The sequence below is a fragment of the Rhinopithecus roxellana genome, chromosome 7 (assembly GCF_007565055.1).
Source record: "Rhinopithecus roxellana isolate Shanxi Qingling chromosome 7, ASM756505v1, whole genome shotgun sequence".
NCBI lineage: Eukaryota > Metazoa > Chordata > Mammalia > Primates > Cercopithecidae > Rhinopithecus > Rhinopithecus roxellana.
The window spans coordinates 154,178,806-154,322,984 of record NC_044555.1 but is presented as its reverse complement, the minus strand read 5'-3'; positions in this window follow the sequence as shown (position 1 = coordinate 154,322,984).

Genomic DNA, 144,179 nt, shown 5'->3' with positions numbered 1-144,179 from the left:
CAGCTGCATCCATGTCCCTACAAAGGACGCAAACTCATCCTTTTTTATGGCTGCATAGTATTCCATGGTGTATATGTGCCACATTTTCTTAATCCAGTCTGTCACAGATGGACATTTGGGTGGATTCCAAGTCTTTGCTATTGTGAATAGTGCCGCAATAAACATACGTGTACATGTGTCTTTGTAGTAGACTAATTTATAATCCTTTGGGTATATACCCAGTAGTGGGATGGCTGGGTCATATGGTACATCTAGTTCTAGATCCTTGAGGAATTGCCATACTCTTTTCCATAATGGTTGAACTAGTTTACAATCCCACCAACAGTGTAAAATTGTTCCTATTTCTCCACATCCTCTCCAACACCTGTTGTTTCCTGACTTCTTAATGATTGCCATTCTAACTGGTGTGAGATGGTATCTCATTGTGGTTTTGATTTGCATTTCTCTGATGGCCAGTGATGATGAGCATTTTTTCATGTGTCTGTTGGCTGTATGAATATCTTCTTTTGAGAAATGTCTGTTCATATCCTTTCCCCACTTTTTGATGGGGTTGTTTGTTTTTTTCTCGTATATTTGTTTGAGTTCTTTGTAGATTCTGGATATTAGCCCTTTGTCAGATGAGTAGGTTGCAAAAATTTTCTCCCATTCTGTAGGTTTCCTGTTCACTCTGATGGTAGTTTCTTTTGCTGTGCAAAAGCTCTTTAGTTTAATTAGATCCCATTTGTCAATTATGGCTTTTGCTGCCGTTGCTTTTGGTGTTTTAGACATGAAGTCCTTGCCCATGCCTATGTCCTGAATGGTACTACCTAGATTTTCTTCTAGGGTTTTTATGGTATTAGGTCTAACATTTAAGTCTCTAATCCATCTTGAATTAATCTTCGTATAAGGGGTAAGGAAAGGATCCAGTTTCAGCTTTCTACTTATGGCTAGCCAATTTTCCCAGCACCATTTATTAAATAGGGAATCCTTTCCCCATTTCTTGTTTCTCTCAGGTTTGTCAAAGATCAGATGGCTGTAGATGTGCGGTATTATTTCTGAGGACTCTGTTCTGTTCCATTGGTCTATATCTCTGTTTTGGTACCAGTACCATGCTGTTTTGGTTACTGTAGCCTTGAAGTATAGTTTGAAGTCAGGTAGCGTGACGCCTCCAGCTTTGTCCTTTTGACTTAGGATTGTCTTGGCAATGCGGGCTCTTTTTTGGTTCCATATGAACTTTAAAGCAGTTTTTTCCAATTCTGTGAAGAAAGTCATTGGTAGCTTGATGGGGATGGCATTGAATCTATAAATAACCTTGGGGAGTATGGCCATTTTCACGATATTGATTCTTCCTATCCATGAGCATGGTATGTTCTTCCATTTGTTTGTGTCCTCTTTGATTTCACTGAGCAGTGGTTTGTAGTTCTCCTTGAAGAGGTCCTTTACATCCCTTGTAAGCTGGATTCCTAGGTATTTTATTCTCTTTGAAGCAATTGTGAATGGAAGTTCATTCCTGATTTGGCTCTCTGCTTGTCTGTTGCTGGTGTATAAGAATGCTTGTGATTTTTGCACATTAATTTTGTATCCTGAGACTTTGCTGAAGTTGCTTATCAGCTTAAGGAGATTTTGGGCTGAGACGATGGGGTTTTCTAAATATACAATCATGTCATCTGCAAACAGGGACAATTTGACTTCTTCTTTTCCTAACTGGATACCCTTGATTTCTTTCTCTTGCCTGATTGCCCTAGCCAGAACTTCCAACACTATGTTGAATAGGAGTGGTGAGAGAGGGCATCCCTGTCTTGTGCCAGTTTTCAAAGGGAATTTTTCCAGTTTTTGCCCATTCAGTATGATATTAGCTGTGGGTTTGTCATAAATAGCTCTTATTATTTTGAGGTACGTTCCATCAATACCGAATTTATTGAGCGTTTTTAGCATGAAGGGCTGTTGAATTTTGTCAAAAGCCTTTTCTGCATCTATTGAGACAAACATGTGGTTCTTGTCTTTGGTTCTGTTTATATGCTGGATTACGTTTATTGATTTGCGAATGTTGAACCAGCCTTGCATCCCAGGGATGAAGCCCACTTGATCATGGTGGATAAGCTTTTTGATGTGCGGCTGAATCCGGTTTGCCAGTATTTTATTGAGGATTTTTGCATCAATGTTCATCAGGGATATTGGTCTAAAATTCTCTTTTTTTGTTGTGTCTCTGCCAGGCTTTGGTATCAGGATGATGTTGGCCTCATCAAATGAGTTAGGGAGGATTCCCTCTTTTTCTATTGATTGGAATAGTTTCAGAAGGAATGGTACCAGCTCCTCCTTGTACCTCTGGTAGAATTCAGCTGTGAATCCATCTGGTCCTGGACGTTTTTTGGTGGGTAGGCTATTAATTGTTGCCTCAATTTCAGAGCCTGCTATTGGTCTATTCAGGGATTCAACTTCTTCCTGGTTTAGCCTTGGGAGAGTGTAAGTGTCCAGGAAATTATCCATTTCTTCTAGATTTTCTAGTTGATTTGCGTAGAGGCGTTTATAGTATTCTCTGATGGTAGTTTGTATTTCTGTGGGGTCAGTGGTGATATCCCCTTTATCATTTTTTATTGCATCTATTTGATTCCTCTCTCTTTTTTTCTTTATTAGCCTTGCTAGCGGTCTGTCAATTTTGTTGATCTTTTCAAAAAACCAACTCCTGGATTCATTGATTTTTTGGAGGGTTTTTTGTGTCTCTATCTCCTTCAGTTCTGCTCTGATCTTAGTTATTTCTTGCCTTCTGCTAGCTTTTGAATGTGATTGCTCTTGCCTCTCTAGTTCTTTTAATTGTGATGTTAGAGTGTCAATTTTAGATCTTTCCTGCTTTCTCTTGTGGGCATTTAGTGCTATAAATTTCCCTCTACACACTGCTTTAAATGTGTCCCAGAGATTCTGGTATGTTGTATCTTTGTTCTCATTGGTTTCAAAGAACATCTTTATTTCCGCTTTCATTTCGTTATGTACCCAGTAGTCATTCAGGAGCAGGTTGTTCAGTTTCCATGTAGTTGAGCGGTTTTCATTGAGTTTCTTAGTCCTGAGTTCTAGTTTGATTGCACTGTGGTCTGAGAGACAGTTTGTTATAATTTCTGTTCTTTTACATTTGCTGAGGAGTGCTTTACTTCCAATTATGTGGTCAATTTTGGAATAAGTGCGATGTGGTGCTGAGAAGAATGTATATTCTGTTGATTTGGGGTGGAGAGTTCTATAGATGTCTATTAGGTCCGCTTGGTGCAGAGATGAGTTCAATTCCTGGATATCCTTGTTAACTTTCTGTCTCGTTGATCTGTCTAATGTTGACAGCGGAGTGTTGAAGTCTCCCATTATTATTGTATGGGAGTCTAAGTCTCTTTGTAAGTCTCTAAGGACTTGCTTTATGAATCTGGGTGCTCCTGTATTGGGTGCATATATATTTAGGAGAGTTAGCTCTTCCTGTTGAATTGATCCCTTTACCATTATGTAATGGCCTTCTTTGTCTCTTTTGATCTTTGATGGTTTAAAGTCTGTTTTATCAGAGACAAGGATTGCAACCCCTGCTTTTTTTTGTTCTCCATTTGCTTGGTAGATCTTTCTCCATCCCTTTATTTTGAGCCTATGTATGTCTCTGCATGTGAGATGGGTCTCCTGAATACAGCAGACTGATGGGTCTTGACTCCTTATCCAGTTTGCCAGTCTGTGTCTTTTAATTGGAGCATTTAGTCCATTAACATTTAAGGTTAATATTGTTATGTGTGAACTTGATCCTGCCATTATGATATTAACTGGTTATTTTGCTCGTTAGTCGATGCAGTTTCTTCCTAGCCTCGATGGTCTTTACATTTTGGCATGTTTTTGTGATGGCTGGTACCGGTTGTTCCTTTCCATGTTTAGGGCTTCCTTCAGGGTCTCTTGTAAGGCAGGCCTGGTGGTGACAAAATCTCTAAGCATTTGCTTATCTGTAAAGGATTTTATTTCTCCTTCACTTATGAAACTTAGTTTGGCTATATATGAAATTCTAGGTTTAAAATTCTTTTCTTTAAGAACGCTGAATATTGGCCCCCACTCTCTTCTGGCTTGTAGAGTTTCTGCCGAGAGATCTGCTGTTATTCTGATGGGCTTCCCTTTGTGGGTGACCCGACCTTTCTCTCTGGCTGCCCTTAAGATTTTTTCCTTCATTTCAACTTTGGTGAATCTGGCAATGATGTGTCTTGGAGTTGCTCTTCTGGAGGAGTATCTTTGTGGCGTTCTCTGTATTTCCTGAATTTGAATGTTGTCCTGCCCTACTAGGTTGGGGAAGTTCTCCTGGATGATATCCTGAAGAGTGTTTTCCAACTTGGTTCCATTTTCCCCCTCACTTTCAGGCACCCCAATCAGACGTAGATTTGGTCTTTTAACGTAATCCCATACTTCTTGCAGGCTTTGCTCATTTCTTTTTCTTCTTTTTTCTTTTGGTTTCTCTTCTCGCTTCATTTCATTCATTTGATCTTCAATCGCTGATACTCTTTCTTCCAGTTGATCGAGTCGGTTACTGAAGCTTGTGCATTTGTCACGTATTTCTCGTGTCATGGTTTTCATCTCTGTCATTTCGTTTATGATCTTCTCTGCATTAATTAGTCTAGCTGTCAATTCTTCCACTCTTTTTTCAAGATTTTTAGTTTCTTTGCGCTGGGTACGTAATTCCTCCTTTAGCTCTGATAAGTTTGATGGACTGAAGCCTTCTTCTCTCCTCTCGTCCAAGTCATTCTCTGACCAGCTTTGATCCGTTGCTGGCGATGGGCTGCGCTCCTTCGCAGGGGGAGATGCGCTCTTATTTTTTGAATTTCCAGCTTTTTTGCCCTGCTTCTTCCCCATCTTTGTGGTTTTATCTGTCTCTGGTCTTTGATGGTGGTGACGTACTGATGGGGTTTTGGTATAGGTGTCCTTCCTGTTTGATAGTTTTCCTTCTGACAGTCAGAAGGACTGTCTGTTGGTCTGTTGGAGATTGCTTGAGGTCCACTCCAGACCCTGTTTGCCTGGGTAACAGCAGCAGAGGTTGCCGAAGATAGAATATTGCTGAACAGCGAGTGTACCTGTCTGATTCTTCCTTTGGAAGTTTCCTCTCAGGGGTGTACTCCACCCTCTGAGGTGTGGGGTGTCAGACTGCCCCTAGTGGGGGATTTCTCCCAGCTAGGCTACTCAGGGGTCAGAGGCACACCTGAGCAGGCAGTCTGTCCGTTCTCAGATCTCAACCTCCGCGTTGGGAGATCCACGGCTCTCGCCAAAGCTGTCAGACAGAGTCGTTCGCGTCTGCACTGGCTCCCGCTACTTCCCCTGTTGGTCTTCAGCTGTGCGCTGTCCCCAGAGGTGGAGACTACAGAGACAGGCAGGCTTCCTTGAGCTGCTGTGAGCTCCACCCAGTTCGAGCTTCCCAGCGGCTTTGTTTACCTACTTAAGCCTCAGCAATGGCGGGCGCCCCTCCCCCAGCCTCGCTGCTGCCTTGCGGATAGATCGCGGCAGACTGCTGTGTTAGCAGTGAGGGAGGCTTCGTGGGCGTGGGACCCTCCCGGCCAGGATTGGGATATATTCTCCTGGTGTGCCTGTATGCTTACAGCGCAGTATTGGGGTGGGAGTTACCCGATTTTCCAGGTGTTGTGTGTCTCAGTTCCCCTGGCTAGGAAAACGGATCCCCTTCCCCCTTGCGCTTCCAGGTGAGGCGATGCCTCGCCCTGCTTCAGCTCTCGCTGGTCAGGCTGCAGCAGCTGACCAGCACCGATTGTCCGGCACTCCCTAGTGAGATGACCCCAGTACCTCAGTTAAAAATGCAGAAATCACCGGTCTTCTGTGTCGCTCGCGCTGGGAGTTGGAGACTGGAACTGTTCCTATTCGGCCATCTTGCTCCGCCCCCTACCATTCTTTTTATACTATATCTTCATTGTTTACTTATGGGTCTATCTCTCCACTAGGGCTCCTAGTGGAATAGGAGGCTCTATCTCTTATTCATTTGTTAATTCTCTAAATCGAATCTTACATCATGCATAATTGAGACACATTACATTACATGTTATTGAGACTCTTTTCTCATATATTAATGGAAGTGAGAAGCATAATATCTTTTATATGTATTTGAATATTAATAAATATTTTTCAAGCCAATGAACAAATAAAATTAAAGCTGTTTATCTTTTAATTCTTTTGAGCCTCAGAGGACATGATTAACTTTTGGGGTGTCATGTGTTTATTGGCTAGAGCTTCCACCCAGAAATTGAAAAACTCATGTCCTTGATAGACCAGCCAACCAAGATCAATTTCTCTCCAAGTTTACTATCCTTTACAGAACAGTTGGAAGCTTTTATTAGACCAAATATCAATCACTGCTGTGTCCATTTTGTAGCAGTCAAATCAGTTTAGCTGATTACTAGCCAACTTTACCACCAGATATGGCCCCGTTTAGAGCCCTTTCTCCATACAGATGGCCTATACCACCTCCTGCTAATAACAACAAAAAAACCCTCTATCTCCCTATGAGGGCCAGGTACAATACTACACTATGTCTGTAAAGTCACTGGTCCCCTCAGCTTGGCATATACCTATTGGCTACAAGTCCAGACTCTGGTTAGTCTGACAACCACAGGGCTTTCTTTCTCTGGGCTTTCTTCAAAGGTTCAGATTTTGGAATTACTGGAGTCTTGGTTTCTGTTGAGCTAATAGCACTTAGAGGCTGGTTAAGATGTTAATGATCAAGGTAAATAATAAAATATTCATACAATGTATCTCCGGTTGAGCCCAATACTTTCAAGATGAAGAGTGGAAATAAATATTGATAGAGAACTCAGATGTAACACATTCCTCCAACTATTCCGTGGTAGGTAACAGAATGAGGTGTTTTTTTTTTTTTTTTTCTTCCTGAATTGATCCAGACTTCACCTACTAGAAATTTGTGAAATTTGCTGAATTTCTTTATTAGAACATGTTGATTGTCTGGAGATGCAGAAATGGAGCACATACACCATAGCATAGCAGGAATTAAGGAATACTGCAGTATATAGACAAAGGAGACTGGGAAATTCTATAAAGTAATAGTCTTCCAAGGTTGGATATTGAATAAGTTTTCTGTTTTATCCATTTAAAAAGAAAAAATTCTGTTTAACACACATTAGGTACATGGTTTCTCCATATTTTCCAAATATCATATTTTCATACCATGAACATTAAAATGATTGATATTTAGAATTAAAACAAAGACCCAATCAGAATATTTATTCTGATACACAGTTTAGAAAATGTAAGCTAATGCTGCAATCTACTGTCTATTTTATCTTTAATATACACAGAGAAAAGCATCCTGTTGACATGTAGAAAACCAAAAGGACTTCATTGAAGTTACAATCTCACATTTTTGATTTGAGGGCCATTGAGCAAGTTAGTGCACCTCTATGATTAAGTTTACTGCTTTTGTAAAATAGCAATGATTATATCACCTATCTCTACATAACAGAGCTGGTGCTTCAAGGATCAAATGAGATTATGTATGTGAAATCACCTTGGAAAGGACCATGAATGTAAGACACAATTGCAGCTGCTGTGAAGCAAATTTTGGAACAATGGATTGATTCGTTGTATAAAAGGTAAGGGACTATTAATTTGAGATTGGTATTGGGATAACTTTTTATGCTCATTCAGTTTTCAGATATATCAGACTCTACATATTTGATGGAAAAATTATTAGTGAAATGGGAAAAGTTCCCTTGTTCTCCTCGCAGGATGTGCGACAGGAGGAGTGGCTCGCTTCTTTAGTGCCCTGCTGCTCAAACCTCTAGGGGAACATACAGATGGGCAGTTTGTGGGGCTCTGACCCCACAGCAGCATCTAGGGGTGGATGTTTACAGCTCCTGAAGTCCCGTGGGTTTGTGTTACAGAGTGCTCTTTAATTTTGCTATCTATAGGTGGCTTGTGTTAATCAGCTCAATTAGACTGTCTACTTTGTCACAAGGACAGAGTGCTTTCTGTATCCTGGGTTCTTGCCTTGGTGTACTGGAAGAATTGGATCACACTTGGGCTTGGAGAATCAGTGCAAGGTTTTATTGAGTGGAAGTAGTTCTTAGCAGATGGGGGAGCCAGAAGAGAGATAGTTTTTCCCTGGAGTCAAGCCGCTTGGTGGCCCGAGTGCTCCTCCGGTTGCCCCAGCCAAACTCCACATCATTCTGCCAGTCAGTGGCCTGCTGGCATGCTGGTGCCTGTTGGTGAATTTCTCTTGACATCTAGCCCCTTGTGTGTTCCTCCACCAACGTGCTTCTCTCAACATCCAGCCACTTCTATCTCTGCCTTGCTAGGGTCTCCCTCTTTTATAGGCACAGGTTGGAGGTGTGGCAGGTGAGGGTAGTCATGGGAAATGCAACATTTGGGCAGGAAAATGAAAATGCCTGTCCTCACCTAGGTCCATGGAGGTGGAGCCCTAGCAGGGACCAACCCTCCTCTACCCAGCCTTTCCCTTCCCCATTTCCATATCATTTAAAGGGACCATGTTCTTCCCTTCCCAGCACCTCCGTATCATTACTAAGTAAAATTTGTAAAGGCGGTGATTATGCAGTTGCTGTAACTTATCCTGAGGTCTAAAAACTGCAGCAACCAAATTTGTAGCTTTGCTGTCTCTTACTCTTGACAGCAAATGCATGAAGAACTTCTGAATTGTTGGGAAGGTGAAATGAGAAAAAGTATATAGAAATTATCTCACATAATACCTCTCATTAAAAAATATTTTATATTCATTTATTAATTGAACAGACATGTCTTTAGTTCTTTAGTACAAAATTAGCCAGATACACACTCTCCTACATGTTGCGGAAACCAAAAAATATCTGGATGATGAAATAATCTGTAAAACAAATCCTCATGACTTGAGTTTACTTATATAACAAGCCTACACATGTACCCCTGAACATAAAATAAAAGTTTTAAAAAAAGAAATCAGATCCAGCAATCCCACTAAAGGGGAGTTATCTAAAGGAAAGAAAATCATGATATTGAAGAGATAGCTGTACCTCCATGTTCACTGCCACCCTATTCACAATAGCCAAGATATGGAATTAACCTAAGTGTCCATCAATGGATAAATGAAGAAAGTAGCATATATATTCACAATGGAATACTGTTAAGCCATTAAAACAAATGAAACCTTGTCATTTGTGGCAACATGGATGGAATTGGAGGACATTATGCTGAGTGAAATAAGCCAGGAACAAATAGTTGACCATGGCATATTCCCACTCATATGTGGAAGTTAAAAAATGTTTATCTCATAGAAATGAAAAGTAGAACAGGAGATACTAGAGGCTGGGAAGGGGAAAAGGAAAGGGAGAGATTTATTAAAGGATATTAAATTACAGCTAGATAGGGGGAATAACTTCTAGTGTTCTACAGCACTGTAGAATGACTATAGTTAACGAGGAAAAGAGTATATCGAATGTTCCCAACACAAAGAAATGACAAATATTTGAGATTATAGATATGTTAAGTACCCTGAGCTGATCACTATACATTATATGCATTTAAACATCACTGTGTACTCCACGAATATGTACAATTATTATGTGTTCATTTAAATAAATAAATAAAAGTCAGATATGCCATCCTTAAAAAAATTTTTTTTAAAGTCCCTGTGCTTTCAAGAAGCCCACAGTCTGGTGGAGATTTGTTTGTTAGCTCTCTGAAACCAAAGAGTTTGGGGAATGGGACATAAAATAGGAGCTTATCATGAGGTTTTACCAAAGATAGACTTCACTAATTTTAAGTATCGAAATGTTATGACTCTTATTCGTCTTTGTATAATACAAAGTCTTAGCTCAGTAAATGTTTGTCAAACAAGTAAACAAATGAAGGTTTGGAAAGTGGGAAAAGGCGAAGACAGTAGTGGTGTTTGACCTTTTCAGATGAAAATACAGCCTATTAGTGGGCTATCTGTTCTGCTTCCATTTCCTTGTTGGCTTCTTGGTAGAGTGACAAGCCAAATCAAACTCACAATGAGGAAGCTGTTTTGAATGATACTTTTTGATTTTTTTTTCTACTTAGCTTGTAACTACTGTTTCCAGAAGCTACCAGTGGCCCAGGTAAAGAACACTAGCAAGGGATTTACCTCAATGGGTCCCTTGGGGTAGCCTCACAGTCAGGGGTCTGATTCTGGGTATGGCTTTAATGCCATAATCACAATGTGAGAATACAAGAGTTTTTAGTACTTCCAAATTCTTAAGCTAGGCCAGGCAACCACAGAGGGGAAGACAGTAGTCCCTTGTCCTAGGCCTCCTGAAACAATCAGCAACTACATCCATGCAGGAGAAGACTTTCAGTATTTAAGGGTCATTTGGGGTGAGGTGTCCCAATTTTGTGAGGATACTATTTTTTGGGTACTTTAAAGAATTCTGGCAGAAGGGCAAGTGAACAGTTTGACATGAAGCTAGGGTTATAACAGGGCTCTGAAGACAAACTAATCTGTTTTGGTCAGCCCGGATCAGGCTTAGGCAACTAGCTACCATTTCTCCTTTACTTCTCAGACAGCGATACCCCAATACAACACTGACTTCCTGTTCCTATTGTAATTGAAGCAGTCACTCACTTTTAGAAGCAAATAGTCATTGTTTCTATTGCAATGCTTGTTTACTTGCTTAAAAATTTCAGGAATTAGCCTTGAGATAAAACCAAGATTGTAAAACACTCTCCTGAAGAAAATGCTGAGCAGCTACTTGTAAGTAGAACCAAATCCTTCCAAGGAGGATTTGGGAGATAGTCATAAGCTGGTAAATACCTGGAGATAGTCATAAGCTGGTAAGTACCTGGTTTTCCTACTTTGTGGGGCTGTTATAGAAAGCAACCAAGAACTTACATGAAACAGCTTTGGGGACCCTAAACTGGAACCAAATGGAATATTTTATTATTATTATTTCACAAGCCTTTCCATTTTTTCTAAGTTAAAAATTTAACTTGTTTCTTATCAGAGCAAGCCCTTCTATTGGCAGAGTAAGTCTGAGAGTAAATGGCAGGATCTTAACTACACTTTGTCCCTCACCAACCTTGAGCATGTATTAGTACTCTCAAACTTCCTGCGAAGATTAACCTTTTGTTTTCTTTTCTGGCATTTTTCATCTCAGACCCAAAGATGTGAATGATTTATTGATTCCCTACTTCCTTTAGAGGAGAGCCTGTGACCACACCAAGATTTTTGGTTGTTCTATAATCTGATACTGAGAATGATGCAAAGTTTGTTTCTGTGTCTCAATGTGTATTTTGGTTGTTGCTGTTTTCTCTTTACTGCATTCTACTTTTATCTCTAAGGCATTTGATTTTCCGAAACTGTCATTTGGTTCCCTGTCTTGCCCAAATGTTTTGGAATGATAATTCCAGGCTTTGCAGAGCCATGGTTTACCTGCACTCTACTCAGCAGCTGTTATGGGTTGAACTGTATCCCCCCAAAAAAGATATGTTAAAGTATTAACACCCAGAACTTCAGAATGTGACTTTATTTGGAAGTGGAGTTGTTAGAAATATAATTAGTTAAGATAACTTTATAGTAGAGTAAGGTGGGCCCTTATTCCAATATGACTAGTATTTTTATAGCAAGAGAGACATTTGGACACAGAGAGAAGATGACTATGTGAAGATGGAGGCAGAGATTGGAGTAATGTAGCTACAAGCCTAGAAATGGCTGGGACTACCAGAAGCTAGAAAATGCAAGAAAGAACCCTTCCTTAGAGCTTTTATAGAAACCATAGCCATTCCAAAATCTTGATTTCAAACTTTTAGTCCTAGAACTGTGAGACAATAAATTTCTGTTGTTTTAAGTGACCTTGTTTGTGGTATTTATTACTGCAGCCCTAGGAAACTAATTCAGTAATCAAGAGGATTTTTTGAATTTATACCATTATTTTCTTTCTTCCACCTCCTTTCCCTTACAACCTTCTGTAGATTCCTGAAAGAAAAAGCACATTCAGATTCACTTCTACAAAGCAAATACCTCTGGCCCATAAACTCTCACTGTTCATGCATCTTGCTAGCCCCTTGCTTTCTCACTGCTGCCCTACAAATATCTCATAAGCCTCCATGTTGTCATTGATTCTGTTTCCAATACCAAGAGTGTTCTTCCTTTCTCTACTGAATCTTACTACCTGACTACTTCTCCTTTTTGAGAGATTAATTGAGGTACTCCCATTACTTCAGTGAGGCTGTTCTTGATTCCTCTAGTTTGAATTACTTTTTTCTGCTTCACCACAGGTATTAGTTTGTACCACTATTATGCCGCTGATTTTATTTTGTCTTTCATTATAATTAATTGTTTCTATGCTTTTCCTCCTGCATTCCAAAGCTTTGCACTTGATTGAAAACTTTTTATTTTTTTATTATTTTTTATTTTTTATTTTTTTATATTTATTTTTTCTTTTTGAGGCGGAGTCTCGCTCTGTCGCCCGGACTGGAGTGCAGTGGCCGGATCTCAGCTCACTGCAAGCTCCGCCTCCCGGGTTTGCACCATTCTCCCGCCTCAGCCTCCCGAGTAGCTGGGACTACAGGCGCCCGCCACCTCGCCCGGCTAGTTTTTGTATTTTTAGTAGAGACTGGGTTTCACTGTGTTAGCCAGGATGGTCTCGATCTCCTGACCTCGTGATCCGCCCGTCTCGGCCTCCCAAAGTGCTGGGATTACAGGCTTGAGCCACCGCGCCCGGCCGAAAACTTTTTAATAGCAGAAAATGGTTCTAATTTTTCTCTTTCCTCCCCGGTATGAATTGTTTGGGCTCATCCACACCAGGTCCTAGGCTAGTGTTTATTAAGTTAGTCAATGTCTGTTTCTCTCCATTGTTTATCAAAGACACGATTTTTGTTTAAAATATTTCAAAACTTAACAAAACCAACCGCACATATTTGTTTTTTCTCTTAAACTAAGCTTTTAAGCTTACTGTTATACATTAACAACCATTGGTGGAAGAGAAGGAGGGCCTCATAGAAATTTGACCAAGGTTCTTCAGCTTGTTTGCAAATGATCACACATAAGAAATGGTCACACGTTAAGAAAGGGTTTTATCAGCGGGGCGTGGTGACTCACCTGTAATTTCAGCACTTTGGGAGGCCGAGGCGAGTGGATCACGAAGTTAAGAGATCGAGACCATCATGGCCAACGTGGTGAAACCTCGTCTCTACTAAAAATACAAAAATTAGCTGGGAGTGGTGGTGCACGCCTGTAGTCCCAGCTACTCAGGAGACTGAGGCAGGAGAATCGCTTGAACTCAGGAGGCGGAGGTTGTGGTGAGCCGAGATTGTGCCACTGCACTCCAGCCTGATGACACAGCAAGACTCCATTTCAAAAAAAAAGGTTTTCTCTAAGACTATTTTTAAAATTTCCTCTTGGGTAAAAACTACCATGCAGTTAAGATTGAATGATGATGATGGTGACAAGATATTGTGTATAGTGTCAGTAATCTCGTGACAAAATCAGGCACAGCAGGGTTTCAGTCCAAGCTCTACTATGTGAACCTTAGTCAAGTTACTTAATTTCCTTGAACCTCAGTTTCTGTATATGTAAAATGGGATGATAGTAATACTAAAAAAATTGGGTGTTTGATTACCACAATGCCTACCCCATAGTAAGTGTACAGTAAATGGTAGCTTTTAGTTTGTTAGTACAGAAATCTCACTTCCTCAATTCAGTAAAAATAAGTGAATTAGAGACTTTATAGGATACATTGTCAACTGCACACTGATCCAAACACTGGCTAGCTCTCTTTCATCTCCATCAGACTACAAGATAATTGCTCTTTAGTACTCCAGAGACACTAACTCACAACAGTGATCCAACCACAAGACTCTGCTTAAGGCAGGAATTAAGGCTTTTTAAATGAAGCTTTTCTGCTTGCATCCTTCATTGCAAAATCCTCCCCTTACCAAAGCATCTGAATTAATCAAGTTTGAGTATATAAAGAGCTGGGGATTATTCTGAAGTTTTGGCTTTCTGTTTAGCCTTAACTATACCTTTCACACACTTTCATTTAATGTCCATTCAAAATCTGACTGTATGTTGTCCAGTTCTTTAGTTCATATCAAGCCTCCAAGCAAGGGAGAAAACATATAGGACTTCAAAAAAAAGGGATGAGGAAATGGACATTTGCAAACTTACAAAGTAACTGTTATGTCCTGAGGCTATGAGGAAAACACTTTCACAAAGGCGATTTCATTTAATCCTCCTAACCCTTGAGTTAGGTCTTATTATTACAATATTATGGCAAAAACCACAATTACTTTTGCACCAACCAAATATTATCCAAATTTGAGGCTCAAGAAATAGGAAATGTTCGAAGAGGTTAGGAATTTTCTGAAATAACTTGCCCAAGACCACAAACTAAAGTACTGGAACCAGGATTCAAACTGCTCTGTCAGGCTCCAAAGCCTGGATTTTTTTTTCTAAGGGTTGATAAAATATTGTCTCTTTATATATATATTGTCTCTTCATCTAGTAGAAGAAAGATGTAGTGAGCATGAAAACAGGATATTTGAAAATACACAGTAAGAGGAGAACAAAGAAAAAAGAACAACAACAAAAACCAAAACCAACGAAGCATGACTAGAGGATATAAATAATAGTCACAAAAGTGCAAATCTAGGAGTTATTGGCTTCAAAGAGGAGGTACCAAAAACCATAGGGGTAGAAATTTTATTCAAAGGGATAATAACTGAGAACTTCCCAAACACAGACAGAGATAGCAGTATTCAAGTACAAGAAGGCCATAGAACACCAAGTAGATTTAAAATAAAGAAGACTACCCAAGTGATTTAATAATCAAACTCCAAAAGATCCAGGATAAAGAAAAATTCCTAAAAGCAGCAAGAAAAAAGAAAAAAATAACGTATAAGTGAACTCCAATATATCTGGCAACAAACTGCTTAGTGGAAACCTTACATTGCCAAAAGAGAGTGGCATGACATATTTAAAGTGCTAAAGGGATAAAAAAATTAGAATAGTATATCTGGGGAAAATATCCTTCAAACATGAGAGAGAAATAAAGATTTTTCTGAACAATAGCTGAGGGATTTTATCACTAGACCTGTCCTACAAGAAACCATAAAGGGAGTACTTCAATCAGAAAGAAAGGGGTGTTAATGAGCAATAAGAAATCATCTGAAGATACAAACCTTCAGGTATTAGTAAGGACATCTAAAACCTCTGAATATTATTATACTGTAATTATAGTATGTAATCTACTCTTATCTTAAGTAGAAAGGCTAAATGATGAAGCAATAAAAAATAATAACTACAACAACTTTTCAAGACATAGATAGTACAATGAGATATAAATAGTAACAACAAAAAGTTAAAAAGTGGAAGGAAGATGTTAAGTCATAGAGTCTTTACTAGTTTTCTTTTTGCTTGTTTGTTTGTGCAAATAGTATTAAGTTGTTATTAGTTTAAAATAATGGATAATAAGATAGTATCTGCAAGCATCATTGTAACCTCAAACCAAAAAAATACAATAGATCCAAAAAAATTAAAAAGCAAGAAATTAAATAATATCAACGGAGAAAATCACCTTCACTAAAATAAAGACAGGAAGGAAAGAAAGAAAGAGAAGATGAGCAAATGACCGAAAAACAAATAAAAAATGACCTGAGTAAGTCTTTACTTATCAATATAATATTGAATGTAAATGGACTAAACTCTCCACTCAAAAGACATATGATGGCTGAATGCATTAAAAAAAAAAAAAAAGGGCGGAGCAAGATGGCCGAATAGGAACAACTCCAGTCTCCAACTCCCAGCGCGAGCGACACAGAAGACCGGTGATTTCTGCATTTTCAACTGAGGTACTGGGGTCATCTCACTAGGGAGTGCCGGACAATCGGTGCTGGTCAGCTGCTGCAGCCTGACCAGCGAGAGCTGAAGCAGGGCGAGGCATCGCCTCACCTGGAAGCGCAAGGGGGAAGGGGATCCGTTTTCCTAGCCAGGGGAACTGAGACACACAACACCTGGAAAATCGGGTAACTCCCACCCCAATACTGCGCTGTAAGCATACAGGCATTCCAGGAGAATATATCCCACACCTGGCCGGGAGGGTCCCACGCCCACGAAGCCTCCCTCACTGCTAACACAGCAGTCTGCAGCGATCTATCCGCAAGGCAGCAGCGAGGCTGGGGGAGGGGCGCCCGCCATTGCTGAGGCTTAAGTAGGTAAACAAAGCCGCTGGGAAGCTCCAACTGGGTGGAGCTCACAGCAGCTCAAGGAAGCCTGCCTGTCTCTGTAGTCTCCACCTCTGGGGACAGCGCACAGCTGAAGACCAACAGGGGAAGTAGCGGGAGCCGGTGCAGACGCGAACGACTCTGTCTGACAGCTTTGGGGAGAGCCGCGGATCTCCCAACGCGGAGGTTGAGAACTGAGAACGGACAGACTGCCGCCTCAGGTGTGTCCCTGACCCCTGAGTAGCCTAGCTGGGAGAAATCCCCCACTAGGGGCAGTCTGACACCCCACACCTCACAGGGTGGAGTACACCCCTGAGAGGACACTTCCAAAGGAAGAATCAGACAGGTACACTCGCTGTTCAGCAATATTCTATCTTCGGCAACCTCTGCTGCTGATACCCAGGCAAACAGGGTCTGGAGTGGACCTCAAGCAATCTCCAACAGACCAACAGAGAGTCCTTCTGACTGTCAGAAGGAAAACTATCAAACAGGAAGGACACCTATACCAAAACCCCATCAGTTCGTCACCACCATCAAAGACCAGAGACAGATAAAACCACAAAGATGGGGAAGAAGCAGGGCAGAAAAGCTGGAAATTCAAAAAATAAGAGCGCATCTCCCCCTGCAAAGGAGCGCAGCCCATCACCAGCAACGGATCAAAGCTGGTCAGAGAATGACTTGGACGAGAGGAGAGAAGAAGGCTTCAGTCCATCAAACTTATCAGAGCTAAAGGAGGAATTACGTACCCAGCGCAAAGAAACTAAAAATCTTGAAAAAAGAGTGGAAGAATTGACAGCTAGACTCATTAATGCAGAGAAGATCATAAACGAAATGACAGAGATGAAAACCATGACACGAGAAATACGTGACAAATGCACAAGCTTCAGTAACCGACTCGATCAACTGGAAGAAAGAGTATCAGCGATTGAAGATCAAATGAATGAAATGAAGCGAGAAGAGAAACCAAAAGAAAAAAGAAGAAAAAGAAATGAGCAAAGCCTGCAAGAAGTATGGGATTACGTAAAAAGACCAAATCTACGTCTGATTGGGGTGCCTGAAAGTGAGGGGGAAAATGGAACCAAGTTGGAAAACACTCTTCAGGATATCATCCAGGAGAACTTCCCCAACCTAGTAGGGCAGGCCAACATTCAAATTCAGGAAATACAGAGAACGCCACAAAGATACTCCTCCAGAAGAGCAACTCCAAGACACATAATTGCCAGATTCACCAAAGTTGAAATGAAGGAAAAAATCTTAAGGGCAGCCAGAGAGAAAGGTCGGGTCACCCACAAAGGGAAGCCCATCAGACTAACAGCAGATCTCTCGGCAGAAACTCTACAAGCCAGAAGAGAGTGGGGGCCAATATTCAACGTTCTTAAAGAAAAGAATTTTAAACCCAGAATTTCATATCCAGCCAAACTAAGTTTCATAAGTGAAGGAGAAATAAAATCCTTTACAGATAAGCAAATGCTTAGAGATTTTGTCACCACCAGGCCTGCCTTACAAGAGACCCTGAAGGAAGCCCTAAACATGGAAAGGAACAACCGGTACCAGCCATCGCAAAAACTTGGCAAAATGTAAAGACCATCGAGGCTAGGAAGAAACTGCATCAACTAACGAGCAAAATAACCAGTTAATATCATAATGGCAGGATCAAGTTCACACATAACAATATTAACCTTAAATGTTAATGGACTAAATGCTCCAATTAAAAGACACAGACTGGCAAACTGGATAAAGAGTCAAGACCCATCAGTCTGCTGTATTCAGGAGACCCATCTCACATGCAGAGACACACATAGGCTCAAAATAAAGGGATGGAGGAAGATCTACCAAGCAAATGGAGAACAAAAAAAAGCAGGGGTTGCAATCCTAGTCTCTGATAAAACAGACTTTAAACCATCAAAGATCAAAAGAGACAAAGAAGGCCATTACATAATGGTAAAGGGATCAATTCAACAGGAAGAGCTAACTCTCCTAAATATATATGCACCCAATACAGGAGCACCCAGATTCATAAAGCAAGTCCTTAGAGACTTACAAAGAGACTTAGACTCCCATACAATAATAATGGGGGACTTCAACACTCCGCTGTCAACATTAGACAGATCAACGAGACAGAAAGTTAACAAGGATATCCAGGAATTGAACTCATCTCTGCACCAAGCGGACCTAATAGACATCTATAGAACTCTCCACCCCAAATCAACAGAATATACATTCTTCTCAGCACCACATCGCACTTATTCCAAAATTGACCACATAATTGGAAGTAAAGTACTCCTCAGCAAATGTAAAAGAACAGAAATTATAACAAACTGTCTCTCAGACCACAGTGCAATCAAACTAGAACTCAGGACTAAGAAACTCAATCAAAACCGCTCAACTACATGGAAACTGAACAACCTGCTCCTGAATGACTACTGGGTACATAACGAAATGAAAGCGGAAATAAAGATGTTCTTTGAAACCAATGAGAACAAAGATACAACATACCAGAATCTCTGGGACACATTTAAAGCAGTGTGTAGAGGGAAATTTATAGCACTAAATGCCCACAAGAGAAAGCAGGAAAGATCTAAAATTGACACTCTAACATCACAATTAAAAGAACTAGAGAGGCAAGAGCAATCACATTCAAAAGCTAGCAGAAGGCAAGAAATAACTAAGATCAGAGCAGAACTGAAGGAGATAGAGACACAAAAAACCCTCCAAAAAATCAATGAATCCAGGAGTTGGTTTTTTGAAAAGATCAACAAAATTGACAGACCGCTAGCAAGGCTAATAAAGAAAAAAAGAGAGAGGAATCAAATAGATGCAATAAAAAATGATAAAGGGGATATCACCACTGACCCCACAGAAATACAAACTACCATCAGAGAATACTATAAACGCCTCTACGCAAATCAACTAGAAAATCTAGAAGAAATGGATAATTTCCTGGACACTTACACTCTCCCAAGGCTAAACCAGGAAGAAGTTGAATCCCTGAATAGACCAATAGCAGGCTCTGAAATTGAGGCAACAATTAATAGCCTACCCACCAAAAAAAGTCCAGGACCAGATGGATTCACAGCTGAATTCTACCAGAGGTACAAGGAGGAGCTGGTACCATTCCTTCTGAAACTATTCCAATCAATAGAAAAAGAGGGAATCCTCCCTAACTCATTTGATGAGGCCAACATCATCCTGATACCAAAGCCTGGCAGAGACACAACAAAAAAAGAGAATTTTAGACCAATATCCCTGATGAACATTGATGCAAAAATCCTCAATAAAATACTGGCAAACCGGATTCAGCAGCACATCAAAAAGCTTATCCACCATGATCAAGTGGGCTTCATCCCTGGGATGCAAGGCTGGTTCAACATTCGCAAATCAATAAACGTAATCCAGCATATAAACAGAATCAAAGACAAGAACCACATGATTGTCTCAATAGATGCAGAAAAGGCTTTTGACAAAATTCAACAGCCCTTCATGCTAAAAACGCTCAATAAATTCGGTATTGATGGAACGTACCTCAAAATAATAAGAGCTATTTATGACAAACCCACAGCTAATATCATACTGAATGGGCAAAAACTGGAAAAATTCCCTTTGAAAACTGGCACAAGACAGGGATGCCCTCTCTCACCACTCCTATTCAACATAGTGTTGGAAGTTCTGGCTAGGGCAATCAGGCAAGAGAAAGAAATCAAGGGTATCCAGATAGGAAAAGAAGAAGTCAAATTGTCCCTGTTTGCAGATGACATAATTGTATATTTAGAAAACCCCATCGTCTCAGCCCAAAATCTCCTTAAGCTGATAAGCAACTTCAGCAAAGTCTCAGGATACAAAATTAATGTGCAAAAATCACAAGCATTCTTATACACCAGCAACAGACAAGCAGAGAGCCAAATCAGGAATGAACTTCCATTCACAATTGCTTCAAAGAGAATAAAATACCTAGGAATCCAGCTTACAAGGGATGTAAAGGACCTCTTCAAGGAGAACTACAAACCACTGCTCAGTGAAATCAAAGAGGACACAAACAAATGGAAGAACATACCATGCTCATGGATAGGAAGAATCAATATCGTGAAAATGGCCATACTCCCCAAGGTTATTTATAGATTCAATGCCATCCCCATCAAGCTACCAATGACTTTCTTCACGGAATTGGAAAAAACTGCTTTAAAGTTCATATGGAACCAAAAAAGAGCCCGCATTGCCAAGACAATCCTAAGTCAAAAGGACAAAGCTGGAGGCGTCACGCTACCTGACTTCAAACTATACTACAAGGCTACAGTAACCAAAACAGCATGGTACTGGTACCAAAACAGAGATATAGACCAATGGAACAGAACAGAGTCCTCAGAAATAATACCGCACATCTACAGCCATCTGATCTTTGACAAACCTGAGAGAAACAAGAAATGGGGAAAGGATTCCCTATTTAATAAATGGTGCTGGGAAAATTGGCTAGCCATAAGTAGAAAGCTGAAACTGGATCCTTTCCTTACCCCTTATACGAAGATTAATTCAAGATGGATTAGAGACTTAAATGTTAGACCTAATACCATAAAAACCCTAGAAGAAAATCTAGGTAGTACCATTCAGGACATAGGCATGGGCAAGGACTTCATGTCTAAAACACCAAAAGCAACGGCAGCAAAAGCCATAATTGACAAATGGGATCTAATTAAACTAAAGAGCTTTTGCACAGCAAAAGAAACTACCATCAGAGTGAACAGGCAACCTACAGAATGGGAGAAAATTTTTGCAACCTACTCATCTGACAAAGGGCTAATATCCAGAATCTACAAAGAACTCAAACAAATATACGAGAAAAAAACAAACAACCCCATCAAAAAGTGGGGAAAGGATATGAACAGACATTTCTCAAAAGAAGATATTCATACAGCCAACAGACATATGAAAAAATGCTCATCATCACTGGCCATCAGAGAAATGCAAATCAAAACCACAATGAGATACCATCTCACACCAGTTAGAATGGCAATCATTAAGAAGTCAGGAAACAACAGGTGTTGGAGAGGATGTGGAGAAATAGGAACACTTTTACACTGTTGGTGGGATTGTAAACTAGTTCAACCATTATGGAAAACAGTATGGCAATTCCTCAAGGATCTAGAACTAGATGTACCATATGACCCAGCCATCCCACTACTGGGTATATACCCAAAGGATTATAAATTAGTCTACTACAAAGACACATGTACACGTATGTTTATTGCGGCACTATTCACAATAGCAAAGACTTGGAATCAACCCAAATGTCCATCTGTGACAGACTGGATTAAGAAAATGTGGCACATATACACCATGGAATACTATGCAGCCATAAAAAAGGATGAGTTTGCGTCCTTTGTAGGGACATGGATGCAGCTGGAAACCATCATTCTTAGCAAACTATCACAAGAAGAGAAAACCAAACACCGCATGTTCTCACTCATAGGTGGGAACTGAACAATGAGATCACTTGGACTCGGGAAGGGGAACATCACGCACTGGGGTCTATCATGGGGAGGGGGGAGGGGGGAGGAGGGAGGGATTGCATTGGGGAGTTATACATGATATAAATGATGAATTGATGGGTGCTGACGAGTTGATGGGTGCAGCACACCAACATGGCATAAGTATACATATGTAACAAACCTGCACGTTATGCACATGTACCCTAGAACTTAAAGTATAATAAAAAAAAAAAAAAAAAAAAAAAAAAAAAAAAAAAAAAAAAAACCAACGATCTATACCCCATGCAAAACACATTCTCCTATAAAGACACACATAGGCTGAAAATAAAGGGATGGAAAAACATATTTCATGCCAATTGAACCCCCAAAAGAGCAGGAAACACTATACTTATATCAGACAAAATAGATTTCAAGACAAAACTTATAAGAAGAGACAAAGAAGGTCACAATATAATGATAAAGGGGTCAATTCAGCAAGAGGATGTAACAATATTAAATTGTTATTTTAAATATTTTAAATATATATGCACTAAACACTCAAGCACCAAGATATATAAGGAAAATATTAGTATAGCTAAAGAGAGTGATAGGCTCCAATACAGTAATAGTTGGAGATTTTGCCATCCCACTTTCAGCATTAGACAAATCTCCAGACAGAAAATAAACAAAGAAACATTAGCCATAATCTTCACTGTAGAGCAAATGAATCTAATATATAAGCATCCTCTCTAACCACAATGAAATAAAACTAAAAATCAATAACAAGAGGAATTTCGGAAACTATAAAATTACATGAAAATTAAACAACTTGCTCCTGAATGACCAGTAGAGCAATGAAGAAATTAGAAAGGGAATTGAAAAATTTCTTGAAACAAATAATAAAGGAAATATAACATAACAAAAACTATAAAATACAAGGAAAGTAATACTAACAGGGAAGTTTATAGCTGTAAGTGCCTACTTCAAAAAAGAAGAAAAACTGCAAATGAACAACCTAACGATGCATGTTAAAGCAGTAAAAAAGCGAGGGCAAACGAAACTCAAAATTAGTCAAAGAAAAGAAATAATAAAGATCAGAGCAGAAATAAATGAAATTGAAATTAAAAAAGTACAAAAGATCAATAAAACAAAAAGTTGCTATTTTTGAAAATTTAAACAAAATTGACAAACTTTTAGCCTTATTAAAGAAAGATGAGAGAAGACCTAAATAGTCAGAGATGAAAAAGGAGACATTACAAGTGATACTGCAGAAATTTGAAGTATCATTTGTAGCTAATATGAGTCACTATGTGCCAATAAATTGGAACATCTAGAAAAAAATGGACACATTCCTAGACACATACAACCTACCAAGATTGGACCATGAAGAAATCAAACAGCAGAACAGACCAATAACAAGTAATGAGATAAAGTTCATAACACAACATCTCTCAGTAAGGAAAAGCCTGGGACCTGATAGTTTCACTGTTGAATTCAACCAAGCATTTAAAGAATACCAATCTTCCTCAAACTGTTCTGAAAAATATAGGAAGAGGGAATACTTTCAAACACATCCTTTAAGGCCGTTATTACCCTGATACCAAAACCAGACAAAGACACATCCAAAAATTAAACTATGGGCCAATACCCCTGATGATTATTGATTCAAAACTCCTCAATAAAATATTAACAAACTGAATTCAACAATACATTAAAAAGATCATTCATTATGACCAAGTGGAATTTATCCCTGGAATGCAAAGATGGTAGGACATACACAAATCAAAGTGGTACAGCATATCAACAGAATGAAAGGCAAAAATAATATGATCAGTTTAAATGATGATGAAAAAGTATTTGATAAAATTCAACATCCCTTCATAATAAAAACCTTAAAAATCTAGTGTAGAAGGAACATACCTCAACATAATAAAATTTGTCTATGAAAATCCTGCAGCTAGTATCCTGCTGAATGGCAAAACCTGAAAGCCTTTCCCCTAAGATCTGAAATACAACAAGAATGCCCACTTTCACTACTGTTATTCAAAATAGTACTGGAAGTGCTAGCTAGAGCAATTATACAAGAGAAATAAATGAATGAGATCTAATTTGGAAAGGAAAGAAAGAAGTCAAATTATTTTTGTTTGCAGATGATGTGATCTTATATTTAGTGAAACTTAAAGACTCCAACAGAAAACTATTAGAACTGACAAGCAAACTCAGTAAAGTTGCGGGATGCAAAATCAACATACAAAAATTAGTAGCATTTTGATATGCCAACAGTGAACAATCTGATAAATAAATGAAAAGTAGCCTAATATACAACAGCCACAAATAAAATTGAATACCTAGGAAATAACTTAAGCAAAGTGAAAGATCTCTATAATAAAAACTATAAAACACTGATGAAAGTAATTGAAGAGGACTCTAAGTAATGGAGAAATATTTCATGTTTATGGGTTGAAAGAATCCATATTTTTAAAATGTCCATACATCCCAAAGCAATCTACAGATTCACAGCAATTCCTATCAAATAGCTAAATCTTTCTTTTTAAAAGGACACATGGGAGAGGGAAAAAAAATGTCAGATAGGAGGCAGGATGGACTTGCAGCTCCCACTTGGATGTTTGTTTGTTAATGCATGTGGAGACTCACACTGTAAACTTTTGCTTCAAGAACTGTTGCAAGAGCATAACAGGAAACCCAAAATAATTCACAGACTCTTTGAAAGAAGTGACTTGCTGCAGCAAACTCCATGAGACAGCTGAAAAACTGTGAGTGCCCAAAGTGTGAAAGGGGAAAGTCTGCCTCTGAATACACATCCTCACTGGGGAACCTGAAAATCCAGATCCAAGCAAAATACAAAAGCAGACAAAGCAGTGGGAAGAGACCTGTAGGCACTCCCTGTCCCCAGGGAAACCCAGGGAAGCCATTTCTGACTTTATCTAACAGGGGCTTTAGGGAGGACTGCCAGTGAAATTTAGAAAGGACCACAGGGAGAATGAAACTTCCAGCTGAACTGTGTAATGATTTTGACCAAGCATGAAATTTCCTGGGCAGAATGGGGGAGGGGTGGTGGTGACGGTGAACAGGAAGTGCAGATGTGAGAACAGAAGCCGTGGCAGGTGTGGAGGAGTGAGACCTGAAAGCGGTGCTTGCTTTCTCAGCAGGGAGGCTTGTAGCCTGGGGCAAGATCTCAGCACTGTTCACTGGCTGCCTGGATATAAACTTCGTGCTCTTAGTGGGACGTGGTGTGAGTGAGACTAGCCTAGACTCCCCAGTACCAGCCCAGAGCCTGTTAGTTCTGCTGGGTGGCTAGACTCAGAAGAGCAATAACAATCACTGCAGTCTGGCTCTTAGGAAGCCCCATACCTAGAAGAAGGGGAAGAGCTTCACATCAAGGGATCACCCCACGGGAGAAAAGAATCTGAACAGCAGCTCTTGAGTTCCAGATCTTTCCTCTGACATAGTATACCCAAATGAAAAGGAACAAGAAAATATTCTGGTAATATGAAAAAGCTATGTTCTTTAACACTCCAAAAAGATCACACTAACTAACCTGCAATGGATCCGAACCAGATAAAATCTGCAAATGCCAGAAATAATTCAGAAGGTCAATTATTAAGCTACTTAAGGAGGTACCAGAGAAAGGTGGAAACCAACTTAAATAAACTTAAAAAAGATACAGGGTATGGACAAAAAATATATAGATAAATTTATTTATTTTTTTTTTTTTTTTTTTTTTTTTTTTTTTTTTTTACATGAGAAAAAGTTTATCCCGAGCAGTAACTGAACAAAAATAAATTAACAATGAATTATTGTAGAGTGGCCGTGATTATTTAGAGTAACTGAAACCCGTCATGGGAGAAGTGTGGGAAAACAGTCACATCCTACTAATAGAAGTATGAATTGGGGTAGGTTTTTTTTTTTTTTTTTTTTTTTTTTTTTTTTTTTTTTTATTATACTTTAAGTTCTAGGGTACATGTGCATAACGTGCAGGTTTGTTACATATGTATACTTATGCCATGTTGGTGTGCTGCACCCATCAACTCGTCAGCACCCATCAATTCATCATTTATATCATGTATAACTCCCCAATGCAATCCCTCCCTCCTCCCCCCTCCCCATGATAGACCCCAGTGTGTGATGTTCCCCTTCCCGAGTCCAAGTGATCTCATTGTTCAGTTCCCACCTATGAGTGAGAACATGCGGTGTTTGGTTTTCTCTTCTTGTGATAGTTTGCTAAGAATGATGGTTTCCAGCTGCATCCATGTCCCTACAAAGGACGCAAACTCATCCTTTTTTATGGCTGCATAGTATTCCATGGTGTATATGTGCCACATTTTCTTAATCCAGTCTGTCACAGATGGACTTTTGGGTTGATTCCAAGTCTTTGCTATTGTGAATAGTGCCGCAATAAACATACGTGTGCATGTGTCTTTGTAGTAGACTAATTTATAATCCTTTGGGTATATACCCAGTAGTGGGATGGCTGGGTCATATGGTACATCTAGTTCTAGATCCTTGAGGAATTGCCATACTGTTTTCCATAATGGTTGAACTAGTTTACAATCCCACCAACAGTGTAAAAGTGTTCCTATTTCTCCACATCCTCTCCAACACCTGTTGTTTCCTGACTTCTTAATGATTGCCATTCTAACTGGTGTGAGATGGTATCTCATTGTGGTTTTGATTTGCATTTCTCTGATGGCCAGTGATGATGAGCATTTTTTCATGTGTCTGTTGGCTGTATGAATATCTTCTTTTGAGAAATGTCTGTTCATATCCTTTCCCCACTTTTTGATGGGGTTGTTTGTTTTTTTCTCGTATATTTGTTTGAGTTCTTTGTAGATTCTGGATATTAGCCCTTTGTCAGATGAGTAGGTTGCAAAAATTTTCTCCCATTCTGTAGGTTGCCTTGTTATGAACTTCCATTCACAATTGCCTCAAAGAGAATAAAATACCTAGGAATCCAGCTTACAAGGGATGTAAAGGACCTCTTCAAGGAGAACTACAAACCACTGCTCAGTGAAATCAAAGAGGACACAAACAAATGGAAGAACATACCATGCTCATGGATAGGAAGAATCAATATCGTGAAAATGGCCATACTCCCCAAGGTTATTTATAGATTCAATGCCATCCCCATCAAGCTACCAATGACTTTCTTCACAGAATTGGAAAAAACTGCTTTAAAGTTCATATGGAACCAAAAAAGAGCCCGCATTGCCAAGACAATCCTAAGTCAAAAGGACAAAGCTGGAGGCGTCACGCTACCTGACTTCAAACTATACTACAAGGCTACAGTAACCAAAACAGCATGGTACTGGTACCAAAACAGAGATATAGACCAATGGAACAGAACAGAGTCCTCAGAAATAATACCACACATCTACAGCCATCTGATCTTTGACAAACCTGAGAGAAACAAGAAATGGGGAAAGGATTCCCTATTTAATAAATGGTGCTGGGAAAATTGGCTAGCCATAAGTAGAAAGCTGAAACTGGATCCTTTCCTTACCCCTTATACGAAGATTAATTCAAGATGGATTAGAGACTTAAATGTTAGACCTAATACCATCAAAACCCTAGAAGAAAATCTAGGTAGTACCATTCAGGACATAGGCATGGGCAAGGACTTCATGTCTAAAACACCAAAAGCAACGGCAGCAAAAGCCAAAATTGACAAATGGGATCTAATTAAACTAAAGAGCTTTTGCACAGCAAAAGAAACTACCATCAGAGATAAATTTATTTTTATTGTAAATCAAAACAATCACAACTTCTGAAAATAAAAAACACACACTTACAGAAATGCCAAATACACTGGAAAGTTTCAACAATATAATCAAACAAGTAGAAGAGAGAACTTCAGAGCTCAAAGACAAAGCTTTCAAATTAACCCAGTTTGGCAAAGCCGAAAAAAAAGAATCACACAAATGAACAAAGCCGCCAAGATTTTTGGGATTTGTTAATTGACATAAAATAAGAATAATTAGTATTCCTGAGAAAGAAGAGAAATCTAAAAGTTCCAAAAACTTATTTGAGGGAATAATCCAGGAAAACTTCCTTGGCTTTGCTGGAGATCTAGACATTCAAATACAAGAAGCTCAAAGCACATGCAGAAAATTCATGGCAAAATGATCATCACCTAGGCACACAGTCATTAGGTTATCAAAAGTCAAAATAAAGGAAAGAATTTTGAGAACTGTGAGGCAAAAACTTCAGGTAACCTATAAAGGAAAACCTATCAGATTAATGGTAGATTTGTCAGCAGAAACTCTACAAGCTAGAAGGGACCAGGGTCCTATCTTCAGCCTCCTTAAACAAAACAATTATCAGCCAAGAATGAAGGAAAGATAATGACTTTTTCAGACAAATGCCCAGAGAATTTGCCACTACCAAACCAGCACTATAAGAACTGCTAAAAAGAATGAAATAATGACATTCGCGGCAACCTGGATGGAGTTGGAGACCATTTCTCTAAGTGAAATAACTTATGAATTGAAAACCAGACATCGCATGTTCTCACTCATAAGTGGGAGCTAAGCTGTGTGGATGCAAAGGCATAAGGAACGCATATGTTTAAAAGTTACAAGAGATTAGAGAGTGACTCAGTCTTCCAATGTTAAACTTCTGCTGCTTGAGTTATGCCAATATGGATAGCAGAGAATTGTGGCACATTTCTAAACTCTACTTCTCTGAACTTCTTCTGTTACCCAACTCCACAGTCAGTCAGTGCCCACTCATTTCTGGATTTTTTTTTTAAAGGAGGCTGCCTTTGTGTATAGTAAGAGTAGAAAAATAGGGCAGACCCTATATGGAGTTTGGAGGGATATCCAATAAACTATTTCATGTTAGTTTTGTGGGATGAGCTGGTGAAATTTGTACTACAAGAAAGTGCAGATATGGGGAGGGATTCATGACTAATTAAACGGTTGGATTCAAAGAGCTGATTTTAATGGTTGCATGTCCACTGAGATAGACCTCTAATGTGGCATGTCAGAGAAATCTGTCTTAGGCTGTGTTCTAATTCAACATTTTCATTATTGACTTAAGTAAGGGCACAGATAATAAGGTGATCAAACACACAGATGGTGCAAATCTGGGAGAGACAGTTAGATAATATATTTACTGACAGAAGCCATGTGTTATTTCACCAAATGGGAATTAATCTCCTAAACTAGAGAGTTGTGTAGTTAGAGTTTACATAAGGCATTAGATGTTTATCTTTGGATTTCTGGCAGGGAATTACTCATTGCTTAACAATTTTGGGGGAAAAATTTGCAGTGCCAGATAATAGCATTGTCTCATTAACAACAGCAAAATCCTTGTCATCAGTGTTTCTATTTCTTTAATTCCTCAAGGTGACAACTGAGCTCATGTCTAAGGCACTGTGCTGAGAGCTCTGAAAAAACAAAATTCTTCCCTCTAGGACCTTCAAGCATTTACATAAATTACTTCCATGCTACATGGTGATCTGTGAAAAGGGCCAAATGAGAGGCACTGAAAATACAACAGGATCCCTGGGAAGGGAGAGAGGGAGTGACGATATATGTTCCGGGAAGGCCTTTTGAGGGAGGTGAGAACTTAATCTTAATTCCAGTTAAACTACTGAAGACTTTGCGATATCCTTTCTTTTTGGGGAAATTTAGGGCCTTGTGGAACCTTGTAATCATGTAACCTTGTAATCCCTGTAAAAGATAAACAAGGAAATTGAGAAAGGAAAAGTCACAGTCTGGAAATATTTTGCAGGCCTCTCTATGAGGGCTAATGCAAAGGTTAATTCTAGAGCATTTATTTCTTTTCTTTTCAGTTTGTTACCTTTCCATAGAAATGAGAGCCCCCTGCTGTTCTCTGCCTTCAGCTGCTCTGTTCTACTAATCAGGGAATGAAGCTGAGAATGCCCCTTGGCTCTGGGAGGGGTAAAAGAACAGGTGCCAGAGCTCATGTATTGAAATAGATCAAGAGTCTATTCATCACTCAATTGTTCTCCAGCGTAAGATACTCAAGAACAAACAAGTCCACTGTGAGTCAGAATCTGCCAACAGTCTTTTCCTAGTAGTTTGAGGATACTAAGTAGTTTGGCTAAATATGAGTTACTGTACCCTAGGTATTATACTGTCAGGGAAATTCCCCACTGTCTGCCAAACATTTCAACTCAGCAAAATTAGATCTGAAAAATGTTGATGAGCCATAACATAAGTCGTACATAGTTAATGCCTTTAAAGAAATGAACTACTAAATATATTCTAAGCAAAGAAGCATTTCTGGAAGGATAATGGCTGAACTTCAAATTTCAGGGTTCTCACCTGCTTGTTGCCTCAGGCCTAGCCCCTTTTCCTCAACTCCTTGCAAATTCATACTTAACCTTCTCTTCTGCCCTAGTGAAAATAGATTTTAACCAGGAGTCCATAAATGTGGGTGTTAGGTCTGGCTTTATCACTGGTCATCAGTTTTCCCATCTGAAAAGTGAATGCCTAGCTCATAGTGTGCAGTTGTTGTGGATGTTGCATTTTTGGAGAAAATTGCATGTGAAGGTTAATCGGCTGCACAGACACAAGGTAGATATTTTATTACTTAAACTCCATTGTGGAAACTAAGAACATTCGGAAATTGCCTTTACTTGAATGTTCAGGCTGAATAAAGTTTGCCTCCAGATTAAAAGTCCTCAGCCTCAGGGAAAGACCTACTCTAGTTTAGTGTCTATCTGTTTTTGTGTGTTCTCTCCCTGTTCCAGTCCCTCTCCTTCTCTCTCTCTGTCTCCCTCTTCTTCCTTCTCTCCTTCCCTCCCATCCTGCCCACTTCTCTCTCTCATATGTGTGCATGCAGGCATGAACACATGTATGTGCACCCACATACGTGTGCACACACACAAAGTAAAAAAAAAAAAAAAAGGACAATTAAAAAGGGCATGCCTTTTGTCACAGATGCTTATGGAAACACATAGAACTTTCAAATTTTATGGTATAATAGCCTTAAAAATTTTACTCTACCTTGAAGTTCAACTTTAATTGATTTTAATTATCTATATACAATTATTTACTTATATTCTGTCTTCTTTTTTTTTTTTTTTTTTTTTTTTTTTTTTTTTTTTTTGAGACGGAGTCTTGCTCTGCCGCCCAGGCTGGAGTGCAGTGGCCAGCTCTCAGCTCACTGCAAGCTCCGCCTCCCGGGTTCACGCCATTCTCCTGTCTCAGCCTCCCCAGTAGCTGGGACTACAGGCGCCCGCCTCGTCGCCCGGCTAGTTTTTTGTATTTTTTAGTAGAGACGGGGTTTCACCGTATTAGCCAGGATAGTCTCGATCTCCTGACCTCGTGATCCGCCCGTCTCGGCCTCCCAAAGTGCTGGGATTACAGGCTTGAGCCACCGCGCCCGGCCTATTCTGTCTTCTTTTACAAAGAATTTGAGACATTCAAGCTTCAACTTGTTCAAAACTGTAGGTGGTATTCAAACCAATAAAGACTGCTTGCCTCAAATCTTCAAAGGGAAGTAAGAAGTTGTTGAGTTATACAGCAAAATACAAGTGTTATATTTTTCAGATTACACAAAAAGTTATTAAAAGTGGTAATTCATGTATTTCCTGTGAAATCTGCTGTGAACAAATTCATTACAGACCCATGTAGATTGTAATGCTTACTCATGGTTTACTAGCTAAAAGTGTCATGGGAAGAAAAGATATAAACAGAATTTTGCCCTGGTGCCATTCACCTGTAGACCATTCAGTTACATACACTACTGAGGGAGAGTCTTTGGTTGGAGTCTTCACCATCATGTAAGTATAACAGGTATTTTTTGCAAATTTCTAATTAGAAGCATTGAGCACTTCTGTAATGAATTTCTATAACCATGTGTACAGGACTAGATGGGAAGAAATAATGTAACCAAATTTACAACAGATGGGAACATAACTTTTGCCTTAAATTGTTGCACCCCAGTGTACTAATTGAACACTTAACTCTTGTTATTGCTTATTGGCAGATTTGTGTGTATGCATACATGCATGTTTGTATTCTTTCTGACTGGACCCTAAACTGATTGAAAGCGGGATTCCATATCTTTATACTTCATATCGTTATCTTTATCCTTCATATCATTATCCTTTTGTGCTGTAATTAATGTTTGCCAGAGGCTGAATTTTCCTATTTGGAAACTCTAAATTGTATAAACAACCCTACCATCTCTGGTGTTAGTTTCCATTTTCAATTTGAATAGTCTTGCTTAAAAAATATATTAACTTGACCTTCACATAAGACACTAAATAAACATTTCCTTTTTTTGTGTGTAAGGATGCCCACAATTCAGCTTAACGACTGTAAACAGTATAAATGCACAATCTTTAATTCAGCTGATCACATTTCACTTTGCTTTCTTATAAAAAAAAGATTATTTGTATCTTTTTAACAATTTTATTGAGGTGTAGTTGTTGCACAAAAGTTTGAATGTATTTTATGTGTACAATTTGATGGGTTTGAACACGTGTACACACCCATGAAACCATTACCACATGTAAGATAATAAACATATTTAGGTTGTTTTTGATAAAAGTTAAAGATACTTATTTTTACTTTGGTGCGGTTGGGAGTTGCTGGATTCCACGTCATTCTGAGTTGATGTGTGACTCATTTGCACGCATTCACTCTTGCAGGGGGTCTTTGAAGTGGTATTTCTAGCCCAGATAAGGGAAGATGGCTGTCTACAGAATTCTAAACAGCAGTTGTCTTACTCAGTTTCCTGTTTGACCCAGTTCCTCCTGAGTATTGTTAATAAAGGAATCCCCTTTCTGTTGTGCAAAGACATAAAATGTCATGGCTTGACCAAGGTTATCATTGTTGACTTTTTGTGCTAGAGACAAATTTCCAGTTTTTTTTTTTTTTTTTTTTTTTCCTGAGGTGGAAACAAGGAATCTATCCTTGTCTCAAACAAGAACAAGAGCTATGTACTCACAAAAACTAAAAATTAAAAGAATTATCAAGGGAAGATACAGGGTTAAAGGATTATCAGTAGGGTCAATGGAAAGTATTAATATTTCAGACATGACCTGCACATAGTTGTCTTTTGTGATCTGAGTCTTTTTGAAAATGATAGTCATTAAGGGATATTTTTTCTTGGGCATTTGTTTTCCTTTCTTTATCTTTATTTTTAACCTTCCTGCCTTTCACTATTTTATATTGCATCCAGTGTCCTCAACTTTATTTCACTTGTAAACTCCTTGAAGGCAGAATGAGAGAGGTGGCTCAAGAGACCCCTATGACTTCACAAACTGGTCAGAGTTCCTGAAATTAGTAGCATTTATCTTATAGGCTATGTATTAGGGCATTACCTCTCTAGAAGGCTATCCTAAAATGCAGATTTAACTAGAGAAGAGAACCCATGAGCAGATTACCATAAGTCAGGTAATTAGACTATCTGTCTGCCTGCCCATGCCTTCACTGGAGATGTTTGGATGCCGTGAATGAAATTCCAATGTCTAGATATTACTCATGAAAACACAGGGATGCTCATTGTCTAATGGGAGTCATGAGTAAATTTTTAATGGTTTTCAATCTGACATAATCAACACCCATTAACAAAGGCAGAAATGGGGATATTGAGTATAACACACTTATTCAATGGTATTACGATTTTGACTCATCAATTGACTATTTCCATTGCTTGCCTGTAAGTTTGGTGAAAGCCTGCTGTGTTTGTCTTGTACACTATTCTATCCTCTGTGTCTACAACAGAGTAAGCCCTTATGAAATGTTAGTTAAATGAATGAGTTTAAGGGATTGAACACAAAGTGAAAAGTATATATCATTCAGAATTGGCAGCTTTTGAAGGTGTAATACTTTGGACATGGCATAGGAATAGGGATTTTATGGTGTTTACTAAAAATATGGAATCTTGGTGATGGAAAACCTCCACTGAAGTTACTAAAATTATCTTTCCTTATATTTTCTCTGCAGTTTCAGTGGCTGATGGTTACAAGAAGGATGTAACTTCTCAGTGCTTTTCCTGCTTTCTATATTTCCAGCAACTTTTATCTAAAATACTTCAGATGATTTGCTAACTCCTCAGAATGCACACCAATGATGTACTTTTTTTTTTTTCTTTCACAATTGAGATTTTGTTGGTTGTGTTGAGTACTGGTACACAAACATTTCAATTTGTACACAGTTCTTAACATACATGTGAAAAATCTAAAAAGCTGTGTATTGTAATTCTTTTCAAAACAGTTATTCCAGTGATCTTCTAGCTTAAAAATCGGAGGCAAATTTTTCTTAAGAGGATATCAAGTACCAATATCTTCAAATATTGTTAACTTGTTACATACATCCTACTGATTCAAAATTTAATAGCATATATACTACATACACAAATTTTTAATCTTTCATAGCACATTAGCAAAGTTATTAGGAAAGTAAGGCTACCACGACCAAAGATAATATAGAGTGCACAATTAGGACTGGAAGAGCCATTATCAAGGGTGATTTTCTTTAGGAAACAATTCTACTGAACACAACATGGCAATATAAGTAATTTAAAATGTTCAAGATATTGAATACAGGACTGTGACTCCTGTATTCACATTGCCATGTATAGTATGCTTTTTATTATAGGATATAAAAACTAACCCCCTTCAATGGAATGTTAAGCTGACACCCAAGACAGTCAAAGCACCACCAAATTCAATATCCCACATTATTTTCTGATTGCACCAAAAAACAAACAATGAGTGAATGATTTTGCCTCTTAAAGAAAAGCATTTACACTTAAAAAATAGGATGAGATGAAATTCATCCTATTCCAAAAAATAGGATGAGATGAAATTCATCTCGTCCGTTTTACGAAGGGATGTTCGTAAAATGTTTCTAGAGCTATTAAAAGGCTAGCATTTACACAATGCTTCGTAATTTGTAAAATGTTTCTAGATATTTTAAAAATTCATAAAATGTTCCTAGAGCTATTAAAAGGCTAGCATCTGCAAAACAGTTGATAAAAATATTCCTCTGGATTGTACAAGAAGGGAGGCATGGAGCACTGATAAGACATGATATATGATACTAATCAGATGTGGCTTTTTTCTCTCTGGCTTCATCAACAGCTAGACTCTTCTTGGTTTTCTGCAGGTAAATCTTTTTTTAGTTTCTTGGTTCACCACTTTGGACTGTTTTCCCTTTTGTCCCCTTTTTTCTTTTGTTTGCATTATTTTGTCTGAAAATGTATCCTTTCCTGCTTCCTTTTTTGGCTTCATTTCCTTTTTTTTTTTGAGATTGGGTCTTGCTCTGTCACCCAGGCTGGAGTGCAGTGGCACAATCTCGGCTCACTACAACCTCTGCCTCCTGGGTTCAAGTGATTCTCCAGCCTCAGCCTCCTGAGTAGCTGGTACTAGAGGCACATGCCACCATGACCAGATAATTTTTTTATTTTTAGCATTTTTTAAAATTTTAGTAGAGGCGGGGTTTCACCATGTTGGCCAGGATGGTCTTGATCTCCAGACCCTGTGATCCACCCACCTCAGCATCCCAATGTTCTGGGATTACAGGCATGAGCCACCGTGCCTGGCCCCTTTTCCACTTTTACAGATGCAGATGTAACTGAGAACTGTGCTGATCTCCTCATCAGCTCTTCCTTCACTGCCTCTAAGGCTAAGCTGACTTTTCTCTTGGGCATTTTAGTGGCCAGGAGATTCATGCTGAGAGGCTTCAAGAAGCTGGGGTGTCTGGCTGCTACCACTCCTTCCACCACATGAACTACCAATGATGTATTTGATAAAAATTAGGCAAGAGAGGTACATCAGGAAGAGCCCAGAATGAAAGGTCAGAAGAACAAGGAGAAGTGGGCAGTGGCAATATTGAAGTCACTACTACTATGAGTTTATGGTGCTTATCACCCTGTACTGTAATTATCTATGTACAAAATCTTACAGAGTGACTTTTTGTCACTGTGGCTTACTAGTGGCTCTCTGTGGGACTTTGAGTCCCTAGTAATCCAGACAATGTCTCATTTATTTTTATATCTTTACTGCTTAGCAAAGATTTTCTGCTAGCCACATAAAAGATACCTGGTAAAGGTGTGTTGAATGAATGATAGAGGAACCTAAAGAGATGCTTTTCAATATTTATTAAGTCATCGCAATTTACTGAGCATCAGTTATATGCCAGGCATTATGATAGTCATCCAGCATAAGACTCTTTCCTGTCCACAAGGCATTCATGATTTTAGAGGGGTACAAGTAAATGAATAATTATAAACTTATTAGTAAATGCAGCAGATAAATATACATGGTATATTACAGGAGCACAGAGTAGTCACACATATGCTAGCTGAAAAGAGGTGATGACAGAATCTGATTTATTCATTAGAAAAAAATCACTATTAGCACTATTATTAAACATGAGACTAACCATTTGTTGCCAACTGATATACTATTATCAATATGAGGGAGATTCTAGGACATGCATGACCAGTGGAATCCATTGAATTTTTTTCTAAAATCTATTGCCTTAATTGTGTGGGAAGTCAGGGACCCCAAACAGGGTACCTGTTGAAGCTATGACAGAAGAACATAAATTGTGAAGATTTCATGGACCTTTATCACTTTCCCAATCAATATTCTTATAATTTCCTATGCCTGTCTTTACTTTAATTTCTTAATCCCATCATCTTCATATGTTGAGGATGTATATCACCTCAGGACCCTGCGATGATTGTGTTAACTGCACAAATTGTTCATAAAGCATGTGTGTTTTATGAACTGCCTGGGAACCAGGCAGGAAAGAGCCATATTTCTCTTATTACCGAAAATGGGTAAGAGAAATATCACTGAATTCTTTCCCCAGTAAGGAATATTAATAATTAACAGCCCCGTGAAAAGAATGCATTCCGGGGGGGGGGCTCTAAAATGGCCACTCTGGGGGTGTCTGCCTTATGCAGTTGTAGATAAGGAATGAAACACGCCCTGGCCTCCTGCAGTGCCCCCAGGCTTGCTAGAATTAGGAAATTCCAGCCTGACGAATTCTAGTCAGACTGGTTCTCTGCTCTTGAACCCTGTTAAGATGTTTATCAATGACAATGCATGCACAGCAGGACATGGAACTTCATTAGTAATTCTATTTTCACCCTGAACTTGTGATCTTGCCCTGACCTTCTGCCTTGTGATATTTTATTGCTTTTAAAGCATGTGATCTCTGTGACCCATACCCTATTTGTACACTCCCTCCCATTTGAAAATTGCTAATAAAAACTTGCTGATTTTATGGGTCAGGGGACATGACGGAACCTGCTGATATGTGATGTCTCCCCTGGACACCCAACTTTAAAATTTCTCTCTTTTGTAGTCTCTCCCTTTATCTCTCACACCGGCCAATACTTAGGGAAAATAGAAAAGAACCTACATTGAAATATCGGGAGCTGGTTCCTCCGATACTTAATAACTACATAATCACCGTCCCATAAAATTAGCCAACCACAACTACAATGTTGTTACTAATGACAGTCACCTTACAAGATAAGCAGGGTTTTAAAGGATAAGTGGTAGTTATTCAGGTGAAGCCAAGAGGAAAGGAATTTCCAGGGGAGGGAATAGTGTAAATTGTGTAAGAAACAGAGAATTGGCAAAGTATGAGGCAAAATATGGCCTATATTATATATTTTAGGTCATGGAACACCGTGAGAAATTTTTAGCAGTAGAGTCATCTGATGATGTTTGATTATAACAACAGTCACACGTATGAAGTTCTCACTATGCCAGGGATAGCTCCAATGGCTTTATTTATATATTAACACAATTAACTCTCACAACATCCCTATGAGTTAGGTACTATTCCTATCTCCTCTTCATTGGTGGGAGAAGTTTAAGTAAAATATCTCACATCGCTAGTAAATGATAGAGTCAGGAATTGAACCATGGCAGTCTGACTAAAGAGTACCTGTGTTTAACCACTTCACCATAAATATTATGGGGCAAGTTTGGATTTCAAGAGTCCATACAGGGAGTTCTTGCAAGATCCACGTATGAGTTGATGAAGTCCTGAACAAAGCCAGGGGAAGTAAAGATAGAACAGAAGAAGAGATAAAGAGAAAGATTTTAAAAGTCCATATGAGGTAAAATTGTAAGGATTTCTATTGAATGTGAATTTTGAGAGGGTGGTAAAAAAGAAGGTAGAGTCGGGGAGTGGAGCAAGATGGCCAAATAGGAACAGCTCCAGTCTCCAACTCCCGGCGTGAGCGACACAGAAGACCGGTGATTTCTGCATTTTCAACTGAGGTACTGGGGTCATCTCACTGGGGAGTGCCGGACAATCAGTGCTGGTCAGCTGCTGCGGCCCGACCAGTGAGAGCTGAAGCAGGGTGAGGCATTGCCTCACCTGGGAAGCGCAAGGGGGAAAGGAATCCCTTTTCCTAGCCAGGTGAACTGAGACACACAACACCTGGAAAATCGGGTAATTCCCACCCCAATACTGTGCTTTAAGCAAACGGGCACACCAGGAGATTATATCCACACCTGGCTGGGAGGGTTCCATGCCCACAGAGCCTCCCTCATTGCTAGCACAGCAGTCTGTGATCTAACCACAAGGCAGCAGCGAGGCTGGGGGAGGGGTGCCCGCCATTGCTGAGGCTTAAGTAGGTAAACAAAGCTGCTGGGAAGCTCGAACTAGGTGGAGCTCACAGCAGCTCAAGGAAACCTGCCTGTCTCTGTAGACTCCACCTCTGGGGACAGGGCACAGCTAAAAAACAACAGGGGAAGCAGCAGAGGCCTGTGCAGACGCGAACGACTCTGTCTGACAGCTTTGAAGAGAGCAGTGGATCTCCCAACATGGAGGTTGAGATCTGAGAACGGACAGACTGCCTGCTCAAGTGGGTCCCAGACCCCTGAGTAGCCTAACTGAGAAACATCCCCCACTAGGGGCAGTCTGACACCCCACACCTCACAGGGTGGAGTACACCCCTGAGAGGACACTTCCAAAGGAAGAATCAGACAGGTACACTCGTTGCTCAGCAATAGTCTATCTTCTGCAACCTCTGCTGATGATACCCAGGCAAACAGGGTCTGGAGTGGACGTCAAGCAATCTCCAACAGACCTACAGCTGAGGGTCCTGACTATTAGAAGGAAAACTACAAAACAGGAAGAACACCTATATCAAAACCCCATCAATACGTCACCATCATCAAAGACCAGAGGCAGATAAAACCACAAAGATGGGGAAGAAGCAGGGCAGAAAAGCTGGAAATTCAAAAAAAAAAAAGAGCGCATCTCAACCTGCAAAGGAGCGCAGCCCATCGCCAGCAACGGATCGACGCTGGTCAGAAAATGACTTTGACGAGATGAGAGAAGAAGGCTTCAGTCCATCAAACTTCTTAGAGCTAAAGGAGGAATTACGTACTCAGCGCAAAGAAACTAAAAATCTGGAAAAAAGAGTGGAAGAATTGATAGCTAGAATAACTAATGCAGAGAAGGTCATAAATGAAATGACAGAGATGAAAACCATGACACGAGAAATACGGGACAAATGCACAAGCTTCAGTAACCGACTCGATCAACTGGAAGAAAGAGTATCAGCGATTGAAGATCAAAGGAATGAAATGAAGCGAGAAGAGAAACCAAAAGAAAAAAGAAGAAAAAGAAATGAACAAAGCCTGCAAGAAGTATGGGATTATGTAAAAAGACCAAATCTACGTCTGATTGGGGTGCCTGAAAGTGAGGGGGAAAATGGAACCAAGTTGGAAAACACTCTTCAGGATATCATCCAGGAGAACTTCCCCAACCTAGTAGGGCAGGCCAACATTCAAATTCAGGAAATACAGAGAACGCCACAAAGATACTCCTCGAGAAGAGCAACTCCAAGACACATAATTGCCAGATTCACCAAAGTTGAAATGAAGGAAAAAATCTTAAGGGCAGCCAGAGAGAAAGGTCGGGTTACCCACAAAGGGAAGCCCATCAGACTAACAGCAGACCTATTGGCAGAAACTCTACAAGCCAGAAGAGAGTGGGGTCCAATATTCAACATTCTTAAAGAAAAGGATTTTAAACCCAGAATTTCATATCTAGCCAAACTAAGTTTCATCAGTGAAGGAGAAATAAAATCCTTTACAGATAAGCAAATGCTTAGAGATTTTGTCACCACCAGGCCTGCCTTACAAGAGACCCTGAAGGAAGCCCTAAACATGGAAAGGAACACCCGGTGCCAGCCATTGCAAAAACATGCCAAAATGTAAAGACCATCGAGGCCAGGAAGAAACTGCATCAACTAACGAGCAAAATAACCAGTTAATATCATAATGGCAGGATCAAGTTCACACATAACAATATTAACCTTAAATGTTAATGGACTAAATGCTCCAATTAAAAGACACAGACTGGCAAACTGGATAAAGAGTCAAGATCCATCAGTCTGCTGTATTCAGGAGACCCATCTCACATGCAGAGACATACATAGGCTCAAAATAAAGGGATGGAGAAAGATCTACCAAGCAAATGGAGAACAAAAAAAAAGGAGGGGTTGCAATCCTAGTCTCTGATAAAACAGACTTTAAACCATCAAAGATCAAAAGAGACAAAGAAGGCCATTACATAATGGTAAAGGGATCAATTCAACAGGAAGAGCTATCTATCCTAAGTATATATGCACCCAATACAGGAGCATCCAAATTCATAAAGCAAGTCCTTAGACACTTACAAAGAGACTTAGACTCCCATACAATAATAATGGGAGACTTTAACACTCCACTGTCAACATTAGACAGATCAACGAGACAGAAAGTTAACAAGGATATCCAGGAATTGAACTCATCTCTGCACCAAGCGGACCTAACAGACATCTATAGAACTCTCCACCCCAAATCAACACAATATACATTCCTCTCAGCACCACATCACACTTATTCCAAAATTGACCACATAATTGGAAGTAAAGCACTCCTTAGCAAATGTAAAAGAACAGAAATTATAACAAACTGTCTCTCAGACCACAGTGCAATCAAACTAGAACTCAGGACTAAGAAACTCAATCAAAACCGCTCAACTACATGGAAACTGAACAACCTGCTCCTGAATGACTACTGGGTACATAACGAAATGAAGGCAGAAATAAAGATGTTCTTTGAAACCAATGAGAACAAAGATACAACATACCAGAATCTCTGGGACACATTTAAAGCAGTGTGTAGAGGGAAATTTATAGCACTAAATGCCCACAAGTGAAAGCTGGAAAGATCTAAAATTGACACTCTAGCACCACAATTAAAAGAACTGGAGAATCAAGAGCAAACACATTCAAAAGCTAGCAGAAGGCAAGAAATAACTAAGATCAGAGCAGAACTGAAGGAAATAGAGACACAAAAAAACCCTCCAAAAAATCAATGAATCCAGGAGTTGGTTTTTTGAAAAGATCAACAAAATTGACAGACCGCTAGCAAGGCTAATAAAGAAGAAAAGAGAGAGGAATCAAATAGACGCAATAAAAAATGATAAAGGGGATGTCACCACCGACCCCACAGAAATATAAACTACCATCAGAGAATACTATAAACACCTCTACACAAATCAACTAGAAAATCTAGAAGAAATGGATAATTTCCTGGACACTTACACTCTTCCAAGACTAAAGCAGGAAGAAGTTGAATCCCTGAATAGACCAATAGCAGGCTCTAAAATTGAGGCAATAATTAATAGCCTACCAACCAAAAAAAGTCCAGGACCAGATGGATTCACAGCTGAATTCTACCAGAGGTACAAAGAAGAGCTGGTACCATTCCTTCTGAAACTATTCCAATCAATTGAAAAAGAGGGAATCCTCCCCTAACTCATTTTATAAAACCAACATCATCCTGATACCAAAGCCTGGCAGAGACACAACAAAAAAAGAAAATTTTAGACCAATATCCCTGATGAACATCGATGCAAAAATCCTCAATAAAATACTGGCAAACCGGATTCAGCAGCACATCAAAAAGCTTATCCACCATGATCAAGTGGGCTTCATCCCTGGGATGCAAGGCTGGTTCAACATTCGCAAATCAATAAATGTAATCCAGCATATAAACAGAACCAAAGACAAGAACCACATGATTATCTCAATAGATGCAGAAAAGGCTTTTGACAAAATTCAACAGCCCTTCATGCTAAAAACGCTCAATAAATACGGTATTGATGGAACGTACCTCAAAATAATAAGAGCTATTTATGACAAACCCACAGCCAATATCATACTGAATGGGCAAAAACTGGAAAAATTCCCTTTGAAAACTGGCACAAGACAGGGATGCCCTCTCTCACCACTCCTATTCAACATAGTGTTGGAAGTTCTGGCTAGGGCAATCAGGCAAGAGAAAGAAACCAAAGATATTCAGTTAGGCAAAGAAGAAGTCAAATTGTCCCTGTTTGCAGATGACATGATTGTATATTTAGAAAACCCCATCGTCTCAGCCCAAAATCTCCTTAAGCTGATAAGCAACTTCAGCAAAGTCTCAGGATACAAAATTAATGTGCAAAAATCACAAGCATTCTTATACACCAGTAACAGACAAACAGAGAGCCAAATCAGGAATGAACTTCCATTCACAATTGCTTCAAAGAGAATAGAATACCTAGGAATCCAACTTACAAGGGATGTCAAGGACCTCTTCAAGGAGAACTACAAACCACTGCTCAGTGAAATCCAAGAGGACACTAGCAAATGGAAGAACATACCATGCTCATGGATAGGAAGAATCAATATCGTGAAAATGGCCATACTGCCCAATGTGATTTATAGATTCAATGCCATCCCCATCAAGCTACCAATGAGTTTCTTCACAGAATTGGAAAAAAGCGGCTTTAAAGTTCATATGTAACCAAAAAAGAGCCCGTATTGCTAAGACAATCCTAAGTCAAAAGAACAAAGCTGGAGGCATCACGCTACCTGACTTCAAACTATACTACAAGGCTACAGTAACCAAAACAGCATGGTACTGGTACAAAAACAGAGATATAGACCAATGGAACAGAACAGAGTCCTCAGAAATAATACCACACATCTACAGCCATCTGATCTTTGTCAAACCTGAGAGAAACAAGAAATGGGGAAAGGATTCCCTATTTAATAAATGGTGCTGGGAAAATTGGCTAGCCATAAGTAGAAAGCTGAAACTGGATCCTTTCCTTACTCCTTATACGAAAATTAATTCAAGATGGATTAGAGACTTAAATGTTAGACCTAATACCATAAAAACCCTAGAAGAAAAGCTAGGTAGCACCATTCAGGACATAGGCATGGGCAAGGACTTCATGTGTAAAACACCAAACGCAACGGCAGCAAAAGCCAAAATTGACAAATGGGATCTAATTCAACTAAAGAGCTTCTGCACAGCAAAAGAAACTACCATCAGAGTGAACAGGCAACCTACAGAATGGGAGAAAATTTTTGCAATCTACTCATCTGACAAAGGGCTAATATCCAGAATCTACAAAGAACTCAAACAAATTTACAAGAAAAAAACAAACAACCCCATCAAAAAGTGGGCAAAGGATATGAACAGACATTTCTCAAAAGAAGACATTTATACAGCCAACAGACACATGAAAAAATGCTCATCATCACTCGCCATCAGAGAAATGCAAATCAAAACCACAATGAGATACCATCTCACACCAGTTAGAATGGCAATCATTAAGAAGTCAGGAAACAACAGGTGTTGGAGAGGATGTGGAGAAATAGGAACACTTTTACACTGTTGGTGGGATTGTAAACTAGTTCTACCATTATGGAAAACAGTATGGCGATTCCTCAAGGATCTTGATCTAGATGTACCATATGACCCAGCCATCCCACTACTGGGTATATACCCAAAGGATTATAAATCATGCTGCTATAAAGACACATGCACACGTATGTTTATGGCGGCACTATTCACAATAGCAAAGACTTGGAATCAACCCAAATGTCCATCTGTGACAGACTGGATTAAGAAAATGTGGCACATATACACCTTGGAATACTATGCAGCCATAAAAAAGGATGAGTTTGCGTCCTTTGTAGGGACATGGATGCAGCTGGAAACCATCATTCTTAGCAAACTATCACAAGAACAGAAAACCAAACACCGCATGTTCTCACTCATAGGTGGGAACTGAACAATGAGATCACTTGGACTCGGGAAGGGGAACATCACGCACTGGGGCCTATCATGGGGAGGGGGGAGGGGGGAGGAGGGAGGGATTGCATTGGGGAGTTATACATGATATAAATGATGAATTGATGGGTGCTGAGGAGTTGATGGGTGCAACACACCAACATGGCATAAGTATACATATGTAACAAACCTGCACGTTATGCACATGTACCCTAGAACTTAAATTATAATAAAAAAAAAAAAAAAAAGAAAAAAAAAATATGTCACATATACACCTTGGAATATTATGCAGCCATAAAAAAGGATGAGTTTGAGTCCTTTGTAGGGACATGGATGCAGCTGGAAACCATCATTCTTAGCAAACTATCACAAGAACAGAAAACCAAACACCGCATGTTCTCACTCATAGGTGGGAACTGAACAATGAGATCACTTGGACTCGGGAAGGGGAACATCACACATCGGGGCCTATCATGGGGAGGGGGGAGGGGGGAGGGGGGAAGGGGGAGGGATTGCATTGGGAGTTATACCTGATATAAATGACGAATTGATGGGTGCTGACGAGTTGATGGGTGCAGCACACCAACATATCACAAGTATACATATGTAACAAACCCGCACGTTATGCACATGTACCCTAGAACTTAAAGTATAATAAATAAATAAATTTAAAAAAAAGAAGGTAGAGTCAGAGGAGACTTTCATGTTTCTCTAAGACATATAAGTAGAGAGATCTAGCAGGAAGATCGATATTTGGTTCTGAAACTGAAAAGGGAGATCTAGGTTGATGATAGGAAATTTATACAATCACAGAGAGAGAAAAGGGAAATGGACTGATGATAGAATGGTAGGAAGTGGCAATTTTTTTTTTTTTTTTTTTTTTTTGAGACGGAGTCTCGCTCTTTCTCCCATACTGGAGTGCAGTGGTCGGATCTCAGCTCACTGCAAGCTCCGCCTTTCGGGTTCATGCCATTCTCCTGCCTCAGCCTCCCGAGTAGCTGGGACTATAGGCGTCCACCACCTCGCCCGGCTAGTTTTTTGTATTGTTTAGTAGAGACGGGGTTTCACCGGGTTAGCCAGGATGATCTCGATCTCCTGACCTTGTGATCCGCCCGTCTCAGCCTCCCAAAGTGCTGGGATTACAGGCTTGAGCCACCGCGCCCGGCCGGAAGTTCCAATGTTTTTAGGAGTAAGTGAATATGAGGAGTTAATGCAGGAGGCAGAGAGCAAGAGGTCAGCGAAGCATGAGAATGTGGCATGGTGGAATCTGAGGAGATACAATATATTAACAAGGAAGGCATAACCATGAGTATCAAACACAGGAAAGAAGTCCATTAACTCAAGGATTGAAAAGATACATTGAATTTGACAGGTGATTAGTGAAAGTAATGTCTTTGAGATATTGGGAGTGGATGTCAGACTGCGTAAATTAAGACAATGTAAGATGAAAACATGGCGACAGTGAAGGTAGACAAGTCTTTCAAGACGTTTGGTGGTTTCAAAGAGGAGAGAGTTAGGGAGGTAGCAAGTAGGGACTATGGAAACACTGAAAGTTTATTCTTTTAGGTTACAGATTGAAAGAGAGTTGAGCATTCTTACAGGTTGAAGAAATGGATAGGATGTCTGATGAAGTAAGGACTTGCTGGAGGTTAGAGGGGGTGGCACTAAAGGTTTGGTCAAGGGAGAATTTGGAAGGAAACATCTCCACAGTTGAGACAAGGGAAAAAGAGATAAGGACGAGTATGGATGCAGCTAATTTTGTAAATAGAGGTGAATGGGTAAAAAAGAATTAGGGAGATAAGAGGGACTTAATTTTTAGATTAATTTTACCACTTTCCTTAAGCCCACTGTAAACTTTTTGCCTCCTTATTTAGTAGCTAGTTTTGTTTTTGCTTTCATTGGGAAAATGAGTCTAGGGTGGAAGATAGGAGACAGTAAATATAGTTATACAAAGGTAAAGGATTTTTAGTTCCAACCCTCAAAGGTTCCAAGCAGGGAGAGATCAAAACCAGTGAAGGAAAATACAGCCCCAGGAAGTGTGTGTATTGAGGTTTTATTCATTTACGTATAAGTAGCATTTATAATAAACATTGAAAGATAGGTAGTGTTGCCACATGTAGCAAGTAAGCCAAAGTTAACATTCACTATCTTCTCATCTCCTCATCAATATTTCTGTTTTAATGAGAGAAAAAATAAGAGAGAGATGAGGAGAGAGAAAGATAGAATTAATGAACATGCAGTATTTGAGTTGTACCACCAATGTTTTATATTTTCCTTACAAAGAGGCTCAATATATCAATGATGCTTTGAATACTGTATTAGTCCATTCTCGCATTACTATAAAAGACTATCTGAGACTGGGCAATTTATAAAGAAAAGAGGTTTAGTTGACTCATAGTTCTGTAGGAGGCTGTACAGGAAGCATGGACCGGGAGTCCTCAGGAAACTTACATTTGTGTCAGAAGGTGAAGGGAAAGCAAGCACTTCTTATGTGGCTGGAGCAGGAGGAAAAGAGTGATGGGAGAAGTGCTACACACTTTTAAACATGAGAACTCGCTCACTATAATGTGAGCAGCAAGGGGGAAGTTCACCTCCATGATTTAATCACCTCTTGCCAGGCACCTCCTTTAACATTGAGCAAAAGCAAATTTCTCAGGAGAAGAAGAAATTTCTGCCTCAGGACTGTAACATAGAAATCCTGCTTGAATTTTCAGACTCGAGACTATAACATTAATTCTTGACTGAGATTGTAGCCTTCTGATCTGTCTGCAGATTTGGAATTTCAAATCCACACAATTATATAAGCCAATTACTTAAAATAAAAGCTGGAAGCATTCCCTTTGAAAACCAGCACAAGACAAGGATGCCCTCTCTCACCATGCCTATTCAACATAGTACTAGAGGTCCTAGCCAGAAAAATCAGGCAATAGAAAGAAGTGAAGCACATCCAAATAGAAAGAGAGGAAGTCAAACTATCTCTGTTTGCGGATAAAAAGATTCCATACCAAAAAACCCCATAACCTCTGACCACAAGCTCCTTGGTCTGATAAATCACTTTAGCAAGGTTTCACGATATCAAGTTAATGTACAAAAATCAGTAGCATTTTTGTACACCAGCAACATCCACACTATGAACCAAATCAAAACTGCAATCCCATTCACAATAGCTACAAAAACAATAAAACACCTAGGGATATAACTAGCCAAAGAGGTAAATGATTTCTACAATAAAAATTGCAAAACACTGTTCAAAAAAATCAGAGAAGACAAACAAATGAAAAAGTCTTCCATGCTCATGGATAGGAAAAATCAGTATCATTAAAATGGCCATACTGCCCAAAGTGATTGACAGATTCAACGCTATTCCTATCAAACTACCAATAACATTCTTCTCAGAACTAGAGAAACTATTTTAAAACTCATATGAAACAAAAAAAGAGCCTGAATAGCCAAGGAAATCCTAAGCAAAAATAACAAAGCTGGAAGTTTCACATTACCTGACTTCAAACTATACTAAAGGGCTAGAGTAAACAAAACAGCATAGTACTGGTAGAAAAAAAACCCAGGAACATAGACCATTGGAACAGAATAAAGAGTTCAGAAATAGGGCCTCACACGTATGACCACCTGATCTTTGGCAAACCTGATAAAAACAAGCAATGGGAAAAAGACTTCCTACTCAATAAATGGTGTTAGGATAACTGGCTAACCATATGCAGAAGACTAAAGCTGGACCCCTTCCTTATGCCGTACAGAAAAATCAATTCTAGATTGATTAAAGACTTAAGTGTAAAACTCAAATATATAAAAATCCTGGAAGACAATCTATGCAATACCATCCTGGATGTGGGAACAGACAAAGGTTTCATTATGAAGACACCGAAAGAAATCACAACAAAAGCAAAAATTGACAAGTGGGATCTAATTAAACTTAAGAGCTTCTTGCAAAGCAAAAGAAACTATCAATAGAGTAAACAGACAATGTACAGAATGGGAGAAAATATTTGCAAACTATGCATCTGACAAAGGCCTAATATCCAGCATCTATAAAGAACTCAAACAAATTTACAAGAAAAAACGAACAATCCCATTAAAAAGTGGGCAAAGGACTGGAACAGACACATGTCAAAAGAAGACCTACATGTGACCAACAAGCATATGAATAAAAGCTCAATATCACTGATCATTAAAGAAATGCAAATCAAAACCACAATGAGATACCATCTAACACCAGTTAGAATGACCATTATCAAAAAGTCACAAAATGACATATGCTGGCAAGGTTGTAGAGAAAAGGGAACACTTATACACTGTTGGTCAGAGTATAAATTAGTTCAACCGTTGTGGAAAGCAGTGTGGCGATTCTTCAAAGAGCTAAAAGCAGAACTGCCATTCAACCCAGCAAACCCATTACTGGGTATATACTCAGAGGAATATAAATCATTTTACCATAAAGACACATACATGTGAATATTCACTGCAGCACTATTCACAATAACAAAGGAATGGAATCAACCTAAATGCCCATCAGTGATGGATTGGACAAAGAAAATGCGCTACATATACACCATGAAATACTATGCAGCCACCAAAACACAAGATCATGTCTTTCATGGAAACATGGATGGAACTGGAGGCTATCATTCTCAGCAAACTAACGTAGAAGCAGAAAACCAAATACCACATGTTCTAACTTATAAGTGGGAGCTAAATGATGAGAACTTATGAACACAAAGCAGAAAACGACAGACACTAGGGTCTACTTGGGGGTGGAGAGTGGAAGGAGGGAGAAGAGCAGAATAGATAACTATTGGGCACTGTGCTTAATTCCTGGTGATGAAATAATCTGTACGACAAGCCCCTATGACATGAGTTTACCTATGTAACAAACCTTCACATGTACCTTGGAACCTAAAATAAAAGTTAAAAAGAGATAAATATTAAAAAGTATATTCTCTTGGTTCTACTTCTTTGAAGAACCCTAACTGATACTGATTTTGGAATTGGGGATTATTATAGAGAAATAGAAGGAATCCTCAGGATACGTTTTTTGAATTGACTGTGGGATTTCTGTAATTGGTTCTCTATTCTGATTTGATTTAAGGGCACAATGACTTTACTTCCAATAGGAAAAAGGGCACAGGTAGTCCATGGTGTGATGTGACAAAAGAGATATGCAAAAAATCACTATTGAATATTCTCAATGAAATATTTAAAAGAGGCAAGATTTAGTATGAACACATACTTTGACACCTTAGAACATACTTGTAAAACTAATGAGTGTAATGAAAGTGGTCAGTTCTTAATTGCATTGGGCATTGTGGAGAAAGAAAAGGATTAGCTAGCTTAGGAATTTAAATTCCCAGCCAAGCACTGCAGAAATGACCTAAAAAATTCTATGCCTGCTCTGAAAGAAACGCTTATTTGCAGCTGCAGGGCTGAGATAGCAGAAAACCAAACCCTGAGTCTCATTCTGTGAGTGATTAAATTACAACACAAATAGAATTCCTAACCTCGCAGGATGTCTGCTATTAAAATAAGGACATCAATTGGGAAGAAATAGGCTCTGCAAAACTGACATGGGGACATATGCACAGGTCCTGATGAAGCTGGGAACATTGAGCCTCTAAATTCAGTCAAGTCTCCTTTGCCAGTAGAAGCAACTTTCCATGCTCACCTGAGAAGGTTAAGTCTACTATTCCTGAGGAAACTGCAATAGCTTTCCCTATAGTAGCTGCCTTGCAATACTGCTATTTATCCTCTGGATCTACCCCCATTACCCCTTTTTGCTTTTAGATCTACCCAGACTCAAGTCCCAGCAGGTCCCAAAGGATGAGGTAAAAAGTGTGACACATAAAGAGTTGTGCTACGCTTAGAAAGAACTGCATGATTTTCCAACTGATAGAGACAGAAATCTGAGAAAATATGTAGTAATTGATATTAAGAGTGTCAGATAAACATGAAAGGAACATAATTTGTGTCAGGGCTGAATCAGGCTTAGAGAGGTTGGAATATTAGAGTGGATTTTTTAATGTAAGTACTGCTCAGCCACACAGGAAGGGTCAGAAGGCACCTCTGTCACCATGACTGTGAGAAATAAATTCATGAGAGAAGCCACAGAATCCTTGAAGGGCTCTGTGGTCACTCTTTGTAGGTCAAGAATTACAGTGGGAACTGCTGCCACTGAACTGAGATCCTTAGATACAATCGGGTACTGGAGCCCGGGGTGGCAAGGGCCAAATGGTGGCACTTCATTACCAAAGACAAGGTGGCCATGGCTACCATAATGTACAGCTGAGTCAAAGAAGTACTCAGAATAGTCTGACTCACAGTCAGTCATTAGCTAGTTGATCATGGAGTTCCCTGATGAGAAATAGATGGTAGGTCTACCAAATTCTTACTTGATCTGTATAAGCAGAAGAGTTCTAAGTCACATATACAAAAGTCTAATATAAATTATCAAAAGATAGAATTGTGGCCCTTCGATCAGTTCCCTGGATGAATCCAGTTTTCAGACCTAGAATTACTTACATAAAGGGGAGAACATGTGCCCTTAAAAGAAGTGGAAACTCCCAGAATATTATTCTATTAATCTTCCTCCCAGCCTTCCCCAAAGGGACTTACGGCCTTTTATTAAGGTGATTGTGCCTGAAAAGGAAATAACCAGACTCTTTGGGGATTAAGAGACACTGGGTCTGAACTGACACTAATTTGAGGAGATCAAAAATGCCACTGTGATCCACTAGTCACAGTAGGGGCTTATGGAGGTCAGGTGATCAATGGAGTTTTAGCTCATGTATATCTTAGTGGGTCCAGTGTGTCACCAAACCTATCCTGTCATTATTTTTCAGTCCTAGAATGCATAATTGTAAAAGACATACTCAGTGACTGGCAGAATTTACACATTGGTTTCATAACTTGCAGAGTAAGGGCTACTATGGTAGGAAAGGTTAAATAGAAGCCAAAAGAACTGCCTCTCCTTAGGAAGATAGTAAATAAAAAGTAGTATTGCATTACTGGAGGGATTGCAGAGATTAATGCTATCATTAAGGACTGAAGGATGCAGGGGTGGTGATTCCTAACATATCCCAATTCAGTTCACCTATTTGGTTATTTCAGAAAACAGATCTTTGAATACAGTAGTGAATTATTGTAAAATGAACCAGGTGATGACTCTAATTGCAGTTGCAATTCCAGATGTGGTTTCATTCTTTGAGCAAATTAAGTCATCCTTTGGTACTGATATGCAGCTACTCATCTGCATTTTTTCTCCATATCTGTCAGTAAAAAACACCAGAAGTATTTTGTTTTCAGCTGGTGAGGCTGTCAATACACCTTCCTTGTCTTACCTTAGGGGTATTTTGACTCTCCAGTTCTATGCCATAATTTAGTCAGCAGGGCATTGATTGCCTTTCCCTTCCATGAGACATCACACTGGTACATCACATAGAAGACATTGTGCTCCTTGGATCCAGTGAGCCAGAATTGCAGCTACTATAGACTAATTGTTAAGATGTTTGCATGTTCAGAAGGTGGGGACTAAATGTAGTTAAAATTCAGGGGTCTTTCACCTCAGTGAAATTTCTAAGGGTCTAGTGATGTGGTACATGTCAAGATATCCTTTCTAGAGTGAAGAAAATATTGCACCTGGCCCCTTCTACAAACAAAAATTGGTACAATGCCTACTGGGTCTCTTTGGATTTTAGAGACAATATATGCATCATTTGGATGTGATACTTGAAATATTTACTGAGGGACCTGAAAACCTAGTTTTGAGTGAGACCCAAAGGAAGAGAAAGCTCTGCAAGAAGTTCAAGCTGTTCTGCCTTTTGGGTCATATGATTCAGCAGATCCAATGATGCTATCCAGTGGCAGATAGCCATGCTGTTTGGAGCCTTGGGCAGGCCTGTAGAGGTGAATTGCAGCACAGACCTTTCATATTTTGAAACAAAATTTGGCCATCTTTGTCAGATAACTATTCTTTTTTGAGAAACAACTTTTGGGTTGTTATTGGACCTCAGAAGAAATTGAATGCTTAACTGTCAGCTACCAAGTTACATGAAATTTTAGCTGCCCACCATAAACTGAGTATTGCCTGACCCATCAAGCCTGAAAATTGGGCATTCATAGCCATACTCCATTATCAAATGTATGTGATATATATGATATTAGGTTTCAACAAGCCCTTAAGGCAGAGATAATTTACATGAAAAAGTGGCCTAAATGCCCATGGCCCCTACTCCTGCTACACTGCCTTTTCTTCTACACAGCCTACACCTATGGCCACATGGAAAGTTCTATATGATCACTTGACATGAAAGTAGAAGACTTGGTCCTGGTTTACAAATGTTTCTGTACAATATGAGGACACCATCTGAAAGTGGGCAGCTGCAGCACTACAGCCCCTTTCTGGGATGTCCCTGCAGGACACTGGTGAAGGGAAAATCCTCTCAGTGGGCAAAACTTTGAGCAGTGCATTTGGTTGTTCACCTTTTTTGGAAAGAGAAATCACCAGATACATGATTATATAGCAATTCATGGGATGTGACCAAAGGTTTGGCTGGATGGTCAGGGATTTGGAAAGGGCATAATTAGAAAATTAGTGACAAGGGGATCTGGGGAAAAGGCCCTTGAATAGACATTTTTTAAAAATCATTGGAAAACATGAAATTATTGTTATCCCATGTGAGTGCTCACCAAAGGGTGACCTGAGCAGACGTGGATTTTAATAAGGTGGATAGGATGACCCAATCTGTGGCTAAGAGTCAACTTCTTTCCCCAGCCACTGCTCTCATTTTCCAATGGACTTATGAAGAAAATGACTAAGGTGGAAGGGATGGAGGTTATGCATGGGGTCAGCAACATGAACTTTCACTCTCAAGGCTGACATGGCTACAGTCACTGCAGAGTGCTTCATCTGTCAGCAGCAGAGAACAACACTGAATTCCCAATGTGGCACCATTTACTGGAGTGATTAGCCAACTACCCAGTGATAGGTTGGTTACAGTAGACCACTTTCATTATGGAAAGGGCAGCGTTTTGTTTTGTTCTTACTGGAATAAACACATTGTTTTTGTTTTTATTATTTTTTGTTTCAATAGCTTTTGTGGTACAAGTGGATTTTTGTTACATGGATGGATTATGTAGTGGTAAATTCTGAGTGTACTTGTCACCTGAGTAGTGTTCATTGTACCTAATGTGTACTTTTTTTATCCCTAACTGCCTTCCAACCCTCCCCCTTTTGAGTCTCTAAAGTCCTTTATATCACTCTGTATGCCTTTGTGTACTCATAGCTTAACTCCCACTCATAAGTGAGAACATACGGTTTTTGGTTTTTCATTCCTATGTTACTTCACTTAGAATAATGGCCTCCAGCTCCATCCAACTTGCTGCAAAAGACATTATTTCATTCCTTTGTAATGGATCAATTGTATTCCATGCTGTATATATGCCACATTAGAATAAACAATTTGGATATGGATTTGTTTTCCCTGCATGCACTGCTTCTACCAAAACTATCATTCATGACTTACAGAATGCCTTTCTACTATCATGCAATTCCACACAGTACTGCTTCTGATGAAGAAATCACTTAACAACAAATGGAGGATGACAATGAGCCCACACCCACAGAATTCACTGGTGTTTTTATTTCCCCACCCTCCTAAAGTTGATGGCTTGACAGAATAGTGGGACAGCCTTTTGAAGACTCAGTTATTGTGCCACCAAAATCGCAATACCATGCAGGGCTGGGAGCAGTGTTCTCCAGAAGGCTGGTTATGCTGTAAATCAACATTCAATTTATGGTGCTGTTTCTTCCATAGCTGAGATGTGTGGGTTCAGGAATCAAGGAGTGGAAATGAGAGTGGCAAAACTCACCATTACCTTTTGGTGATTCACTAGAAAAATTTGTACATTCTGTGCCTGCGACCTTATGCTCTGCTGAAAGTTAAGATGACTACCTGGCCACTTTGGACTCTGTACACCTGTGAGTCAATAGGCAAAGCAGTAGTTGTGGTTTGAGAAGAACTTTCCAGGCATTATGGTGGCAGAGATCAAGATGAACTGTGCACAGGGCATCTCTTAAATATGTATGAGTAGATAAGACAAGTAAAAAAAATTGAGCATTGTATAAAAAGTGACCCATAATCAAGTAAATGTTTACAAGAGGAAAAGTACATTTTGTGCTGGGTTCGTTAGCAAAAGTCTTGCTAATCATGTGATGCTTTAGCTATGTCACAAATATTGAGCTTATTACCACGTCCCCAAACTCTGAATTCCAAACTAATGGACACTTGCAATTTGGCCTAGATATGAGTGTATGGACACTTACTGTTTTTTCATATATCTCTTTCATGGTTCAAGGGAATTTGGTTTTCCCAAATAACAACTCCAATTACTTTGGTGACTAAAGCTTGAGGTGCCTTAAGTAGATACACTAAGTAGGATCTATATGCAGGCATATCTTTTTGTGTGGATGTACTTCTTTTTAACCAATTATTTACATATCACATAGTGAATCAGAGTAGGAGAATTAGTCCATGTTTTGTGTCAAATGCCCTATCTTAATAAGTAAATAACTGGGACCAAGTTCTTGAACAGGAACCTCTTTTTAATTGTCATATTTGTCTCACTAGCGTTGAAATGGAGCACAATAACTTTTGGGGGTTGAAAAGGAGGAAAAAGGATACAAGGGGGTATAGATATTTCTAGGCAGAATGTGTACTGTAGGATTTGGTTTTGAAAAGTTATAGGGGAGGAATAAGACAGGACTTGAGCTGGAAATGGAAGGGGCATAAAACAGGTATCTTGGAAACTGACTCATGTTTAGTGGAATTTTCCCAATACTTTATTTCCTTCCTTGCTTCTCTTTCTTATATGACTTTGTTGGTTGCAAAATCCAAAATATACCTTTCCTCGCTCCTCCTTTCCTTCCTCTCTAGGTACTGCAGAGGATGAGAATGAAGTAACAGAACTGGTCTCAGCCCACAGACTCCAGAAGTTTCTTCCTAAATGATGTTTTCATTCTTTAAAGATCAAAGAAAGGACCTGGAAACATCCCTCCAGCACCTCCAAAGGAGCTCTGCTCAATTCAGGCAAGTGCTTTCTTAAAATGGCTTAATGGCAAAAGCATTCTCTAATTTTGTTTATTACTTTCTAAAATGGTGATGTAAATTTAAAAGTCTTACTCTCTGAATATGGGGAAGTAAAATTAGGGGTTAGTGGTGATACTTTCCACCATTTTGGGCACCAGAAAAATCTACTTTGCCAGGAATACTGTCCCAGTGCTTGCCAATACCACAGCTACTGCCAAAAGGGCAGAAAGGTCTTAAACATAGAGCTTAACTAAGAGATTAAAAAGAACCAGGAGGAGAGCCAGGAAATAGTGCTAAGTGGTTCTCTTTTTTTAATGTAAAGGAAGATTGCCAGGAAGAATGATTTATGAGATGGAGATGTAGAAAAGAAAAATGAAATACAAAAGGTACATGATTTTCAGTACTTAACACTAAGTATTTGGCTAATCCTGGGAAAGATAAACTTATGCTGTGATCATTTGAGACAGACTGAAGGCACAGTTGCCCTGGTCTCTATAGAAAACCAACTCCACATAAACTCATTTTCTGGGAATTGGTAAAAAGAAAAGGTTTAGTATGGATTTAGCTTTATTATAACTACTCAATTGTAGAAAGTAAACATTATATATGTTCAGTATGCTTTTTAAAAGAAGGGACAAACTGAGCAAGGTATTTTAAAATGTCTTGGAAATAATTTCTGGGGGTGGAGCAAGATGGCCGAATAGGAACAGCTCCAGTCTCCAGCTGCCAGCGCCAACGACACAGAAGACAGGTGATTTCTGCATTTTCAACTGAGGTACTGGGTTTATCTCACTAGGGAGTGCCGGACAATCGGTGCTGGTCAGCTGTTGCAGCCCGACCAGCAAGAGCTGAAGCAGGGCAAGGCATCGCCTCACTTGGGAAGCACAAGGGGGAAGGGAATCCCTTTTCCTAGCCAGGGGAACTGAGAGACACAACACCTGAAAATCGGGTAACTCCCACCCCAATACTGCGCTTTAAGCAAACAGGAACACCAGGAGATTATATCCCACACCTGGCCGGGAGGGTCCCATGCTCACGGAGCCTTCCCTAGGCTTAAGTAGGTAAACAAAGCCCTGGGAAGATCGAACTGGGTGGAGCTCACAACAGCTCAAAGAGGCCTGCCAGTCTCTGGAGACTCCACCTCTGGGGACAGAGCACAGCTAAACAACAACAACAACAACAACAAAGCAGCAGAAACCTCTGCAGACGCAAACGACTCTGTCTGACAGCTTTGAAGAGAGCAGTGGATCTCCCAACACGGAAGTTGAGATCTGAGAAGGGACAGACTGCCTGCTCAAGTGGGTCCCTGGCCCCTGAGTAGCCTAACTGGGAGACATCCTCCACTAGGGGCAGACCAACACCCACCTCACATGGTGGAGTACACCCCTGAGAGGAAGCTTCCAAAGCAAGAATCAGACAGGTACACTCACTGTTAAGCAGTATTCTATCTTCTGCAGCCTCTGCTGCTGACACCCAGGCAAACAGGGTCTGGAGTGGACCTCAAGCAATCTCCAACAGACCTACAGCTGAGGGTCCTGATTATTAGAAGGAAAACTAACAAACAGGAAGGACACCCACACCAAAACCCCATCATTACGTCACCATCATCAATGACCAGAGGCAGATAAAACCACAAAGATGGGGAAAAAGCAGGGCAGAAAAGCTGGAAATTCAAAAAATAAGAGTGCATCTCCCCCACCAAAGGAATGCAGCTCATCGCCAGCAACGGAACAAAGCTGGACGGAGAATGACTTTGACGAGATGAGAGAAGAAGGCTTCAGTCCATCAAACTTCTCAGAGCTAAAGGAGGAATTACGTACCCAGTGCAAAGAAACTAAAAGTCTTGAAAAAAGAGTGGAAGAATTGATAACCAGAATAATTAATGCAGAGAAGGCCATAAACGAACTGACAGAGATGAAAACCATGACACGAGAAATACGTGACAAATGCACAAGCTTCAGTAACCGACTCGATCAACTGGAAGAAAGAGTATCAGTGATTGAGGATCAAATGAATGAAATGAAGTGAGAAGAGAAGTCTAAAGAAAAAAGAAGAAAAAGAAATGAACAAAGCCTGCAAGAAGTATGGGATTATGTAAAAAGACCAAATCTACGTCTGATTGGGGTGCCTGAAAGTGAGGGGGAAAATGGAACCAACTTGGAAAACACTCTTCAGGATATCATCCAGGAGAACTTCCTCAACCTAGTAAGGCAGGCCAACATTCACATTCAGGAAATACAGAGAATACCACAAAGATACTCCTCCAGAAGAGCAACTCCAAGACACATAATTGCCAGATTCACCAAAGTTGAAATGAAGGAAAAAATCTTAAGGGCAACCAGAGAGCAAGGTCGGGTTACCCACAAAGGGAAGCCCATCAGACTAACAGCAGATCTCTTGGCAGAAACTCTACAAGCCAATGTAACAAACCTGCATGTTATGCACGTGTACCCTAGAACTTAAAGTATAATAAAAAAAATAAAAAAAAAGTCTTATAAAATATTTTATGGGCAAAGTTTGATTCTTAAGGAGCTGAAATTTCTAGACAATTGACATATTTGGAATACCCTTTTTCTGAAGACATTGGATATCTGAGCTGTTACATAATTTGTCCACAAACTTTCCAATCACCATTGGTAGGACTATCTCTTATTCTTATTTGTATTCTTAAGAAAATATGCCCTTACTGTATATTCCCCTTGAGCTGTGTATTTATTACTCCTTTCTCTTTCAATAGCTCCCCTTGTTAACTTGGGTATAGATTTGCTACTAAGACTTTGTATTTTCATTCACATTATTTTACTTTTCTACCACCTGGTTCTTAAATCTTGACATTACAGTTACTGTTGGGAAATGTTTTCTTAAAAGTGTGAAATAGAGGCATGAAGCATCACTTTTCTGAAGTCTGTTTCAAGGAGATGATTTTAAAATAGATGCATATATGGTGACATACTGTAATTATACGTGAATAAATAGAAATTTGATTATATGCTGAATTCTGTCCAGAAACTTGTATAGTTAAAAAAGTTTAATTCTGAAGAATGTCGAATTGGTAGGTTTCTATAGGCAAAAACCGGCAGTCTTTACTTTTTGCCAGCATCTGTCCCTGGATACTAAATATAAAGCAGTATGTGGTAAAATTGTTCTCATTGACATTATGTTACACTTGAGGATTGAATTTATGACCAAAACATTGACACTGAAAAAAGCTTATACTTGACAAACAATACGTTAGGAAAGAAAGAGACTAGAAACTTTTCTGCTTTTCAAAATAGAAATAGTATAAAAGAGTATATAGTGTGCACATTGACTATAAAAGGTCAAAGTGTGCCAAGACATATATACTTAGTACTAAAATTTGTATTCAATATCAGAAACGTGACCTACAAGAAGCTTTCACAATTTCAGATATACAATTATATTTAAAATAGAACCATTCATTCTTTCACTCAACAAATATGTATTACTTACTATATGAAAGAGAGCATTCTAGGCTCATGTCATGGAACAAAACAAAAATTTCTGCTCTTGTGAAGCTCATATCCCAATGAATGGAATGGAAAATAATTATACAAGTGAAATATATACTGTGTAAGGTGGTGATAAGTTCTATAAAGAAACAAAGCGTGAAAAGGGAGTATGTAATATTGAGAGGAGGTATACATTTAAATTTTATATAAAGTGGATTAATTGAGAAGGGGAGTTTTGATTTGAGTGAATTTCTGAAGAAGGTAAGAAAACAAGACATGAAGAAAAAAGAATATTTCAGATTAGAAGAGCATTAGTGATTACGTAGGCCTTATTTTACAGATTAAAAATCTGAGGCCCAAATGACTCACTCAGGCTGGATTCCTAATTCTGTGTTCTGCATGAGGCGTTGTTTCATGTGAAAAACATAATTTGAGCAGAAGCCAGAAATAACAGGAGTTAGTTTTAAATAGCAACATTTTCCTAGTCTGAAGCAACACTGAACAGGAGGTTTTACCCTGGAATTTTGGCTCTGCTTTTTGTAGTTGAGTTAAATACGATGCTTCTGTAACTCCAAAATGAAGACTGAGTTGCTGCAGAGAAGTATCATTGGTCTGCATTTAGTTATGGCAGGTCAAAATGACTTACAAACAATTTGGAGTGTGATCTCTAGTGCTAAGATAAACAACAGCAAGAAAAGGCAACCATATCCTATGTCAAACATTTCTGCAGTATAGGATCAGGCTCTTAGATGGAAATTCTGGTTGACCAAATTGCCTGTCATGGTTTTTCAAGATTCAGGTCTGAAACCAAGACTCTCCAGTGATTTCTGAATGTTTAAGATGTTTTCTAATTTAGACAGAAAACCTAGATTATTAAGCATAGTTTTTGCTTTTGGTGCCCTACAATATGTTTGGCATCTTGTAAACCTGGGAATAGCTACAAAGAGTTCATTCTTGGATTATCTTTATGATGATCACCTGTAGGCAGTTACTTTACCTTTGATTTTTCAAAAGCCACTAACAAGCCATGTGACCCTGAGACGAGTCCATTCTACTGTTTGGATCTCAGATTCATCATCTGTACCATCAGTGGGGTTGGGCTATAATTTCTAAGAGGACTTATAGTACTGAAATTACAGGATTCTAGTTTTATTCAAACTAGAGATATTCTTTTTAAGAAGATTAATAAAAACATACTTTACAATTCCCTGGAAATTAAAAAAAAATACCATACACAGAAACCCCTTCTACCAATATTGTTTACCCAATTCAGATCCTTATGTATATTTTCTTCTGAATAGCTATAATGATTTGCCATTCTAGAACAGTTATTCTTTTTTTTTTTTTTTTTTTTTTAAGACAGAGTCTCACCCTGTCACTCAGGCTGGAGTGCAGTGGCCTGATCTGGGCTGATTGAACCCTCTGCCTCCTGGGTTTAAGTGATTCTCCTGCCTCAGCCTTCCGAGTAGCTGGGATTACAGGCATGTGCCACCACATCCAGCTAATTTTTTTGTATTTTTCATAGAGATGGGGTTTCACCATGTTGGCCAGGCTGGTCTCGAACTCCTGACTTCAAGTGATCCACCTGCCTCGGTCTCCCAAAGTTTTTGGATTACAGGTGTGAGCCACCACAGCTGGCCTATATCAGTTATTCTTAATAAAAACTTTTCTTGATGTGCTGCTGAATCCGGTTTGCCAGTATTTTATTGAGGATTTTTGCATCAATGTTCATCAGGGATATTGGTCTAAAATTCTCTTTTTTTGTTGTGTCTCTGCCAGGCTTTGGTATCAGGATGATGTTGGCCTCATAAAATGAGTTAGGGAGGATTCCCTCTTTTTCTATTGATTGGAATAGTTTCAGAAGGAATGGTACCAGCTCCTCCTTGTACCTCTGGTAGAATTCAGCTGTGAATCCATCTGGTCCTGGACTTTTTTTGGTGGGTAGGCTATTAATTGTTGCCTCAATTTCAGAGCCTGCTATTGGTCTATTCAGGGATTCAACTTCTTCCTGGTTTAGCCTTGGGAGAGTGTAAGTGTCCAGGAAATTATCCATTTCTTCTAGATTTTCTAGTTGATTTGCGTAGAGGCGTTTATAGTATTCTCTGATGGTAGTTTGTATTTCTGTGGGGATTCAGCAGCACATCAAAAAGCTTATCCACCATGATCAAGTGGGCTTCATCCCTGGGATGCAAGGCTGGTTCAACATTCGCAAATCAATAAACGTAATCCAGCATATAAACAGAATCAAAGACAAGAACCACATGATTGTCTCAATAGATGCAGAAAAGGCTTTTGACAAAATTCAACAGCCCTTCATGCTAAAAACGCTCAATAAATTCGGTATTGATGGAACGTACCTCAAAATAATAAGAGCTATTTATGACAAACCCACAGCCAATATCATCCTGAATGGGCAAAAACTGGAAAAATTCCCTTTGAAAACTGGCACAAGACAGGGATGCCCTCTCTCACCACTCCTATTCAACATAGTGTTGGAAGTTCTGGCTAGGGCAATCAGGCAAGAGAAAGAAATCAAGGGTATCCAGTTAGGAAAAGAAGAAGTCAAATTGTCCCTGTTTGCAGATGACATGATTGTATATTTAGAAAACCCCATCGTGTCAGCCCAAAATCTCCTTAAGCTGATAAGCAACTTCAGCAAAGTCTCAGGATACAAAATTAATGTGCAAAAATCACAAGCATTCTTATACACCAGCAACAGACAAGCAGAGAGCCAAATCAGGAATGAACTTCCATTCACAATTGCTTCAAAGAGAATAAAATACCTAGGAATCCAGCTTACAAGGGATGTAAAGGACCTCTTCAAGGAGAACTACAAACCACTGCTCAGTGAAATCAAAGAGGACACAAACAAATGGAAGAACATACCATGCTCATGGATAGGAAGAATCAATATCGTGAAAATGGCCATACTCCCCAAGGTTATTTATAGATTCAATGCCATCCCCATCAAGCTACCAATGACTTCCTTCACAGAATTGGAAAAAACTGCTTTAAAGTTCATATGGAACCAAAAAAGAGCCCGCATTGCCAAGACAATCCTAAGTCAAAAGGACAAAGCTGGAGGCGTCACGCTACCTGACTTCAAACTATACTACAAGGCTACAGTAACCAAAACAGCATGGTACTGGTACCAAAACAGAGATATAGACCAATGGAACAGAACAGAGTCCTCAGAAATAATACCGCACATCTACAGCCATCTGATCTTTGACAAACCTGAGAGAAACAAGAAATGGGGAAAGGATTCCCTATTTAATAAATGGTGCTGGGAAAATTGGCTAGCCATAAGTAGAAAGCTGAAACTGGATCCTTTCCTTACCCCTTATACGAAGATTAATTCAAGATGGATTAGAGACTTAAATGTTAGACCTAATACCATAAAAACCCTAGAAGAAAATCTAGGTAGTACCATTCAGGACATAGGCATGGGCAAGGACTTCATGTCTAAAACACCAAAAGCAACGGCAGCAAAAGCCATAATTGACAAATGGGATCTAATTAAACTAAAGAGCTTTTGCACAGCAAAAGAAACTACCATCAGAGTGAACAGGCAACCTACAGAATGGGAGAAAATTTTTGCAACCTACTCATCTGACAAAGGGCTAATATCCAGAGTCTACAAAGAACTCAAACAAATATACGAGAAAAAAACAAACAACCCCATCAAAAAGTGGGGAAAGGATATGAACAGACATTTCTCAAAAGAAGATATTCATACAGCCAACAGACACATGAAAAAATGCTCATCATCATTGGCCATCAGAGAAATGCAAATCAAAACCACAATGAGATACCATCTCACACCAGTTAGAATGGCAATCATTAAGAAGTCAGGAAACAACAGGTGCTGGAGAGGATGTGGAGAAATAGGAACACTTTTACACTGTTGGTGGGATTGTAAACTAGTTCAACCATTATGGAAAAGAGTATGGCAATTCCTCAAGGATCTAGAACTAGATGTACCATATGACCCAGCCATCCCACTACTGGGTATATACCCAAAGGATTATAAATTAGTCTACTACAAAGACACATGTACACGTATGTTTATTGCGGCACTATTCACAATAGCAAAGACTTGGAATCAACCCAAATGTCCATCTGTGACAGACTGGATTAAGAAAATGTGGCACATATACACCATGGAATACTATGCAGCCATAAAAAAGGATGAGTTTGCGTCCTTTGTAGGGACATGGATGCAGCTGGAAACCATCATTCTTAGCAAACTATCACAAGAAGAGAAAACCAAACACCGCATGTTCTCACTCATAGGTGGGAACTGAACAATGAGATCACTTGGACTCGGGAAGGGGAACATCACACACTGGGGTCTATCATGGGGAGGGGGGAGGGGGGAGGAGGGAGGGATTGCATTGGGGAGTTATACATGATATAAATGATGAATTGATGGGTGCTGACGAGTTGATGGGTGCAGCACACCAACATGGCATAAGTATACATATGTAACAAACCTGCACGTTATGCACATGTACCCTAGAACTTAAAGTATAATAAAAAAAAAAAAAAAAAAAAAAAAAAAAAAAAAAAAAAACTTTTCTTATATCATTCTCTTGCTTAAATTGGCAATGGCTACACATTGCCAGTAGGACAAAACTGAAAACTCATCTTTTAACTTGAGGCCATCTTCAATTATCTTTCCTGCCTTATCCCTTACCATATCCATCACTCTCTAGACACACCAGAATACTTACCTTTGTTTAACTTTACTACATACTTCTATCACTTTGCTCTACCTTTCACCTGCTAAATTCTTCAGGATCTGCTCAAATGTTAGCCAGTCCCAGGAGCCTTGCCAAATCTCCTCTAGGCCAAATACAGAATCCTTCCTTTGTTCCACTTCTGGTCATTACATGTAATCTCGTTTTGCCAGCATTTCTCACCATCTTCCTTGAACTAGTTATTTGTTTCCATGCTTCTTTCCATGACTACAGCACAGAGTTTGTACCTTTGTCATTTGCAACATCGTCCCTGACCTCAGCCTCTAGTTCATGTCTTGTATAAAATAATTCATTGATAGCACATTTTTGAATTCAAATAAATTATTCTCTACATTAGCTTGGCACATAGAGTACTTCCAGTGAACATGAAAACTTCATTGATCTGGTGGTATCGAGGGTCATGGAATTTTCCCCTTTAAGTACTAAAACATTGGAACATTTAACTATTTTTGGTGGCACTCTAAGATGTATTACATTTGTTTTGCTGCTTCAATAAACAGATAAATGGATTTTAACAAAAAAAGTAATCCTTTTGTTGTTTGATGCAGGGTCCTTAATAGCCTCATAAGTGGTGCAGTGCTGTATGCTGTGATCTCCTCTTAGATTGCTTTGTGGTTTTCCTAACTGTGACTCTGGGTTAAATTGATCCACAATTTCAGTTCTCAATTTAATGACACTACCATGTCATTTTACATACTGTCAGATATTGATTTTCATTGGGTTTATCCATGATCATATCTGTAGTCTTCTGTAACAGGTCAAACTGAGAGATGCTAGGAGAAAACAGATAAAGAAGAAGTTTATTTAACTAGGGACATTATGTTTTTGACAGAATGCTAAGTCAATTGTCTTTGAGAAAAATTGGCAGACTTGACCATGTCTTTATCTTTGGACAGAGAGGATTCCCCCTGATAATGTTCATTACGTTTTCCAAAGTAGCTTCATAATATTTTTCTAAGCTATATTTCTTGTCTTCTGGTTTGATATTTCTATTATTTTTCTTTCAACTTTAATTTAGGTTCAAGGGCTACATGTGCAGGCTTTTTAATGGGTAAATTGCATGTCTCTGGGATTTTTTATACAAATAATTTCATCACACAGGTAGTGAGAATAGTGCCTGATAGTTAGTTTTTCAACTCTCACCCTCCTCCTACCCTCACCATCAAGTAGGCCCTGGTGTCTATGTTCCTCTGTTTGTGTACATGTGTACTCAGTGTTTAGCTCCCACTTATAAGTGGGAGCATGCAGTATGTGGTTTTCTGTTCTTGCATTAATTTACTTAGGTTAATGGCCTCCAGGTGCATTTATGTTGCTTCAAAGGACATAATTTCATTTTTCTATGGCCACATTTTTGTTTGCTGATTTAAATTCCTTCTGGATTTTGCATATTAGAACTTGGTCACCATTCCATGGATCATCTGGTCACCATTCCATGGTGTATATGTACCACATTTTCTTTATCTAGTCCACTGTTGATGGGCATCTAGATTGATATCATGTCTTGGCTATTGTGAATGATGCTGCGATTAACATACAAGTGCAAGTGTCTTTTTGATAGAATGATTTATATTCCTTTGGGTGTGTACCCAATAATGGGATTGCTGGGTCAAAAGGTAGTTCTGTTTTGAGTTCTCTGATGAATCTTCCAATTGGTTTCCACAGTGATGGAACTAATTTACATTCCCACTGGTAGTGTATAATAAGCATTCCTTTTTTTCTGCAACCTTGCCAGAATCTGTTATTTTCTGACTTTGTAATAATAGTCATTCTTACTAGTGCAAGTGAGAAGGTGTATTAGTCTGTTTTCATGCTCCTCACAATCATGACAAAGGGCAAGGAGGAGCAAGTCACATCTTACATGGATGGAAGCAGGCAATAGAGGGCTTGTGTGGAGAATCGCCCATTTTTTAAAAACATCAGATCTCATGAGACCTATTCACTCTCATGAGAACAGCATTGAAAAGACCCACCTCCATGATTCATTCATTCACTCCCTTGTGGTCCCTCTCACAGCATGTGGAAATTATGGGACCTAGAAGATGAGAATGGGTGGGAACACAGAAGCAAACCATTTCATTCCACCCCTGGCCCTTCCCAAATCTTTTATCTTCACATTTCAAAACCAATCATGCTTTCCCAACAGTCTCTCAAAGTTTTAACTCATTTCAGTATCAACTTAAAAGTCCACAGTCCAACATCTTACCTGAGACAAGGCAAGTCCCTCCTGCTTATGAGCCTGTAAAATCAAAATCAAGTTAGTTACATCCTAGATACAACAGGGGTACAGGCATTGGGTAAATACAGCTGTTCAAAATAAGAGAAATTGGCCAAAACAGAGGGGCTACAGGCCCCATGCAAGTCCAAAATCCAACAGGACAGTCAAATCTTAAAGCTCCAAAATAATCTCCTTTGACTACATGTCTTGCATCTGGGTCACACTGATGTAAAAGGTGGGTTCCCATGGCAGCTTCATCTCTGTGGTTTGGTAGGGTACAGGCTTCTTCCCAGCTGCCTTCACGGGCTGGCATTGAGTGTCTGCGGTTTTATCAAGTGCATGGTGCAAACTGTTAGTGGATCTACCATTCTGGGGTCTGGAGGATGGTGGCCCTCTTCTCACAGCTCCATTAGGTGGTGCCCAAGTAGGGGCTCCCATCCCACATTTCCCTTTCACAATGCCCTAGCAGAGGTTCTCCATGAGGATCCCACCCCTGCAGCAAACTTCTGCCTGGGCATCCAGGTGTTTCCATACATCTTCTGAAATCGAAGTGGAAGTTCCCAGCCCCAATTCTTAACTTCTGTGCACTCACAGGCTCAATACCATGTGGCAGCTGCCAAGGCTTGAGGTCTGCACCCTCTGAAACCAAGGCCTGACCTATACCTTTGTCCCTTTCAGCCATGGCTGGAGTGGCTGAGACACAGGTCACCAATGCCCTAGGTTGCACACAGCATGGGGACGCTTGACCTGGCCTGTGAAACCACTTTTTCCTTCTAGGCCTCCAGATCTGTGATGGAAGGGCCTGCCACAACCATCTCTGACATACCCTGGAGACATTTTTCCCATTGTCTTGGGGATTAACATTCGGCTCCTGATTGCTTAGGTAAATTTCTGCAGCAGGCTTGAATTTCTCCTCAGAAAATGATATTTTCTTCTTTATTGCATTGTCAGGCTGCAAATTTCCTGAACTTTTATGCTCTTCTTCCCTTATAAAATTGAATGTTTTTAACAGCACCCATGTAACATCTTGAATACGTTGTTGCTTAGAAATTTCCTCCTCCAGATACCTTAAATCATCTCTCTCAATTTCAATGTTTCACAAATCTCTAGGGCAGGGACAAAATGCTGGCACTCTCTTTGCTAAAACTTAACAATAGTGATGTTTTTTGCTCCATTTCCCAACAAGTTCCTCATTTTCATCTGAGACCACCTCAGCCTGGACTTAATTGTACATATTGCTATCAACATTTTTGCCAAAGCCATTCAACAAGTCTCTAGAAAGTTCCAAAGTTTCCTGCATTTTTCTGTCTTCTCCTGAGCCCTCCAAACTGTTCCAATCTCTGCCTGTTACCCAGTTCTAAAGTCACTTCCACATTTTTGGGTATCTTTTCAGCAACACCTCACCCCCAGTACCAATGTACTGTATTAGTCAATTATCAGGATGCTGATAAAGACACACCCGAGGCTAGGAAATTTACAAAAGAAAGAGGTTTAATGACTTACAGTTCCACATGGCTGGGAACTTATCACAATCATGGCAGAAGGCAAGGAGGAGCAAGTCACATCTTACATGGATGGTGGCAGGCAAAGAGAAGGGTTGTGCAGAGGAACTCTTGTTTTTTAAAACCATCAGAACTCGTGAGACCCATTCACCATCACAATAACAGTGTAGGAAGGACACACCCCCATGATTTAATTATCTCCCCCTGGGTTCCTCCCACAACATGTGGAAATTATGGAAGCTACAAGATGAGATTTAGATGGGGACACAGAACCAAACCATATCAGATGGCATTTCATTGTGGTTTTAATGTGCATCTTTCTAATCATTAGTCACACTGACCATTTTGAAATATGTTTGTTGACCACTTGTGTGTTGTTTTTGGAGAAGGTTCTGGGCATATTCTTTTCCATTTCTCAATAGTGATTTTTTTTTTTTGCATGCTGATTTAAATTTCTTCTGGATTTTGCATATTAGACCTTTGACAGATGAATAGTTTGCAGATATGTTCTTCCATTCCACAGGTTTTCTTTACTTTTTTGATAATTTCTTGTTCTGTGCAGAAGCTCTTTAGTTTAACTAGATCCCACTTGCTTATTTTTGTTTTTGGTGCAATTGCTTTTGGAGACTTCATCATGAAAATCTTTTCTGGGCCTATATTCAGAAGGGTATGTCCTAGACTTCCTTCATTTGTTTGTTTGTTTGTTTGTGGGTTTAGGTCTTATATTTAAGTCTTTAATCCAACTCAAATTTATTTTTGCATATGGTGAAAGGAAGGGGTCCAGTTTCAATCTGCTGAATATGGCTAGCCAGTTATCCCAGCACAATTTATTGAATAGGGAATCCTTTTCCTATTACTTGTTGTTCCCAACTTTGTCAAAGATCACATGGGTGTAGGAGTGTGGCTTTATATCTGTGTTCTTTATTTTGTTCCCTTGGTCTCTTTGTTTGTTTTTGTACTGGTATCATGATGTTTGGCTACTGTAGATTTGTAATATAGTTTGAAGTTGGGTAGTGTAACACCTCTGGCTTTGTACTTTTTGTTTAAGATTACTTTGGCTATTCAGGCTCTTTTTTGGTTCCAAATGAATTTTAGAATAGATTTTTATAATTCTGTGAGAAACAACACCAGTAATTTAAAAGTAATGGCCTGAATCTGTAAATTGCTTTGGGAAGTATAACTATTTTAAGAATATTTATTTTTCTATCCATGAACATGGAGTGTTTCTCCATTTGTTTTTATTGCCTATAATTTCTTTCAGTCGTGTTTTATAATTCTTGTACAGATTTTGTCCTTCCAGGTTAGCCGTATTTCTAGGTAACTTATTCTTTTTGTGGCTATTGTGAATAGGATTGTGATTTTGATTTGGCTTTCATGTTGAATGTTATTGGTGTATGGAAATTTTAATACTACTGATTTTCGTACATTGATTTTGTATCCTGAAACTTTGCTGGAGTTGTTTATCAGATCTTGAAAGCTTTGGGCAAAATATGGTATGTTCTACTGTAGAATTATATCACCTGCAATGAGAGACAGTTTGACTTTCTCTCTTTTTATTCAGATACCTTTTATTTATTACTCTTTCCTAATTTGTCTGGCTAGGACTTTGGGTACTATGTTGAATAGGAGTAGTGAGAGTGGGCATCCTTATGTTATGCTGGTTCTCCAGGGTAATATTTGTAACTTTTTCCTGTTGAGTATGATGGCTTTGGCTTTGTCATAGATGGCTCTTATTATTTTGAACTATGTTTCTTCAATGCCTAGTTTGTTAAGGGAGTTCAACATAAACAGATGTTGAATTTTATCAAAAGACCTTAAAGAGGTGCTAAACGTGTAAATAAAAGACAGTTACCTGCCACCACAAAAGCTCACTTCAGCACATAGCCCAATGACACTATAAACAGCTATAGAATTAAGTCTAGAAAACAACCAGCTTGCAAAAGAATGACAGATATAAATCCTCACATACCAATATTAATCTTAAACATAAACAAGCTAAACACCCCAGTTAAAAGACACAGCCTTGTAAGTTCGATAAAAACACTCTGGTGGGGCAGCAGTCAGCCTCCAGGGACTGCAAATACCAGCAAGGGTCCCCATGCATGTGCATGCTGGTTGGGCAGCAGTGGGTCCACACTCACATGGAAACTGGTGAGGCAGCTGGAGGTGTCTGTGGGAGAGTGCACACTCTCAGGGGAATGCTGTTGGTCAGTGCATGCTGGTCGGGGAAGGATACAGGTGGGTGTGTGACACAAGTAGGGGAGTCTGTGGGCTGGTGGGTGTTGGTGAGGAGAGTCTGCGGATGCCTGCATGCTTGCAGGGGTCCATCTGCAGGAGTGATTTGAAGGTTAGGTGGGGTCTTCCAGTGAATAAAATATGATAAGTGTCCTCTTGAGATTATGATGCAAGTGAGTGTGGACAGGCAGGGAATCTGGGTGAAGCTGGCAGACCTGGGAGGGCTCAGATTACATTGACCCCATTGAATGTCATTATTTGCAGTGATAGGAAAGATGTTTCTATTATCTGGAGACTCAGTTAGCAGTGACATATTAGGACACAGGCAGTTTCAGTGACACAAAGGAGATATTTCTCTGAAGCATTCAAAGTATCAAACATAGTTCAAGCTCTTTTCAAAGAAAAAATATTCTTTCATGTAAATCTCCTTTGGCAAAATTCATCTGTATGTGGAATTTCTAGAGGATAGTTTCAAAACATGTTTCTCCTGTATATATCTTAATCATATTTAACAATATTCATCTTTTCTGCATAATCAGTTCAGTATTCAGAAGACAATTTTCTCTCCCAAAGCAAGGGACTTAAGAGAGTTTAAGCAAGAAGGGATTCTGAGATCGTCTAATCTAGACTCCTATACTCAGTGGGTAGATTTCATTCTAATCTTATAAATGAGACTAGCAAAACTTACGCATCATCTGCTTATAATCTGTGGGACTATTTAAATTTACTTAGACGTTAGTGTTTCTCTTTGATCTATGCATTTCTCTTTGATTTGTGATCTTTATCTCCCATTTTGTTTTCTCTCAGCACGAATAAATTCTAATCATCTGCTGGGCTTCTCTCAGACTGCTTGTTGGTCATTTTTTTAGGTTCATTCCTAGGCATATCTCTTACTGTTTGGCACTGAGTAAACATCATAGTGGTCTTAATTCACGGTTTCTGTTGTTTAGCCTGAGGAATATGGTGACTAGTAGAATGGTTGACCATTCTCTATCAGCTTCCCAGAGTGCATTTTTTCCCCTGGAGATGCTTTAATGTTCTGTCTAACGTTCTCAGCTCTATTAATTTACCTGTCAAATTTCCAATGACGTGTTTATGAACCTATTCTCTGCTTGAGGACTATTAATCAAGTTAATTTGAGAGGTATCAAATGTCTCAAATCTTTAAAAGGAAACCTTAGTGTAACTTTTTTTTTAACAAAATACTAGATTGTTAGAATCTCCAGGACACACACACACACACACACGTGTGTGCATGCACACGTGCATGTGCATGCATGTAACAAAATTAACTGTGTCATGTGTAAAAATGCATAATTACACTTTTTCCTCAAAATTTAATGTGCTGCCTTTTTGAAGTCAGCTACATTTCCCACCTCAGTCAGTGGAAACCCCTTGATTTCTGTCCCTATAAGTTTGCATTTTCCAGAATGTCATATATATGGAGTAATATAATATGTAACTTTTTAAGTTTGGCTTATTTCATTTAGCAAATTTCATTGATAACTTTTCCATGTTGCTTATCCATTTTTTAATGCTGAGTAGTATTCCATTATGTGAATTATTACCATTTGTTTATCACTTCACTGATCCTTCAGTCTGGGTTTCTACAACTTTTGGGCTGTTTTGAAAAAAGCTACTGTGAACATTTATGTACAAGTCTTTACATGAAGCCATGTTTTCATTTCTTCTGGGTATATACCTAAAATGGAAATTTCTTGGCTATAGCAACAGTGCATGTTTAACTTTTTAAAAAACTGCCAAACTGTTTTCCAAAGTATGTATGCTATTTTGCATTCCATTAGGGCATGCAAATTTAGGATTGAGTTATTTGACTCAACCCTAATCCATTGCATTCTGGATTTGTGCTCTCCTTCCTCCTCAGGCTTCTTTCCTTGTTAATTCTCTCCTTCTTTCTCTGTTTTACCAAAACTACTCTCTCTGAGGCCACCAATGTTAAACTAAAGCATTTTCAGTCAATTTTTAAAACAGGGAATGTCTTTCTTGGTTTCTGTGAAAGTACTGTATTGATTATTCACCTTAAGTCATCTTAAATGTCACCTCTTTGGAAAGGCATTTCCTTGATACCCAATTATTCAATTGTCATCTCAACCAATTATTTATCACTACTTGATATTTTTGTTCATTTACTTATTTATTTGCTTACTGTCTATCCACCATGACTAGAATGCAAACTTGACAAAAACAGAGACTTTCGTCTGTCTTGATTGATGTCATATCCCTATTTCATGAATCAGCAGTTGGCATCTAGTTAAGAACTTAAAGAGTAAAGGCAATATATTATAAAGAAATGGAGGCAACTCACAAAACCCAAAGGCAGGACATGCAGTCTCATGAGTTAATGGAATTAGAATTAGGAAATCATTAGGGTCACTGGCACAAATTCTCACCTCTACTTTTTCCTGCACATCTAATTGTCTGCCCCCTGTTCCCTCTCCCTCTCGCTCTCTCTTTCTCTCCTTCTCCTTCTGCTCTTGCCCCTCCTCCTTCTGTGCCTTCTTTTTCTTTTCCTCTATTTCCATTTTTTTCTTCCTCTCCCTCTTTCTAGATAACTTTAATTTTGTTGGTGTGTATAAATCCAAATATGGCCATTTCATAGCTCCCAAGCTTACATTTTCCTAAGTCATCTCCTACTTAGAGAACACAGATCAGAAATGAGTCCTGACTTTTTCTCTCAATCATTACTTTCACATTCCTGGGATAAAATATCTGAGTGGATCACTGGTCAGATGTTTACTTCTGGCCAAGGGAAGAGGGGAACCTATCCCTATGTGTGGGTAAGGGCCAGTTCTGGGAGGAGAGAAATATGGATTGGCAGTCACTATAAAATATGTCTGACACAGTCACACAAACAGGCTCTCGCAGAAAATGACTGAAAAGTAGGAAAGTGTCAGGGAGTGAGTTACACATGATAAACTAGTTTATGTGGTGCTAAGAAATATTTCATAAATCTTGATAACTTGAAACAAAAATACATTTTCACTATTTGTTCCATAAAGGTCCACAGGGTACTCAATGTAGTTACTCAGGTACCCAGACTTACAGACTCTCTAACATCTCAGTAGGTACGTGCAAGGTTGCTAAAGCAGGAAAAGAGAAGTCTAGAGAGTCAATCAATGACACTCAAATGCTGGCCTTGCCTGTGATGCACTTAACTTCTGCTCAAATTTCACTGGCCGGAGTTAGGTCAAATAGACATGCCTAACTTCAAGGGAGTGATTGAATAACTGTATTCTTTCATGTACCTTAAAATGCAGAAGAACCAGATGTTGGTGAACATTAGATATTCATTAGAATCCACCATGAGTGCTGTGTGGAGTAATGGAAAAACCCGTTGCCCAGGCACAAGGAGGCCTAGGCTTTTCTGGGAATTTATGGTGTAATCTTAAATAATTCATGTGCCTTCTCTGGATCTCTATTTCACCATATGTAAAATGTGTAAGTTAGACTACATGATGTCTTATGGTCTTCCCACTTCTAATATTCTCCAGAACTTGCTATTAGGTTGGTGCAAAAGTAATTGTGGTTTTATCATTATTTTTGTACCAACCTAATATTAAGTTATTGTGCTACTCTGAAAAAGGAACTTCATAATTAGTTTCTTTACTTGTTCAATGAGGCAAATGCTGATTTTGCTTATTTCTCACATCTCAGGGTTCTTGTGAACATTAAATTAGCTGGTCTTATGAGAGTGTTTTGAAAGTTAATTTAAAAAGCATGTGAATGTATGAATGCAAGGTTTTATTACTACTGCTGTTGCAACCATTACTACTTCTATTGCTATCCCTATTTCTACTATTACTTCTATTATTACTATTTACTGCTGTTGTTTTTGTCAATGCTGCTGTTGCTACTTCTACAAAACTTTATTCCAGATGGCTCTGGAATAAATATAACAGCAAGGCATTCACTGACCAAGTATGGGGGATGAAGATCTGCCTTAGAATGGAAATCACTTGGTTATATGACAAGAGGTTTGAAAATATTACCATCTGGATTAATGCCTGAACTGACTAGAACCTCTGCCTCATGCTCACAGTTTAGCTCCCTAGGGCACATCAACTTGCTGTTCTCACCACACAGGAAGAAAAATCTCCAGTGGCCACCTGGGCCTATTAGAGCGTGGAGGAAGTTATGCATATAGCAGATTCTTGAGAAATACATGGGAAATTCCTCAATCCTATGTAAACTTTCAAAGGAATTTTATTTTGGGGGGCCAGGACTCATATATGTGAGTCAAAGAAATAAAGTGTTTTCCTTCCGAAGTATGCAGAAAAATCCATTCTCTGCCTTCATCTTTTATGACAGATAATACACACTAGAGATAATGTGGTAATTGTGGCTAGTAAAAGGAATTCTCCAAGGCTACCTACCTATAATTTTAGGCCTGCAAAAATTTAATATAAATGGTAATCAAGCTTATCTTTTGAAAGCATTAGTTACCCCATTAAATTTGTTCCCAATCTCCTTGCCTCTCATGAGCAATGAATCAGGAGTGTCAAATGCATTTATTTTGCATAACTCTCTAAACAATTCACTCCAAAAACTATCAGTGTTCGCCATACTATTATAAGTAGAGTCCTTAGCATTTTTAGGTCTGATTATATTAAGCAGCCAACTCTAGAAACCCTAAAACCAACAAAAGAACTACATCCTTAATATTCTGTTCCTCTAGAACCACTCCTTGTACCAAAATGTGCATTAGGGTTCTCTAGAGGGAAAGAACTAATGGTGTGTGTGTGTGTGTGTGTGTGTGTATACGTATATGTATATATATATGTGTGTGTGTGTGTATATATACATGAATTTATTAAGTATTAGCTCACATGATCACAAGATCCCACAATAGGCTGTCTGCAGGCTGAGGAGCAAGGACAGCCAGTCGGAGTTTGAAAACTGAAGAACTTGGAGTCCAATGTTCAAAGGTAAGAAGCATCTAGCACGGGAGAAAGATGTAGGCTGGGAGGCTAGGCGAGTCTCTTTTTCACATTTTTCTGCATTCTTATAGTCTAGCTGCAGGGGAAGTTGATTAGATTGTTCCTACCCAGATTAAGAATGTGTCTTCCCTGGGAGGTGGAGGTTGCAGTGAGCTGAGACTGTGCCGTTGCACTCCAGCCTGGGTAACAATAATGAAACTGTCAAAAAGAAGAAAAAAAAAAAAAAAAAAAAAAAAAAAAAAAAAAAAAAAAAAAAAGAAAAGAAAAGAAAAAAAGAAAAAGAAAAAAAAGGTTAATCTCTTTTGGCAACATTCAAATGTTAATCCCTTTTGGCAACAAATGTTAATCTCTTTGGCAACATTCTCACAGACACACACAGGATCAATACTTTGTATCCTTCAATCCAATCAAGTTGACACTCAGTATTAACCATCACACTCATGGACCTTCCAAGTGTCTTGTATCCCTAAACACCCCAGAACCAGCTGTCAGCTTGGCCATCAAGGGTGGCCAGGCTCTCTCACACATCCAAAGAATAGGGGCTGAATCCATGATGTTGAGGAATGGATGTACTGCAGGCCTTTTCACCTATACACCTTACCAGGCAATGCCCACTGACTTGGGAACCCAGCAGAGCCACTTCACCCCTGCCTCAGCACTTCGGTTGGTCACAACTCTGCATTTCTCAGGGATGGATTTCCCAGTGGTAACCAATAAGCATGTAGCTTTTTCTGCTGCTGCAGCCACTTCCCCTATTGCCCTCAGGTGGTAGATGGAGTGAGGAGCTGAAGAACTTTTGCAGGCTTTAGCGCACCACAGCTGCTATAAAGAAATATGGCCAGAATATTTCCCACATGGGTCTTTGCCCTTGCTACTCCTCATTGGGTAGGACTTCCTAACCTGGGGCCCCAGTGCAGCCACCCTACACCTACCTGATCTCTTCAGTTAGTGGCAGCTTTGTGTTCCTCTGGGGTGGAATTCCAAGAGACAACCAACAGGCTCTGCCATTGCTACTATAGCAATACTCACTTTTGCTGCCCTAGGGCTGGGGAATGAACAAAAATTGATCACTTTGCTCATGCTGTCAACATGCTGCAGTCAACATATAGAGAACAGCCCTATCTCTCTCCCCTGTATGGTGCTGACACCCTGTTCTTCATCAGGCAGGGTCCCTGGTTTGTGCCCACAGTGGAACTGCACAACCCATAGCTGAACATTTCCATTGTAAGTGACTCTGTGTCCTTCTGGGGTGGAGTTTTGAGAGGCAACTGACAGACTCTTTGCCATAGCAGTAGTTCCCACCCTTGCTGCCATTAGAAATGGGGAACAAAGGGCCTGAATGCTTTACTCACACCTCTAGCACACCATAGCCACCACATGGAAATGAGGCCAGATTGTTTTTAACGTGAACCCCTCCCCTGCTTCCCCCAGGCTGGGGAAGGAATAAACATCCCGAGCTCGATTTAGAGCTGTGTTGTGCAGCCTCAGATCTGTGGCCAGCACTCAAGTAGAAACTCGAGGAGCCCAATCTCTCAAGTCACTGAGAGAAAACATGGTTGCATACACAGGTTAAAACTGAGAACAGGTGTTGGAGAGGATGTGGAGAAATAAGAACACTTTTACACTGTTGGTGGGATTGTAAACTAGTTCAACCATTATGGAAAACAGTATGGCAATTCCTCAAGGATCTAGAACTAGATGTACCATATGACCCAGCCATCCCACTACTGGGTATATACCCAAAGGATTATAAATCATGCTGCTATAAAGACACATGCACACGTGTGTTTATTGCAGCACTATTCACAATAGCAAAGACTTGGAATCAACCCAAATGTCCATCTGTGACAGACTGGATTAAGAAAATGTGGCACATATACACCATGGAATACTATGCAGCCATAAAAAAGGATGAGTTTGCATCTTTTGTAGGGACATGGATGCAGCTGGAAACCATCATTCTTAGCAAACTATGACAAGAAGAGAAAACCAAACACCGCATGTTCTCACTCATAGGTGGGAACTCAACAATGAGATCACTTGGACTCGGGAAGGGGAACATCACACACCAGGGCCTATCATGGGGAGGGGGAGGGGGGAGGAATTGCATTGGGAGTTATACCTGATATAAATGATGAATTGATGGGTGCTGACGAGTTGATGGGTGCAGCACACCAACATGGCACAAGTATACATATGTAACAAACCTGCACGTTATGCACATGTACCCTAGAACTTAAAGTATAATTAAAAAAAAAAAAAAAAAAAGACTGAGGAACCATATGTCAGAATAAGAGCCTGTCTACAGGCCATTACACTTACAGTGCCACTACTGCATCACAGTCCAGTCTACAACACCAAAAATACATTGCTAATATACCCCCCATGAAACCAAAGACAAGAATTCAGCCACAAATAAAGACAGTACACAAAGCCTCTGCCTTCTGAAAACATCCAGAAATAAAGCCAATTTACTATTCTCAAATTACACCAGAGTTAAGGGCATATCAGGCCACACAAATGATAAATAACTAGTATAAGAACTCTGTCAAGTGTAAAATCCAAAGTGTCTTCTTACCTTCAAATGACTGCACTAGTTTCCCAGCAATGGTTCTTGACCAGAATGAAATAGATCAAATGAGAGACATAGAATTTAAAATTGAAATGGCAATGCAGATTATTGAGATTCAGGAAAAAGGTAAAACCCACTTCAAGGAATCTGTGGAATCTAGTACAACAATTCAAGAGATAAAAGATGAAATAGACATTTTAAAAATAAGTGAATTCACCTAATAGAACTGAAAAATTCACTGCAAGAATTTCATTACACAATCAAAAGCATTAACAGCAGGATAGACCAAACTGAAAAAAAGCATCTTAGAGCCCAAAGACTTGTTCTTCAAATGAACTCAATCAGACAAAACTAAAAAAAAGGAGCTTAAAATATAAATAAAAATCTCTGAGCATATGGAATTATGTAGAGACCAAACTAAGGACTCATTGCAATCCCTGAAAGAGGAAGAGATTGCAAGCAACTTAGAAAACGTATTTGAATATATTGTCCATGAAAATTCCCCCAATCTCATTAGAGAAGTCAAAATTCAAATTCAGGAAATTCAGAGAATGCCTACAAAATACTATAAAATACTATAAAAGATTATCATCCTCAAGACACACTGTCATCATATTCTCTAAGGTCAGCATGAAAGAAGAAATATGAAAGGCAGCCAGAGAAAAGAGATAGATAACTCAGAAAGAAAATCCCATCAGGTTAACGATGACCTTTTCAGCAGAAATCTTACAAGCTTGAAGCGAGTAGGGGCATATATTCAGCATCCTTCAAGAAAAGAAGTTCCAGCCAAATTTTATTTTCATACAAATTAAGCTTCATAATTGAGGGAGAAATAAAATATTTTTCCAAAAAGCAAATGCTAAGGTATTTATTATCAACACAACTACCTTAAAAGAGGTCCTTAGGAGAGTATTAAACATGGAAATGAAAGACCATTACTGGTCACCACAATAACACACATAAGTACATAGACTGTTGACACTATAAAGCAGCTAGACAATCAAATCTACATAACAAACAGCTAACAACATGACAGGATCAAATTCTCACATATCAATATTAATCTTGAACATACAGAGTCTAAATGTTCCACTTAAAAGGCACAGAGTGATGAGTTGGATAAAGAACTAAGACCAAACTGTATGCTGTCTTCAAGAGACTTATCTCACATGTAATGACATGCATGGACTCGAAGAAAAGAGATTGGGAAAGCTCTAACAAGCAAATGGAAAACAAAAAAGAACAAAGGGTTGTTATTCTTATTTCAGACAAAACAGACACTAAACCAACAATAATGAAAAAAAAAAAAAAAGAAGATGGGCATTATGTAATGATAGAGTTTTCAGTTCAACAGGAAGGCTTCAATATCCTAAATATGTATACACTTAACACCGGAACACTGAAATTTGTAAAGCAAGTTCCTAGTGACCTATGAAGAGACTTAGATAACCCACAATAAGGGTGGGAAACTTTAGTACCTCACTGACAATATTACACAGATCATTGAGGCAGGAAACTTAGAAAGATATTTAGAACCTAAACTCAGCATTTGCCCATATGGACATAACAGACAATGACATGGTTTGGCTCTGTGCTCCCACACAAATCTTATGTCAAATTGTTATCCTCTTGTGTCAGGGAGCAACGTGGTGGGAGGTGATTGGATCATGGGTGCAGATTTTTCCCATGCTGTTGTTATGACAGTGAGTGAGTTCTCATAAGATCTGATGGTTTAAAAGTATGACACTTCCCCCCTTGCTCTCATTCTCCTGCTGCCATGTAAGAGGTGCCTTGCTTTCCCTTCACAGTTTGCCATAATTGCAAGTTTCATGAGGCTTCCTTAAACATGGAAAACTATTATTCAATTAAACATCTTTTATTAACAGATTACTCAGTCTCAGGTAGTTCTTTTTAGCAGTGTGGAAATGGACCACTACTGATATCTGTAAAAAAATTCAACCACCAAAAGCAGCATATACACTCTTCTCATCTCCATATGATATGGTACAAACTCTAAGACTGACCACACTCTGCCATGAAGCAATTCTCACCAAATTCCAAAAAAAGGGAATTATACCATTTTCGGTCTTGAACCACAGTACAATAAACATAGAAATAAATACCAAGATCTTGCAAAACCATACAATTACATAAAATTTAAGCAACCCGCTCCTGAATGACTTTTGGACAAACAATGACATTAAGGCAGGAATCAGTAATTTCTCTGAAACTAATTCAAGCAAAGATACAACATACCAAAATCTCTGAGACAGAGCTAAAGCAATGTTAAAAGTTTAAAGTATTATAAACTTGAAACAAAAAGTTAGAAAGATATCCAATTAACAACCTAATATTCAAGATGGTCAAATAGGAACAGCTCCAGCCTCCAGTTCCCAGCATGAGCGACACAGAAAATGGGTGATTTCTCCATTTCCAACCAGGTTCATCTCACTGGGGTGCATTGGACAGTCAGTGCAGGACAGTGGGTGCAGCCCAATGAGTGAGAGCCAAAGCAGGGTGAGGCATCGCTTTACCTGGGAAGCACAAGGGGGAAGGGAACTCTTTTTCCTAGCCAAGGGAAACCGTGCCACACAACACCAGGAAATCAGGTTACTCCCACCCTAATACTGTGCTTTACCGATGGTCTTAGCAAACGGCACACCAGGAGATTATATCCCATGTCTGAGTTGGAGGGTCCCAAGCCCATGGAGCCTCCCTCATTGCTAGTACAGCAGTCTGAGATCTAACTGCAAGGTGGCAGCGAGGCTGGGGGAGGGGCGTCCACCATCACTGAGGCTTAAGTAGGTAAACAAAGCCACCAGGAAGTTCGAACTGGCAGGAGGCCACTGCAGCTCAAGGAGGCCTGCCTGCCTGTGTAGACTCCACCTATGGGGACAGGGCATAGCTAAATAAAAAGCAGCAGAAACCTCTGCAGATGTAAATGTCCCTATCTGACAACTTTGAAGAGAGCAGTGGTTCTCCCAGCATGGAGGTTGAGATCTGAGAACGGACAGACTGCCTGCTAAAGTGGATCCCTGACTCCTGAGTAGCCTAACTGGGAGACATCCCCACTAGGTGCATACTGACACCTCACACCTCACAGGGCCAGGTACACTTCTGAGCCGAAGTTTCCAGAGCAACAATCAGACAGCAACACTCACTGTTCAGCAATATTCTCTTTTCTGCAGCCTCCGCTGCTGATACCCAGGCAAACAGGGTCTGGAGTGAACCTCAAGCAAACTCCAACAGACCTGAGGCTGAGAGTCCTGATTGTTAGAAGGAAAACTAACAAACAGAAAGGACACCCACACCAAAACCCCATCTGTACATCACCATCATCAAAGACCAAAGGTAGATAAAACCACAAATATAGGGAAAAAGCAGTAAAGCAAAGCTGGAAAATCAAACAATCAGAGTGCATCTCCCCCTCCAAAGGAATGCAGCTTCTCACCAGTAATGGAACAAAGCTGGACGGAGAATGACTTTGATGAATTGAGAGAAGAAGGCTTCAGCCAAACAAACTTCTCAGAGCTAAAGGAGGAACTATGAACCCAGAGTAAAGAAACTAAAAACCTTGAAAAAAGATTTGACAAATGGATAACTAGAATAATCAATGCAGAGAACTCCATAAACGACCTGATAGAGATGAAAACCATGACACGAGAACTACGTGACAAATGCACAAGATTCAGTAACTGACTGGATCATCTGGAAGAAAGAGTATCAGTGATTGAAGATCAAATGAATGAAATGAAGTGAGAAGAGAAGTTTAGAGAAAAAAGAGTAAAAAGAAATGAACAAACCCTTCAAGAAATATGGGATTATGTGAAAAGATCAAATCTACGTCTGACTTGGGTACCTGAATGTGACAGGGAAAATGGAACCAAGTTGGAAAACACTCTGCAGGATATTATCCAGGAGAACTTCCCCAACCTAGGAAGGCAGGCCAGAATTCAAATTCAGGAAATACACAGAATGCCACAAAGATACTCCTCGAGAAGACTAACTCCGGGACACATAATTGTCAGATTCACCAATGTTGAAATGAAGGAAAAAATGTTAAGGGCAGCCAGAAAGAAAGGTCGGGTTACTCACAAAGGGAAGCCCATCAGACTAACAGCAGATCTCTAGGCAGAAACTCTCCAAGCCAGAAGAGAGTGGGGGCCAATATTCAATGTTCTTAAAGAAAAGAATTTTCAAACTAGAATTTCATATCTAGCCAAAATAAGTTTCATAAGTGAAGGAGAAGTAAAATTCTTTACAGACAAGCAAATTTTGTCACCACCAGGCCTGCCCTACAAGAGATCCTGAAGGAAGCACTAAACATGGAAAGGAACAACCAGTAGAAGCCATTGCAAAAACATGCCAAAATGTACAGACCATCAATGCCTAGAAGAAACTGCATCAAATAATGAGCAAAATAACCAGCTAACATCATAATGACAGGATCAAGTTCACACGTAACAATATTAACCTTAAATGTAAATGGGCTAACTGGTCCAATTAAAAGACACAGCCTGGCAAATTGGATAAAGAGTCAAGATGCAGGCCAGGCGCAGTGGCTCACACCTGTAATCCCAGCACTTTGGGAGGCCGAGACGTGTGGATCACGAGGTCAGGAGATTGAGACCATCCTGGCTAACATGGTGAAACCCCGTCTCTAATAAAATTACAAAAAAATAGTTGGGCACAGTGGCGGGTGCCTGTAGTCCCAGCTACATGGGAGGTTGAGGCAAGAGAATGGCATGAATCCAGGAGGTGGAGCTTGCAGTGAGCCGAGATCGCGCCACTGCACTCCAGCCTGGGCGACAGAGCGAGACTTCGTCTCAAAAAAAAAAAAAAAAAGAGTCAAGACCCATCAGTGTGCTGTGTTCAGGAGACCCATCTCACATGCAGAGACAAACATAGGCTCAAAATAAAGGGATGGAGGAATATCTACCAAGCAAATGGAAAACAAAAAAAGGCAGGGGTTGCAATCCTAGTGTATGATAAACAGATTTTAAACCATCAAAAATCAAAAGAGACAAAGAAGGCTATTACATAATGGTAAAGGGATCAATGAAACAAGAAGAGCTAACTATCCTAAATATATGTGCACTCAAAATAGGAGGACCCAAATTCATAAAGCAAGTCCTTGGAGACTTACAAAGAGACTTAGACTCCCATACAATAATAATGAGAGACTTTAACACCCCACCGGCAACATTAGACAGACCAACAAGACAGAAAGTTAACAAGGATATCCAGGAATTGAACTGAACTCTGCACCAAGCAGACCTAATAGACATCTACAGAACTCTCCACCCCAAATCAACAGAATATACATTCTTCTTAGCACCACATCACACTTATTCCAAAATTGACCACATAGTGGAAGTAAAGCACTCCTCAGCAAATGTACAAGAACAGCAATTATAACAAACTGTCTCTCAGACCACAGTGCAATCAAACTAGAACTCAGGACTAAGAAACTCAATCAAAGCCACTCAGCTACATAGAAACTGAACAACCTGCTCCTGAATGACTACTGGGTACATAACAAAATGAAGGCAGAAATAAAGATGTTCTTTGAAACCAATAAGAACAAAGCAACATCATACTGGAATCTCTGGGACACATTTAAAGCAGTGTGTAGAGGGAAATTTATAGCACTAGATGCCCACAAGAGAAAGCAGAAAAGATCTAAAATTGACACCTTAACATCACAATTAAAAGAACTAGAGAAGCAAACACATTCAAAAGCTAGCAGAAGGCAAGAAATAACTCAGATCAGAGCAGAATGAAAGGAGATAGAGACACAAAAAATCCTTCAAAAAAATCAATGAATCCAGGAGCTGGTTTTTTGAAAAGATCAACAAAATTGATAGACCACTAGCAAGACAAATAAAGAAGAAAAGAGAGGAGAATCAAGTAGACATAATAAAAAATGATAAAGGGGTTATCACCACCACCCCACAGAAATACAAACTACCATCAGAGAATACTATAAACACATCTACACAAATAAACTAGAAATCCTAGAAGAAATGGACAAATTCCTGGAAACATACACTCTCCCAAGGAAGTGTATGAAGAAGGAAGAAGGTGAATCCCTGAATAGACCAATAGCAGGCTCTGAAATTCAGGCAATAATTAATAGCCTCCAAAAAAAAAAAAAAAAAAAAAAACTTGGACCAGACAGATTCACAGCCAAATTCTACCAGAGGTACAAGGAGGAGCTGGTACCATTCATTCTGGAACTATTCCAATCAATAGAAAAAGAAAGAATCCTCCCTAACTCACTTGATGAGGCCAACATCATCCTGATACCAAAGCCTGGCAGAGACACAACAACAAAAAAAGAGAATTTTAGACCAATATCCCTGATGAACATTGATGCAAAAATCCTCAATAAAATACTGGCAAACTGAATCCAGTAGAACATCAAAAAGCTTATCCACCATGATCAAGTGGGCTTCATCCCTGGGATGCAAGGCTGGTTCAACATACACAAATCAATAAACATAATCCAGCATATAAACAGAAGCAAAGTCAAAAACCACATAATTATCTCAATAGATGCAGAAAAGGCCTTTGACAAAATTCAAGAGCCCTTCATGCTAAAAACTCTCAATAAATTTGGTATTGATGGAACGTATCTCGAAATAATAAGAGCTCCTTATGACAAACCCACAGCCAATATCATACTGAATGGGCAAAGACTGGAAGCATTCCATTTGAAAACTGGCACAAGACAGGGATGCCCTCTCTCACCACTCCTATTCAACATAGCCTTGGAAGTTCTGGCTAGGGCGATCAGGCAAGAGAAGGAAATAAAGGGTATTCAATTAGGAAAAGAGGAAATAAAATTGTCCCTGTTTGCAGATGGCAAGATTGTATATTTAGAAAACCCCATTGTCTCAGCCCAAAATCTGCTTAAGCTGATAAGCAACTTCAGCAATGTCTCAGCATACAAAATCAATGTGCAAATTTCACAAGCATTGTTATACACTGGTAACAGAAAAACAGAGAACCAAATCATGAATGAACTCCCATTCCCAATTGCTTCAAAAAGAACAAAATACCTAGGAATCCAACTTACAAGGGATGTGAAAGAGCTCCTGAAGGAAAACTACAAACCACTGCTTAATGAATGAAAGAGGACACAAACAAGTGGAAGAACATTCCATGTTCATGGATAGGAAGAATCAATTTCATGAAAACGGCCATACTGCCCAAGGTAATTTATAGATTCAATGCTATCCCCATTAAGCTACCAAGGACTTTCTTCACAGAATTGGAAAAAACTACTTTAAAGTTCATATGGAACCAAACAAGAGCCTGCATTGCCAAGACAATTCTAAATCAAAAGAATAAAGTTGGAGACATCATGCTACCTGACTTCAAACAATACTACAAGGCTACAGTAACTAAAACAGCATGGTACCGGTACCAAAACAGAGACATAGACCAATGGAACAGAACAGAGCCCTCAGAAATAATACCACACGTCTACAACCATCTGATCTTTGACAAACCTGACAAAAACAAGAAATGGGGAAAGAATTTCCTATTTAATAAACGGTGCTGGGAAAACTGGCTAGCCATAAGTAGAAAGCTGAAACTGGATCCCTTCCTTACTCCTTATACAAAAATTAATTCAAGATGGAATAGAGACTTAAATGTTACACCTAAAACCGTAAAAGCCCTAGAAGAAAACCTAGGCCATATCATTCAGGACATGGGCATGGGCCATGACTTCATGTCTAAAACACCAAAAGCAATGGCAACAAAAGCCAAAATCGACAAATGGGATCTAATTAAACTAAAGAGCTTCTACACAGCAAAAGAAACTTCCATCAGAGTGAACAGGCAACCTACAAAATGGGAGAAAATTGTTGCAATCTACTCATCTGACGAAGGGCTAATATCCAGAACCTACAAAGAACTCAAACAAACTTTCAAGAAAAAATCAAACTACCCCATCAAAAAGTAGGCAAAGGATATGAACAGACACTTCTCAAAAGAAGACATTTATGCAGCCAACAGACACATGAAAAAATGCTCATCATCACTGGCCATCAGAGAAATGCAAATCAAAACCACAATGAGATACCATCTCACACCAGTTAGAATGGCAATCATTAAAAAGTCAGGAAACAACAGGTGCTTGAGAGGATGTGGGGATATAGGAACACTTTTACACTGTTGGTGGGACTGTAAACTAGTTCAACCATTGTGGAAAATGGTGTGGCGATTCCTCAAGGATCTAGAATTAGAAATACAATTTGACCCAGCCATCCCATTGCTGGGTATATATCCAAAGGATTTTAATCATGGTGCTATAAAGACACATGCACACTTATATTTATTGTGGCACTATTCACAATAGCAAAGACCTGGAACCAACCCAAATGTCCATCAATGATAGGCTGGATTAAGAAAATGTGGCACATATACACCATGGAATACTATGCATCAATTAAAAAGGATGAGTTTGTGTCCTTTTTAGGGACATGGATGCCGCTGGAAACCATCATTCTCAGCAAACTATCACAAGAACAGAATACCAAACACCGCATGTTGTCATTCATAAGTGGGAATTGAACAATGAGATCACTTGGACACAGGAAGGGGAACGTCACACATCAGGACCTATTGTGGGGTGGGGAGAGGAGGGAGGGATAGCATTAGGAGATATACCTAATGTAAATGATGAGTTAATGGGTGCAGCACACCAACATGTCACATGTATACATATGTAACAAACCTGCACGTTGTGCACATGTACCCTAGAACATAAAGTATAATAAAAAAAAAAAAAGAAAAAATAACAACCTAACATTGCACCTAGAAGAGCTAGAAAAACAAGAACAAACTAACTCCAAAGCTGGCAGAAGAAAAGAAATAACCAAAATAAGAGCTGAACAGAATAAGATGGAGATGTAAAAAGTCATACAAAAGATCAATGAAACAAAAAATTGGTTTTTTGAAAGAATGAATAAGATTGACAATGAATAAGATTGACTGTTAGCTAGATTAACGAAGAAGAAAGAGAGAAGATTCATAGAAACACAAACAGAAAAGACAAAGGGGACATTCACTCTGATCTCAAATTAATACCTAAGCCTTTAGGGACTAAGGACTCTTGAAAACTATGCACAGCACCTAGAAAACTTTGAAGAAATGGATAAATTCTTGATATCATACAACCTCTCAAGACTGAACCAGGAAGAAATTGAAAACATTAACAGACCAATAATGAGTAGCAAAATTTAATCAGTAATAAAAAAAAAAGCCTACCATCCTGTGGAAGCCCTGAACCAGATGAATTCACAGCTGAGTTCGAACTGATGTGTAAAGAATAGCTGGTACCAACTCTGCTGAAACTATTCCAAATAATTGAGGAAGAGGAACTGTTCTCTAATTCATTATATGAGGCCAGCATCATTCTAAAAACAAAACCTGACAGAGACACAGCAAAAAAATTCAGACCAATATATTTGATTAACATAAATGTAGAAATCCTCAACAAAATTTTAGCAAATGGAATCCAGCAGTACATCAAAAGGCTAATTCACCATGCTCAAGCACATTTTATTCTTGGTATGCAAGACTGATTCAACGTATACAAATCAATACATGTGAATTACCACACACATAACTAAAAGCAGAAGACATATGGTCATCTTAATGGATCTAGTAAAGGCTTTTGATAAAATTCAACATACCTTCAAGTTGAAAACCCTCAACCAACTAGGCATTAAAAGATGCATGAAAATAATAAGAACTATGTATGGCAAACCCACAACCAACTTCCTACTCATCTGGAAAAATGTGGAAGTGTTCCCCTTCAAAACTGGATAAACACAAGGGTGCCCATTCTCACCACTCTTACCACTCTTAATCAGTATCATACTATAAGTCCCACCCAGAGCAATCAGGTGAGACAAAGAAAGAAAAGGCATTCAAGTAGGAAGAGAGGTAGTCAAACTCTATCTTCAGATGATATGATTATTTACATAGGAAACCTTATAGCTTCTGCCCAAAGGCTCTAAGAGCCTGATAACCTGAGCGTGTACTACTGAACTTAAACAACTTCAGTAAGTTTCAGAGTACAAAATCAATGTATAAAAGTTAGTAGCGTGGGGCGGAGCAAGATGGCCGAATAGGAACAGCTCCAGTCTCCAACTCCCAGTGCGAGCGACACAGAAGACCGGTGATTTCTGCATTTTCGACTGAGGTTCTGGGGTCATCTCACTGGGGAGTGCCGGACAATCGGTGCTGGTCAGCTGCTGAAGCCCGACCAGCGAGAGCTGAAGCAGGGCGAGGCATCACCTCACCTGGGAAGTGCAAGGGGGAAGGGAATCCCTTTTCCTAGCCAGGGGAACTGAGACACACAACAACTGCAGAATCGGGTAACTCCCACCACAATTTTGCGCTTTAAGCAAACGGGCACACCAGGAGAATATATCCCAAACCTGGCTGGGAGGGTCCCACGCCCACAGAGCCTCCCTCATTGCTAACACAGCAGTCTGTGATCTAACCGAAACGGCAGCAGCGAGGCTGGGGGAGGGGCGCCCGCCATTGCTGAGGCTTAAGTAGGTAAACAAAGCCTCTGGGAAGCTCGAACTGGGTGGAGCTCACAGCAGCTCAAGGAAACCTGCCTGTCTCTGTAGACTCCACATCTGGGGACAGAGCACAGCTGAAAAAAAAAAAAAAACAACAACAAAAAGGCAGCAGAACCTCTGCAGACACAAACGACTCTGTCTGACAGCTTTGAAGAGAGCAGTGGATCTCCCAACACGGAGGTTGAGATCTGAGAAGGGACAGACTGCTCAAGTGGGTCCCTGATCCCTGAGTAGCCTCACTGGGAGACATCCCCCACTAGGGGCAGTCTGACACCCCACACCTCACAGGGTGGAGTACACCCCTGAGAGGAAGCTTCCAAAGTAAGAATCAGACAGGTACACTAGCTGTTCAGCAATATTCTATCTTCTGCAACCTCTGCTGCTGATACCGAGGCAAACAGGGTGGGTCTGGAGTGGACCTCAAGCAATCTCCAACAGACCAACAGCTGAGGGTCCTGACTGTCAGAAGGAAAACTATCAAACAGGAAGGACACCTATACCAAAACCCCATCAGTACGTCACCATCATCAAAGACCAGAGACAGATAAAACCACAAAGATGGGGAAAAAGCAGGGCAGAAAAGCTGGAAATTCAAGAAATAAGAAAGCATGTCCCCCTGCAAAGGAGCGCAGCCCATCGCCAGCAATGGACCGAAGCTGGTCAGAGAATGACTTTGACGAGATGAGAGAAGAAGGCTTCAGTCCATCAAACTTCTCAGAGCTAAAGGAGGAATAACATACCCAGCGCAAAGAAACTAAAAATCTTGAAAAAAGAGTGGAAGAATTGGCAGCTAGACTAATTAATGCAGAGAAGTTCATAAACGAAATGACAGAGATGAAAACCATGACACGAGAAATACGTGACAAATGCACAAGCTTCAGTAACCGACTCGATCAACTGGAAGAAAGAGTGTCAGCGATTGAGGATCAAAAGAATGAAATGAAGCAAGAAGAGAAACCAAAAGAAAAAAGAAGAAAAAGAAATGAACAAAGCCTGCAAGAAGTATGGGATTATGTAAAATGACCAAATCTACGTCTGATTGGGGTGCCTGAAAGTGAGGGGGAAAATGGAACCAAGTTGGAAAACACTCTTCAGGATATCATCCAGGAGAACTTCCCCAACCTAGAAGGGCAGGCCAACATTCAAATTCAGGAAATACAGAGAATGCCACAAAGATACTCTTCCAGAAGAGCAACTCCAAGACACATAATTGCCAGATTCACCAAAGTTGAAATGAAGGAAAAAATCTTAAGGGCAGCCAGAGAGAAAGGTCGGGTTACCCACAAAGGGAAGCCCATCAGACTAACAGCAGATCTCTCGGCAGAAACTCTACAAGCCAGAAGAGAGTGGGGACCAATATTCAACATTCTTAAAGAAAAGAATTTTCAACCCAGAATTTCATATCCAGCCAAACTAAGTTTCATAAGTGAAGGAGAAATGAAATCCTTTACAGATAAGCAAATGCTTAGAGATTTTGTCACCACCAGGCCTGCCTTACAAGAGACCCTGAAGGAAGCCCTAAACATGGAAAGGAACAACCCGTACCAGCCATTGCAAAAACATGCCAAAATGTAAAGACCATCGAGGCTAGGAAGAAACTGCATCAACTAACGAGCAAAATGACCAGTTAATATCATAATGGCAGGATCAAGTTCACACATAACAATATTAACCTTAAATGTTAATGGACTAAATGCTCCAATTAAAAGACACAGACTGGCAAACTGGATAAACAGTCAAGACCCATCAGTGTGCTGTATTCAGGAGACCCATCTCACATGAAGAGACATACATAGGCTCCAAATAAAGGGATGGAAGAAGATCTGCCAAGCAAATGGAGAACAAAAAAAAGCAGGGGTTGCAATCCTAGTCTCTGATAAAACAGACTTTAAACCATCAAAGATCAAAAGAGACAAGGAAGGCCATTACATAATGGTAAAGGGATCAATTCAACAGGAAGAGCTAACTATCCTAAATACATATGCACCCAATACAGGAGCACCCAGATTCATAAAGCAAGTCCTTAGAGACTTACAAAGAGACTCAGACTCCCATACAATAATAATGGGAGACTTCAGCACTCCACTGTCAACGTTAGACAGATCAACGAGACAGAAAGTTAACAAGGATATCCAGGAATTGAACTCATCTCTGCACCAAGTGGACCTAATAGACATCTATAGAGCTCTCCACCCCAAATCAACAGAATATACATTCTTCTCAGCACCACATCGCACTTATTCCAAAATTGACCACATAATTGGAAGTAAAGCACTCCTCAGCAAATGTACAAGAACAGAAATTATAACAAACTGTCTCTCAGACCACAGGACAATCAAACTAGAACTCAGGACTAAGAAACTCAATCAAAACCGCTCAACTACATGGAAAATGAACAACCTGCTCCTGAATGACTACTGGGTACATAACAAAAGGAAAACAGAAATAAAGATGTTCTTTGAAACCAATGAGAACAAAGATACAACATACCAGAATCTCTGGGACACATTTAAAGCAGTGTGTAGACGGAAATTTATAGCATTAAATGTCCACAAGAGAAAGCAGGATAGATCTAAAATTGACACTCTAATATCACAATTAAAAGAACTAGAGCGGCAAGAGCAAACACATTCAAAAGCTAGCAGAAGGCAAGAAATAACTAACATCAGAGCAGAACTGAAGGAGATAGAGACACAAAAAACCCTCCAAAAAATCAATGAATCCAGGAGTTGGTTTTTTGAAAAGATCAACAAAATTGACAGACCGCTAGCAAGACTAATAAAGAAGAAAAGAGAGAGGAATCAAATAGATGCAATAAAAAATGATAAAGGGGATATCACCACCGACCCCACAGAAATAAAAACTACCATCAGAGAATACTATAAACACCTCTACACAAATCAACTAGAAAATCTAGAAGAAATGGATAACTTCCTGGACACTTACACTCTCCCAAGACTAAACCAGGAAGAAGTTCAATCCCTGAATAGACCAATAGCAGGCTCTGAAATTGAGGCAATAATTAATAGCCTACCCACCAAAAAAAGTCCAGGACCAGATGGATTCAGAGCTGAATTCTACCAGAGGTACAAGGAGGAGCTGGTACCATTCCTTCTGAAACTATTCCAATCAATAGAAAAAGAGGGAATCCTCCCGAACCCATTTTATGAGGCCAACATCATCCTGATACCAAAGCCTGGCAGATACACAACAAAAAAAGAAAATTTTAGACCAATATCCCTGATGAACATCGATGCAAAAATCCTCAATAAAATACTGGCAAACCGGATTCAGCAGCACATCAAAAAGCTTATCCACCATGATCAAGTGGGCTTCATCCCTGGGATGCAAGGCTGGTTCAACATTCGCAAATCAATAAATGTAATCCAACATATAAAGAGAACCAAAGACAAGAACCACATGATTATCTCAATAGATGCAGAAAAAGCTTTTGACAAAATTCAACAGCCCTTCATGCTAAAAACGCTCAATAAATTCGGTATTGATGGAATGTACCTCAAAATAATAAGAGCTATTTATGACAAACCCACAGCTAATATCATACTGAATGGGTAAAAACTGGAAAAATTCCCTTTGAAAACTGGCACAAGACAGGGATGCCCTCTCTCACCACCCCTATTCAACATAGTGTTGGAAGTTCTGGCTAGGGCAATCAGGCAAGAGAAAGAAATCAAGGGTATTCAGTTAGGAAAAGAAGAAGTCAAATTGTCCCTGTTTGCAGATGACATGATTGTATATTTAGAAAACCCCATTGTCTCAGCCCAAAATCTCCTTAAGCTGATAAGCAACTTCAGCAAAGTCTCAGGATACAAAATTAATGTGCAAAAATCACAAGCATTCTTATACACCAGTAACAGACAAACAGAGAGCCAAATCAGGAATGAACTTCCATTCACAATTGCTTCAAAGAGAATAAAATACCTAGGAATCCAACTTACAAGGGATCTAAAGGACCTCTTCAAGGAGAACTACAAACCACTGCTCAGTGAAATCAAAGAGGACACAAACCAATGGAAGAACATACCATGCTCATGGATAGGAAGAATCAATATCATGAAAATGGCCATACTGCCCAAGGTTATTTATAGATTCAATGCCATCCCCATCAAGCTACCAATGAGTTTCTTCACAGAATTGATAAAAACTGCTTTAAAGTCATATGGTACCAAGAAAGAGCCCGCATTGCCAAGACAATCCTACGTCAAAAGGACAAAGCTGGAGGCATCACGCTACCTGACTTCAAACTATACTACAAGGCTACAGTAACCAAAACAGCATGATACTGGTACCAAAACAGAGATATATACCAATGGAACAGAACAGAGTCCGCAGAAATCATACCACATATCTACAGCCATCTGATCTTTGACAAACCTGAGAGAAACAAGAAATGGGGAAAGGATTCCCTATTTAATAAATGGTGCTGGGAAAATTGGTTAGCCATAAGTAGAATGCTGAAACTGGATCCTTTCCTTACTCCTTATACGAAGATTAATTCAAGGTGGATTAGAGACTTAAATGTTAGATCTAATACCACAAAAACCCTAGAAGAAAATCTAGGTAGTACCATTCAGAACATAGGCATGGGCAAGGACTTCATGTGTAAAACACCAAAAGCAATGGCAGCAAAAGCCAAAATTGACAAATGGGTTCTAATTCAACTAAAGAGCTTCTGCACAGCAAAATAAACTACCATCAGAGTGAACAGGCAACCTACAGAATGGGAGAAAATTTTTGTAATCACTCATCTGACAAAGGGCTAATATCCAGAATCTACAAAGAACTCAAACAAGTATACAAGAAAAAAACAAACAACCCCATCAAAAAGTCGGCAAAGGATATGAACAGACATTTCTCAAAAGAAGACGTTCATACAGCCAACAGACACATGAAAAAATGCTCATCATCACTCGCCATCAGATAAATGCAAATCAAAACCACAATGAGATACCATCTCACACCAGTTAGAACGGCAATCATTAAAAAGTCAGGAAACAACAGATGTTGGAGAGGATGTGGAGAAATAGGAACACTTTTACACTGTTGGTGGGATTGTAAACTAGTTCTACCATTATGGAAAACTGTGTGGCAATTCCTCAAGGATCTAGAACTATATGTACCATATGACCCAGCCATCCCACTACTGGGTATATACCCAAAGGATTATAAATTATTCTACTACAAAGACACATGCACACGTATGTTTATGGCGGCACTATTCACAATAGCAAAGACTTGGAATCAACCCAAATGTCCATCTGTGACAGACTGGATTAAGAAAATGTTGCACATATACACCATGGAATACTATGCAGCCATTAAAAAGATGAGTTTGCGTCCTTTGTAGGGACATGGATGCAGCTGGAAACCATCATTCTTAGCAAACTATCACAAGAAGAGAAAACCAAACACCGCATGTTCTCACTCATAGGTGGGAACTGAACAATGAGTTCACTTGGACTCGGGAAGGGCAACATCACACACTGGGGCCTATCATGGGGGGGGGGGGAAGGATTGCATTGGGGGATATACATGACATAAATGATGAATTGATGGGTGCTGACTAGTTGATGAGTGCAGCACACCAACATGGCACAAGTATACATATGTAACAAACCTGCACGTTATGCACATGTACCCTAGAACTTAAAGTATAATTAAAAAAAGATTAGTAGCATTTCCGTACACCAATATTATCCAAGCAGAGAGCAAAGTCAAGAATACGTTTTCATTCACAATAGCAACAAAAAATAATAAAATGCCTAGGAATTCAGCCTACTGGGAATGTGAAATACCTATATAATGAGAATTACAAAAACACTGCTGAAATAAATCAGAGATGACATAAAGAAATAGAGAAACATTAAACATTCTGTTTTCATTGACAGAAATTATCAATATCGTTTAAACAGCCATACTTCCCAAAGCAATTTACAGATTTGACGTTACTCCTATCAGACTACCAACAACATTATTTACACAATTAAGTAGAATAAAAACCAGTATATAATTCATTTGGAAGCAAAAAGAGCCTGAATAGCTAATCTTAAGCAGAAAAGAAACTAAGCCAGAGGCATCACACTACCCAACTACAAACTATGCTGCAAGGCTGCAGTACCCCAAACAGTATAATACTGGTACAAAAACAGACACATAGACTAATGGAACATATTAGATAACCCCAAAATAAAGCCACTTACCTACAACCATCTGATCTTTGACAAAGCTGACAAGCAATGGGGAAACGACTTCCTATTCAATAAAGCATGTTGGGATAACTGGCTAGTCATATGCAGAAGATTGAAAGCAATCATCTTCCTTTCACCATATAAAAAATCAATTCAAGTTGGATTAAAGACTTAAATGTTAAACCCAAAACTATAAAAATCACAGAAGGAAATCTAGAAAATATCACTGTGGACATTGACACCAGATAAGAATTCGTGATAAAGACTCCAAAAGCAATTGCAGTGACAACAAAAATTGACAAGTGGGACCTAATTAAAGAGCTTCTGTACGCCCAATGCATGTTGTGGAAAATGTAGGTAAATGCGTTGGCCAATGGTTATGGTGATAACATAAACTTCAGTTTAAAAATGCACCATTTGTCTGCATTGGCTCTTTTTTTTTTTTTTTTTTTTTCCTCCAGCTGATGGGATTCCAGGAACTTTTAGTAACTTAAAGCACATTTACCTGAGAAAGGAAGCAAAGTTACTGACTGGTTTGAAAATAATTGTGTGCATGGTAGGACACAAAGGTAAAGAGTGATGATGCTATTCAGTCACCAGTATCGTTTTCATTAAATTTGTAATTTGTGTATATGAGCACACGGAGAATAGATTTTTACACACACAAAACAAAATAGCAGCATGGCACAGAAGGTGTAAATATTTAATAGGGAATGCTCATGTTGATGTATATTGAATCATAGAAGAATTTCAAAAAGAACAGCACCATGTATAATATGAATATAAATGTATTCTCTGAGTAGATCAATGTTCTGAAAGAAAGAGCTATTCATTTTGATGCAAGATTTCAAAATATAATTAGTGATCATGAAAGTTCACCAAATCTTGTGGACTGTCTTCATGCAATTGTCCATAGTCCATCCTTGTAAGAAATTTTTTCACATGTTGAATTTTCTTCTTTTAGTTTTTTTCACCATTTAAAATTGTTAGTATTATTTTTTAGAATTTGCTATGCTATGCACTTTGTCTTCTTATCATTTTCCTGTATTAGTGTGTTTTTCAGGCTGCTGATAAAGACATACCTGAGACTGGGCAATTTACAAATAAGAAAAGGTTTATTGGATAACTCACAGTTCTGCGTGACTGGGGAAGCCTCACAATAATGGCGGAAGGCAAGACGGGACAAGCCACGTCTTATGTGGATGGCAGCAGGCAAAAAGAGAGCTTTTGCAGGAAAATTCCACCTTATAAAGTCGTCAGATCTTGTGAGACTTATTCACTTTCCTGAGAAGAGCACAAGAAGACCTGCCCCCATTATTCAATTACCTCCTACCGGATACCTTCCAAAACATGTGGAAATTCAAGATGAGATTTGAGTGGGGACAGAACCAAGCCATATTATTTCACCCCAGCCCCTCCCAAATATCACGTCCTCAAATTTCGAAACCAATCATGCCTTCCCAGCAGTCCCCCAAAGTCTTAACTTATTTCAGTATTAACTTAAAAGTCCACAGTCCAAAGTCTCATCCAAGATAAGGCAAGTCCCTTCCGTCTATAAGCCATAGCCCACTTTTTGATGGGACTATCATTATTATTAGTTTTTTCTCGTTGACTTATTTGAGTTCCTTGTAGTTTCTGGATATTAGTCCTTTGCTGAGTGTGTAGATTGTGAAGACTTTGTCCCACTCTGTGGGTTGTATGTTTACTCTGCTGATTGTTGCTTTTTCTGTGCAGAAGCTTTTTGGTGTAATTAAGTCCCATCTCTTAATGTTTATCTTTGTTTTTCTTGCATTTGCTTTTTGTTCTTTGCCATGAAGTCTTTGCCTAAGTCTATGTCTAAAGGGTTTTTCCAGTGTTATCTCCTAGAATCCTTGTGGTGGTTTTCCGGTCTTCGATTCAATACTTTGATTCATCTTGAGTTGATTTTTGTATAAGGTGAGAGATGAGGATCCAGTTTTATTCTTCTACATATGGCTTGCCAGCTATTCCAGCACCATTTGTTGAATAAGATGTCCTTTCCCCAGTTTATGTTTTTGTTTGCTTTGTCGAAGATCAGTTGGCTGTAAGTAGTTGACTTTGTATCTGGGTTCTCTATTCTGTTTCATTGATTTCTATGCCTAGTTTTAAACCAGTACTATCCTGTTTTGGTGACTATGTCCCTATAATATAGTTTGAAGTCGGGTACTGTAATGCCTCCAGATTTATTCCTTTTGCTTATCTTGCTTTGGCCATATTGGCCCTTTTTTGATTCTTTATGAATTTTAGCATGTTTAAAATAATTCTTTGAAGAATGATGGTGGTGTTTTGATGGGAATTACATTAAATGTGTAGACTGCTTTCGGCAGCATGGTCATTTTCACAATATTGATTTTACCCATTCATGAGCATTGGATGTGTTTCCATTTGTTTGTGTCATCTATTTCTTTCAGTAGTGTACTGTAGTATTACTTGTAGTGGTCTTTCACCTCCTTGTTTAGGTATATTCCTAAGTATTTTATTATATGTACATTAATTTCCTGAACCTTTTTTTTTTTTTTTTTTTTTTTTTTTTTTTTTTTTTTTTTTTTTTTTTTGAGATGGAGCCTCGCTTTGTAGCCTAGGCTGGAGTGCAGTGGCACAATCTTGGCTAACTGCAACTTCCATCTCCTGGGTTCAAACGATTCTCCTGCCTGAGCCTCCTGAATATCTATTCCAAGTGTGTGCCACCATGCCCAGCTAATTTTTGTATTTTTAGTAGAGATGGGGTTTTGCCATGTTGGCCAGCCTGGTCTTGAACACCTGACCTCAGGTGATCCACTTGCCTCAGCCTCCCAAAGTGCTTGGATTACAGATGTAAGGCACCATACCCAGCCTGGAGGAGTCTTTATGCTTTTCTAGGTATACATTCATATCACCAGCAAACAGTGACATGTTGACTTCCTATTTACTAATTTGGATGCCCTTTATTTCTTTTTCTTGTCTGATTGCTCTGGCTAGGACTTCCAGTATTATTTTGAATAGAAGTGGCAAAAGTGGTATCCTTGTCTTGTTCCAGTTCTTCAGGGGGAGTGCTTTCAACTTCTCTCCATTCAGTATAATGTTGGCTGGAGGTTTGTCATAGATGACTTTTATTACATTGGGTATGTCCCTTCTACACTGAGTTTGCTGAGGGTTTTAATTACAAAGCAATGCTAGATTTTGTCAAATGCTTTTTTCTGCATCTGTTGAGATAATGTTGTGATTTTTGTTTTTAATTCTGTTTATGTGGTGTACCACATTTATTGACTTATGGATGTTAAACCACCCCTGCATCCCTGGTATTAAACCCACTTGATAATGGTGGATTATCATTTTGATATGCTGTTAGATTTAGTTAGCTAGTATTTTGTTGAGGATTTTTGCATCTATGTTCGTTGAGACTATTGGTATGTAGTTTTCTTTTTTGGTTAAGTCCTTCCCTGGTAGTGGAATTAGGGTGATACTGGCTTCATAGAGCGATTTAGGTAGGATTCTCTCATTCTGAATCATCTGAACTAGTTCTAATAGGATTGGCAAAAATTTTCCTTTGAATGTCTGATAGAATTCACCTTGTCCTGAAGTTTATACAAAAATTACGTTTTCTTTTTTTTTTCTTTTTTTCTTTTTTTTTATTATACTTTAAGTTCTAGGGTACATGTGCATAACGTGCAGGTTTGTTACATATGTATACTTGTGCCATGTTGGTGTGCTGCACCCATCAACTCGTCAGCACCCATCAATTCATCATTTATATCATGTATAACTCCCCAATGCAATCCCTCCCTCCTCCCCCCTCCCCCCTCCCCATGATAGGCCCCAGTGCGTGATGTTCCCCTTCCCGAGTCCAAGTGAACTCATTGTTCAGTTCCCACCTATGAGTGAGAACATGCGGTGTTTGGTTTTCTCTTCTTGTCATAGTTTGCTAAGAATGATGGTTTCCAACTACATCCATGTCCCTACAAAGGACGCAAACTCATCCTTTTTTATGGCTGCATAGTATTCCATGGTGTATATGTGCAACATTTTCTTAATCCAGTCTGTCACAGATGGACATTTGGGTTGATTCCAAGTCTTTGCTATTGTGAATAGTGCCGCAATAAACATACGTGTACATGTGTCTTTGTAGTAGAATAATTTATAATCCTTTGGGTATATACCCAGTAGTGGGATGGCTGGGTCATATGGTACATCTAGTTCTAGATCCTTGAGGAATTGCCATACTGTTTTCCATAATGGTTGAACTAGTTTACAATCCCACCAACAGTGTAAAAGTGTTCCTACTTCTCCACATGCTCTCCAACACCTGTTGTTTCCTGACTTTTGAATGATTGCCATTCTAACTGGTGTGAGATGGTATCTCATTGTGGTTTTGATTTGCATTTCTCTGATGGCGAGTGATGATGAGCATTTTTTCATGTGTCTGTTGGCTGTATGAACGTCTTCTTTTGAGAAATGTCCGTTCATATCCTTTGCCGACTTTTTGATGGGGTTGTTTGTTTTTTTCTTGTATATTTGTTTGAGTTCTTTGTAGATTCTGGATATTAGCCCTTTGTCAGATGAGTAGGTTGCAAAAATTTTCTCCCATTCTGTAGGTTGCCTGTTCACTCTGATGGTAGTTTCTTTTGCTGTGCAAAAGCTCTTTAGTTTAATTAGATCCCATTTGTCAATTTTTGCTTTTGCTGCCGTTGCTTTTGGTGTTTTAGACATGAAGTCCTTGCCCATGCCTATGTCCTGAATGGTACTACCTAGATTTTCTTCTAGGGTTTTTATGGTATTAGGTCTAACATTTAAGTCTCTACTCCATCTTGAATTAATCTTCGTATAAGGGGTAAGGAAAGGATCCAGTTTCAGCTTTCTACTTATGGCTAGCCAATTTTCCCAGCACCATTTATTAAATAGGGAATCCTTTCCCCATTTCTTGCTTCTCTCAGGTTTGTCAAAGATCAGATGGCTGTAGATGTGCAGTATTATTTCTGAGGACTCTGTTCTGTTCCATTGGTCTATATCTCTGTTTTGGTACCAGTACCATGCTGTTTTGGTAACTGTAGCCTTGTAGTATAGTTTGAAGTCAGGTAGCGTGACGCCTCCAGCTTTGTTCTTTTGACTTAGGATTGTCTTGGCAATGCGGGCTCTTTTTTGGTTCCATATGAACTTTAAAGCAGTTTTTTCCAATTCTGTGAAGGAAGTCATTGGTAGCTTGATGGGGATGGCTTTGAATCTATAAATAACCTTGGGGAATATGGCCATTTTCACGATATTGATTCTTCCTATCCATGAGCATGGTATGTTCTTCCATTTGTTTGTGTCCTCTTTTATTTCACTGAGCAGTGGTTTGTAGTTCTCCTTGAAGAGGTCCTTGACATCCCTTGTAAGCTGGATTCCTAGGTATTTTATTCTCTTTGAAGCAATTGTGAATGGAAGTTCATTCCTGATTTGGCTCTCTGTTTGTCTGTTACTGGTGTGGAAGAATGCTTGTGATTTTTGCACATTAATTTTGTATCCTGAGACTTTGCTGAAGTTGCTTATCAGCTTAAGGAGATTTTGGGCTGAGACGATGGGGTTTTCTAAATATACAATCATGTCATCTGCAAACAGGGACAATTTGACTTCTTCTTTTCCTAACTGGATACCCTTGATTTCTTTCTCTTGCCTGATTGCCCTAGCCAGAACTTCCAACACTATGTTGAATAGGAGTGGTGAGAGAGGGCATCCCTGTCTTGTGCCAGTTTTCAAAGGGAATTTTTCCAGTTTTTGCCCATTCAGTATGATATTAGCTGTGGGTTTGTCATAAATAGCTCTTATTATTTTGAGGTACGTTCCATCAATACCGAATTTCTTGAGCGTTTTTAGCATGAAGGGCTGTTGAATTTTGTCAAAAGCCTTTTCTGCATCTATTGAGAGAATCATGTGGTTCTTGTCTTTGGTTCTGTTTATATGCTGGATTACGTTTATTGATTTGTGAATGTTGAACCAGCCTTGCATCCCAGGGATGAAGCCCACTTGATCATGGTGGATAAGCTTTTTGATGTGCTGCTGAATCCGGTGTGCCAGTATTTTATTGAGGATTTTTGCATCGATGTTCATCAGGGATATTGGTCTAAAATTCTCTTTTTTTGTTGTGTCTCTGCCAGGCTTTGGTATCAGGATGATGTTGGCCTCATCAAATGAGTTAGGGAGGATTCCCTCTTTTTCTATTGATTGGAATAGTTTCAGAAGGAATGGTACCAGCTCCTCCTTGTACCTCTGGTAGAATTCAGCTGTGAATCCATCTGGTCCTGAACTTTTTTTGGTGGGTAGGCTATTAATTGTTGCCTCAATTTCAGAGCCTGCTATTGGTCTATTCAGGGATTCAACTTCTTCCTGGTTTAGCCTTGGGAGAGTGTAAGTGTCCAGGAAATTATCCATTTCTTCTAGATTTTCTAGTTGATTTGCATAGAGGCGTTTATGGTATTCTCTGATGGTAGTTTGTATTTCTGTGGGGTCAGTGGTGATATCCCCTTTATCATTTTTTATTGCATCTATTTGATTCCTCTCTCTTTTCTTCTTTATTAGCCTTGCTAGCGGTCTGTCAATTTTGTTGATCTTTTCAAAAAACCAACTCCTGGATTCATTGATTTTTTGGAGGGTTTTTTGTGTCTCTATCTCCTTCAGTTCTGCTCTGATCTTAGTTATTTCTTGCCTTCTGCTAGCTTTTGAATGTGTTTGCTCTTGCCTCTCTAGTTCTTTTAATTGTGATGTTAGAGTGTCAATTTTAGATCTTTCCTGCTTTCTCTTGTGGGCATTTAGTGCTATAAATTTCCCTCTACACACTGCTTTAAATGTGTCCCAGAGATTCTGGTATGTTGTATCTTTGTTCTCATTGGTTTCAAAGAACATCTTTATTTCCGCTTTCATTTCGTTATGTACCCAGTAGTCATTCAGGAGCAGGTTGTTCAGTTTCCATGTAGTTGAGCGGTTTTGATTGAGTTTCTTAGTCCTGAGTTCTAGTTTGATTGCATTGTGGTCTGAGAGACAGTTTGTTATAATTTCTGTTCTTTTACATTTGCTGAGGAGTGCTTTACTTCCAATTATGTGGTCAATTTTGGAATAAGTGCGATGTGGTGCTGAGAAGAATGTATATTCTGTTGATTTGGGGTGGAGAGTTCTATAGATGTCTATTAGGTCCGCTTGGTGCAGAGATGAGTTCAATTCCTGGATATCCTTGTTAACTTTCTGTCTCGTTGATCTGTCTAATGTTGACAGCGGAGTGTTGAAGTCTCCCATTATTATTGTATGGGAGTCTAAGTCTCTTTGTAAGTCTCTAAGGACTTGCTTTATGAATCTGGGTGCTCCTGTTTTGGGTGCATATATATTTAGGAGAGTTAGCTCTTCCTGTTGAATTGATCCCTTTACCATTATGTAATGGCCTTCCTTGTCTCCTTTGATCTTTGATGGTTTAAAGTCTGTTTTATCAGAGACAAGGATTGCAACCCCTGCTTTTTTTTGTTCTCCATTTGCTTGGTAGATCTTCCTCCATCCCTTTATTTTGAGCCTATGTATGTCTCTGCATGTGAGATGGGTCTCCTGAATACAGCAGACTGATGGGTCTTGACTCTTTATCCAGTTTGCCAGTCTGTGTCTTTTAATTGGAGCATTTAGTCCATTAACATTTAAGGTTAATATTGTTATGTGTGAACTTGGTCCTGCCATTATGATATTAACTGGTAATTTTGCTCGTTAGTTGATGCAGTTTCTTCCTAGCCTCGATGGTCTTTACATTTTGGCATGTTTTTGCGATGGCTGGTACCGGTTGTTCCTTTCCATGTTTAGTGCTTCCTTCAGGGTCTCTTGTAAGGCAGGCCTGGTGGTGACAAAATCTCTAAGCATTTGCTTATCTGTAAAGGATTTTATTTCTCCTTCACTTATGAAACTTAGTTTGGCTGGATATGAAATTCTGGGTTGAAAATTCTTTTCTTTAAGAACGTTGAATATTGGCCCCCACTCTCTTCTGGCTTGTAGAGTTTCTGCCGAGAGATCTGCTGTTAGTCTGATGGGCTTCCCTTTGTGGGTAACCCGACCTTTCTCTCTGGCTGCCCTTAAGACTTTTTCCTTCATTTCAACTTTGGTGAATCTGGCAATTATGTGTCTTGGAGTTGCTCTTCTGGAGGAGTATCTTTGTGGCGTTCTCTGTATTTCCTGAATTTGAATGTTGGCCTGCCCTACTAGGTTGGGGAAGTTCTCCTGGATGATATCCTGAAGAGTGTTTTCCAATGTGGTTCCATTTTCCCCCTCACTTTCAGGCACCCCAATCAGACGTAGATTTGGTCTTTTTACGTAATCCCATACTTCTTGCAGTCTTTGCTCATTTCTTTTTCTTCTTTTTTCTTTTGGTTTCTCTTCTCGCTTCATTTCATTCATTTGATTCTCAATCGTTGATACTCTTTCTTCCAGTTGATCGAGTCGGTTACTGAAGCTTGTGCATTTGTCACGTATTTCTCGTGTCATGGTTTTCATCTCTGTCATTTCGTTTATGATCTTCTCTGCATTAATTAGTCTAGCTGTCAATTCTTCCACTCTTTTTTCAAGGTTTTTAGTTTCTTTGTGCTGGGTACGTAATTCCTCCTTTAGTTCTGAGAAGTTTGATGGACTGAAGCCTTCTTCTCTCCTCTCGTCCACGTCATTTTCTGACCAGCGTCGATCCGTTGCTGGTGATGGGCTGCGCTCCTTTGCAGGGGGAGATGCGTTCTTATTTTTTGAATTTCCAGCTTTTTTGCCCTGCTTCTTCCCCATCTTTGTGGTTTTATCTGTCTCTGGTCTTTGATGGTGGTGACGTACTGATGGGGTTTTGGTATAGGTGTCCTTCCTGTTTGATAGTTTTCCTTCTGACAGTCAGAAGGACTGTCTGTTGGTCTGTTGGAGATTGCTTGAGGTCCACTCCAGACCCTGTTTGCCTGGGTATCAGCAGCAGAGGTTGCCGAAGATAGAATATTGCTGAACAGCGAGTGTACCTGTCTGATTCTTCCTTTGGAAGTTTCCTCTCAGGGGTGTACTCCACCCTGTGAGGTGTGGGGTGTCAGACTGCCCCTAGTGGGGGATTTCTCCCAGCTAGGCTACTCAGGTGTCAGGGACACACCTGAGCAGGCAGTCTGTCCGTTCTCAGATCTCAACCTCCGCGTTGGGAGATCCACGGCTCTCCCCAAAGCTGTCAGACAGAGTCGTTGGTGCCTGCACCGGCTCCCGCTACTTCCCCTGTTGGTCTTCAGCTGTGCGCTGTCCCCAGAGGTGGAGACTACAGAGACAGGCAGGCTTCCTTGAGCTGCTGTGAGCTCCACCCAGTTCGAGCTTCCCAGCGGCTTTGTTTACCTATTTAAGCCTCAGCAATGGCGGGCGCCCCTCCCCCAGCCTCGCTGCTGCCTTGCGGATAGATCGCGGCAGACTGCTGTGTTAGCAGTGAGGGAGGCTTCGTGGGCATGTGACCCTCCCGGCCAGGTGTGGGATATGTTCTCCTGGTGTGCCTTTATGCTTACAGAACAGTATTGGGGTGGGAGTTACCCGATTTTCCAGGTGTTGTGTGTCTCAGTTCCCCTGGCTAGGAAAACGGATCCCCTTCCCCCTTGCGCTTCCAGGTGAGGCGATGCCTCCCCCTGCTTCAGCTCTCGCTGGTCAGGCTGCAGCAGCTGACCAGCACCGATTGTCCGGCACTCCCTAGTGAGATGACCCCAGTACCTCAGTTGAAAATGCAGAAATCACCCGTCTTCTGTGTCGCTCGCGCTGGGAGTTGGAGACTGGAGCTGTTCCTATTCGGCCATTTTGCTCCGCCCCCAAAAATTACGTTTTCAATTTCTCTTCTTGTTATTGGACTGTTCAGTGTTTCTATTCCTTGTTTAAGCTAGAAGCGTTGCATATTTCCATGAATTTACTCACCGTCTGTAGATTTTCTAGTTTGTGTGCATAAAGGTGTTTGTAGTAGCCTTGAATGATCTTTTGTATTTCTATGGTATTGGTTGTAATGTCTCTCGTTTCATCACTAGTTGAACTTATTGACATCTTCTCTCTTCTTTTATTGGTTGATCTAGCTAATGGCCTATCAGTTTTATTTATCTTTTCAAAGAACCAGGTTTTTGCTTCATTTATTTTTTGTTCAATTTCATTTAGTTCTGCTTTTATCTTTGTTAGTTCTTCTGTGGGGTTTAGGGTTAGGTTTATTGTTTGCTAGTTTCTCTAGTTTCTTGGGTTATGACCTTAGATTGTCTATATGTGCTCTTTCAGACATTTTGATGTAGACATTTAATACTATGAACTCTCCTCTTCACTACGCCTTTGCTGTTTCCCAGAGGTTTTGATAGGTTATGTCGCTATTACAGTTCAGTTCAAGTAATTTTTTAATTCCCATCATGATTTCATTGTTGACCCAGTGATCATTCAGGAGCAGGTTATTTAATTTTCATATATTTGCATGGTTTTAAGGGTTACTTTTGTAGTTGATTTCCAAGTTTATTCCACTGTGGTCTGAGGAAGTACTTGATACAATTTAGATTTTGTTAAATTTTTTGAGACTTGTTTTTTGACCTATCATGTGGTCTATCTTGAAGAATGTTCCATGTGCTTGATGAATTGAATTCTATTCTGCAGTTGTTCTGTGGAATGTTCTGTAAATACCTGTAAAGTTCATATGTTATTGGATATAGTTTAAGTCCAGTGGAGTAATGAAGTCTTCCACTGTTATTGTGTTGTCATCTATTTCATTTCTTAGGTCTAGGAGTAATCGTTTAATAAATTTGGGAGTGCCAGTGTTAGATGCATACATATTTAGGATTATGATATTTTCCTGTTGGACCAGTCCTTTAATCATCATATAGTAATGTCCCTTTTTGGAGCATTTAGGACATTTACATTCAATGTTAGTACTGAGATGTGAGGTACTATTTTATTCATTATGCCATTTGTTGCCTGAATACTTTTTTTCATTGTGTTATTGTTTTATAGGTTTTGTGAGATTTATGTTTTAAAAAGGTATTATTTTGGTGTATTTCAAGGGTTTGTTTTAAGATTTAGATCTGCTTTTAGCAGTTCTTGTAGTGCTGGCTTGGTATTTGCAAATTAGTTTAGCACTTGTTTGTCTGAAAAGACTGTATCTTTTCTTTATTTAGGAAGCTTAGTTTCACTGGACATAAAATTCTTGGCTGATAATTGTTTTGTTTAAGGAAGCCAAGGATAGGACCTCACTCCTTTCTAGCTTGTTGGATTGTGTTAATTTGAAAGCCTTGACTTTGGGCTCTGAAGTTCTTTCTTCCACTTGTTTGATTCTATTGTTGAGGCTTTCCAGTGTATTTTGCATTTCTCTATTTGTGTCCTTAATATCCAGAAATTGTGCTCATTTTTTATGTATGCTATCTATTTCTCTGGAGAATGTTTCTGTCCATAGTTTGTTACACTTTTTACATTTCTTTGAGTTGGTATTTACCTTTCTCTGCTGCCTCCTTGAGTAACTTAATAATTGATGTTCTGAATTCTTTTTTTCTTGCAATTCAGATATTTTGTCTTGGTTTTGATCCATTGCTGCTAAGCTAGTGTGATCTTTTGGAAGTGATAAATAACCTTGTTTTGTCATATTACCAGAATTGTTTTTCTGGTTCCCTGTCATTTGGGTAGAGTAAATCAGTGGTAAGATTTGGGGCTCAACAACTGCTATTGAGATTCTTTCATTTCATGGAACGCTCCCTGAATGGGGGTGCTCAGTGATGTGGCTTTTCGAGAGCCAAACTGCAGTGATTGTTATTTCTCTTCTGGAGTTAGCCTCGCAGAAGAGCTACCGGACTCCAGGCTGGTACTGGGGAGTGTCTGCAAAGACTTTTGTGATGTGATTTGTCTTCAGGTCTCTCAGCCTTGTATACCAGCACCTGCTCTGGTAGAAGTAGCCACCAGAGAGATTTATTATTTTATGCAAGTTTTGTTTGTTTGTTCTCAGATGCTCCATGCATCTAGAATATGCTGTGTTCTGTCTATGCTTTGAGACAAACCAGACAGAAACTAGTCCCTTTACCAACCTCCTCAAAATCAGAACAATGGCCATGTGCCCCACTCTTTTCTTTTATCTATACAAGAGATGTAGCAGAGCTTTATAAACCACTGTCTATCATGGGTTCAGTAAAGCAGCAGGGCATCACTTAGCTCTTTTTCTGTTCTCAGAGGCTTCTGAGCATCTGAAATATGCCAGATCTCATCAGTGCTCCAGATAAGACAGAAGCAAGTATCTTGGGAAGACTCCCTGTAAAGTTAGAATATTGAACATATAATCCCATCTTCTCCTTTCCTTCTCAGGAAGAAGCTAGGAGCTTGGAGTTTCCTCTTGAACTTGTGACACTGTGTCCATGGAGTGATAATGCTGAGAGGAAGCCACAGATTCTCCTACCAGCTTTTAAGAATATAAATTAGTAAAATCACTATGGAGAATAGTTTGTAGGTTCCTAAACAATTAAAATAGAACTACCCTATGATCCAGTAATCCCACTGTCAGGTGTATACCTGATATAGTTTTACTGTGTGTCCCCACCCAAATCTCATCTCAAATTGTAATCCCCGCATATTGAGGGATGTGATTGAATCATGGGAGCAGTTTCCCTCATGCTGTTCTTGTGATAGTGAGTGAGTTCTTACGAGATTTGATGGTTTTATACGTGTTTGACAGTTCCTCCTTCACATGCTCACAGTTCCTCCTGCTGCCTTGTGAAGAAGGTTCCAACTTCCCTTCCCATTTTGCCATGATTTTATGTTTCCTGAGACCTCCTAGCCCTGCTTCTTGTTAAGACTCCAGAACTGTGAGTCGATTGAACCTCTTTCTTTTGTATTTACTCAGTCTCAGGTAGTTTTCTCTATAGCACTATGAAAACAGACTTATACAATACCCAAAGGAAAATAGATCAATGTATTGAAGAGATTTATGCACTCTCATGTTTATTGCAGCATTATTCATGATAAACAAGATTTGGAAATAACCTAAGTATCCATCAACAGATGAATGGATAAAGAAAATGTGGTATGTATACACAATGGAATACTATTCAGCCATAGAAAGAATGAGATCCTGTCCTTTGCAAAAACACAGATGGAATTGAAGGTCTCTAAGTTAAGTTATATAAGCCAGACAAAGAAAGACACAGTTGGTGTGTTATTACTTATATGTGGGATCTAAAAGTAAAACAATGGCAATCATAGAAATAGAGAATAAAAGGATGATTACCAGAGGCTAGGGAGAAGGGTGGTTGGGGATGGTGCTGAGAAGTGGGATGGTTAATAAGTATAAGAATATAGTTGAAATGAATAAGACCTAGTATTTCATAGCACAACATGGTGATTATAGACAACAGTAATTTATTTTACATTTAAAAATAACTTAAAAAATTGGATTGTTTGTAACATAAGGAAAGGATAAATGCTAGAGGTGATGGGTACCCCTTTACCTTAATATGATTATTATACAATATATGCCTATATCAAAATATCTCATGTACCCTATAAATATATACACTATGTACCCACAAAAATTAAATTTTTTTTTGACAGCTGCAATGTGGCTTGTTTTATGATTGTCCAGGGTACAGGGGCTTCTAAACTGGTTTCCAGTTTTCTTACAAAGATAATTGGTCCATGTATTATTGAATTGCTTTTGTGGGAAGAAGGAAGGTCTAGGCCTTTCTTTTTCATTATCTTGCTTAGGTTGCCTCTCCCTTAGGTATATTTTAGCAAAGATGGGTTGGAGTACTTTTAGATAAATACCTAACCTAGCTTTCTTGACTGAATACTATGGACATTATTGGTATCCAACAAGTAGTCTTTCAGGGTGTATCATTTATACAAATAACTAGTTTTTTCCATGGTGTGTTTGTAGTGTTTGTGAAGTAATTTGTGCCTTACCTTATTCCATTAGTCTTATTACTTTTGATATCACAGGATATCATTTTTGTGACCTTGTCCCTACAATTCTGATGAATATTATTCTGTTCTGTTATACACTCACTATATTACTGTTATATAAGTATCTTTGGGATACAGACTCTGCTTTTTTTTCTTCACTGTATTCTCAGTGTTGAAATTTAGTAGGTGTTCAGCAAATATTTTTGGTTAATAACGCTTGTAGCCAGTTTGTATTGGGGAAGCACTTTTTTTCTTTTCTTTTCCCTTCCTTTCCTTCCTTCCTTCCTTCCTTCCTTCCTTCCTTCCTTCCTTCCTTCCTTCCTTTCTCTCTCTCTCTAAGGCTAAGGCCTTACTTAATTACTGCCGTCCTTCCGTTAATTACTTCCTATTCCTTCCTTCCTGCGTCCTTTCTTTCTTTAGTTCTTTATTTCTGTAGTGCTTTATTTCTTTCTTCTCTTCTTTATTTCTTTCTTTCTTCTTTCATTCTATATTTCTTTCCCTTTCTTTTTCTTTCTTTCTTTTTTTTTTTTTGAGACAGAGTTTGTCTTGTTGACCAGGCTGGAGTGCAACCTCCACCTGCTGGTCAGGCAATTCTCCTGCCTCAGCCTCCCAAGTAGCTGGGATTACAGGCATCCACTACCATGCCCAGCTAATTTTGTATTTTTAATAGAGACGGGGTTTCACCATGTTGGTCAGGCTGGTCTCAAACTCCTGAACCTCAAGTGATCCACCTACCTTGGCCTCCAAAAGTGCTGGGATTACAGGTGTGAGCCACCGTGCACAACCGGGGAAGCACCCTTAACCAAAGTTTTTGGAAGGTCCTTATTAAAACAGAAATGTGTTATCTGGAGGAATGACACACCAATTCATTAGGTTCTACTAACGCATTAGCAAAGCCCCCAGGATAGGCTTATTTTGCCTTTTGGTGGACATGTGGCATCACGGGAAAGTGAGGCAACATTAGACCTTAGATGCCAAATTGGAGTACCCTGAATTATGTTTCCATAATTTCCTTCTTTCGTAATGTTCATTTGTTGAGTGTTTCACTTCTACGAATATTAAAATAGTTGTTACTTTTCTCCTGGGACCTATGTTTTGTAATATGTACTGGGACATTTCAGATTTGGGTTTCAGAGGAAGCCTATTTTTAAATTTTTTTCTCCCAGGAGATACTTACAACTGCCATGTGAATGTTGTAAGTAAGATTTTTATATTTTTAACAGGTGAGTGTAAATATTTGGGCAAAACTTAGAGGATCCTGAGGTTAGTTAGAAAGCTAATGTTAATTAGGAACATACAAAATCCAATGCTTTTAAACCTGCTGCCAGAGCTGCTTGAACAAGAGGGTCCTGGGTTCTCTCCTGATTGTTTGTTATATCCCCAGAAACCTGAAAAGTACCCTTAGTGTCATTGTCTTTCCTCTTGCATTTTTTGAGAACTCTAACTTAGCAACAAGAACAGTTGAGATTGATGATTATGTTATCGTTTTGTTGGCCTTGCTGATGGTAAACTTTACATTCTTTCTTCACTCCCTGACACACATATAAGGTCACTGACAGCCTAGACCAAGATCTATAACTAGCACCCTCCTACCTGGCATGCAGTGCCTGAGTTATCTAATTAGAACCTCTGATTTTCTTAGTAATGTGACCTCTGGCTGCTGTGCATGATTTTCATGTGGCCTAAAGGTTGAGTTGTGGCTATCTATGCTCATATGTTATATGAAACTCTCTTTAGTTATCACATGGATTATCACATCTGGTTTTCACTTTGTTATGTCCTGATCATTGCATTGCCAGGAATGATGTCTATAATACCCAATACCTAGTGAAGCAAAAAAGAAGACCTGTGGTATTTCCTTTAGAGCTATCATTTATTTCTGTGTTAGAGTTCTCTTTTGTTCCTCCTCCTGGTTGGGGTTTACTGACTTCTCTTTTGCTCATTAGTTATGTTCCACCCTAATCCTATTAACCTTCTAAATCTATGTCAGTGAAAACACAGGGCTTACTCCTGTTGGTTAAACCCATGAATTATGTTCTTCACTGGTGACTTTCTCTGGCACCCGTTTATTCCTGCACGCAAGCCCTGGGGAATTTATCTGCTTGCTTCTCTTCTTGCCAGCTGCCATTTACTACTTTTTCTTCAAGAGGTCCTGAGCTCCTAGAGAGGAGCACATATATTTCTCCATTCTTTTAGAATTCTGATATTTCCAAAGCAGGAACAAGACCCCAAGCCCAGTTCTTCTGTGACTTCACATTACCCTTTAAGATTTATTTCCATCTAAAGAGCTTGGAATCAAAGAACTTTATGTTGTAGCCCCTTTCTACTTATTTAAACTTATCTCTCATTCATTTTCCAATATTACCTCTTTCAAACTATTTTTTAAATAAAAGCAGACAGAAAAGAAGGAAAGAAAACCTATGTTCAAATGAACTCTGTTGCCAAGAAGAATGTGTAAAACAAAAAATGGATGATTCTGGATAAAGAGGCAGAAAAAGGTTCTCAGACACCCCAACTACCTTCCTGTATATCCACACCTAAGGTACCCCTAAGGCTTGAGTGTAATTTGTACCTGAATCTATGTGAATGACAGCTTTCAGAGATGTTGGTGCACAGCTGATAAAGCTGTGTGGATGGTCCTGATCCAGTGGAATCTCTTATCCAGATCGAGCCATTCTCTGTTCTCCTTGATCTCTCCCTAATGTGCCAGGCTTATTTCAAACTCTAAGCCTTTGTCCACCCTGCTGCACAACTGGGATTGCTACCCCTGCTACACTTTCCTTACAACCTCAAAATGCAGGTCCCAGTGTCATTCTACTCTATATACATTTACTAACTAGCTTATTTACACTGACATCAGGTTTCTCTAATCTGCCTTAGTAGTTCTGATTTACAGTGCTCCTCTGCAGTTCTGAACAGTTTTATAAGTGATGGCATATTTTTCTAAGTAAAATATAACTCCCTAAAGGTCAGAAATTGGTATTTTCTAATATCTATACCTTAAAAATGCAACATAAACACAAGTCTTGCACAGAGTAGACATTCCAAACATGTTTGTGAAATGTAATTATTAAGTAACAACATGTTAATCTGAAAAAGGCCTTAAAATGTCATTGGACAGTGTATTCACCATATGATTCAGAAGTTATACTCCTAGGTGTCTACCCAACACAAATGAAAACATATGTTCAAACAACATATTTCTACATTAAGAAATATACATAATAATTTCTGATTTTTATTGTTTTGATGTAGCATAATCTATTTAAATATGAATGATTTGGATATTAGGTTGTTTCTAATTTTTTTTAAAAATGTTTTTATTATACTTTAAGTTGTGGGATACATGTGCAGAACGTGCAGGTTTGTTACATAGGTATACACGTGCCGTGGTGGTTTGCTGCACCCATCAACCCGTCATCTACATTAGGTATTTCTGCTAATGCTATCCCTATCCTAGCCCCCCAACACCCAACAGACCCCAGTGTGTGATGTTCCCCTCCGTGTGTCCATGTGTTCTCATTGTTCAACTCCCACTTATGAGTGAGAACATGAGGTGTTTGGTTTTCTGTTCTTGTGTTAGTTTTCTGAGGATGATGATTTCCAGCTTCATCCATATTCCTGCAAAAGACAAACTCATCCTTTTTTATGACTGCATAGTATTCCATGGTGTATATGTGCCAAATTTTGTTTATCCTGTCTATCATTTATGAGCATTTAGGTTGGTTCCAAGTCTTTGCTATTGTGAACAGTGCCACACAATAAACATACGTGTGCATGTGTCTTTATAGTAGAATGATATATAATCCTTGGGGTATATACCCAGTAATGGGAATGCTGGGTCAAATGGCACTTCTGGTTCTAGGTCCCTGAGGAATTGCTACACTGTCTTCCACAATGGTTGAACTAATTTACACTCCCACCAATATTGTAAATGTGTTTCTATTTCTCCACGTGCTCTTCAGCATCTGTTGTTTCCTGATTTGTCCGTTTAATGGGCATGAGATGGTATCTCGTTGTGGTTTTGATTTGCATTTCTCTAATGACCAGTGATGATGAGCTTTTATTCCCCATCTGTTTGTGGGTGCATAGATGCCTTCTTTTGAGATGTGTCTGTTTATATCCTTTGCCCACTTTTTGATGGGGTTGTTTGCTTTTTTCTTGTAAATTTGTTTAAGTTCTTAGTGGATTCTGGATATTAGCCCTTTGTCAGATGAATAGATTGCAAAAAATTTCTCACATCTATAGGTTACCTGTTCACTCTGATGAGTTTCTTTTTCTGTGCAGAAGTTCTTTAGTTTAATTATATCTCATTTATTAATTTTGGCTTTTGTTGCCATTGCTTTTGGTGTTTTGGTCATGAAGACTTTGCCCATGCTGTGTCCTGAATGGTATTTCCTAGGGTTTCCTCTAGGGTTTTTATGGTTTTAGGTCTTATGTTTAAGTCTTTAATCCATTGTGAGTTAATTTTTGTATAAGGTTAAGGAAGGGGTACAGTTCGAGTTTTCTGCATATGGTTAGCCAGTTTTCTAAACACCATTTATTAAATAGGGAATCTTTCACCGTTGCTTGTTTTTGTCAGGGTTGTCAAAGGTCAGATGGTTTTAGATGTGTGGTGTTATTTCTGAGGCTTCTGTTCTCTTCCACTGGTCTATATATCTGTTTTGGTACCAGTACCATGCTGTTTTGGTTACTGTGGACTTGTAGTACAGTTTGAAGTCAGAGTCAGGTAGTGTGATGCTTCTAGTTTTGTTCTTTTGGCTTAGGATTGTATTGGCTATGTGGGCTCTTTTGTGTTTCCATATGAAATTTAAAGTATTTTTTTTTTTTTTACTAATTATGTGAAAAATGTCAATGGTAGCTTGATGGGGACAGCATTGAATCTATAATTTACTTTGGGCAGTATGGCCATTTTCACGATATTGATTCTTCCTATCAATGAACATGGAATGTTTTTCCATTTGTTTGTGTCCTCTCTTATTTCATTGAGCAGTGGTTTATAGTTCTCCTTGAAGAGGTCCTTCACATCCCTTGTAAGTTCGATTCCTAGATATTTTGTTCCCTTTGTAGCAATTGTGAATGGGAGTTCACTCATGATTTGGCTCTCTGTTTGTCTATTATTGGTATATAGAAATGCTTACGATTTTTTTCCATTGATTTTGTATCCTGAGACTTTGTTGAGGTTGCTTATCAGCTTAAGAAGATTTTGGGCTGAGATCATGGGGTTTTCTATACAATCATGTCATCTGCAAACAGAGACAATTTGACTTCCTCTCTTCCTATTGAATACCCTTTATTTTTTCTCTTGCCTGATATCCCTGGCCAGAACTTCCAATACTGTGTTTAATAGGAGTGATGAGAGAGGACATCCTTGTCTTGTGCTGATTTGCAAAGGGAATATTTCCAGTTTTTGCCCATTAAGTATGGTATTGGCTGTTTATTTGTCAAATAGCTTTTATTATTTTGAGATATGTTCCATCAATACCTAGTTTATTGAGAGTTTTTAGCATGCAGGGCTGCTGAATTTTCTCAAAGGCCTTTTCTGCATCTGTTCAGATAATAGTATGGTTTTTGTCATTGGTTCTGTTTATGTGATGGATTTTATTTATTGATTTGCCTATGTTGAATCAGCCTTGCATTCTGGATAAACTTTTTGATGTGCTGCTGCATTTGGTTTGCCAGTATTTTATTAAGGACTTTGGCACTGATGTTCATTAGGGATATTGGGGTGAAATTGTCTTTCTTTGTTGTGTCTCTGCAAGGTTTTGGTATCAGGATGATGCTGGCCTCATAAAATGAATTAAGGAGGAGTCTCTGTTTTTCTATTCTTTGGAATAGTTTCAGAGGGAGTGGTACCACTTTCTTTTTGTACCTCTGGTAGAATTTGGTTGTGAATTCATCTGTTCCTGGGCTTTTTTTTGGTTGGTAGGCTATTAGTTACTGCTTCAATTTCAGAACTTGTTATTGGTCTATTCAGGGACTCTACTTTTTCCTGGTTAAGTCTTGGGAGGGTCTATGTGTCCAGGAATTTTTTGATTTCCTCTAGATTTTGTAGTTTATTTGCATAGATGTGTTTATAGTAATCTCTGATGGTAGTTTCCCTTTCTGTGTTAACAGTGGTGATCTCCCCTTTGTCTTTTTTATTATGTTAATTTGATTCTTCTCTCTTTTCTTCTTTATTTGCCTGGATAGTTGTCTACCTATTTTGTTAATCCTTTCAAAAAACCAGCTCCTGGATTCATCAATTTTTTGAAGGGCTTTTCGTGCCTCTATCTCCTTCAGTTTTGCTCTGATCTTAGTTATTTCTTGTCTTGTAACTTTTGGATTTGTTAGCTTTTGCTTCTGTAGTTGTTTTATTTGTGATGTTAGGGTGTTGATTTTAGATCTCTCCCCCTTTCTTCTGTTTGCATTTAGTGCTATAAATTGTCTTCTAGTCACTGCTTTAGCTGTGTCCCAGAGATTCTGGTATGTTGTGTCTTCTCTCTCATTGGTTTTAACAATCTTACTTATTTCTGCCTTAATTTCGTTATTTTCTCAGTAGTCATTCAGGAGCAGGTTGTTCAGTTTCCACGTAGTTTTGTGGTTTTGAGTGAGTTTCATAATCCTGAGTTCTAATTACATTGCACTGTGGTCTGAGAGACTGTTTGTTATGATTTCCATTGTTTTGCATTTGTAATAATTTCCAATTATGTAGTCAATTTTAGAATAAGTGTGATGTGGTGCTGAGAATAATGTATATTCTGTTGATTTCAGGTGGAGAGTTCTGTAGATAGGTCTGGTCTGTTAGGTCTGCTATGTCCAGAGCTGAGTTCAAGTCCTGAATATCCTTGTTAATTTTCTGTTTCATTGATCTGTTTTCAATTGACAGTGGGGCATTAATGTCTCCCACTACTATTGTGTTGGAGTCTAAGTCTCTTTGTAGGTCTTTAAGAACTTGCGTTTTGAATCTGGATGCTCCTGTATTGGGTTTATATATATTTAGGATTGTTAGCTCTTCTTGTTGCATTGTTCCCTTTACTATTATGTAATGCCCTTCTTTCTCTCTTTTGATCTTTGTTGGTTTAAAGCCTGTTTTATCAGAGACTAGGATGGCAATACCTGCTTATTTTTTTTCTTTCCATTTGCTTGGTAAATCTTCCTGCAGCTCTCTATTTTGAGTCTATGTGTGTCTTTGCAAGTGAGATGGGTCACCTGAATACAGCACTTCGATGGGTCTTGACTTTTTATCCAATTTGCCAGTCTGTGTCTTTTAATTTTGTGGCATTTAGCCCATTTACATTTAAGGTTGATATTATTATGTGTGAATTTGATCCTGTCATTATGATGCTAGCTGGTTATTTCACTTGTTGATGAAGTTTCTTCATAACGTTGGTGGTCTTTACAATTTGGTATGTTTTTGCAGTGGCTGGTACAGGTGTTCCTTTCCATGTTTAGTGCTTCTTTCAGAAGCTCTTGTAAGGCAGGCCTGGTGGTGACAAAATCTTTCAGCATTTGCTTGTCTGTAAAGGATTTGATTTCTTTTTCACTTATGAAGCTTAGTTTGGCTGAAAATGAAATTCTGGGTTGAAAATTATTTTAAAAATGTTGAATATCGGCCCCCACTCTCTTCTGGCTTGTAGGGTTTCTGTAGAGAGATTTGCTGTTAGTCTGATGTCCTTCCCTTTGTGGGTAACCTGATCTTTCTCTCTGGTTGCCTTTAACATTTTTTCCTTCATTTAAACTTTGATTAATCTGACGATTATGTGTCTTGGGATTGCTCTTCTCGAGGAGTATCTTTGTGGTGTTCTCTGTATTTCCTGAATTTGAATGTTGTCCTGCCTTGCTAGGTTGTGGAAGTTCTCCTGGATAATATCCTGAAGAGTATTTTCCAACTTGGTTCCATTCTCCTTGTCACTTTCCGGTACATCAATCAAATGTGGATTTGGTCTTTTCACATAGTCCCATATTTCTTGGAGTCTTTGTTTGTTTCTTGTCACTCTTTATTTCTCTAATCTTGTCTTCACACGTTATTTCATTGAGTTGATCTTCAATCTCTGGTACCCTTTCTTCTGCTATCTATCTTATATATATATATGCACCCACTACAGGAGCATCCAGATTCATAAATCAAGTTCTTAGAGACCTAAAAAGAGACTTAAACTCCCACACAATAATAGTGGGTGACTTTAACACCCCACTGTCAATACTAGAGATATCAACAAGACAGAAGATTAAAAAAGATATCCAGGACTTGAATTCAGCTCTGGACCAGGGAGACCTAATAGATATCTACAGAACTCTCTACCACAAATCAGCAGAATATGTATTCTTCTTAGCACCACATTGCACTTACTCTAAAACTGACCATATTATTGGGAGTAAAACAATCCTTAGCAAATGGAAAGGAACAGAAATAATAATAGTCTCCCAGACCACAGTACAAACAAATTAGAGTAAATAATGAAGGTAGAAATAAAGATGTTCTTTGAAACCTATGAGAACAAAGGCACAATCTAACAGAATCTCTGGGACACATTTAAAGCAGTGTGTAGAGGGAAATTTATAGCACTAAATGCCCACAAGAGAAAGCAGAAAAGATCAAAAATTGACACCCTAGCATCACAATTAAAAGAACTAGAGAAGCAAGAGCAACCAAATTCAAAAGCTAGCAGAAGACAAGAAATAACTAAGATCTGAGCAGAAGTGAAGGAGATAAGGATACAAAAAACCCTTCAAAAAATCAATGAATCCAGGAGCCGTTTTTGAAAAAGATCAGCAAAATAGACTGCTAACAAAACTAATAAAGAAGAAAAGAGAGAAGAACCAAATAGATGCAATAAAAATTGATAATGTGGATATCACCACCAATCCCAGAGAAATGTGAACTACCATCACAGGATACTATAAACACTTCTACATAAATAAACTAAAAATCTAGAAGAAAGGGAAAAATTCCTGGACACATACATCCTCCCAAGACTAAACCAGGAAGAAGTCAAATCTCTGAAGAGATCAACAACAAGTTCTGAAATTGAGGCAGTAATTAATAGCCTACCAACCAAAAAAGTTCAGGACAAGATGGATTCACAGCCAAATTCTACCAGAGGTACAAAGAGTAACTGGTACCATTCCTTCTGAGACTATTCCAAAGATTAGAAAAAGAGGGACACCTCCCTAACTCTTTTTATGAAGTAGGCAGCATCCTGATACCAAAACCTTGTAGAGACACAACAACAACAAAACAGAAAATTTCAGGCCAATACCTGATGAACATTGATGCAAAAATCCTCAGTAAAATACTGGCAAACCGAATCCAGCAGCACATCAAAAAGCTTATCCACCATGATCAGGTCAGCTTAATCCCTGGGGTGCAAGACTGGTTCAACATATGCAAATCAATAAACATAATCTGTCACATAAACAGAGCCAATGATAAAAACGACATGATTATCTGAATAGATGCAGAGAAGGACTTTGACAAAATTCAACATTCCTTCATGCTAAAAACTCTCAATAAACTAGGTATTGATGGAACACATCTCAAAATAATAAGAGCTATTTATGACAAACAAACAGCCAATATCATACTGAATGGACAAAAAACGTGAAAGCATTCCCTTTGAAAACCAGCACAAGGCAAGCATGTCCTCTCTTACCACTCCCATTCAACATAATATTGGAAGTTCTAGCTGGGGCAATCAGGGAAGAGAAAGAAATAAAGGGTATTCAATAGGAAAAGAGGAAGTCAAAATCTTTCTGTTTGCAAATGACATGATCGTATATTTAGAAAACCCCATGATCTCAGCCCAAAATCTTCTTAAGCTGATAAGCAAATTCAGCAGTCTCAGAATACAAAATCGATGTGCAAAAATCACAAGCATTCCTATACACCAATAATAGACAAACAGAGAGTCAAATCATGAGTGAACTCCCATTCACAATTGCTACAAAGGGAATAAAATATCTAGGAATCCAACTTACAAGGGATGTGAGGGACCTCTTCAAGGAGAACTACAAACCACTGCTCTAGGAAATAAGACAGGATGCAAGCAAATGAAAAAGCAATTCATGCTCATGGATAGGGAGAATCAACATCATGGAAAAGGCCATACTGCCCAAAGTAAATTATAGGTTCAATGCTATCCCCATCAAGCTACCATTGACTTTCTTCACAGAACTGGAAAAAGCTACTTTAAATTTCATATGGAACCAAAAAGAACCCGTACTGTCAAGACAATCCTAAGCAAAAAGAACAAACCTGGAGGCATCATACTACCTGACTTCAGACTATACTACAAAGCTACAGTAACCAATACAGCATGGTACTGGTACCAAAACAGATATATGAACCTCGGGAACAGAACAGGGGCCTCAGAAATAACACCATGCACCTACAATAATCTGATCTTCGACAAACTTGACAGAATCAAGCAATGGGGAGAGGATTCCCTATTTAGTAAATCGTGTTTGGAAAACTGGCTAGCCGTATGCAAAAAGCTGAAACTGGATCCCTTCTTTACAACTTACACAAAAATGAACTCAAGATGGATTAAAGACTTAAACGTAAGACCTCAAACCATAAAAATCCTAGAGGAAAACCTAGGCAATACCATTCAGGACATAAGCATGGGCAAAGACTTCATGACTAAAACACCAAAAGCAATAACGACAAAAGCCAAAATAGACAAATGGGATCTAATTAAACTAAAGAACTTCTGCACAGCAAAATAAACTATCATCAGAGTGAACAGGCAACCTACAAAATGGGAGACAATTTTTCCAATCTATCCATTTGACAAAGGGCTGGTATCCAGAATCTACAAAGAACTCAAACAAATTTACAAGAAAAAAAAAAAACATCAAAAAAAAGGGCAAAAGATATGAACAGACACTTCTCAAAAGAAGACATTTATGCAGCCGACAAACATATGAAAAAAAGCTCATCATCATTGGTCATTAGAGAAATGCAAATCAAAACCACAATGAGATACCATCTCACGTCAGTTAGAATGGCGACCATTAAAACGTCAGGAAACAACAAATGCTGAAGAGGATGTGGAGAAATAGGAACACTTTTACACTGTTGGTGGGAGTGTAAATTAGTTCAATTATTGTGGAAGATCATGTGTCGATTCCTCAAGGATCTAGAACTAGAAATACCATTTGACCCAGCAATCCCATTACTGGGTATGTGCTCAAAGGATTATAAATCATTCTACTATAAAGACACATGCATACGTATATTTATTGTGGCACTATTCACAATAGCAAAGACTTAGAACCAACCAAAATGCCCATCAATGATAGACTGGATAAAGAAAATGTGGCACATATACACCATGGAATACTATGCAGCCACAAAAAGGGATGAGTTCATGTCCTTTGTGGGGACATGGATGAAGCTGGAAACCATTATTCTCAGCAAACTAACACAAGAACTGAAAACCAAACACTGCATCTTCTCACTTGTAAGTGGGAATTGAACAGTGAAGACACTTGGACATGGCGGAGGGGCATCACAAACTGGGGCCTATCGGGGAGTTGGGGGCTAGAGGAGAGAGAGCATTAGGAGAAATACCTAATGTAGATGAGGGGTTGATGGATGCAGCAAACCACCATGGCACGTGTATACCTATGCAACAAACCTACACGTTCTGCACATGTACCCCAGACCTTAAAGTATAATTAGAAAAAAGAAAAAAAAATTACAAGATGGGATTAAAAGCAGATGTCTGTACACAGCAGAAGTGAGAAAACTTTGATACAGGACATTTGAAATTACAAATGCTCCTCAACTTATGATAGGCTTATGTACTGAAAAACCCATCATAAGTTAAAAATGCATTTAATATACTTAATATACTGGACATCATAAATTAGATTAGCCTAGCTTAAATGTGCTCAGAACACATATTAACTTAAAGTTGGACATAAGTAATATAATGTGAAGTGTATTTTATTATAAAGGGTTAAATATCCCCTATAATTTCTTGAGTACTGTATTGAAAACAAACAAACAAACATAATGGTTGTATAGATATTCACCATTAGTGTACAGAGCTGAAAGAGAAATGACTTAAAATAATTGAAACATTTAAGTAAAATTAATTGCTGGATGATGGGATTGCTACAACATAAGCTCATCAATTTCTCTCTCTTCTGAGGAGCCTCATGAATAGCTGATAGAAGGCACTTGATACTAAACTTAAAGTATAGTTTTAAATGATTGCTTGTCATTTTTGCACTGTTATAAATTCCAAGAATCATAAGCCAAATCATTATAAGTTGGGACTATTTATCTTGAATCTGTGGAAAAATTGTAAAAAGAGCAAAGCAATATGAACAAAACCTGATGACATTTGGGACCCCATCAAGTGGAACAATATATACATTATGGAAGTTACACAATAAAGAAAGAAATAATGGGTCAGACATATTGTTGAGGAAATAATAGCCAAAACTTTTCCAGTGTGAGAAAATATATGAGCCTACAAATCAAAGAAGCTGAATGAAATCCAAGTATGATAAACCCAAAGAAATCTACACCTAGATACATCGTAAAACTATCAAAAGCTGAAGACAAAGAACATCCTGAAAGTAGAAAAGAAAAATTCATTATGTAAAAGAGATGCTTTATAGGATTATAAGCTAAGTATTTTTTTAAATGAGGACTCTTACTATGTTGCTCAGGCTGAATTTGAACCCCTGGACTAAAGTTATCTTCCCAAATCAGTCTCTAACTTTCCAAGTAGCTGAGACTCCGGGCATGCACCATCAGCTGATTTCTTGTCAGAAACCTTGATATGTCATAATTTCTTCCTCTGTTTTTTAAAAGATACTTTTACCATATATATAATTCTCAGTTGCTTATTTTTCTCTTTCAGCCCTTAAATATGTAATACTTTGCCTTCTGGCAGGTCAGAAAAAAAATGACCAGCTGAACATTCTTTATCTGAATAAAAGTGTCATTCAAAAACAGAGTGAGAAATCAAAACATATACAGATTTTTAAAACTGGAAGGAGATTATAGCCATTGGACCTGCCTTACAAGAAATATTAATGGGCATTCTTTCAGGTTGAGATAAAGGAAATTATCCAGTAACTCATAGTCAAATAAAGATATGAAGTTCTCCATCAAAGGTAGATACATGGGCAAATAACGAAAACAGTGTAATTGTAATTTTGGTTTGTAACTCAATTTTTTAACCCATAGTATTTAACAGACAACTGCATACAAAGTTATTATTATTATTATTATTATTATTATTTTTTTTTTATTATACTTTAAGTTCTAGGGTACATGTGCATAACGTGCAGGTTTGTTACATATGTATACTTATGCCATGTTGGTGTGCTGCACCCATCAACTCGTCAGCACCCATCAATTCATCATTTATATCATGTATAACTCCCCAATGCAATCCCTCCCTCCTCCCCCCTCCCCCCTCCCCATGATAGACCCCAGTGTGTGATGTTCCCCTTCCCGAGTCCAAGTGATCTCATTGTTCAGTTCCCACCTATGAGTGAGAACATGCGGTGTTTGGTTTTCTCTTCTTGTGATAGTTTGCTAAGAATGATGGTTTCCAGCTGCAAGCTTTTGCACAGCAAAAGAAACTACCATCAGAGTGAACAGGCAACCTACAGAATGGGAGAAAATTTTTGCAACCTACTCATCTGACAAAGGGCTAATATCCAGAATCTACAAAGAACTCAAACAAATATACAAGAAAAAAACAAACAACCCCATCAAAAAGTGGGGAAAGGATATGAACAGACATTTCTCAAAAGAAGATATTCATACAGCCAACAGACACATGAAAAAATGCTCATCATCACTGGCCATCAGAGAAATGCAAATCAAAACCACAATGAGATACCATCTCACACCAGTTAGAATGGCAATCATTAAGAAGTCAGGAAACAACAGGTGTTGGAGAGGATGTGGAGAAATAGGAACACTTTTACACTGTTGGTGGGATTGTAAACTAGTTCAACCATTATGGAAAACAGTATGGCAATTCCTCAAGGATCTAGAACTAGATGTACCATATGACCCAGCCATCCCACTACTGGGTATATACCCAAAGGATTATAAATTAGTCTACTACAAAGACACATGTACACGTATGTTTATTGCGGCACTATTCACAATAGCAAAGACTTGGAATCAACAAAGTTATTATTAATCAATGATAATGGATAAACAAAATATAAATATTTAGTTTACAATATCAATAGCACAAAAGAGAGAATGGAGCTGTTTAAGCATACAAGTTTGTATACTATTGAAGTTAAGTTGTATCAATTCAAAATGGATTACTATAACTTTATAATGTAATATGTAATCTCCATGGTATATGCAATAAAAATATTTTTGAAAACATACACAAAAGGTGATGGGAAACACATTAAAACTTGTAACTGTAAAAACTAAGTAAACACAAAGGAAGACAGTTAAGGTGAAAATGAGGGACAAATAGATATGAGTTGTATAGAATAAGAAATCAAAATGGTAAAATAATATCCTTCCCCTTCAGTAACTACTTTAAATTTAAATGAATAACTTACAGAATCAAGAGGTAGGCGGAGCTTGAGCGGAGATCATGCCACTGCACTCCAGCCTGGGGGACAATGTGAGACTCCATCTCAAAAAAAAACAAAACAAAACAAAAACAAACAAACAAAACAAAAACAAAAACATGATCTTATTATATGATGTCTACAAGAGACTGGCTTTAGATATAAGGACACATATTGATCGAAAGTGAGAGTGGAAAAAGATATTCTATGCAAATAATACCAAAAAGAGAGCTGGATAAGCTCTACTAATATCAGATAAAATACTTTAAGTCAAAATTGTTGTAAGAGAAAAAGGTGAACATTATATATTGATTAAAGGATCCATTTACTAAGAAGATATGACAATTTAAAACATACCTGCACCAAATGTCAGAGCTCCAAAATGTATGAAACAAATATTGACAGAAAGGGAGAAAAGGAGAGCTTGGCAATAATAGTGGAAGATTTTGATATCCCACTTTCAGTAATGACTAAAACAAGGAGGCAGAAAATCAGTAAGGAAACAGAAGAGCTGAGCAAGGGTATAAATCAATTTGACCCAACGTACATATAAAGAACATTTCACCATCAATGGCAGAATATACATTTTTCTTAAATGCACAAGGGACATGTTCCAGGATACATTATATCTTAGGCTACCAAACTAGGTTTAATAAATTTTAAAAGATTGAAATACTACAAGGTTTTATTAACTGATCACAGTGGAATAAAGTTGAGTTGGAAATAGCTATCAGAAGAAAAACTGGAAATTTCACAAATATGTGGAAAGTAAACAGCACTCTTTTATAAAACCGATATGCCAAAGAAGAAATCATAACAGAAGATAGAAAATAATTTACATAGCATACCTTAAATATATAAATAAGTGAAAGTGAAAACACAACATATAAAATGTTTAATATACAATGAAATCGGTGTTATGAGGGAAATTTATAGCTGTAAATAGTTACATTAAAGAAGAACATCAAGCCACAACCTAACTGTACAAATTAAGGATATAGAAAAGGAAGAAAAAGCTAAACCAAAATCTAGCACAAGGAAGAAATAGTGAAGTCAAAAATGAAATTAAATAAAATAGAGACTAGAAAAACAATAGAGAAAGTGAATGGAACAAAAAAGTTTTTCTTTGAAAAGATCAACAAATTGTAGAGGATTCAAAAGTCCTCTACAAAATACTAGCAAATAGAATTAAGTGGCTTGTTAAAAGAATGATACACCAAAATTAAGTGAGATTTATTCCTGGAATGAAAGGATGGCTCAATATACAAAATTGAATCAATGTAATATACCACATGGTCAGAATGAAGGTAAAAAAGCCATCACGATAATTTCAATTAATGCAGGAAAAGCATTTGATAAAATCCAACAGCCTTTCATGATAAAAACACACAAATTAGGAATAGAATAAAACTTTATCAACATAATAAAGGCCATATATGAAAAAGCCAATGAAAATAGCATACTTAATAGATAAAAACAGAAAGATTTTTATCTAATACCTGGAGCAAGAAAAAATGCTTACTTTCACCACTTTATTCAGTGTAGTATTGGAAGAGGAATTTGTCAAAATAAAAAAAAAAAAGGTCATGCAAGCCAAAAAAGAAGTAAAAATTATCTCTGTTCACAGATGACCTGATCTTACATTATAGAAAATGTTGAAGATGCCACAAAATGTGTCAAACTAATAAACAAGTTCAGAAAAGTTGCAGGATAAAAAATTGACCACAGAGAACTCAGGTGTCTTTGTAAACACTAAAAACTGACAATCCAAAAAGGAAAATAAGGGGTGAAGGTGGAGCAAGATGACTGAATAGAAGTTTCCACCAATTGTCTTCCCTTGAGGAATACCAAATTGAACAACTATCTACACACAAAAAACACCTTCATAAGAACTAAAAATCAGATGAATGATCAAAGTAGAAAGTTTTAACTTTATGTCATTGAAAGGCACTGAAGAGCATAGGGAACACAGTCTTGAATTGCTTATGCCACTACTCTTCCATCTCCCAGCAGTGGCCATGTGGCATGGAGATAGAATCTGTGCACTTGGAGGGGAGACAGCAGTGATTATGGGATTTTTCATTGGAAGTATGTGATACTCTGTCAACAGCAGAAAGCAACACCAGACATACATTGGCCAGTGCTCATGGAGGGAGTCTTTAGACCAACCCCAGCCAGAGAAGAATTGCTCATCCCAGCAGTCAGAACCTGAGTTCTGGCCAGCCTAACTAGCATGGCCCAATGTGCTATGGAGTAATAAATAAACTGGAAATGCAGCTTAGGCCACAAGAACTATAAATTCCTGTGCAAGTCCTGGTGCTGTGCTGGGCTTGAATTCAGCAGACTTGGTGAGCATGTGACCTAGTGAAACACCAGCTGAGGTGGCCAAGGGAGTGCTTATTTCAACTCTTCCCCAAACCAAGGCAGTGTACCTTTGCAACTCCAGAAAAGACTCCTTTCTGCTTGAGGAGAGGAGAGGGGAGAGTAGAGAACTTTGTATTGCAACTTCTTTTTTTTTTTTTTTTTTTTATTATTATTATTATTATACTTTAAGTTCTAGGGTACATGTGCATAACGTGCAGGTTTGTTACATATGTATACTTATGCCATGTTGGTGTGCTGCACCCATCAACTCGTCAGCACCCATCAATTCATCATTTATATCATGTATAACTCCCCAATGCAATCCCTCCCTCCTCCCCCCTCCCCCCTCCCCATGATAGACCCCAGTGTGTGATGTTCCCCTTCCCGAGTCCAAGTGATCTCATTGTTCAGTTCCCACCTATGAGTGAGAACATGCGGTGTTTGGTTTTCTGTTCTTGTGATAGTTTGCTAAGAATGATGGTTTCCAGCTGCATCCATGTCCCTACAAAGGACGCAAACTCATCCTTTTTTATGGCTGCATAGTATTCCATGGTGTATATGTGCCACATTTTCTTAATCCAGTCTGTCACAGATGGACATTTGGGTTGATTCCAAGTCTTTGCTATTGTGAATAGTGCCGCAATAAACATACGTGTGCATGTGTCTTTGTAGTAGACTAATTTATAATCCTTTGGGTATATACCCAGTAGTGGGATGGCTGGGTCATATGGTACATCTAGTTCTAGATCCTTGAGGAATTGCCATACTGTTTTCCATAATGGTTGAACTAGTTTACAATCCCACCAACAGTGTAAAAGTGTTCCTATTTCTCCACATCCTCTCCAACACCTGTTGTTTCCTGACTTCTTAATGATTGCCATTCTAACTGGTGTGAGATGGTATCTCTTTGTATTGCAACTTCTATACCATCTCAGCCACAGTAGGAAAAGGTACCAAGTAGAGTCCTGAGGTCCCCTTCCAGAGTCTGGCTTGCAGGTGACATTAAGAGACACACACTGGGGAGAAGGGAACCCTCTGCTTTTAAGGGAAGGGCCCAGTTCCGGCAGGATTTATTACCTGCAGACCAAAGAGCCCTTGTAACCTGAATAATTAGAAGTCAGGCAGTACTTGCCATGGGCCTTGGGTGAGACTCAGATATGTGCTGGCTTCAGGGGTGGCTCAGCACATTCCCAGCTCTGGTGGATACAAGAAGAGACTGCTTATGCTTGAGAAAATAACAAGGAATAGTAAAGGGGATTTTGTCTCATAGCTAAGGTACCAGCTCAACCACAGTGGTATAGAGCACCAAGTGAGATCCTGGGGTCCCTAATTTCAAACCTTAGTTCTGAAACAACATTTCTGGACCTGCTCTGGGCCAGAAGGGAAACCACTGTCCTGAAGGGAGAGTCCCAGGTTTGGCAGCATTCACCACAAGCTACCTGCAGAGCCCCTGTATCTTGAATGAACATTAACAGTAGCCAGAAAGTATTTACTGTGGGTCTGGGATGATAATGACCACAGGGAGACACTCCTCTGCTTGCCAAATGGGGAGAGAAGAGGGAGAACTTTGTCTTACGGCTTGGGTGCCATAAGACACTGTTCCCCCAGCTCCAGACAGCTCAGCACAGATAAAGAGACTCTGTTCTGAAGAGAGTAAGGAAAGAAAACAGGAATCTCTGCCCAGCAATCCAGAGAATTCTTCCAATTCTTATCCAAGATAACCAAGGTGATAACCTCTATAACTCTGAAAGAGTCACAGTGTTATTGGGCTTGGAGTGTCTCCTAATGCAGCTATGGCTTCAATGACCAAAAACTCATATCATAACATCTGAGACCCTTCAAATACCTGAAAAGCATTCCCAAGAAGGATGGGCACAGTTAAACTTAAACCGCAAAGATTACAATAAATACCTAACTCTTCAATTCCCTGACTTTAATGAATATCCATAAGCATCAACACCATCCAGGAAAACATGGCCTCATTAAATGAATTTACTAAGGCACCAGGGACCAATACTGGAGATACAGAGATATGTGACCTTTCAGATAGATAATTCAGATTAGTTGTTTTCAGAAAATTAAATAAAATTAAATTTCAATTTCAAAGAATTTCAATTTCAATGAAATAGCACAAAGAATGAATTCAGAATCCTATTAGATTAAAAAGAGAGATTTAAAATAATTAACAAGTACAAGGCAGAAATTCTGGAGATGAAAATTGCAATTGACATACTGAAGAATGCAGCAGAGTCTTTTAATGTATAATTGTAAATTAAAAAAAAACTAAAAGTGTATAATTGGATTTTTTTGTAACACAAAGGACACATTCTAAGGTGATGGATACCCAATATACTCTGATGTGCTTATTGCACATTTTATGCCTGTATCAAAACATCTCATGTACTCCATAAACCTATATACCTATTATGTACCCACAAAATTAAAAAATACATTAAAAACATAAAAGTCCAAAATCAAAAAAGAAATTAAGGAAACAATTTTATTTACATCTTCTTTTTTCATTCTTGAAACTTTAACACTCAAAAGTCATAAATATTAACATAGATATAAGCTAGATGTTAACAATGGTTTTATTAAGATATATAATTTCAATTAGGTTACTTGAAACCTCATTTAATACCCTAATAGCTGTATGACCACCTGTTCTAGATGTTCATAGTTCTCAAGGGGCTTCTCAAAATCACTGATGCCTAAGAGGTTTTTCATTCATTCTCATCAAATATTTATTGAGCAGCTACTATGCACCAGCCCCTGTTTTAAGTTCTTGGTATTATTGAGCCAGCCCTTCTGATGAATTAGGTCAGTTTTGGGACCATCTGGCCATTCTGTCTCTGTCTGTTTCACACCACATGGACCCAGATGAAGAAACTGGCTTTTCTCATTACCTTCACCAAACCACTTCTTTAATAAAATCTTGTGTCAAGGTTTTCCTGAATTTTTGACAATATGGAGAATTTAACAATGAGGTAATACATACAATTTAAAATTCACCATTAGAAATTCTTGTTTTTGGAAGTTCTGTAGCTATTTTTTTCTGGTTCAAATTATATTTTATTTATTATTATTTCCATAGCTTTTGGGGAAACAGGTGGTATTTGGTTACACAAGTTCTTTAGTGGTGATTTGTGAGATTTTGGTGCACCCGTCACCCAAACAATATACACTGAACCCAATTTGTAGTCTTTTATCCTTCACCCCCCTCCCATCCTTTCTTCCAAGTTCCCAAAGTCCATTGTGTCATTTTTATGCCTTTGCATCCTCCTAGCTTAGCTCCCACTTATGAATGAGAACAAATGATGTTTGGTCTTCTATTCCTAAGTTACTTCACTTTGAGTAATAGTCTCCAGTTCCATCAAGGTTGTTGCAAATGCCATTAATTTGTTCCTTTTAATGTCTGAGCAATATTCCGTTGTATACAAATACCACAATTTCTTTATGCACTCATTGATTGATAAGCATTTGGGCTGGTTCCATATTTTCGCAATTGTGAATTGTGCTACTATAAACATGCATATGCAGGTGTCTTTTTCGTACAATGACTTCTTTTCCTCTGGGTAGATACCTAGTAGTGGGATCGCTGGATCAAATGGCAGTTCTACTTTTAGTTCTTTAAGGGATCTCCACACTGTTTTTCATAGCGGTTGTATAAGTTTACTTTCCTACCAGCAGTGTAGAAGTGTTCTCTTTTCATCACGTCCACACCAACATCTATTAATTTTTGATTTTTTGATTATGGCCATTCTTGCAGGAGTAAGGCGGTATCGCATTGTGGTTTTGATTTGCATTTGCCTAATCATGAGTGATGTTGAACATTTTTCTATATGTTTGTTGACCATTTGTATAACTTCTTTTGAGAATTGTCTATTCATATCTTTAGCCCACATTTTTTATAGAATTACTTTTTTCTTGCTAATTTGTTTGACTTCCTTGTATACTCTGGATATTAGTCCTTTGTCAGATGTATAGATTGTGAAGATTTTCTCCCACTCTGTGGGTTGTCTGTTTACTCTGCTGACTGTTCTTTTTTGCTGGGCAAAAGCTCTTTACCTTAATTAAGTACCACCTATTTATCTTTATTTAGTTGCATTTGTTTTTGAGTTCTTGATCATGAAGCCTTTGCCTGGGCCCATGTCTAGAAAAGGTTTTCCAATGTTATCTTACAGTAATTTTACCCACAGCCAACATAATACTGAACGGGGAAAAGTTGAAAGCATTTCCTCTGAGAACTGGAACAAGACAAGGATGCTCACTTTCACTGCTTTTATTCAACAGCGTAATGAACGTTCTAGCAGAGCAATCAGACAAGAGAAAGAATCGGGCATCCAACTCAGTAAAGAGGAAGGCAAACTGTCATTGCTGATAATATGATCATATACCTAGAAAGCCCTAAATACTCCTCCAAAAAGCTCCTAGAACAGATCAAAGAATTCAGCAAACTTTCAGAATACAAAAGTAGTGTACACAAACTAGTAGCTCTGCTATACACCAACAGTGACCAACCTGAAAATCAAGTCAAGAACTCAACCCCTTTTACAATAGCTGCAATAAACAAAAACAAAAACAAAAGCAAAAAGCAAACTTAGGAATATACCTAACCAAGGTGGTGAAAGACCTCTATGAGGAAAACTACAAAACACTGCTGAATGAAATCTTAGATGACACAATCAAATGGAAACACAGCCCATGCTCATGGATGGGAAGAATCAATATTGTGAAAATGACCACATTGCCAAAAGCAAGTTACAAATTCAATGCAATTCCCATCAAAATATCACCATTATTCTTTACAGAACTAGAAAAGACAATCCTAAAATTGATATGGAACCAGAAAAGAGCCCACATAAGCAAAGCAACACTAAGCAAAAAGAACAAATCTGGAGGCATCACAGTACCTGACTTCAAATGATACTATAAGGGCATAGTCACCAAAACAGCATGGTACTGGTATGAAAAATAGGTGCATAGACCAATAGAACAGAATAGAGAACCCAGAAATAAAGCCAAATACCTACAGGCAACTGATCTTTGACAAAGCAAACAAAAAAACAGTGAGGAAAGGACACCTTATTCAACAAATTGTGCTGGGATAATTGACAAGCTACATGAAGGAGAATAAAACTACATGTCTTCTTTTGAAAAATGTTTGTACATGTGTTTTTGCCCTCACTTTAATGAGATTATTTGCTTTTCTCTTGTTTCTTTGGACTTTTCTTGTTTCTTTTTCAATTTTTATTTTAGGATCAGGGTATAAATGTGCAGGTTTGTTGCATGGGTAAATTTCATGTAGTTGTTTTTTGTTGTACAAATTATTTCATCACCAGGGTAATGAGTATAACACTGAATAATTTTTTGACCCTCAACCTTCTCTCACCCTCAACCTTCGAGTAGGCCCCAGTATTGATTGTTCCCCACTTTGTGTCCATATGTACTCAATGTTTAGTTCTTACTTGTAAGTGAGAACCTGTGGTATATGCTTTTCCATTTCTGCATTAATTCACTTAAGGTAATGATCACCAGCTGCATCCATGTTGCTGCAAAGGATGTGGTTTCATTCTCTCTTCATTTCTGCATAGTATTCCATGGTACATACATATGACATTTTTAAAATCCAGTCCAACATTGATGAAAATCTAGGTTGAGTCCATGTTTTTATTACCTGGAATAGTGCTGCAATAAACATATGATTGCATGTGTTTTTTGATAGAATGATTTACATTCTTTTGGGTGTATACCCTGTAATGGGATTTCTGGGTTAAAAGTTAGTTGTGCTTTAAGTTCTTTGAGAAATTTACCAACTGGTTTTCACAGTGGCTGAACTAAATTACATTCCCACTAACGATGTATTAGCATCCTTTTTTTTTTTTTCCTGCAATCTCATCAGCATCTGATATATATATATACTTTAACTTTTTAGTAATAACCATTCTGGATGGTCTGAGATGGTATCTCATTGTGGTTTTGACTTGCGTTTGTCTAATGATAAGTCATATTGAGTGTTTAAATATATTTGTTGCATATGTGTATATCTTTTGAGGTGTCTGTTCACATTCTTTGCCCATTTTTAATGGGGATGTTTGTTTTTGCATGTTGGTTTATGTTTTTTACAGTTTCTGGATATTAAACCTTTGTGAGATGCATAGTTTGTATTTTCTTCCATTCTGTATGTTATCTCTTTACTCTGTTTATTGTTTCTTTTGGTGTGCAAATCTCTTTATTTTAATTAGGTACCACTTATCCTTTTTTGTTTTTGCTGCAATTGCTTTCAGAGGATTAATCATATAATCTTTGCCAAGGCCTAGTCTACAATGGTATTTCCTGGGTTTTCTTCTAGGGCTTTAGTTGTTTTACATCATATTTTTAAGTCTTTAATCCAACTTGAGTTTGTTTTTATTTTTTTATAGGGTGAAAAGGAGTCCAGTTTTAATCTTTTGCATATGGTTGGCCAGTTGATCCAGCACAATTATTGACTATAGAGTTTTTTCTCCATTGCTTATTATTGCTGACTTTGTTGAAGATCAGATTGTTGTGGGTGTGCAGGTTTATTTCTGAGTTCTCTAACCTGTTCCCTTGGTCTATGTATCTGTTTTGTTACCAGTACCTTGCTGTTTTGATTACTATAGTGTTGTACCATAGGTTGAAAATGGAGGGAGTCTGTGGGTGGGTATGCACTGGTGGGGTTCTGTTTGCAAAAGCACTCCAATAGGTAGGCAAGGCCTCCTGGTGAAAGAGCTATAGAAGTGGTGACAACTGGCAAGCTGAGGTTAGGCTGCAAGTGGTTATGGCCAGGCAGGGACTCTGGGAGGGGCAACAGGGGAGCACACAGAGAAGACTGGCTTTATCCCATGAGTCTGGAAGCTAACAAAGGCTAAAGCTGCCTAGAGGAGTATAGTGAGCTTTGGGATATGGCTGCCCATGGCTGTGTTCCACTGAAGCCCTTCCTTCGCCAAACCTTCTAGGCTTCATGCAGGCAGGAGTTCAGTCTCTTAAAACTCTCTGTGCAGTTCTACCCAACAGTTCAGAATTCCATGGGGTTCGTGGTGTCTCCTGCAGCTAGGAAGGATCCCAGAGGTTCATCGTGAGAGTGGGCCACTCTATGTCTACTTTACTCACCCCTTCCCTAGAAGCCAGTTATTTCTATGAGTCCTGGTGCTCAGCAACCACATGCAGAGTTCCCAGCTTTCTCCCTTTTCATCCCAGTGCCTATGTTCTCTCCGTGTCCATTCTCAATGCGTTCTTTCCAAAGATATGTTTAGATCATACCAGTCTGCTTGATGGTCTTGTCTCTCTCATTGGAAAAAGCTCTTCCTGGCTGCTTGTAGTCAGACATCTTAGCTCTCCTCAAAATCTTGTTGAATTGTTTGAGGTTCATTGTAGGTACCGGATTTTAGCCCTTTGTCAGATGCATAGTTTGCAAATATTTTCTCCTAATGTGTATATTGTCTATTTACTCTGTTGATTATTTCATTTTCTCTGTGGGGGCTTTTTGGTTTAATCAAGTCCCGTTTGTCTATTTTTGTTTTGGTTGCATTTACTTTTGAGTACTTAGTCATAAATTCTTTGCTTAGGACAATGTCCAGAAAAAATTTTTCCTAGGTTTTCTTCTAAGATATTTATATTTCTAGGTCTTAAATTTAGGTCTTTAATCCATCTTGAGTTGAGGAATTTATATATGGTTAAAGATATGGGTTAAGTTTAATTCTTTTGGGTATGGCTAACCAATTTTCCCAACACCATTTATTGAATAGGGTGTTTTTTGCCTAGTGTATACTTTTTACTGACATTGTTGAAAATGAGTTGGTTGTATGTGGCTTTATTTCTGGTTTCTATATTCTGTTCCATTAAACTATGTGTCTATTTTTTTGTTGGTGCTATGCTATTTGGTTATTATAGTTTGAGGCACTAACAAGTATCAGACATGAGTTCGAAAAAACTCGATCGGAGCAACATAAATTCTGCTAAAATTGAAGAAACAACATCAAAAGTATAGTAAAACCTTGGTGGAAGAATAATAAAATCATCGATGCTTTACGAAAAGCTTATGGGAAAACTACCTCAAATAAATCAGCACTTTCCAAATGGATAACTCACTTTGAGACGGGACAAGATGATATGGAAGATAAAACTCATAGTTGCAGACCATTTACATTGATTTGCAAGGAAAAATTAATCTTGTTCATGCCTGATATAATTTGGATTTTGTACCTTCCAAGTATAGTTCCCAGTGTTGGAGGTGGGACATCATGGGAGGTGCATGGATCATGGGAGCACATCCCTCATGAATGACTTAGTGCTATCCCCTTGGTGATGAGTAAATTCATGTGATATCTGGTTGTTTAAAAGCATATGGCACCTTTCTCTCTCTCTCTCTCTCTCTCTCTCTCTCTCTCTCTCTCTCTCTCTCTTTCTATCACTCACTCCTGCTCTCATGATGTGACATGCTTGCTCCTGCTTCCCCTTCTGCTGGGATTATAAGCTTCTTGAGGCTCTCACCAGAAGCTGAGCAGATGTCAGCACCATGTTTCATGAATAACCTGCAGAACTATAAGCCAATTAAACATTTTTTCTTTGTAAATTACCCAGCTTACTTATTGATAGCAGTGCAAGTATGGCATAACACAGAAAATTGTTACCAAGAGTGGGGAATTGCTATAAAGATACCTGAAAATGTGGAAATGGCTTTGAAACTGGATAATGGGCAGAGGTTAGAAGAGTTTTGAGGGGTAAGAAGATGACAGGAAGACATTGGTAAGTTTGGATAATCTTAAAAACTTACAAGGCCACAGTAATCAAAACAGCATGGTACTGATACCGAAACAGAGACATAGACCAATAGAACAGAACAGAGCCCTCAGAAATAATACCACACATCTACAGCCATCTGATCTTTGACAAACCTGACAAAAACAAGAAATGGGGAAAGGATTCCCTATTTAATAAATGGTGCTGAGAAAACTGGCTAGCCATAAGTAGAAAGCTGAAACTGGATCCCTTCCTCACATTATACAAAAATTAATTCAAGACGGATTAGAGACTTAAATGTTAGACCTAATACCATAAAAACCCTAAAAGAAAACCTAGGGAATACCATTCAGGACATAGGTACGGGCAAGGACTTCATGTCTAAAACACCAAAAGCAACGGCAACAAAAGCCAAAATTGACAAATGGGATCTAATTAAACTAAAGAGCTTCTGCACAGCAAAAGAAACTACCATCAGAGTGAACAGGCAACCTACAGAATGGGAGAAAATTTTTGCAATCTACTCATCTGACAAAGGGCTAATATCCAGAATCTACAAAGAACTCAAACAAATGTACAAGAAAAAAACAAACAACCCCATCAAAAAGTGGGCAAAGGATATGAACAGAAACTTCTCAAAAGAAGACATTTATGTAGCCAACGGATACATGAGAAAATGCTCATCATCATTGGCCATCAGAGAAATGCAAATCAAAACCACAATGAGATACCACCAAATACCAGTTAGAATGGCAATCATTAAAAAGTCAGGAAACATCAGGTGCTAGAGGGGATGTGGAGAAATAGGAACACTTTTACACTGTTGGTGGGAGTATAAATTAGTTCAACCATTATGGAAAGCAGTGTGGCGATTCCTCAAGTATCTAGATCTAGAAATACCATTTGACCCAGCCATCCCACTACTGGGTATATACCCAAAGGATTATAAATCATGCTGCTATAAAGACATATGCACATGTATGTTTATTGCAGCACTATTCACAATAGCAAAGACTTGGAATCAACCCAAATGTCCATCAGTGACAGACTGGATTAAGAAAATGTGGCACATATACACCATGGAACACTATGCAGCCATAAAAAAGGATGAGTTCATGTCCTTTGTAGGGACATGGATGCAGCTGCATACCATCATTCTCAGCAAACTATCGCAAGAACAGAAAGCCAAACACTGCATGTTATCACTCATAGGGAATTGAACAATGAGATCACTTAGACACAGGAAGGGTAACATCACACACCAGGGCCTGTCATGGGGTGGGGGTAGGGGTTAGGGATAGCATTAGGAGATATATCTAATGTGAATGACGAGTTAATGGGTGCAGCACACCAACGTGGCACATGTATACATATGTAACAAACCTGCACATTGTGCATATGTACCCTAGAACTTAAAGTATAATAAAAAAGAAAAAAAAAAAAAAACTTAAGTGATTGTGACCAAAATGCTGATAGAAATATGGACAGTGAAGGCCAGGCTGATGAGGTTTCAGAGGGAAATGAGGAAGTTATTCGGAAACGAAGCAAAGGTCACCTTGTGCTTTATCAAAAAACCTGGCTGCATTGTGTTCATGCCTTAAGGATCTTTGGAAGTTTTAACTTAAGAATTATGACTTAGGGTATCTGGCAGAAGATATTTCTAAGCAACGAATCATTCCAGATGTGGTCTGGCTCCTTCTAATAGCCTATTTTCAGATATGTGAGCATAGTGGCTTATAATAATGACTTTAAGATTGGAACTTATATTTAAAGGGGAATCAGAGCATGAAAGTTTGGAAAATTTGCAGCCTAGCCATGTGGTAGAGAAGAAAAGCTTATTTTCTGGGGAGGGATTCAAGCAGGCCATGGAGCAACCACTTTCTAGAGAGAGTTGTGTGTGCAAAAGAGAACCAGGTGCTGGTAACCAAGTCAATGAAAAAAGGGCTTGAAGACATTTCAGAGATGTACAAGAAATACCTTCCCGTCACACAGACCCAGAAGCTTAGGAGAAAAACCATTGTTATGGGGGCCAGGCCTGGGGCCCCATTTCCTTGCTCAGTCTCGGGACATTGCTTCCCATATCCTGGCTGTTTCAACTTGAGCCATAGCTCAAAGGGTATATTTTAATTTTGTTTTTTTATTTTACAGCTCATAGGTGGAAGGAGATAAGTCTCAGATAAGATTTAGAAGTTTGGGCTTGATGATGGAACAAGTGAATACATTGGGGGACCATTGGGAAGAGATTATTATATTTTGCAATGTAAATTACCTAGCTTAGGTATACAAGAAATTTGAGAGGCCAGGGAAAGAATAATATGGTTCAGATATTTTCCCCTTTCAAATAAATCTCATGTTAAATTTAATTCCCAAGGTTAGAGGTGTTGCATCATGGGAGGTGTTTGGATCATGGGGGAGTATTCCTCATCAATGGTTTAGTGCCATCCCCTTGGTAATGAGCAAGTTCACAAAAGATCTGGTTGTTTAAAAATGTGTGGCACCTCCCTCTTCTATCTCTTCCTTCTGCTCCCCCACATGACATGCTTCCCCTACTTTGCCTCTGCTATGAATGTAAGGGTCCTGAGGCACTCATCAGAAGCAGATGCCAGCACCATGATTCCTGTACAGCCTTCAGAACTATGAGCCAGCTCAACCTGTTTTGTTTATAAATTACTCAGCCTCAGTTATTTTGTTATAGCAATGCAAAGAATGGATGAACACAGTGTCCTAATTGAAGAGGACAAACAATTACCAGTAGAAAGAATAGCCAACACCACAGCCATCTCACCTGGTAAAACTCGCACAATTCTGACTGAAAAATTAAAGTTGAACAAACCTTTTACTTGATGAGTGCCAAAACCATTGCACCCAGATCAGCTGCAGACAAGAGCAGAGCTTTCAATGAAAACTTTAAACAAAGGGTACCAAGATCCTCAAGAATTTTTTGAAGAATTGTAATAAAAAGATGTAACATAGCTTTACCAGCATGATTCTGAAGACAAAGCACAATCAAAGCAACAGTACTAAGAGGTAGAAGTGGTCCAGTCAAAGCAAAAGCAGACCAGTCAAAAGTAAAAATCCGATCCTCAAGAAAGCAAACAAAAACATAAACTGGGGAAGGGACACACTATTCAATACATGATTCTGGAATAATTGACAACCCACATGTATAAGAATGAAACTGGATCCTCGTATCCCACCTTATAAAATATCAACTTGAGATGGATCGCAGACTTGAATATAAGACGTGAAACCATAAATATTCTAGAAGATAACATTGGAAAAATCCTTCTAGACATTTGGCTTAGGCAAAGACTTCATAATCAAGAACCCCAAAGCAAATGCAACAAAAATAAAGATAGATGGGATTTAATTGAACTAAAGGACTTTTGCATGGCAAAAAGAACAATCAGCAGAGTAAACAGACAACCCACAGAGTGGGAGAAAGTCTTTGCAAACTGTGGATTTGAGACAGAACTAATATCTAGAATCCACAAGGAACTCAAACAGATTAGCAAGAAAAAAATAATTCAATAAAAAATGGGCTAAGGATCTAGAACTAGATGTACCATATGACCCAGCCATCCCACTACTGGTTATATACCCAAAGGATTATAAATTATTCTACTACAAAGACACATGCACATGTATGTTTATTGCAACACTATTCACAATAGCAAAGACTTGGAATCAACCCAAATGTCCATCTGTGACAGACTGGATTAAGAAAATGTGGCACATATACACCATGGAATACTATGCAGCCATAAAAAAGGATGAGTTTGCGTCCTTTGTAGGGATATGGATGCAGCTGGAAACCATCATTCTTAGCAAACTATCACAAGAAGAGAAAACCAAACACCGCATGTTCTCACTCATAGGTGGGAACTGAACAATGAGATCACTTGGACTCGGGAAGGGGAACATCACACACTGGGGCATATCATGGGGGGGGGGAGGGGGGAGGGATTGCATTGGGGAGTTATACATGATATAAATGATGAATTGATGGGTGCTGACGAGTTGATGGGTGCAGCACACCAACATGGCACAAATATACATATGTAACAAACCTGCACGTTATGCACATGTACCCTAGAACTTAAAGTATAATAAAAAAAAAAAAATGGGCTAAGGACATAAATACACAATTCTCAAAAGAAGATATGCCAATGACCAACAAACATATGAAAAAATGCTCAACATCACTAAATATCAGGGAAATGCAAATCAAAACCACAATGCAATACCACCTTCCTCCTGCAAGAGTGGCCATAATTAAAAAATCAAAACATAATAGAAGTTGGTGTGGATGTAGTGAAAGGGGAACACTTTTACACTGCCAGTTAGAATGTAAATTAGTACAACCATTATGGAAAACAGCATGGAGATTCCTTAAAAAACTAAAAGTAGAACTAACATTTGATGCAGCAATCCCATCACTGGATATCTGCCCAGAGGAAAGGAAGTCATTATATGAAAGACATTTGCACGTGCATATTTATAGCAGCACAATTTACAATTGCAAAAATGTGGAACTGGCCCAAATGCCCATCAATTAACAAGGAAAATGTGTTGTGTGTATATATATGTGTGTGTGTGTGTATATATATATACACACACACACACACACATGTATATATATATACACACACACCAGACACACACACATATATATGTGTGTGAATATATATGTGTGTATATATATGGTGTGTGTATATATACTATATTTGGTGTGTGTATATAGTGTATATATATGGTGTGTATATATAGTATATTTATGGTGTGTATATATTTACAGACATATTTGGTTATGTGTGTGTATGTGTGTGTGTGTGTGTGTGTATATTTATGACTGAGTGCTATTCCATGGTGTGTATATGATGGAATACTACTCAGCCATAAAAAGCAGTAAAATAATGGCATTTGCAGCAACCTGAATGGAGTTGAAGACCATTATTCTAAATGAAGTAAATCAGGAATGGAAAATCAAACACTGTATGTTCTTACTTATAAGTGGGAGCTAAGCTAGCTACGAGGACACAAAGGTATAAGAATAGTATAATGGACTTTGGGGACTCAGTGGGAAGAGTGGGATGGGGGCAAAGGATAAAAGACTGCACATTGGGTACAGTGTACACTGCTCGGGTGATGGGTGCACCAAAATCTCGGATATCATTAGTAAAGGACTTATCCATGTAATCAAATACCACCTGTTCTCCAAGAACCTATTGAAATAAAAAGAATAAAAAAAAGATAATATGCTTACAATTTTTTTTAAAGTAAAGCTCATGGCAACAGTTTTTTGGGATGCCCAAGGCATTCTGCTTTTCGACTTTCAGGAAGGCCAAAGAATGATAGCACTTGTGCCAAGACTCTTGCATGACAACCCTGATGCTATATTAGTTCTGTTATTTTGCTGGCACTAATACAGCTCTTAGGTTTATCACTTAATTAGAACTATTAATTTAATTCATATGATTTTTTGTTTAAATATTACAAAGGGTTGGGTCTTTCTGTATATTGGATCTACATCCTGTTTTAAGGTTGCATATTGAATTTTCATAAATTGTATGTAGAGACCCAACTACAATTTCTGTCCATCTTGTGTTATCTCTTCATCATTTTAGACCTCCAGCTAACTGTGTCAACTCCTACTACTTTATAGCCTTCTTTACTTTCTTCCAATAATCAGAAATTGTAAGGGACTTTTATTTTTCTGGAGTACAATTGCCTGAATTCAAGTCCTCCTCTACCACTCACTTTTCTGTGTGACTTTAGGCAAGTGACTTGAACCTTTCCTTGGTCTCAGTTTCCCATCTTAAATAGGAGAAAATAATATCAACTTTATAGAGTTTCTGGGAAGGTAAAATATTTTAATAAACTCTTGGCACATGGTGAAACAAAAAGACACTAGAAGAGTTGATACTTACTAAGCCATTATATCCAGCTTTTAATCATTATGACTGCACAGTGCAACAACTTCTAGGAGTATCCCCGTTTTAGAAATGAGAAAACACACTGGATTCTAACGGAAAGAGTGAAGATTAAAGCACAAGTCTCTTATCTATTATATTCATAAATGTCTACTTGCATAGACTCCTTAGTTCTCTAAGGGATATTTTTTATAAACAACATTTACGATAAAGCAAATTCATGTTTAGTGAGTCCTACAAGCTTGTCTTCCAAATTAATTTTTTTTTTACTACCTCATGAAAATCATTCTTAAGTGCAACTGGCTTTTTGTTTTCTTTAAAAGCATGGCAGTGAAAAACACGATGACTTGGAATTTGATTTATGATTTGCAATTACTATAGTGTTTTCTGCTAAGGTACTTGAAGTTTTACCTACCATTGCTTTTGAGCCATCAATGCAGATGTCAACATAGTGGAAAAGACAAATGACATCTTTATATTATTGTGAAAATAACTTTGTAACCTCATGAACATTCTGAATATGTCTCAGGTACTCTCAGGGGTTCATTGACCACATTGAGAAACACTGACTGAGCAACCCCTGAAATCATGCATTTTTAATATATTCCACAAGATGGTGATATTGTAATGTGCATCAGAAATTAAAAGTTGGGTCACGAATAATTTTAAAAAATTGCTCACTTTCTGAAAATGATGTAGGTAAAATTTCTTTCTTTCTTTCTTTCTTTCTTTCTTTCTTTCTTTCTTTCTTTCTTTCTTTCTTTCTTTCTTTCTTTCTTTCTTTCTTTCTTTCTTTCTTTCTTTCTTTTCTTCTTCTTCTTTCTTTCTTTCTTTCTTTCTTTCTTTCTTTCTTTCTTTCTTTCTTTCTTTCTTTCTTTCTTTCTTTCTTTTTTCTCTTTCTCTTCCTTCCTTCCTTCCTTCCCTTCCTTCCTTCCTTCTTCCTTCCTTCCTTCCTTCCTTCCTTCCTTCCTTCCTCCTTCCTTCCTTCCTTCCTTCCTTCCTTCCTTCCTTCCTTCCTTCCTTCCTTCCTTCCTTCCTTCGAAAGTTTACTTGGTGAGCTCTTGAAGCACCAAGTCCATCTTATCTGAGTCCTCACTTTCATCATGAAAACTTGCTTTCTAAATATGGCTTTATCAATGGCTGCCTCCTACAGAAACCTAATGTTAATTAGGAGGGGGACATTTTGCAATTGTGGAAACCAACAGGCTCTTGGAATCTTATCTTAGTGCTTTTTAATTAAGAAAATTTTACCTTCTTCCAAATGACAATTTCACTTTTGCAGTTGCACATCACATGCTCTGGAATTCTATGAATCTTTGTTGGAGAAAGATACCTCAGTTCTGTGGTTCTTAAGTCTTTATGTTTTGAGTGAAGGAATACAGATTCACTTGTGAATTTGATAAAAGCTGGGATTCTCATCCCAGAAAAGTATACATGCATCTATGTGAAATTTTGCATACAATTTCACATGGCTCATTGTATTCTGAAGTTATTACTTGGATTAAGAACCTCTGCCTTAGTGGAAGAAACTATTGTCAAACCTCATACAGACCCTACAGCTTAGGTTAAAAAAAAAATAAAACAGTTGATACTAGAGGAAACAGATATGAAGTATTAATATCATCTTTTTACCACTTTGTCCTTATTACAGACTTTGTCTGTATGCTGTAAAATAGTGTTTCCATCACTTAAACATCCCATGCCTCTAGTTGATAAGAGTACAAACGTCATGCACCCATCAGAATGCTGATTTTTGCCAAAGGGAACTTTTCTCTTCACCTACAGAATTATGCTCTTTTTCATATCCCCCACTAGTCAGGAAGATTTTTGCCAGGCTTTATTTTTGTATTTATATTACAAAGCAATGCTACCTTTTTCATTTTTTAGATACAAAATTATAATATTTAAAATGATAGTTTTTTTCCAAATTATCTGCAAACTACACTAGCCTCAGAGGTTTTGACATTTTTTGAAAAGTTCTACCTTCTGAAATTCCTACATTAGACTTTCATACATTTAATATTTGTAGACATTTCTTTTGGAATTCCCTATTAAATGGCAAATAGACTAGAAAAGGGAAGCTGTAAAGTCACTGATTTAAGATATCTTCTGAATAATATCTTTTTTTTCATAAAAAGGATTTTAGAGAGTCTATAAATGTTTTATTTGCAATTTTTAAATGTATATATTTTGGCTCAAATACGTGAATAACAATGTGTAATATATGTCTGTGTGTAGCTTATTCTATTTAACATTGTATCTTCCAGTTCGTCCATATTTGGCAAATGAAAGAATTTCATTATTTTATATGACTAAATAATATTCCATTTTGTATATGTACCACTTTTTAAAACATTTATTTATTTTTTATTATACTTTAAGTTCTAGGGTACATGTGCATAACGTGCAGGTTTGTTACATATTTATACTTGTGCCATGTTGGTGTGCTGCACCCATCAACTCATCAGCACCCATCAATTCCTCATTTATATCATGTATAACTTCCAATGCAATCCCTCCCCCATCCCCCCTCCCCATGATAGGCCCCAGTGTGTGATGTTCCCCTTCCCGAGTCCAGGTGAACTCATTGTTCAGTTCCCACCTATGAGTGAGAACATGCGGTGTTTGGTTTTCTCTTCTTGTCATAGTTTGCTAAGAATGATGGTTTCCAACTGCATCCATATCCCTACAAAGGACGCAAACTCATCCTTTTTTATGGCTGCATAGTATTCCATGGTGTATATGTGCCACATTTTCTTAATCCAGTCTGTCACAGATGGAGATTTGGGTTGATTCCAAGTCTTTGCTATTGTGAATAGTGCCGCAATAAACATACGTGTGCATGTGTCTTTATAGCAGCATGATTTATAATCCTTTGAGTATATACCCAGTAGTGGGATGGCTGGGTCATATGGTACATCTAGTTCTAGATCCTTGAGGAATTGCCATACTGTTTTCCATAATGGTTGAACTAGTTGACAATCCCACCAACAGTGTAAAAGTGTTCCTATTTCTCCACATCCTCCCCAGCACCTGTTGTTTCCTGAGTTTTTAATGATTGCCATTCTAACTGGTGTGAGATGGTATCTCATTGTGGTTTTGATTTGCATTTCTCTGATGGCCAGTGATGATGAGCATTTTTTCATGTGTCTGTTGGCTGTATGAATGTCTTCTTTTGAGAAATGTCTGTTCATATCCTTTGCCCACTTTTTGATGGGGTTGTTTGTTTTTTTCTTGTAAATTTGTTTGAGTTCTTTGTAGATTCTGGATATTAGCCCTTTGTCAGATGAGTGGATTGCAAAAATTTTCTCCCATTCTGTAGGTTGCCTGTTCACTCTGATGGTAGTTTCTTTTGCTGTGCAGAAGCTCTTTAGTTGAATTAGATCCCATTTGTCAATTTTGGCTTTTGCTGTCGTTGCTTTTGGTGTTTTAGACATGAAGTCCTTACCCATGCCTATGTCCTGAATGGTACGACCTAGGTTTTCTTCTAGGGTTTTTATGGTATTAGGTCTAACATTTAAGTCTCTAATCCATCTTGAATTAATCTTTGTAGAAGGAGTAAGGAAAGGATCCAGTTTCAGCTTTCTACTTATGGCTAGCCAATTTTCCCAGCACCATTTATTAAATAGGGAATCCTTTCACCATTTCTTGTTTCTCTCAGGTTTGTCAAAGATCAGATGGCTGTAGATGTGTGGTGTTATTTCTGAGGACTCTGTTCTGTTCCATTGGTCTATATCTCTGTTTTGGTACCAGTACCATGCTGTTTTGGTTACTGTAGCCTTGCAGTATAGTTTGAAGTCAGGTAGCGTGACGCCTCCAGCTTTGTCCTTTTGACTTAGTATTGTCTTGGCAATGCGGTCTCTTTTTTGGTTCCATATGAACTTTAAAGCAGTTTTTTCCAATTCTGTGAAGAAACTCATTGGTAGCTTGATGGGGATGGCATTGAATCTATAAATTACCTTGGATAGTATGGCCATTTCCACGATATTGATTCTTCCTATCCATGAGTATGGTATGTTCTTCCATTTGTTTGTGTCCTCTTTGATTTCACTGAGCAGTGGTTTGTAGTTCTCCTTGAAGAGGTCCTTGACATCTCTTGTAAGTTGGATTCCTAGGTGTTTTATTCTCTTTGAAGCAATTGTGAATGGAAGTTTATTTATGATTTGGCTCTCTATTTGTCTGTTACTGGTGTATAAGAATGCTTGTGATTTTTGCACATTAATTTTTTATCCTGAGACTTTGCTGAAGTTGCTTATCAGCTTAAGGAGATTTTGGGCTGAGACAATGGGGTTTTCTAAATATACAATGATGTAATCTGCAAACAGGGACAATTTGACTTCTTCTTTTCCTAACTGAATACCCTTGATTTCTTTCTCTTGCCTGATTGCCCTAGCCAGAACTTCCAACACTATGTTGAATAGAAGTGGTGGGAGAGGGCATCCCTGTCTTGTGCCAGTTTTCAAAGGGAATTTTTCCAGTTTTTGCCCATTCAGTATGATATTAGCTGTGGGTTTGTCATAAATAGCTCTTATTATTTTGAGGTACGTTCCATCAATACCGAATTTCTTGAGCGTTTTTAGCATGAAGGGCTGTTGAATTTTGTCAAAGGCCTTTTCTGCATCTATTGAGATAATCATGTGGTTCTTGTCTTTGGTTCTGTTTATATGCTGGATTACATTTATTGATTTGCGAATGTTGAACCAGCCTTGCATCCCGGGGATGAAGCCCACTTGATCATGGTGGATAAGCTTTTTGATGTGCTGCTGAATCCAGTTTGCCAGTATTTTATTGAGGATTTTTGCATCGATGTTCATCAGGGATATTGGTCTAAAATTCCCTTTTATTGTTGTGTCTCTGCCAGGCTTTGGTATCAGGATGATGTTGGCCTCATAAAATGAGTTAGGGAGGATTCCCTCTTTTTCTATTGATTGGAATAGTTTCAGAAGAAATGGTACCAGCTCCTCCTTGTACCTCTGGTAGAATTCAGCTGTGAATCCATCTGGTCCTGGACTTTTTTTGGTTGGTAGGCTATTAATTATTGCCTCAATTTCAGAGACTGCTCTTGGTCTATTCAGGGATTCAACTTTTTCCTGGTTTAGTCTTGGAAGAGTGTAAGTGTCCAGGAAATTATCCATTTCTTCTAGATTTTCTAGTTGATTTGCGTAGAGGTGTTCATAGTATTCTCTGATGGTAGTTTTTATTTCTGTGGGGTTGGTGGCGATATCCCCTTTATCATTTTTTATTGCGTGTGTTAGATTCCTCTCTCTTTTCTTCTTTATTAGTCTTGCTAGCGGTCTATCAATTTTGTTGATCTTTTCAAAAAAC